Source organism: Pseudorasbora parva, chromosome 20 (assembly GCF_024679245.1).
Source record: "Pseudorasbora parva isolate DD20220531a chromosome 20, ASM2467924v1, whole genome shotgun sequence".
Lineage (NCBI taxonomy): Eukaryota > Metazoa > Chordata > Actinopteri > Cypriniformes > Gobionidae > Pseudorasbora > Pseudorasbora parva.
Window position 1 is genome coordinate 36,696,510 of NC_090191.1, and position 144,179 is coordinate 36,840,688.

Sequence of the window (144,179 nt, forward strand, 5' to 3'; positions counted from 1 at the left end):
TCTCGCTGGCGTGTCACTGTGAGAAGCCTGGAGGAGACAGGCCGCGGGTTTTTTAACCCGGCGCTCTGCCGTTCACAGCTGCGACTTGTCACATTAGTCAACTCAAATTTTAAGAAAATCAATTCCAAAGTTTAATTCGCTCGACTCCCATGCCTGTTCTCCCTCCGCACCTTGGCCGCGGCGCCCCCCGCTGCCCCCCCCCAGCACCTCATGAAACAGACTCCCAAGGGGCACAAGTCATCAATCTTAAATCACGTCCTCAAACCTAATGGCGGGGCTCTGTGCCGGTCCTGCTAAATTGAATTATTAGTGGATTGACAAAAAACTGCTGGGATTATTTTAGGGACAGGCAGTGAGAGGCTTAATGACAGGAAGTGGCGGGGGTGGAGGGAAGGGAGGATGTGGCCAGAGTGAAGTAGGAAGGGAAACGATTCAGAAGGGTCTTCGCTTCCTCTCGCAAATCATCATCTTCAGCTGCGGCATGTTCACCTGTGCAAGCTGCCAGTCTTGGGCCCCAAACGCACTTTCTGTGACTATGCGAACACAGCCGCTTATAGCTACGCAAGCAAGAGTGCATTGCTTTTGCAGTGGAGCACACGTTAGCTTCAGCTGTCCTTATACAGTCAGTTTTCTCTTTCAGGTCAACTGCTGCCATGGTGAACAACTGGTTTGAAGATACTTTAATCCTGTAAAGCCTACTGTATCATTTGATATGCACATATTTAAAGGTGGGTTAAGTGCTTTCTGGTACCTGTTGTTATTTCAAATCACCAAAACCAATACGCCCCTACCCCCAAAAGCGTCTCGCCCCTATTTTGACTCTAGCAGAATCTGTGTTTTACTAATCCAGGTCAAATATTCAATTAAAAAAGCAGCCCTTCCATCACAAAAACACAAACCGTTCTCATGACAACTGGATAGTACACAAGCATGACAGTCCAACTAACGACATATTACAATTATGACCAGATTAGAGTTATAATATCACAAAAACACAAACGGTTCTCATGACAACTTGATAGTACACAAGCAAGACAGTCCAGCTAACGACATATTACAATTATGACCAGATTAGGGTTATATAGATCATGAAAAGAGGAAACCAACATATTTTTGGAGTATATATCTTACTTGTCAGACACATTTTGTGAGCTGACACTTGAAACAGACAATGAGGAGATTTATACGCTCCATACAGTGTGTAAATGAACAAGCATTTATCATCGCTGAAGTGAACGACAATACGGTCACAAATGGACAAACAAAAGAACATGACACACGAGCATATTTAAGCAAAAGCCAGCATATATTAGTTCTCGGTTAATGTCCATTATTATGTGTGTCTTGTGTTTTGAATAATGACATGCACTGAGCGCTCTCTTCTCACCATCAGTAGTAGACACGCCTCTTACCTGCTGATTGGCTACAAGTTTGTTATTGGACTAGGCTCGAGTCCGTTTTGTAAAACTGTTTTGAAATAAAACTTACCCCACCTTTAAGACCTCTAAAATTATCAACATGATCAAAACATAAAGACTTGATTGATGAAATCAAAATGGACATTTCTTGTTTTTTAAGGAATGTTGTTTATATATATATATATATATATATATATATATATATATATATATATATATATATATATATATATTTATATATATATATATTTATATATATATATATTTATATTTGTTTGTATATATATTTATATTTGTTTGTATATATATTTATTCCGAGCTTGGAGCCCTCAACCCAGGCAGCATTCCAAATATGCATTAAAACTTTACTCCCTCTAAATTATATGTGTGAACTAGTGAAATATTGTAGTATTTATTATAAATAATTTATGCATGCACATCATTGTGCCCTCATAATGGTTAATCAAAGTATGTTCTCCTCTCTCTGATGATGTGTTTACTGGCACACTGCCACTCACATGAGATTGACCAATAGCAAGCCACAACCATCTAGTAAATTCCAGATGGACATAATCAAGTCCCATCTTACTTTTTTTTTTTTCTTGTTTGAGAAGCCGTTTCACTCTGATACGAATCACAATAGAATAGAAAAGTTTGTTGCAACTTCCATTTTATGCCAACTTATTACTAACTTATGTTGTTAGTAATATTTCAAGATGAACACTTACTCGACTAAAGCAACTTGGGTTTATTTGATTGTCCATACTTAAAAGTTTCCATTTCCAAAAAAAACCGTATTATTATTATTATTTCATATATCAGGGTTTACAGGGTTAAAGTTAAACTGTTGACATTTGTATCTAACTACCATTTGAAGGAAACTGTATTTAAGCAGTTCGTACTAGCCACATTAAAACAAAATGATTGTGGAAAACATTTTTGAGCTTCTTTCTCATCTCTTTAGCTTGTCTTTTCCCTTTGAGACCGCAAACTTCACTACATCAGCTTTATATTTTCTCAGGAGAAACTGGTAAATTGTATAGTTGAAAGATGCATTCAGAGTTAACAGTTTGAATCACTCACCAAAGCGCAGTTATTGAATTAACATCTCAGCTTTCTTACTGGCCGGGTATTTATGATAGTGTGTAAAGATATACATTTACAAAAGAGACTTGTGGTTATAAATTAGATTTCATTAGAGTTCAAAAACTGAATTCTATAGGAAAAAAGTCAGTGATTCTCTTCCTCAGCATGCCAATATAGAGTGGGTTGGACATGTAAACTGGTGTTTTTACATGGGGTTTTCCCTCCACCGGGTCTTGTGTTGTATGTAAGCGTGTGTGTTTAGAGTTACAGCTGTGCTCCCGGCACATGATGGTGATGGATGAAAGTTGCTCTCTCCCAGAGCGCGGCACTGAATTAAATTGAAAGGTACTGTTGATTCCCCCCGTTACCGCCTCAGAATCAAGTTTGTTAGAAATTGATTTAAGCCAAGGGGGTCTTTGTGGAAAGAAGAAGGCAGCGCTTTCCTCTTGATGGGAAGGGATGATTAGATTTGTTTTGTCTCTCTTTTTTTTCCTCTTTGCCGGTGTCAGCAAATCACACCAGCTCTCTCCCTTGTCAACACACGCTCCTTGTTGAGCAGTCAAAGCTAATTTGCAGATGTGCCACTTGCTATTTTTCGTATTGCTACACGTTTCCCTTTCTTCTTGTCTATCCTCTGAGATATTTTGACACTAAACGTTGACTTATCCTTTGCAAGTATTGAAGCTTAGCAGTATGGTGAGTGATTTGTGTAGAAACTTCCAGTGTTTAGCCTAGATGAAGAGTTGGGAAGCTGTAAAGGTTGGTTGTCGTCCGTTCTACCTTTGTACAAAATGGTTTCCTATGGGAAAACCGAGCTTCTGACTCTTCATTCATCACCGGCGCTTCTGGTATGTTTTGCAGTCTCCAATGGCAGGAGTCTATCTCGGTATCATCCATCTTCAGGCCAAAGTCTCACCTCAGCACTGCAATTAAACCTCAAACTCTGGTGCGTAATAAACAAGCGGGGCACGTTAAACTGGATCAAATAGATACAGTGAAGGTTATTGCATCTTCAGCTGTTTAATTCAATTCAAAGATGGTTTACCTTTGGCCTCACAAGGTGTCAGTCAACGTCTCATTGGGCTTCCCCCAAGCTGCCCCGGGACGGTCCTGTTTCGAAGACTTCAGTCCTTCACATCACAGCGACGGGGACTGAAAGAGACTAGCGTTGTAAACCTCCATGTCTGTGCCGTCCACAAGAGATTTGTCAATACACTGAGCCATATAGGTTCTGGCAGGCTTTCTTCAGGGACGGCATTTGCCTTGAAGTACTGTCTTTTCTCATCTTCAATGTCAGCCTGCGGGCTGGAAGACAACATATGTTCTCTTCATGTCCACCAGACAAGGCCCCACCAGTCATATGACACATTATTGAGTTTAAAACGCATCACATATTTCAGCTTTCTTCACTACTACGAGAACAGATGGCACAAATTACTGTCGCAGAGATACTTTGACAAACACGCTCTGTCCCGGCACCAAAATGACAAAATCATTAATTGGTATCTGGTAGGTTGGTGATTTTTCGCACAGCGTGAAGACCTGTCTAAAACTCACAGATGCAAAAGATTAATCTGTTGCCTTCAGGTAGGTGAGATGAAAATCAATGCCCGCGATGACGACTCCTCACTGTTTGGAGTTGCTCTCCTCTTTAAACACAAGAGAAAAGCTTCCACTTCCTCCTGGGAAAGTCTTTTTTTGTCCTTGAACGGACTCTATGATGGTGATCCCTCTGGCTGTGGTAATTATGACAATTTGAGGAATGGCCTGCAACTATCAGTGTTTTCCTCTCATTTACTCAATGTAGGATTTAATTGATTTTACCACCTAAGAAGCCAACTAAATATAATCATATTCTAAACCCTTTCTCTATGAAGAAAGAATTACCCCCCTCCACTCACATTTTGGCTGCTCTAAAACTATATATTTATTACTATTAGTAGTAGTAGTAGTAGTAGTAGTAGTAGTAGTAGTAGTAATAGTAGTAGCATCAATATGATTTATAATGTTTGTTATTGTTATGATGTCTTACCCAAGTACTTCACTGTAAGTTTCTCCATAGCCTACTGTGTATGAAAACACAGTTCATTTTTTAATATTCAGTCAAGTATTTCAGTGCAGCCATAACCCAGAGTCCCACGTTGAGAGCTATAATCTTGCGCCTCTCTGGATGTGCGGAGCCCTTGTTAATGTTAAACAGAGATTAGCCCTTTCATTTGCCATACAGCTCAGTTCTCGCCCCCTCGTCTCCTCTGCCCCCTTCAAGTATTCAAAATTAATACTACCCTCAGCTCTGAGGCCACTGTCTGATATTAACAAAGTAATAAAGAGAATGAATTTTTAAAGCATATATTCATAGAGGGTTAATATTAGACTGTTATCAACGAGAGGTCAAGTGATGTGGGGAATTTTGCTGTCAGTTGTAGGAGCTCTGCAATTTTGATAGCTTAGTCGTTATACGTTTAACTTTATTTTATGTGCCTTAATATATGGCGTATAAGCGAGAAGCCTTTTTTGCAAAGAGCTTTTTTATTGGTAGTTATTTTAACCATTAAATGGTTAGTTAGGGATAAATATTACTTTTTTGTTCAAAATGTTCAGTATTGAACACAAACATTATTACCCCTTTCTAGTTAGAAAGATGTGATGCCATCTCTTCTTATCTTCTATCTACTTTTCCAATGTCTCAGTTGCTCTCACTTCTTCTTTTTTGTTGTCCTCTCTCTCCATTAATCTTTCTGAAAGGCCTGATATCATCCATCTCCCCAGTCGTCTATTCCCGAAGGGTAAATTACTCCAGAGGCCCGCGTGGCCCCGCTCTGTATCAGGTTGACCCACGTCTTGTTTGCCATTTTGTGTACGCCGCTGTTTATTTAACAAGGAGCAGAGTGAGAGGGCCTTCCTGAGACGGTCCTTTGATAGTAACTTTGACACCCGAGCTGAATAATAACCCTCATTATGGAGTGGCTGACAGCTCCTGAAAGAGCTGATTTATGAATATGCTGGGGGCTGAAGCCTGCTGCCTTTCCCCACTCGCTCTCCACGGCTCCGCCGGCATCTTGGGCCGCCACCGTCCCTGTGCTACCACCTTCCTCTCCTTTTCCCCTTTCTGTGCTAGAGATTACAGGCACGTTACGTCAGGAGATTGTAGGCCGATCTGAGATTTTGAAATCAACGAAAGAGCTGATTACCTTAATGGATGGATGGATGGATGGATGGATGGATGGATGGACACTTCTCTCATTGGATACACTCTCATACAAAGTCTAATGGGTTGCAAAGTGTTGCATATTGACTTTAAAGTTGTTTAAAGTTAAACTTTACTCTGCATTCATCCTGTAAGTTGTAAGTCAGTCCATGAAAAAACAGTTCAAGTAAAAAAAAAGCAGCAGTTTTTACACTTTTAGACTTTTACACATATCTTTTTATTTTTCAAATAGTTGTTCATGAAATTTTAAACCCACCCACGAGATTAAGCCTTATATACATTAACCCTTTTTAAATATCACCCGTATCAAAGTTTGCCTAAATAAATGATGAGATATATATATTTCTCTCTTTTTTTTGACACCCCAGCAGAATCAATTAAGCAGAGAAGGGAATTGGGATCTCCTGGAAGACTGCGGGTTTGGAGAGGCCTTGAGCCTGAGCTTTGGACACCGTGGAGGTGGGATATCCAGTGGATATGCATAAACGGGCTGGGAAGGATGAAAGCTGTTCAGCAGATAAAGCCATAGCAGCCTGTCGGAATCCTGCCATGCTGGCCCTGATTTATGGCCATCTCAGTCAGACTCCCTACCAAATCCACCTGCTGCCTTTTTGTTGAGTGGAGATGCCCATGAATACCGCATATGTGCAAGGTGAAGACGAATAGCTCATGGGACTGTTTCTTCAGAAGACAATAGCACTGATAAGAAAGACTTCTGATCTAATTACATGTTTATACTGTTTACATAGAATAAGTACATTTGTGTTAATTGAAGAACAACTATGGATGGGAAAACCATGCAGCATGAAAGTTGTGGCATAAATAACAGTACATTTTCAGATAAAATCTACTGTTAATAGCTATATTTTATTTACCCACCAAAGCTTTTACTTTGACAAGTGTTTTTTGTATACTTTAGATATTCTATGTCTATTGGGATGGATCTAATTGACAAAATGTGATTGTTCCACGGTTTTTCTTAAATCTTAAAGTTTAAACATGAATAAGCTGTTCTTGTTTTATTTCTCTGTCATTCTACTTTTCCATAAATACTTTATGAAAACCAAAAAGCCAGACAAAAACTTAATTGACACCAAAGCTGATGCCTATTAGCAGCACGGTCCGTTCTGAATCAGAAAGCATCTCTAAGGAAGTAGCAGTGCTGTAGTATTTGGTGCTGTTTTCATGTCATTAGTGTAATAATGATGTGTGTGTGTGTGTATGGTTTCCTCAGGGACAGGGTCTGGTTCATCACATTGAACCTGAGGACACAGCCGATGCCTCTGAGTAGCACTCTGAAGTTCCCAGCTCTTCCTCTCTCGCACAACATTAAAAAGTCTGGATAAAAGGTAAGGAATAGGCTTTATTAACTTTAAATATGCATGATGTTTCTGAGAAAAGTGCAGTACGGCATCGAGAAACGTCCAAAAGCTTGACTACTTATTTCTTCTTATTTTTCTCCCTCTCCCTCTCTCCTGCTCAAAAATGGTAAATAATTGAAAACAGAGAAGGGAAGGAAAGGGAGAAAAAGACACCAAGATTCTGACACACTCTGCATAAACATCTCCTTATTAGTGACCCTAGATGCCCAGGGAGATTCTGCCGCCACACACACACACACACACAGTCACAGCGGCTCTCAACAGCCTGTGACTGAAGCACCCTGCTGAGAGCCCAGATGTCGGAGGTCGATCTTCACCATCATAACCTCTACAAACACGTCTTCTGGTCTTTCACAGGTGACTCATAACTGTAAACGATTAACGATAAGGTCAGGGAGTTTGTTCAATATTGTGAATACAGTCATGGCAAAAATGGCAAGTGGTTCTTTATGAATCTTTTATGTTTTGTCAGGTAAACTTAAATTGCTTTTATTTTTTTGTGTTATTCAACCTAACAACATAGTTACACCAAGTAGTATTCTTTTTTTTCTGAAATAATTTAATATTTATATTCAGCAAGGATGCATTAATCAAAAGTAACAGTGAAGACATTCTATTTAAAAACATCATTAAAACATGTTTGAATTATTTCTGAAGGATCATGCGACACTGAAGACTGAAGATTTTAAACTGCAATATATTTTTAGATTTTACTGTATTTTTGAGCAAATAAATGCATTACAAAACATTATAAATGCGAAACATACATACATATGCATATATACACTGATATGACATAACATTATGACATTCCTAATATTGTGTTGGTCCTGACCTGTCAAGGCATGGACTCCACTAGACCCCTGAAGGTGTACTGTGGTATCTGGCACTACGATGTTAGCAACAGATCCTTTAAGTCCTGTAAGTTGTGAGGTGGGGCCTCCATGGGTCAGACTTTTTTTGTTCAGCACATCCCACAGATGCTCGACTGGATTGAGATCTGGAGAATGTGGAGACCAAGTCAACACCTCAAACTCATTGTGCTCCTCAAACCATTCCTGAACCAATTTTGTTTTGTGGCAGGGCACATTATCCTGCTGAAAGAGGCCACAGACACCAGGGAATACCCTTTCCATGAAAGGGTGTTGACAATGGTCTACAACAATGGTTCGATAGGGGGTACGTGTCAAATTAACATCAACATGGATGGCAGGGCCTATGGTATCCCAGCAGAACATTGCCCAAAGCATCACACTGCCTCAGCTGGCTTTCCCCCTTCTCATAGTGCATCCTGGTGCCATTTGTTCCCCAGGTAAGCGACACACACACACACACACACACACACACATACACACCCGGCCATCCACATGATGTTAAAGAAAATGTGATTCATCGGACCAGGCCACCTTCTTCCATTGCAGCGTGTTCCAGTTCTGATGCTCACGTGCCCACTGTTGGTGCTTTCAATGGACAGGGGTCAGCATGGGCACCCAGAATGGTCTGTGGCTATGCAGCCCCATACACAACAAACTGAGAATACACTGTGTATTCTGACACCTTTCTATCAGAACTTAATTTTTTGAGCAATTTGAGCTACAGTATCTCTTCTGTTTGATCAGACCACACAGGTCAGCCTTCTCTCCCCACGTGCATCAATGATCAACTTATGCTTGCCAATTTTTCCTGCTTCTAACACATCAACTTTGAGGACAAAATGTTTGCTTGCTGCCTAATATATCCCACCCACTAACAGGTGCCGTGATGAAGAGATGTTATTCACTTCACCTGTTAGTGGCCATAATAATATGCATATGTGTGTGTGTGTGTGTGTGTGTGTGTGTGTGTGTGTGTGTGTGTGTGTGTGTGTGTGTGTGTGTGTGTGTGTGTGTGTGTGTGTGTGTATGTGTGTGTATATATATATATATATGATTGTGTTTATCGAATTTATACTTAACCTGTGAAGCTGGAGAGGAAGGGCTCTTATTTTTCAATGGCTAAAGATGCTAACCACAAAACAAAACGTCATGCCTTTGAAATCAATGTTAATTGAGTAACATTGTTGTTGCTATTTGATCATGGTGCCTCTTTATAAAAATAAGTTAAAAGAGTTAAGATATTCAGAACCTAACATTTTAAAGGGGGTATGATCCTAATTTGACAAATCAAAATAAAAATCAAAGAGTGATCATTGTTGTACTATCTTTAATGAATATTCTGGCTATTAACAGCGTTTGTGGCATAATGATGATTATCACAGAGAACATTTCCAACTCATTATTTAAAGAAAATTCAAAAATGAAGGCATTTACAATTGAATGACATGGAGAATGTGTATTAAAATACACAGCTTTTAAACTATAGTTAACTTGTATTGAACATTGCTCATTCGTTTAATGTCATGTCACATCTAATCTTTTTTTTTTTTTATTTTTTTTTTTTTTTACACCAGAACATTGTGAAAACATTTGATTTCAATGTTTTGACAGCACTTCTGTCCCTAAAAAGACATTTTCATTTGTCTAAATCAACATGGCCTCTGCTCTGAGGTCATGCTTACAATAGGGAATGAAAGAACTGAACTTGTATTGACCTTTTAAGTTTGTCCCTCTATAGTGATTCACAGAATGCACAATTCTCTGTTCTTAGTAAAACAAACCTTTTGTAATAGTTGTTATAGTTGCTCTTAATCTTTACCTGTGATGGGAGTCTTTCTTCATCCCTTCATTCTACACACTCCTCTTCATTGAAAGTGTCAGGTCAAATGGATAAACAGCATGTATTTACCCATCATTACAATCCTGTCAAACGTGACTCTATACTAGCGCTCGCTGGGGTATTTATGACTCTCATTCACTGTCTTCTATTTATTATTACCTGCGTTGCCTTTATTATCTCATGGCCTCTCACTTGTGATACATGGACTCTCCTCTGAATTTTAATTTTAAAAATGTGTGATTATTCCTGCCAGGGCGCTGTAAGAGGACGTCCTTCATGGTTCTCTCTCAGTGATGGATTAACACCCGGCCGGTTAATGAATGGGCCTCATAAGTTGTTAATGCTGTTTTAAGGTGCAATTTCTATTAATTTGCTAGCCAGCGTGACTTACATTTCCTCTTATTCAACACTTTTTTCCCCAGCATTTCTTTTGCAGTTTGTTTAAAGAGCACTTTAAAGTGTACAAAGGTAATCAATGGACGAAGTATGAAGGTTTTTAATTATAATATTAATATTGTATCAATATTAATGTTCCATAAACTGCACAGGCTAAGCCAAAAATATTTTATATATATATATATATATATATATATATATATATATATATATATATATATATATATATATATATATATATATATATATATATATATATATATATATATAATATATATTCGGGTTTGTGTGCATCGCTTACTTGGGGAAAACATGGCACCAGGATGCACTGACTATGGGAAAAAGGCAAACCAGCAGAGGCAGTGTGATGCTTTGGGCAATGTTCTGCTGGGAAACCTTGGGTCCTGCCATCAATGTGGATGTTACTTGGACACGTACCCCCTACCTAACCATTGTTGCAGACCATGTACACCCTTTCATGGAAAGGGTATTCCCTGGTGTCTGTGGCCTCTTTCAGCAGGATAATGTGCCCTGCCACAAAGCAAAAATGGCTCAGGAATGGTTTGAGGAGCACAATGAGTTTGAGGTGTTGACTTGGACTCCAAATTCCCCAGACCTCAATCCAACCGAGCATCTGTGGGATGAGGTGAACAAACAAGTCTGATCCATGGAGGCCCCACCTCACAAATTACAGGACTTAAAGGATATGCTGCTAACATCTTGGTGCACATCAGGGGTCTAGTGGAGTCCATGCCTTGACGGGTCAGGGCTGTTTTGTCAGCAAAATGAGGACCAACACAATATTGGTCATAATGTTATGCCTGAATGGTGTGTATAGCCTCATCCATCCATCCATTTATCTGGTTTGACATGTCAAAGGATTTTTTTTTACTTTTTCTCCCTTGTTTGTAAATTATTTTATTCTGAAATTATACATTGTTATAGCCCTACACAAACATGCAAACCAGACCTTAGTTCTGCTTTCGGGGTCAAACAACCATTTAAAAACCCAGTTAAAGTTGAGGGTGTTAACATGGATACCATGGGGGATTGTAGGGTCAGTTTCACACCGTATCTATGCAGAGCTTGCATCCACGCTCCTTTAGCGTGCTCCGCCATGCATTTTATTGGCAGGTGGTGTAATCTTTGGATCCCCACAACACAGCCGGCACATATGTAAGCTGTCATTCTCTGAGCCCGGCCTAAATTACAGCATAGCAGGCTAAGCTAAAAGCTCTAGTTAGAATACGGCATGCTTCAAAAAGCCCTCGCTGGATGGCTAAATTACTGAGCGTCTGCGTCGGAGCGCGGGGCAGGGGGATGCGGTGCCTTCCCGCTCCACTGGGTAGATTATTCTCAGGTATCAGGAGCCAAGAAAGAGGATTATTTCAGTGCAAATAGAGTTGTCAGTTTGGAAACTCCAGATGCAATCATTTCCATCTCGGGATAATTATGGGATCAGAAGTGAGGTTTGGGTTGAAAAGCTGGCGTGGGATGAGCTATCACTCTCTAATGAAGGATTTTACACACTGAGGGTGAGCAAAGTGTCAGCTAGAGTTCTCTCCTGATCCACACCTTTTTTCCTCCACCGGTTTTAATAGCAACAGGCCTGTGTGACCTGGTGATAATTGTATGCTTTGTCTCTTCTTGTCTATTAGGGGGTTTAAAGTGTGAGGAAAGTGGGTACCGTTGACCTTTGACCTTTTTCATAGAACTGCTCACATCAAAGACCCTGTCATGAGAAAGGGCTCTCTTTTATGGCCTTATGTGGACACTTCCACTCCAGTCTGGAGTATTCACTCTCATCATGTACACCAGAGAGAGGTGAGGGGGTCCACACGGTGCGTAAAAAAATAATTTTTAGCGAGATTTTTATGATGAGAGCATGAATTTAGCAATAAAAAAATGAAAAGTGAGTTTTTAGGTGTCAATAAAAATTGAAGAACACCTTGCTATGCAGTTATGGTGTTCTGTGTGGTTTTAGTGTGTATCTATGTGGTTAATAGTGTGTTCTGGGTGTTTGCTAGGTGGTTTCAACTAACGGCAGAATGTCTGAATAGCAGCTTTCATTGGCCAATCTGACTGGGCCATCTGTCCAATCAGAGCAGAGTAGGTTCATGAAAATGAGCGATTTAGAGAGACTGATTCATCTATCGTTTGAGAATCAGTGAACATTGTGGTGATGTGCAATGTATATTATGAGACAATTAAAGTGTTTTGACCTTTGGTGCATGTAAACCTGTTGTAGGAGAACTCCAAAACTAAATTAGGAATCTTTAAAATAGCATAATAGGGGCACTTCAACTGTCACAGAATGGAACACACAGGATTGTGGGATATCAAAGGAAGCGAAGGATACATCTATGTTGCCTTAAAAAAAATCCATCAGATGAAGGTATATCACGAGACTGGAAGTGATGCTAACATACCTGCCTTTATGCCTTCCTACCCTAGAATGCATCCTCAAAAGGCAGCGTTTTTCAGTTTTCGGACAGAAATTTTTCCAATGTTGTGTGCCTTATGCACTAGACATTCAACCAACGTCTGAGGCTGAGACTTAATTACTGGTCAAAGTTAATAGATAAACCCAAATGTTTATGGTATTCTGATCACTAGATATGGCTCTATTTATTGGACTTTTTGCCTTTTTAATCAGTGAAAACTATGTCTGGGCCCGTATTTATCAAGCATCTTAGAGTTACTCACAAGAACACTGCAAAGAATTGACTTGGCTCAAAATCTTGGCTCAAAGCTGCGCTTAATAGTTAGTCATCAAGCATCCCAATCATACTTAATGTGTAGGACTAAATCTTAAATGTCAGTCTTAGAGTTGATTCACGACACTTTGCTGTGGATGATGCATAGGTATGAACCAATCACTGAATAGATGTCCTTATTTAATATATTCTTAGATAAATTCACATTGAATGGTGAAATTCCTAAGTGGAGTTTACATTCAGCACACATTTGACAAAAAAATAATTATACTATACACATTTGAAATGAAAGATAATCACGTTTTCCACCATTTCTTAATTTAAAAAAATTAAACTGGTGTGCTGTTAACTGACCTGCCTATATATAGCCTAGATTTCATGATATAATCAGCCACCATGGATTCCAAAAGAAAACCAAACTGGCGCTAAAAATTAGTCTGAACAGCAGAATGTTATGAAAGGCAAGTGTAGTCCAACATTATCCAGCACTGACAAAGAAGATACTGCTTTGTCCAAACGATACCGTTTGATTAACTGCTCATTGTCTAACATTTCTAAAACATTCTTCCTCTTCTAAAAAAATTGTGCACGTCTCTGTCTCCTCAGTGCCATCACAAGCCCCTACTGGCAACTCCTAACCATTTGAGAGACCTCTCGAGCTGTCTTAAATAACTGGGAGTGTAAGAGTGATTCTTAGCTTTAAGACATTTGATAACTTGCTTTTATACTTAAGTTTGAAAGTAGGAATACATTTCATGAATTCTCAGCACTTAAAACTAAAATGGCACTTTAAAAAGCTTGATAAATACGGGCCCTGATCACTTAACTGAACAGTTCCTCAACTTTCCTCGAGTCGTAGGATTTGAGTTATCTTTCATATCATAAACAGTGCTAGATTGGCCACACTAGTACCTGTCATATTTGTTGTGGTACTGTACACCACACAAAAACAGTAGCTGAGAAATCATCTGCTATTGTCTATAATAATTATGAATCAGATGCTTGGCTGTCTTATTTTATAGTTTAGTATTGAGCATTCATTCCCTCCGGTGTGTGTGACACGTGAGGGGGTTCCTGCCAAACACGGTAGCTGGATATGTCGCGCTGGGGTGTGCAAGCTTGGAAAAGGTCACACATTTGAAGGGATGGCCATTATGTTGGTGTCACTGCATGATGATGTATCGTCGGAGCCGGGCTCTACCTGACACACTGCGAGCACGAATATGATTTCAGAGAGCATTAAAAATTCAACAACCTGACCTAATTACGCTGTAATATTCAGATGAAGGTCTGCACATCACACCGGGAGCTTGCTTTTGGAATCCATTTCTAATTTTATTTAGTTTGATTCGTCAATAGCAGGGATTGTAATGTCTTACGCGATGCCGTGCTTTAATTGTGGAATTACATTGTTTGTTTATACCTTCACCTCTGGTACTTTGTACTATATGCTATTAATATGCAAATGGGCTTTTTCCCCAGATTCCATGTTCATGCTGGTGTTGTGAATTATCAAGAGTTGGGTAAACTGTGCCACTTTTTATTTGCGTTGTCCAATAAGAGGGCAGTAATACACCTAATTATATTTCAGGATGTTTACTATAAACTCAAATAAGAAAAAAGCATCTATAAGTAGCTACATACTATAACTTGCCCGACATAAGGGGTACATTGTGTCATGTGAAGTTGTAAACTGAATAATTGGGAAATATATTTACAAATTCTGCAACAGTTGTCAACATTAATCATATTTGAGATGGCATTTCCTTTGAGTGGCAGATGTTATGCCAAAGCATCTAAAAAATGTCCTATTTTGGGAAAGATTCATTTAAGAAGTCATAGAGTAACTTTAGCAAAATAAAGGAAGTATATGGCATTTTTAGACCTGAAATACATTTACTTTGACATCATTAATTGTACCTGTCATGTAGGAAATTTATGTTGATGTGCAAAATGATTTAGTCTACTTTCCTTTTGATACAAATTGTGCATTAAATGGGTGACGCGTCTTAGACTTTAATTAGCTTCTTTGGCTTTCTATGAAAATATCTAAAAAAGATGAATGTACTTAAGCAACTTGTTTTCATAGATTACGTTTTGTATACAAGCGTATTTTGTTTTAATGAATTGGAACCCCCCCCCCCCAACATAAAGTAAAAAAGAGAGACAAAATACGCTTATTAAAGATACATCATATGCAGAGTTGCTTGTAGAAAAAAAGTACAGTTTTAATGATTTTTAGATATTGTGATGATGCTAAATTTGATAATTCTCATTAAAAATATCAGTTTTTCTAGTCCACTGACACATCTTACCCCTCTCCACTAGTGTCCTTCACTTAGCATGTGTGGTGTGTAGAACGTCAGGTGGAAATCCTTATTTACAGCGCCTGTCTTGCTTTAGGCCCACAGTCTTCGCTAAAGACGCAGAGAAGCTGGGATTACACCCAAGATAAACACTATCTCTACACACAGGCAGTCTTGGAGAAAAGCGCTGCGTTTCCTGGCATTGTTCTAGAGTTAAATCAATTCCCCGCGGCATTCAACTCCCTTTTCTTACCCCGCTGATCAGGCCCTGTTACAAACAGCTATCATTTGCATGAGAAAAAAAGAAAGCTCAAATGGAGAGACTGGCGTATTATCAATATTACAAAGTGTTGCAGGTAGCTCCACTGAAGTCAACGAGGAGCCCGGCTTTTCATGTCTGTGCGCATTGATTTAATGCTACTTAAAACGAATTGCAGATCAATTGGATTACCCAGAGGCAGATTTAATGAGCCGCACACCGCAAAGGATGTTTGTGCCCCCCCGTCGTCTCAGCAAGTGAGACTCGTCATTCTCTGGGAACGGGTTCTAGCAAATGACGTCTTGAGCGGCGGTCATAACAATAGAAAAAACTTTGTCAAAGACTTTGAAACGTTTTACTATGGTATAATATACCGCAGTATTATCAGTCTTTTAACAAGGTACAATGATAATACCATATTTTCAGACATCTACCATAGCATTATCATGATATTCTATGAAATGACTTGGACTATCACTTTATTACGTTGTTATTTTTTGGACGCGAGTACATGGTTTTATCATGATTGTTTGGAAAATATATTACTACAGGTTTATGGACATATACCATGGCACTGCCATAATATTCTTCAAAATAGTTTGGAGTATTATAGTAATTCCAATTTTTTGTGTATAAGTAGTAAAACCATGGATTTTTAAAGGTGCGCCAGGCTAAAAGTCTTGTCCCTAGTCTCTCAATGTGTTTTGGGGCCTAACGTCTCATCTCCCATTCCCTTTAAAGGCTAGCTGCTCTTGTGCCATGGCAGATTCGTTATTTAAATGGCCGAGCAGAAAGACTGAACACTTCTCCGGAGAAGAGTCCTTTTATTTTAATTATTTAAGAATGTTTGTGTGCTGCTGCTCGGTCCCTGTGTTTATAATAAAGGGAGCATGGTGCACCCACCTATAGCCGCATATTACTAACATGGTCTTTAAATAAAATACTGAACTATTGACTTTAGACCAGGTTTTTGTTATGGCACAGTTGTTTTCCGTATTCAAAATAGCATTGCGCCAACAATGCTTCTGAACACGTTTTCAGACCAGCTACACAAATGCTTTTTCTATTTAAACGTGGCACTGGATGTAAAAATGATAACTGCGTCACATTGCGCCGGGTGTACGATTAAGCCTTTCAAAATCGAGGTTCTTTATCTGCAAAAGTGGTTCCATGAAGAACCTTTAACATCCATGGAATCTTTCCATTGCGCAAAAGGTTCTTTATAGTGAAAAAGTTTCTTTAGATTATTAAAATGTTCTTCACACTAAGAAAAAAACATATATTTTAAGAACTGTTCACTGAAATTGTACCATGGTGTTTTTTTCTGCAAGTATACCATATTAATACCATTATATATGATCATAGTAATCAATCAGTATGGTATCTATAAAAATCCATTGGTACCTTGAATATCTGATATATTATCATTGCTTTGCCATCGTGAACTCTTGAATTGAACGTCCCCAGTTCTGTGCCAGGTCCACAGTGAGTAAAATCAGTCTATATTTATACAAGTTATGTTGTAAGTGATGTAATGCCCTTCCTCATATGTCATTATCCCCTTTTCGGTTTCCCTGCCAGCTTTCCATTTCTAGCTGGTTTACCCATCCTCTCTCTGCGAGGCCGAGCGTCACAGACCGGGTTCATCTTGATACTGGCATAAACTCGCTCTGTTTGACAAGCATGTTTTGAGTGGCTCTATCCCATCATAGAGAGAGATGTAGAATAAATATTTATTCTTGGCTGCTGATCCGCACCTGGGATCAATAAGGCTTTCTCTCTGTGCTAATCAGATTGCCTCAGGATCATATAATTACTGTTTAATATCCTGTTACAGTGAACAGAGGGAGAACGCCTGGCTGCCAGCTCATGAGCAGTGTTTATATGTGTGAGGCTGACCGCAGGACGGCAGGCAATCCCACGGGCCGCCCGATGCATCGGGTTCACTCGGCAGTCGCTGTCTTCCAGTTGGACACGGAGTGGCACTCAACTTTAGATCAGATTCCTTTTTAGAAATTGAGGAACCTTAAGATGGAAATAAAATAGCGCAAGGAGGGGAGTGTAGCGAAAGGATGAATGGTGGAAGTGCTTGCCTTAAAGCAAAGTTGAATTTGCTTCTTTGGATGTGTTTTATAATGTTGATGTGTTTATCTACTAGTTTTTACCCAATTTTCCTGGGGCGTCTTCTTGCCTAAAAGGGATAGTTCACAAAAAATGAAGCTTGTCATCATTTATTCACCCTCGTGTTGTTCCAAACCTGTATGGTATTTTAAATAATGTTGGTAACCAGACAGAGTTGACTCCGTAGTATTTTTTTTTATACTGTAGAAGTCAGTGGGTGACGTCTGTTCAGTGTAATTTGCTTTTTGGATGTTTTACAGTGTTCACTGTATGTGTTTATCTACAGTATTAGTATTATCATCTTTTGTGTTCAACAGAAGAAAGAAAATTATCCACGTTTGGAACAACTTGCAGGGGAGTAAATGATGAACTATTCCTTTAAAGCAAAAAAATGGCTAATACTGTAGATAAACACATACAGTAAACACTTTAAAGGAATATTCCACCGTTTTTAGAAATAGGGCTTATTGAACTTCTTTCCTACAAGATATGTGGGCAAATGCATTTTTGTCTCGGAGCATGCATTGTTTTAGTTTGGCAGGGTCGTTGCCAGCTTAGCTTAACATAAAGAATGGAATCATATGTTGCCTGCTAGCATGTCCCGAGTAAAAGTGATCCAACAAAAACACCTAATTGTGTCCTGCGTATTCACAACGAGTACAAATAGCGATGCAGATTAAGACTAGGCGATTAAGAGTACTGACATGGGACTATATTATGGAAAAGCACAGGTGAAGCACTGGAACTTGGGTGCAGAGATATTTCAAAGTGTTGAGCCATAGTCCCAAGTCAATATCTGCCTATAAAATCGCCTAGTCTTAATCTGCATCGCTATTTGTACTCATTGTGAATACACAGGCCACGAGAAGAAATTAGGTGTTTTTTTGTTTGTTTATTTTGATCACTTTTACTCGGCACATGCTAGCTGGCCACATAGGATTCTATTCATTATGCTAAGCTAAGCTAGCAACGACCCTGCCAAACTAAAACAATGCATGCACTGAGACAAAAATGCATTTGCCCACATATCTAAATGTAGGAAAGAAGTTGAATAAGTCCTATTTCTAAAAACGGTGGAGTGTTCCTTTGAAGCATCCAAAGAAGTTAAATGAAACTGAACAGACAGTTGACGGCACCCACTGACTTCCATATTCCTTTGCATTTCAGTTTTGCTTAACAACAGATCTCCTGTCGACACTCAAGTTGCCCATTAGTTCCTCACTTGTTTGTTGGCGATTCAAACGTTATTTCCTCTCAAACAGATCTGACCTCCGCTTGCCTGAGCCCACTTCCCCGGAGGGACGTGACCTTCAGATGAAGTGCATTTGCCACCCGAGAAGAAGTCATGCTGTTCGGCTGCCGGTTCGGTTCTTGGAATTCGCGCCTCAATGACGCACATCAAAATTCAATCACGCACAAGCACCATCCATGCACCCGCCTCCACCCCCTTGTTGACTTGATTAAGGTGAGTGGGATCGCTTCAAAACCTTCACACACTCGCGGACACACACACTCGCGCACACAAACACAGGAGGGGCTCGTAAGTCTGATTCAAAGCTCCGTAATTGGGAAAGGATATTTTAGACCTGGTGTGGAGCCCTGTTCCTTTATTGTTTCCTGATTTTAATATGCACCGGGCGCGATTACGGTATGATGGTTCATTTAAAGAACAACTCTGCACTGAAGATGAAGAAACCGCGTCAACAGCCATGTCGTACCCTGCCATTACTGCTTCGGTTCCCTACTCCTATCCTGCTATTTGTTCCCATTAAAAAAGCCTACTAGAAGGACTGCAATTCATTCAGATGTATTGTATGTGGTAATGTACACTATTAAGTACCAGTATATTGAAACAAACCTTTGATTAAATGTATTTGAATCACAAAGAAACAGCAAGAATCCTCCCTTGCCTTTGTTAATGAGGGCCTCATTGTGCTACCTGTGACTTCTGTGCCTGCGGTTTCAAGAGGCCTTTCTTCGCAGTTCTACTCTAATATTAAATCAAATCAACTTGGGGAGGGAAAAAAAGGCTTTTGTTCACATATGAATAATTTGTACATATTGTTAGTTATATTGGCTGATTCTGTAACAATGTAAGGCAGGAAAGGACTCTTCTCCCCCCCCCCCCCCCCCCCCAAGCATAATTGGCATTAAAAGGATGGCTATATTGAATAGTTATTTTTTATTTAGGTTTACTTTAGGTGTATAATTTGTTTGTTCTTTATGCATTCATGCAATTCATTGTGCTAATTTGTGTTGCGATTTCATTTGAATGCGGCACCGCAAACAAACGAAAACAAACTTGAACCGAGCACGCATGCTGCTGCATCTGCATTCGCGGCGCAATCCGAAAAGCTACGCAAGTAAATATGTGGCCAAAAGGCTACAACAACAAGACTTTTAAACACTCGAGCACCTTAAATACACAATACAAAGGCATTGCTCAGCCATACTGAGAAAGGCGTGCAAATCTATGTAAGTATCATACTGTTTGCATAATAGATTAGAAATTAGCATTTTTGTTCATTTTCCATGTATGCACAGTGCCCTGGAAGAAAAACGCTCCATGCATATCAGATCAGCCAGCCTTCCATTTTGCGCAGTATATTATTTGACAATCTAAAATGTGTAATTTGCATGAAATTGCTTAATTAAAACACAGTCACTTGGGGTATTAATTTCTTTGTCTGCCGACGGAGTGCGGCGCAGGCAGATGTAAAGGGCTGTCAGAGAGGAATGTCAGGGAGAGAGGGGGGACACCGTCCCAGCACGAGGTGTCTTGGCTTGGGGAGGGTGATGATGCATGGCTGCCCGCCTGCCCTGCTTTGGGCATGCTTGGTAAACGGAGGCCCCTGCTTTGGTGGGATGGTGCGGCGATGGAGGAGGAGGGCGACTGGCAACGTGCCATCACCACGTGAGATCCAAGAGTTTCCGATATCAAGCGCCACACGCTGTATAGACACACCAGGCTGTAATATATGCATGTATCATGTCTTTTTATACGGGACCCTGGACACAAAACAAGTCATAAGGGTCAATTAAAAAAAAAGAGATGTATACATCTTCTGAAAGCTGTATAAATAAGCTGAAAATCTGGAATCTGAGGGTGCAGAAAAATATTGACAAAATTGCTTTTAAAGTTGTCCAAATTAAGTCCTTAGCAATGCATATTACTAATAATAAAAACATTTTTGATGTAATTTTGGTAGGAAATGGACAAAATCTCTTCATGGAACATGATCTTTACTTAATATCCTAATGATTTTTTGCATTAAAAAAATGAATAGTTTTGGCCCATACAATGTATTGTTGGCTATTGAGATAAATACACCCGTGCGTATGCCTTTTTGTATATTTTCTAGTTCATCTTGTAACTGTTATAATAGATGTTTTGTATGCCACCTCATGCACAATACAGTGTCTTTGTGGCAAATGTTTGATAAAAAAATAGCTGCATATATTTATGATATTTACTGAAAGTGTAATGCAACTAAAACATTTTGAAGGGAGTTTTTTTTTTTCAAACCTTGAGAGACTTTTGTAGAGTGTGGGTATCAACTGAGGTGGTCTACTTTAGATGTTGCACTAAGTAACTTTGCAAATGCGTGTCAACTTATTCAACAAACCCTAACCCTAAACTAACAGTTTATAAACAGTCTACTACATTCTACTAATACTCTAATGAGAGTTAGATGAAATGTAGTTGCAAAGTTACTTACAGGTAGTAGAATGTCTAAAGTTTAACAGATATTTCTCCTTGAATGCTATACAGAATTAAAGAGAATTAAAACTAAACGGGTGAAAAAGGAGTTGCTGTACAGTATAATTAGTAGCTGAAACATAAATAGTATCAAATGTTTAAGTTTACAAGTAAGATTACAATTGTTAGCAAATCTGAACACAGGATTGAGAAATTGTTGAGATCTTTCTTGAGCACTGTAAAAAAAAAAAAAAAGATTTTCTTGGTTTGCATTACAAATATCTAAACATTCTTAAATTGTGAGACATTTACTTGAGAAGCAAAATAACTTAAAAATATCTGCTACTGAGGTTAAAAAAAAAAAAAAAAGTGTATTAAGTTTTTCTGACCCCGCTCTGGCAGATAGTTTATCTTGTTTTAAGCAAAAGCTTATTTTGTTTTGACACATTTAATAAGACTTAATAATAAGTTATTCTGCTTCTCAAGTCAATATATCTTGATTTGAGAATGTTAAAATATTTGTAATGGAAAACAAGACAAAAGTGCTAAGAAAGAAATCACTTATTTCTAGTGAAACTCTTGGGATTGTTTTTTTTTTTTAGAATAAAGTCATTTGAATATTTATAATATATAAAATTAATTAATTAGAATTAATAAATATATTCAAATATAAAATGCATATTCAAAGAATAAGTCATTATTTATATATTAGTGAGATTTCTGTTCTTATGAGACTAATATATTTGACATTTTCCAAATAATCTCATCTGTGACCAGAAGAAACTGAGACGTTAAAGAGGTCACATTTTATGATTTTACTTGACACATATAGTCACATTAGTAAACACACTATGTATAGTGCTCTGGCAAAACCTTGTGACAAAAGTTTTATTATAGAAAAGAATATCAATAAAATAGCTGTTTCTGAACATAATTTGACACGCACATACACACTAATGAAATCAACCGCTCAAATGCATGCTCTTAAAGACTGAAAGTGTATTGGTAGATCATGACGCGTCAGATGAAATGTCCCGTTTCTAGTTTGTGAAGTGTCACTGTAAGTCTCACGCTGTACCCTTTTGTCTTAAATATCAAAGCCAACACGGGCACGTTAACATTTGAATATTTTCCAGTTCTTCATAAGGAGAGATCGTACAATAGGGTGGGGGGAAAGGGCTCGGTGTAGTGAAGTAGCACATATCAAAATGAAAGAGCCCTTTCTCTCTCTCTCTCACTCTCTCTCTCTCTCTCTCTCTCTCTCTCTCTCTCTCTCTCTCTCTCTCTCTCTCTCTCTCTCTCTCTCTCTCTCTCTCTCTCTCTCAATCGCTCTCTCATTCTCTCTCTCACATCAGTGACTGCCTGTGAAGGGCTTCCAAATCACAGTCCTTGTACCATTCAGCACATACAAAAGGGCTGTGTGAGCCTGAGCAGGCAAGGCCTAATTAAAATCCTTTAACAGAGAGAGAAAGAGAGGGGCACATTGAGCTGGGCTGGGATTGTAAAGGAGGCTGTCACTGAGTTGGGGCGTCGACAGCCACACACAGACTCTGTGACAGCTCTCCAGAGCAGCTACCACATACGCCATTTGCTCAGAGGGCCTTAATTGGGTCTTTGATGTCCCTTAGAAAGGTGGCAGAGAGATGGAAATGTTATCGTCGCCCACTTTCATACTGCCTACTAGCTTAGATTGTTTATGATTTACAAAAGATGTGCTTCTCTTTTTTTCACCTGCCTCTTTTTTTGCCTTCTAATAGGGATGGGTCGGGATGCTCGATTAGTAAGGTCAACAAGTGAGTTTATATTTCCCCCTCCCCCTTTGCTTTTAGAAGCAATACTACTGTAGTAATAATAATAACAAATAATAGTAATAATAATAATAATGATAATTTAAATTGTTACAAGATGTTTAATGTTGTTATTATTATTATTAAATATTATATTTTTAATTGTTACATGGGATTTCATTATTATTATTATTAGTAGTATATTAATAATAATAATAATAATAATAATAATAATAATAATAATAATAAATAATAATAGTAATTTGTTACAAAAGCAATTTCCCTTATTTTTAGCTAAAATATTATTGACAAATGTAGCAACAACAACAACAAAAACAACAACAACAACAACTACTACTAATAATAATACATTGTTACAAGAGATAGCTTGTTGTTGTTGATGATGATTTTATTACTATCATGATTATTATATTTTGTTACAAAATAAATTTCACTTAAAAATGTAATTATCTTTGCTAAATCATAGCAGCAACAACAGTAGCAGTAGTAGTAGTAATATAGTAGTAGTTATTATATTTTTAGTTCTTACAAGAGATTTTATTATTATACGTTAGAGCATGCACACTACAACATTATTGCTAAATGTAACAATTGCAACAATATTATTTATACAAAAAATAAAAATAAAAATTATTAGTTATTAGTGTTGTTATAAGGGATTTCATCCTTTAATAATATTTAGCTAAAATATTTGTTTAAATCATAGTATCAAATAATAGCAGTAGTAATAATAATAATAAATACAATAATAGTAATACTTATTTTGTTGTTGTTGCAGTTATTGTTATATTTTCAAAAATAATACTAGTTGATGAATTGAATTACTTCTCAGAAAGTTTTTTTTTCCCTTCTCATTCTCATTTTCAAGTTGCATCTGTAAACTCATCAGACTTTGCAGATTTTGTGCACTGTGTGGCCCAAAACATGCTTGATCTGCGTAATGGACTCTGAATCAGTTTAATTATGCAGTGCATCCATACGACTGACCAGTAGACTGTTACATGCAACCCATTGACTAGCCGTTGTTAAAAATGTTGCACATCCCTACTTCCAATGTCATTACTGCGTTAGCTCGCATTTTAACTCCTGTCAGGGTCGTAGCATCCGTAACTTCCACTCCGTGCTTAATTCTCTCCCCATAAATTCACAGCCATTGCAGTAGCAGGGTAATAAAACGAGCGTGTATGTATGTGTGTGTTTGAGCTTAGGAAGGCTAGAGAGGGGCGAGTCCCTGCTGCCACCGCTGATCAAATGAAACAACAAGGGCAACGGCAGCTAATGCGGGGAGCTGTTTAGTGCAGGGCTGCCTTTTGAAATGATGATGATAATGGATTCAGTCCGCTCATTAATGGAGTCCGAGTGCTCGTTAGAGTGAACAAACAAGCCAGCCTGTCAGCACTGGAAATGCCAAGTGCCGGCAACTGTCTCCGTTTTATGTGAGGACACCGCGTTCTCGCCATTTACCCACCTACTCCACCCCCAACATCAAAGTCGGTGGCGGGGACCACCGCAACACACCAACCACGCCACCCTCGGAGGCGGCTCAGGCGAACAGGGTCGCCGGGTCAAGAGGGATGAAATCGATTCCCTCTCTTTTGGCTCTGTCCTCACATAAATGGAGCGTTTTGAGTTAGTGTGTTAGCTTAAACAAGTAACTAGTGGGAGTTTCTGTTTTATTTAAAGCTGTTATGTGTCTGTCTGTTTTTCGTTCCATCATAAAGTGTGGTCACATTAGCGAAATTTCTAAGAGTGTCGATTGTCAAAAGTGTTGCGACATATTAAGCACAATGTAAGAAATAATGAATGATGAAAAAAGTTATAATTGTAATGGTTCAAGCTCAAAAACTGGTTCCTATAGTTCCCTTAATTTTTGATTGTACAGTAACATATTCGTTAAACTTACAGTTGTTGTTTTTTAAGCACATTTTAAGCACAATTAAAAAACATTTATTTTTTTCTCATTAATTATGATCGTGTGTTTGTGTGTATGACACTGTGAGCACTATCTATATATTTGTATTTACCTCAGCTTGTGGAAAAGCTATTAGTGGTTAATTTTGATTCATCATATGGCTTTCTCTTTACCCACCTGTGTTTTTGATGGTTTTCAGTGCTTTATAAATGAACAAAACAGACTTTAAGTGGTTTATTATTAGGTGGTATTTTTAACATAATAATTATTATATAACAGCTATTATAAAGCTGGTGCAATTGGCACCAAGTGAGATGGCGCAAGTTTTTTTTACTAGTTTTAGCCTGATGCAGTTATCATATTCACGTCCTGCACCATGTTGTTTAAAAATGCAAATACAACTCAAATACAACACTTTATCCAACAGCCTGGAATGCACTTCACTTCCGGTAAGGTCAATAATACACATGCTGGATATACGTGCTTCACTCCTGGTAAGGTCAGTTTACACGCTCTGGCTTTGTGTACATGTAAAGACATCACTTCCGGTATACACGATCTGGTGTAGTTTCCGCCAATGCCAGAAGTGAATCTCGTTCATGACGCCAGAGCGTTTATATTTAACTTCTTTACTGGAAGTGAAGTGCGTTCCAGGCTGTTGGATATAGTGTTGTATTTGAGGTAAACAATTATATAAATATGGCTAGATTTCTCACACAAACTGATCGTTTTGTGTCTTAAGATATCAGTGTGTTGTCATGAGCCACAGGGCTCTTTGTGCATGTTTTCTAATCATGTTTTTTTTTGCTCTTATAGAATTGTTACCCATTCACATGCATTATATGACACGGCAACGGTTGAAGTTAAATCTTCATTTGTGTTCTACTGAAGAAACAAAGACACCTACATGTTGGATGCACTGGGGGTAAGCAGATAAACATCACATTTTCATTTTGGGGTGAACTATCCCTTTAAGAGAACAAGGACAACCATTTTAGACCATGTGTTGGGCGCCGATCATGAGGTTGGCACGCCGACCATTTTTCCTTTCCATGTGCGTTCCATACTTTCAAACAAAGCAGATGGCAAAATCTGCATGGGGAAATCTGACATAAAATCGCATTAATTCCTATCGAAATGACTGGATTTCGCCTGTGTAAATTTGCAGAATAATGATAAATACATCTGCACCTTTATACTTCAATATTCTTCAATATACTGCAATATGCATCAAATTTCATGATAAGCGTAAACACTATGGCTTTTCCTGTCTCTTTTTGTTTGCAGCCCAACCATTGGCTCAACCAAAGATGGGGGCGGGACTACCTGGCCAAACAATGGAAACAGTTGTGTTCGCTCAAACATCGAAGGAGGAACCTTTATGCAACTGTTGTGGTTAGTGTCTCTATTCTCGCATGTCTTTCTGTGTGAAATTCTTTCATGTTCTGAAAACAAAGAAATTGTTAGCCTTCGTCTCTTCCACTGATACTGAAGCATGGCACTCTCATAAAGGAGAGAGGAATGTTTCTTTCCTCCTACATCCTTCAATTAAACATTGGCTGTGTTAAACTCAGTCATCTACTGTATGTGAGACGATCCTCGATCTCGCAGCGTCTTTGAACCCATCAAAAAATAAAATGACAACATCTTGTCAAGGAAGTTGAAAGATCAGAGGACTTTGGTTCCAGAGATAAAATCGCTAGGGTCTGTCACCATTTCACAGAAGTTCTAGCTTCCTCCAAGCACGTAATGAATGAACGTTGGCTACTTTTTGTGATTCGTAACGCACCTTCCCACAACAGATCTTTGCTAATCAGTGCCTCGTCTTAGTACTTGTCACATTCTTCTCTTGTATACATAGTAATCATACCTCTCCATATCAGAAATGTAATACTGATTAAGTTTAGGGAGTCTTTTTTTTTTGCAAGTGCAACAAAGTGTGAAGTTTCAGATAACACTGTGTTCTGCATGAAAGGAACATTTGATCATATTATATAGTTTTTTTGGAGGCAGAAAGAGAAAAAAGATCACCAATGAAAAGTCATTGCCCATTAAAGTCAGGCAAAATTACCCGGGTTGCATTAAGAAGCTTTAAAAAAAAGAGCGAGAGATATGTATCATGCATGTGGAGATGCATAAACATGACGGGGCAGCTTAAGTAGAAAATGAGATCTGATGCCTTACTGAAGAAGAGACCTCGTGCTCGGAATGCATTTAAAGTTAAATATTCATATCATTATAATCCAGAGGAATATGTAACGACTGTATGATATTTTATTGAGGAGGTTTTAAAAATGAATGCTGTCCCAACTCCTTAATAAAAATCCTGCCAAAGCTCTTAGTAGTCATACTGAAGGCGTTCTTCTTTGGTGTCATGCCAGTCAAGTCTGCTACAGGTCCTCGAGTGCTTTGCCCAGCTTCCCCCCCCCAACACACACACACACAATCTCTCACAGGAAGTCTTTCTTCTAGCTGTATTTACTTCTTTCTTAGAATCGTCAGATTGTTCTCATACATGTATATTTTCAGAAAAACATGTCAGATTGAACACACGTGGGATTGTTAAGTGCATCTAGTCTCACACTCACACAGATATTTACTTTGCTGGCTAAATGGGGACATATCATAGACTTCTGTTTTATTTTATTTAAAAGTAATAATAAACCTTAAATGTATGTAAATTCCCAAGTAAATGTGTCTGTGGGTTTGCTTGGTTACATAAGTAATATTACACTGTGCTGTGTGTGTGGCATGCAGATGCTTCTACAAACAATCGTGAAAAAATGGGTCGCTCTCAGGAGCTCAGTGAATTTAAACCTGGTACAGTGATAGTTTGCCACCTGTGCAATAAGTCCATTCATGAAATTTCCTCACTACTAAATATTCTACGGTCAGCTTTTAGTGGTATTATAACAAAATAGAAGCAATTGGGAACAATGGCAACTCAGCCACAAAGTGGTAGGCATGTCAAATCACAGAGCTGGGTCAGCACATGCTGAGGCACACAGTGTGTAGAAGTCACCAACTTTCTGCAGAGTCAATAGCTACAGACTTCCAAACTCCAAATGTGTGGCCTTCAGTTTAGCTCAAGAACAGTGTATAGAGAGCTTTGTGAAATGGGTTTCCATTGCCGACCAGCTGCATCCAAGCTTTACATCCCCAAGTGCAACCCAAAGCGTTGGATGCAGTGGTGTGTAAAGCACACAGTCACTGGACTATAGAGCAGTGAAGACATGTTCTCTGGAGTAACAAATCACACTTCACTGACTTGGCAATCCAATGGGCAAGTCTAGTTTTGGTCATTGCCAGGAGAATGATACATGCCTGACTGCATTGTGCCAAGTGTAATGTTTGGTGGAACGGTGTGGGATTGTTTTTCAGGGGTTGGGTTTGGCCCCTTAGGTCCAGTGAAAGGAACTCTTAATGCTTCAGCATACTAAGACATTTTGGACAATTTCATGCTCCCAACTTTGTGGGAACGGTTTGAGGATGGCCACTTCCTGTTCCAGCATGACCGCTCACCCGTGCACAAGCAAGGTCCATAAAGACATGGATCACCGAGTTTGGTGTTGAGGAACTTGACTGGCCTGCACAGACTCCTGACTTAGGAATGAGTTTAGAGCGGACACTGTGAGCCAGGCCTTCTTGTCCAACATCAGTGCCTGACCTCACAAAAGCGCTTCTAGAAGAATGGTCAAAAATTCACATAAGTGCATAAACTCCTTAGTAAACCCTTCAGATTAAGAATGGGATGTTATTAAGTTCATGTGCATGGAAAGGCAGACATCCCAACACTTTATTTGAAAAACATATTTTGTATTTATTATTACAATTAATATGTATTATTTGTATTGTGTATATACTGTATGTGAATTGTTTTTAAATATAATAAATAATATATGTAATATAAATATATAATATAAATAAATATTATAAATAATGTGTGTGCGTGCGTGCGTGTGTGTGTATGTAAATGTTGTATAGTACCTTTCCAATCATTCTAACACACTGTACTTACTGTTGATTTATGGTCCAGGTGTGATGTGGAGTCGGTGCAGTGGTCTCCTGATGTGTGTGAGGTGTGAAGACTTTGAGGAGTTGAGGACAGATTGAGCTCTGTACTGCTGAACAGCTGTCATTCCCTGCTCACTGTCAAACAACATACTGGGGTTTTGTCAGCTCTACCGCCATCCAGAACGTTTATTTATCTGAGGAGGAGAAAGAAAAGCTGGAATAACACAAAGTGATGATAGTGGTAAGGCATGTACATTATGTGAAGTGTCTTTTCATGCCTTTTTTTTATTTGTTTAAGTATATAATTTTTCATGTGATTTCAATATAATAATAATTATTTTAAAAATAATTAAATGAAATATATTTATAGAGTGTGTGTGTGTGTGTGTGTGTGTGTGTGTGTGTGTGTGTGTGTGTGTGTGTGTGTGTGTGTGTGTGTGTGTGTGTGTGTGTGTGTGTGTGTGTGTGTGTGTGTGTGTGTGTGTGTGTGTGTGTGTGTGTGTGTGCTTGTTTTTTTGAAATATCAGGACACAAATGTGTATAATGACATATGACAGAGGTATTACAAGGATGGGGTGAAATATGAGGACATTACCCATGCCCCCACTTTTCAAAAGGCTTATAAATCATACAGAAAGAGTTTTTTTGAGAAAGTAAAAATGCAGAATGTTTCCTGTGATGGGTAGGTTTAGTGGCATGGGCAGTGTAAGGAGATAGAAAATACGCCTATGAAATATCCCCACATTTCACAAAAATAAGTGTGTGTGTGCGAGTATGTATATGTATATATATATATATATATATATATATATATATATATATATATATATATATATATATATATATATATATATATATATATATATATATATATATATATATATATATATATAGTATATATAGTATAAGTTATACTCTCACACACAATCTTTTTGACTTGTGAATTAAGATTTAGCAGATAATTCCTGCAACATTTTGTCATTTAGTTGACCGTCCATTGTTTAACTTCATCTTGATCACTCTATATTCATGCTCAGATTCTCACACCTCCAGCTCAGCGTTGATAACTGTTCAGAGAGAGACAGAGGGACTGAAAGAATGGAAGGAGGAGGTGCAAAGAAGAGGAGGAGGTAAAAATAAATTGCATTCCCCTCCTAACAGGGAGCCTTCACTAATTATGCTGTTTGAGTCCTCACAGAAGCCAAGTCTTCTAAATAGACCTGTGCTCGCTGAACCCTGAGTCGGGGGGTTCCTGGCGGTGCCCAGCCGGGCTCGGCTGCCCTACTTCCTGTCGTTAATTATCTTTTGTTTGCCCTTGATAATCCGTGGCCCGCCGTGCCCGTAATGAAAGCTCTGAATCACCGCTAAGTGTAAAAAACAATGGCATTGTCATTACCACATCATCAGCGCATTATAAATAATGAATGAAACGTGCATTAGGCAGACAGAGGGAGAGTTTATGAAAATGACTTGTGAGAATAGATTAAATTACAACTATTATTACTTTTCCTTTTGATGTAGTGCATCAGAGTAATTACAAAATTGTATAAAAAGGGATTCCATTCTCCGCGAGCGATATAAAAATCAAATTTATGTTACGAGGGAATTGTGTCTTGAGTTGACAGTACTTAATGTATTATTTTAAATAACATTTTCTTAAAAACATCCCTTTCACATTCAGAAGGACATCATTAGGACGAGAATAAAGCATTCATTTTCCACTTGGCCAAACGTGAATGCCATCCGTGCGGGCCGGTGCGTGTGTGTATACACGCGTGCAGACGAATAAAACCCTTCGTGTGATAAGCAGCCATTAAACGTCGGGCTGCTGCATTCCCGTCCCTGACTTTGCTTTATGATCTTCATAAATCTGTCGGCAAACCTTATCAAGTCACAACGATAGACTGCGTTGGACCATTAGTTTGCTGTAGCACCTTGTCCTTTTTGGTGGGAAATACACCCGGATGGGCATCGGTTAGGGATTAGGGTTTCATAAATCTGATGTGCAAATGCAAAATGGAAAAAAATCAACTGTTTTTCCCAATCAATATTTGTTGGAAATAGAAAGGATAATGTGTCTGTTTCGAATAGGTACGGACGCCTGTGAGCGGCGAATGAGATGACACATACACGGACAATTTGTCATTTGTTCATGGAAGTTTTCAAACTGTGGAAATGATGTTATTACTGGCCGGCTGCATTGTGCGGGTGTAATGTGCTATTTGCCATGCCAGGCCTGGGTTTTGCAGATGGAAATTAAAGGGAGAAAATTGCTACTAACTACTCAATTACAGCGCTTGATGGTTACGCTGACCTCGGTTGGCAGCAATGGCAACACCGGGCCAATCATGTGGCCTAGATGGCATTAAATTAGAATAGGAAAAGAGAACGATTGCACATATTCATTGTGCAAAAGACATTTGAATTACCTCGGACGTTTGGCTTGATATCGAACAATTAAGTGCAGTGATAGGATTTTATGGGACAGTTTAGAGGCAACGTGCATACAGGAATCACAGTGCAGTGGAGAATTGGCCTTAGATTTCAAATCTGTCAATTAAAGGGCTTCTTATTATTCCCCAACAGTCGACTCTGGTGTTTATTGTTCATTTAATAGCTTTATTTGCAGTTTCTATGTACTTGAAGCACCTAGACAAGATGGGGAAAAGAGCTCAAGTATATAAGAATGTGTCTCATATGAAACCGCAGCGGCTGTGCATCATACGAAGCGGATTACCCAGGAGATGGTCGCCAAACTTATTTTCATGTAAATCAATTATAGATCTTGGTATTGAATAGCTTTTTTCTGGGGCCTACAGTTGTTTGTATTCTACCTTTAGTGTTGATTACATCATGGTGTGTGTACATAGCATATATTATTTATATTGAAATTCTGCACGGAAGGATTTACAATTACCGAAGGCACTGGACTGATTAATTCCATTGAGTTTTGCTGTCGTGTATCTGCCATGTGAAAGCCATCATTTGAAGTCGTTTTCTCTTTAGGTTGATGAAGTTACTTGATGTAAGTGTTATGATTTTTGTATTGTTTTTTACCTGTGTGTATCTCCTTATCACTTTAGTTTGTTCATATACACTTATACTTCATTAAGATCCAGAAGTGCCAGTGACGCCCAAACAAACCTATTTATTTTTGTCTTATCACATGTAAACTGTATATACTGTGTGTGTTTATATATATATATATAATAAAATATTAAACTATACACCGTAAACCCAAATAAGTTGGCAAAATGAGTTAGTTATTTCACCCAAAAATGAAAATTCTGTCATTAATTACTTAACCTAATGTCGTTCGACACCCGTAAGACCTCCGTTCAGAACACAAATGAAGATATTTTTGCTTAAATCGTATGGCCCTGAAAGGCCTTCATTGACACCAGTGTCATTTCCTCTCTCAAGACCCATAAAAGGCACTAAAGATGTCGTTGCAAAGTGCAATTCATGATTCACATCGCGTGTCAAACTGGCAAACTGCGGAAATCACGTGACATTGGCGATCCGAATCATGAATCGATACATTGATTTATAACAGTTCAGAGATTTGTTTTGAAATCTGCCCATCACTATAAAGTCGTTATTTAGTTTATTTCTTCTGCGCATAAAAACTATTCTCGTCGCTTCATTAAATTATTGCGCCACTGTAGTGAGATGGGCTTTGTAACGACGTCTTTAGTGCCTTTTATGGGTCTTGAGAGAGGAAATGACACTGGTGTCAATGAAGACCTGTCTGAGCCACCGGATTTAAACAAATATATCTTCATTTGTGTTCCGAGGATGAACAAGGGTCTTAAGCGTGTCAAACAACATTAGGGTAAGTAGTTAATGACAGAATTTTTTATTTTTGCATGAACTAACCCTTTAAGATAAGAAATTTGATGTTTAAGATTTTTAATAATAAAAAAAAACCTGGCATAGTACTTGCTGAATGAGGACTGCAATATAATACATTTATCACACATCTGTTCTCAAACTAAGCTAAGCTCATGGTCCACTCGTCATGATGGTAACCCTACAAAAAACCTAACATAACAGAAAATCTTCTGATCTAGCATAATAGAACATTAAACACTACTAAATGTCCAACTTAATGTTAATCTTGTACAAAGAAACATAAAACTTAATTTGGGGCATTTACTGTCCCTTTTGAGTGTCATGGCAAAGCATGCTGGGAAATAGAAATCCCAGCCCAGTTTCAGTTAAATTTAAGTTTATAACACTCAAAACAATGAAACAATTCCGATTACTTCATTTGTGTCAGTTTTGAGAACGCAAAAGAAAAAGTTCTAAATACTCCTAAAAGTTATTTTGTCTGAACTCATTTGTTTAAATTGAGTTGGCTCTACTCACACCAATTCATTATTTTATTTAACTGTAAGGAGTAAGCAAAAATGTTATTTTTTCAAAATATGGCCATATAATGGAGTGTATATGGCCATATAATGGAGTGCCACTTCAGAAAACGTATTGCAACACTCCATATTCATTGAAATCTTCTCTGAATCTATATAAGCTCTAGTGTCTAGACACTCCGTATCAATTTTTTTGCCATTACTCATACAAAATGTCTTATGATTGATAGTTTGTGGAGTATACATCACATCTGTAATAAATCCTGACTGATGTAACCGGGCTTAGTCAGACATTCTCTTTAAAACCTGCACAATGCTGCTGGTCATTACAGGCCTCTGGCCTCCCTGAAAAGCCTTGACTCTTTGTTTGTCCAGTAGTCTCACTGAGATGTTCTATGGATTGCATTCAGCTGTAATTCTAGACAGCCACTAAACCTGGCCGGAGTCAATAGCCCATAAGTCTCTTGTTTATCACCAGATCAATTGCTCCACTTCACAAGGGAAGGAGAAGACTAATTGTTTTAGGAATAATCTCTTTGTGCGTGCGGATATGGCATCGACTTGCAGAAATGGAAAACGATTTTCGCCTCTCATCCTAGATGAGAAGACGCACTTCTGTTTGTGTGCATGAGCGTGTTTATAAGTCATGAGAGCACCCGCGAGTTTTGAGAGTTTGAGATGCTTGCGGCTAACAAACACTTTTTATGTAGCCACACATCATGTTTCATTTACTACCACGTTTTGACTCAATCCTGCTCTTTCATGACCTTGAACCTCCCAAAACAGCAGGTTTTGTTCCAACATATTAGTCACTAAACTCTGTTTTGGTGTAACGAGCAGTAGTTTCCGGATGTTTTCATTCATTCACACCATCTACCCTGTGAAAAAAAGGGCGTTGTGGCTGAACTGTAATGCACAGAGCCATTCCCCAGGTCTGCGGGTGAAAGCTCTTCCTTTTGGGATCAATTACTTGGCATTGGGATCTTTAAAAAAGGAAGCGGCCTTATTAAAAGTCCACACGGCACCCTGAGATCCCATGTTTGGGGTTCCTGGCCTCGGCACAGCTATTTATTAGCATATAATATTTAAAGGTCAGTGGCTGTTTTACATAGGCACTCTATTAGACGGAGGTCAGTTAGGCCATGTGTATTGTTTCATTGCAAGCATAAAATTTAGCGTTTTTGCTCTTTGCTTTCAAAACATTAAGATTGCATGGTCATCCTCTCAGGGGAAAATGCAAGAAGCACTGTTGATTTTGCCTCTGAACGTAGCCTTAGATACACTAATACTCTTGTAATGTAATGCATTTAGTTCATCAATGTGGCTAAGGAGTCTTTTTTTTTTTATCCGAAGCACTGCACAGAGAATACCCACAACTCCTTGGGAAGTCGTCTCTATTGGCAAACCATTGGAGAACATGCACAAAGAGAAGGTACCATGTTCGACATAGCCGCTGATCAAAGAGGCCGGAGGGTGGTGGAGATGGAGCGGCTCTCCTCCATGGATAAAACTGTATTATAGTGTATTAAACAAAACCAGTGAAGGAGCAGAGGAATCCCGCCAGTGCTTTCAGAAGTGCTAAATGCTGGGTCCCAGTAGAGTCTATTAGACCCCCATCCTGCACTGGTACTGCATTGTAGAGAGCAAGTGAGAGAGAAAGAGATATCTCACTTTCATTGTCTTCCTAGGACAATATTTAAGCTAGAAACTCAATATGGAAAGGCTAAGGGTTTTTTCCTTTTCTGCTGGGGGTAATGAAAGCCCTTATGGTGCATTGAAAAGTTTTAATAATAGGAATAATGTCAATATTTTAATTGCTGTAATTAATTAAATTTTTTCTCTTGTAGGATCGGTTGATTTAGCAATTTATTTTTAACACTTTTGTTGCACTACTCTTATGAATATCATGGTTGGTTGCATGGTTTAATGCTGTAATGTACATTGTCCTCCGAAACACTGGAAACAAGAAGTGGGGTTTCCTAAACAAATAGATTTCTTGGTATAAATGCATTTTTGAAAACCGGCAAACAAATCAGAAAAAAAATCAGCAAACCTTATATTTGATTAGGTTTTTTTCTATATTCTGAATTGTTTGTATTATTCCTTAAAGTCATCACAAAATGTCCAAAGTCTTTATCGGGCAATTTAGGTTATTTTTTTAATTATGATTTTTCTTTATGTTAATGAAAGTAGTGTTAACGTGCAAGTCACACATAAGTATGCATGCATGGGCAGTCACACACAAGAGTTCAGTCCTTACTTTCAAGATTTAAATGAAGTCTACAATACATAAAGTCATAAAACGACAAGACATCAAGCTGTACTGAACCAAATACAGGACCATGGTTACTCGCCACATTTTTAAACCATGCAACTTGCCTTTGGTAAATAACATCAATGTTGTTTGGCTAACCAGCATGTACTAGCACACTTTGACAGCAATTTGTCAGGGCAGGTCAGTGTGTTCATGGTTATAATGTTAATGCTATATTTTGAACAGCCTGCTTTAGCAGTTTAGTGTTCAGAAATGCTTTAGATGGACTGAAAAGAGAGTTTTGCATTGTGAGTGTTACTTCAGTACATCAAACTCTTATTTCAAAAGAGCAGCGAAATCCTGTTTTCCATGATATGCTCCCTTTTAATAATCAGTGAATATCTTCACAATATGCTGCATTTATTTATAGACTTGCATTTTTTAAGTAGATCGCTCAGAATCAGAATAATTGGAGCTCTTGGTCAAGCAGTAAGAAAATGTACGCCACTGTGTTATTAGATCTGACAGCAGAGAGGCTTGATTAGATAGTTGCAGTGTAAGATAATCAAGAGTCAAATCACATGCATTTTCATTTTTTGGTGCTGTATGATCTCTCTCTCTCTCTCTGTACTTGTTTCTGCGACATGTTCTTGCTCGAAAGCGTGTAATTACGGCTTGCCCCGGCTGATAAACAGCTCCTGAGCCACACTCCACCTCGTACAACAACACATGCAACATACTCCAGATCATACGTGTAATCATGTTGTTGAGTCTGATGGATGCAAGTGCAATTACAAGAGAGGCGGTCAGGTGGGCAAAATTAGAGCTGCCATGCTGTTGTTTGGTCGTGGATGCAGTAATGACTACTTAAAGCTGTTTCTGACTAGGGCTGTTTACTCGGAAAAAAACGAAATCATCTGATTAGAGCATTCAGGGCCAATAAATGTATCCCGTTTCTCTCTGTTCCTGTATACTGGATTGAGTGGGGATGTACAGTGCTATTTTAAACCCCCCTTTCCCAGTGGAGTCGTGAATAACTGGTGTGATTAAACAAGGTGATAAGCTTCCGTTTTTCTTCCTGAATGTCATTCCAGGTTTGCTTTATCGACCTCGCTCTAATTGGCAAACCATTTCCTTGTCGAGTTCAAAAAGTAATGAATTGATTCGGGCCTCTTTTCTTTTTTAGTTATGTTCGGTCTGCCAAGATGTGCCTGTATATTTGCTTATTTTGCTGTTTAATGAGCACGTCGCAACGTTCTGTAGGCGTACGCGTGTGTTTGTGTGTGTGCGCGCAGCGGCGGATGTGATCTTTAATTTATCGACGCTTTCAGGGAAGATGAAGACTGAGCTTCAATTTCAGTTCTTCTACCTTAAAGATCTTAAGTTCTTCACGCAAAACACAAGGCCTAGATATGGTGTTTCAGGCTGTTTGCGCAATGTTTTATTCGGTTGTGTGTTGATTTGAGAGGAGAAAACACACTAGCTTCAGTGTTTTCTTTGTGATTTTGTTCCTTTGTTTATGCTAGGCAAGGCAGGTGTATTTATATGCCACATTTTGTACACTATGATCATTTAAAATGCATATATGGGTATAAAATAGAGGAAAATAACTTGTCAGTCCATTTTTTTAAACCATTAATGTATATAAAAAAATTGTTGATTAAAAAATGTATATTAAAATATGCAGTTACAAAGATGAACAAGACCCATCAAAAAACTTTTGTTGGTAAAATATGAGAATAAAAAAACGTACTGTATTTATGTAGGCCTATGTATTTTTAAGCTGCTCTGATGGATTTGAAGTACGTTCAGTGAAGGATTTTTCAGAAGGATTCGTCAAGTCATTTGTCAGTGAGAACAATTAATTGAAAGAACTGACTCATTTGGTCACTAATCAGAATACAATTCTGAAAGTTGTGTTGTATGTTATGTCCACCAACAAACTTGATAATTTACTTTGAGAACTTATCTTATTCCTGACTTCAAGAACTGCTTTCAACTAAACAAACCAGACTTTGACATCAGATGGGCTCCGGTTTGGACCAAAACATCTAGAATGAAAGCCCGCTCAGATAGACAAAGAGATTGTGACAGAGCGGAAATGAAAAAAAGATTCCAGGACAGGGATCTACTGCATGGCCAGGCGCTCGGCCACATCTGACTTTGATTAATTACAACCTCTCCACCCCCCTCGTCCTAGTACCTGACAGGGACAACCCAGCCCTGTACAAGCACAACAGACCAGGAAGCTCCACCACTTCACTCTCCCGCGCCGCACTCGTTTTCTCCCTCAGGATGTGCTTTTCAGAACACACTTGCTGAGAGATACAGGGCTGCGCTCTTTTGTCCGTGAGAATGTGGAGCTCTGCCCAAAACAGATCATGCTGCATTAATCAGAGCTGGAAAGTACACAGTTGCCTGGCGGCCCTTCCATCGGATTAGTCGTGCAAGGCTTTAAGCGTTCACATCGCAGGCCTTTTATCAGCCATAAGCGTCTAATTTATGAAGCGCTCCAGCCTTTGCCTTCAGTCAGCGTGAAACCACTAAAAGTGAGAAAGGACAGACCACGAGCCACATCGTTTTATTTAATGCAGATAATTTTGCGGCATTAACTCCCGAAGAGCTTTTTGCAGCCACTGTGTGGGAGAAAGCAATGGTAATGCAAGAACTTAAAGTCTGTAATAGGGCTGGAATTAGCCCTTATTAGAGTTTCTGGACTTTTCGTTTGTAAAACCCATAGTATACCTCTTTGTCTTTGGGTTCCCATCTAGACACATCCAGAGCGGATGATGTGCAGGGTTTGAGAAGTGTGCGTGTGAAATTAGCCAGACCTGAAAGCATATCGTTAATCAGAGGCGGCCACGTCACTTCGGTTTTTTTCTGTCGTAAGGTCGGAGACATTTGTTTAAGGAAGACGGTCAAGTGTTAGCGAAGGACTTGTCTAAATTCACCCAGAGTGATGACTTCCTAATAAACTAATGCAGAACGAGAGGGAAAGGGGTTTAGGGACGCTCTTGCTGGGTGTTAATTAAAAGCGCGGCCCGTAGCAGAAAGGTTAAGCTTCAGTCCGATCCAAATATCAGGCGGATAAAAGCCACCATCTAGATTGTTGTTAATAAGACCTCAAACTACAGCAGAACTAAGTGCCCAGCCGCCTTCCATTGAGCGATTTGTTCAAATATAAAATTGACCTTCAGCTGCGGACGCAGTTATTGTACTAGCTCTGCGATCGAGTGGCCACGCTGTGCTCGCATGCCGTGAATTTGTGTCCGTTCCTTAAGACCGGCTGGGTTCTTGGGTGGGAATAAATGAAAAAACACCACTGAAACTGGGCTTGTCGTTCCACTCTCTGGGTGTTTAACCAAGCACAATTTGCAGCTTCAATGAGACAAAGCTTGTGATCAATGCATAATAGCTCCTTATTAACCTCAATTACCACAATTAAGCCTGACTGCCACTGGGCTGCTTTGATGACTTAATTAATCTGATTCAGTGAAGAGGCCACAGTGTCCCCCCATAGTTCCAAGCCTTGACCGACCATGTGGCCCCTGTTAAAAGCACATCTGGTGGAACAAAACATCTCCTCACTGGCAGACAAATGCCTCCACTCTATGAATGAAAGGCAACCCTCTGCTCTGTGATGTTCATAATGAATGGTACAAGCCCCTTGGCACAGTGCCTTATTGGGTGGCTTGGATAGCTGCCCAGTTTGTTCGCGGCTAATTGCTTAATTGATGCATTGTTTTAGCGGCGATATGAATTGCTTTCATTTCGACAACAAAAGGCATTACACGCCATTAGCGAGTCACGGCTCTCTACGTGTGCTTGTTTTAAAGATTTAAGGCGCCTTTTTAGATTTTTCACATCAATGCGATTAGTAAACACCCTCTTGGAAGACGTCATGCTCTGTGAATGATGCCTGCGGCAGGGTTGTGTAAAAGTCTTTGGCTCCTTTTCAAGTCATGAGTTGGAATGTGAATTGAATAGGCCTCAACACACAAGAAGTTGATCTATCAACACACATCTATCGAATCCATCTATCCACCTAGGCCCATCATTATGTCTGTCTCTCCGTCCATCTATAGGTATATCCGTCTATCTGTCTGTCTGTCTATCTCCTAACTTACTTGCTTACTTAGGCAACCCAATTCTGAACTTCTCCTTAGGCAACAGCTCCTTCTATGATTATTTAGGGCCCACACAAACACAAAAAACACTGTTAGTATTTACAGTTCCCGCTTCGCAGTTAAAGAAAATGAAATGGCTTTTGACTCAGTGTTAGTGCTGTTTAATTAGCAGGCTAAGGGTTAATAAGTTCCTCCTCCGGCGCTGGAGTGTCTCCTCAGGAGAGTTGACACTTCCATAATGCATTCCCTTTCCTGCTACTGTGTAGCACTTCCACCCCCTCCTCCGTCTCTACATATTCCCACTGAAGTCTGGGATAAAGAGCTGTTTTTCCCTCTCTCTCTGCTGCATGTTTGTCCCCAGACCCTCAGAGAGCATTCCGGAAAGCCGGCAGCCTCTGCGGAGCGTCTTCTGTTGCCAAGGGAGCTCGTGGAACTCGCAGGGATGAAGAGAGCGCCGGCCACATGGAGACACACTGTTACTTATTCATCAGTTCGCAGTTCTCTGAGGGAGGAAACAAGGCCTGTGTGCTGTAAACACACTGCCGCACAACATAAAGACTGAAATAACAAGAGCTCAGCCCGGCATCCTAACTGACAGAGATGGGAGCCAGGCAGGTTGTGGATTTGTGTGTTTTGGTAGGGATGACTGTGCGGCAGCTCCCTTGATCATATAGTGCTTTGGGTGCGCCGGATCGTTGCGGGAGGAGATGTTGATGCGGGTTGCATAGACAACACAAAAGCCATCTCTCCTGTGACCGGACAAATGCCGGTTCTGAACATTTTAATACGAACTGATTGGGGCCAAATGCGCAAGCATCCGCCGAGAACGTATGTAAGGGGTTCTGTTTTGGTGAGATTTGGGATTTCACGGGTATAAAAATAGCATAGTTGCCGCCTATTATCTCAACAAGACAGCGCCATACGTGCCTTTCCCCCTGTGGTGCAAGACACCGGCATTTACATCAGCTCTGTGCGGCAGATAGGAAATTACCTGCTTTGTGATTTGCTTGTCTGCTGCGATTACGGCATTATCATAATGTTACGGTGGGAGAATCGTACCTGCGAGGGCGTCTGGCCTTCTCTCCACCCCCCCTTTCTCTCCAAGCAGAGGGGCGCAGGCCCCCTCCGGAGAAGAACCGAGGGCCCACACAGACGCGTGTCGTGCCGGGCAGGTGGAGGATGCGGTCGGAGGCGTCCCTCAGGGGAGCTGGCGGGTGCAGATGCTTGACAAAGCCCCCGTGTAGGCATTCTGATTCAATCAGTGCTTTCTGCTGCAGCAGCACACAGCGGCTCATCCTACTGTTACCACAGCAGCTGCTGCGGAGAAAGTCCATCATATGACCAGAGTTGCAAAGAGTAAAAGCAGGTGGTTTGCATTAGGCATTTTGAGATATGTTCATGGTTTTTTTTTTCTTGTGTAAACACATTAAGTTCATGAAGTCCAATGTAGCGAGAAATGTGTCAGTTAAGTTGCTCATTTATGTCACAATAAAAGCCTTTGAGACTCTTATTCATTTGTGATGGACACCACTGGACAGGTTCTAGATGCAAAAGGTCATGATTTGTTGTGAAATTCCAATACAGTGTTCACTTTGAGTGATGGACCTCTGGCAGTCTGTCAATGCTGGGCCCTCAACAAGAAGTAGCACATTCCTTTATGATGTTTTTGTGCCACTAACAGCATGCAGAGAACCAACTGCAAATCTTTCATCTCCTCGCTCTTTTGCAGCTATAAAGAATACAATACGTGTCTTGCCACAAGGACAGGTGGGCACGGAAAGCAAGTTCTTGCATAGTGACTGCGCCATTATTTGTTCTGAGGTGAAAGTCAAAAGGTCGTCTTTACAGTGTTCAGAGCGATGTAACTACGCTTAATTGGGTTGTAACTGCTAAAGTGTGGTATTTGTAATGAAAATATAGCACTGTAAAAACCTTTAGAAACTGTATCAGGTAGATTTTCTTTCTCCCCTTATCGATTTTTTTTTTTTTTTGCATGAATCCATAATGTTTTTGACAAAACACCATAGTTGGTGTTTTACTATAGTAAAATATTTTGTGTGAAGATAGTTATCTATGCTGATCGCCAACAAACCATGTTCCTTTACCATGAATTAACAGTTGCTGCAGTTACCATGGTATTTTCCAGATACTGTGGAAATAAGTGTAACAGTGGGCTGCTACGGGCCTTAGTTTGCAAGAGAGGCATCTTGCTAAACTCAGCAAGCTGAGAGCCGACTATCATCTGTTTCCGTCGCTCCGTGGTGTCAGAGCGGTGCGCGCTGCATTTGCGTGTGTTTAGCAAGCCGTCACAATCAATTAGCTTAACAAGATGTTACAGGTTACATTTAGTTGTGGATTCAGCGTTTAGAGCATCAGAGGGAAAATCTTATGAATAGTGAAATATTCATGATGTTTGTTTAAATGCTTGGCGCACAGCGTTAAACTGTTTATAAATTCTAATAGGCTGCTTTGGAGTCCTCGCACTCGAGTTTTCTAGCGTTTAGCAGTGATAGGCGGGGAGTCTATAAAACATAAGCAAAGGCCTGCCAAGCCTGTTATGTTACACCTCTGAAGTGCAAATGAGCGTTTTTCTCCCCAACCAATGCTAGATTATGTTTTTATGAAACGCCAACATCAGCAGAAGCGTGTTTATTTCACTTCAGATTAGCATAGCACTAAGAGGGAGCATGACAACATAAACAAAATGATGTTAGTGCTTTCTTACTGAATTTAGTGTTGTTTTTTTCTTCTCTTGTATATCTGATCTCCCACAATTCATTTCTCAAGAGCGCCTTGTTATTTATTGGTCAATGAGATCTAAAGCTTCAGACATTAAGTCTATACCGGTAGGTACAGATAACTTGTAGCAACTGGCCGCTTTCATTTTGCTAAAGTTACCCTGATTATTCATAGAGAAAGCTCGTATTAACCACAAATGGAACATGTTTTCGCACCAAAGAAGCCCAAAAAAAGTGCGTGGGTGTGTTTTTCTGGGCTTGTTTAGGTTTTTGGCGGTAGTTATATTTCACCAAGGAGTCGTCTTTCTCCAAAAGCCTCAGCGTGGTGTATTTCTGCCTCTGTCTTATTGAAATAGCTCGAATCAGACTTTGATTAAAGGACGGGGAGCTCGTCGTCTTTCTGCCTGGGTGGTTGGAGCTGCAGCCTGGGGAAATTTGATTTGGATCTAACTGATGTGACTAGATTAAGATCGTAATTAGTGCCGTGCGGGATGGCGGTGATAGCGACTCGGTCCGGCATGGGAAGAGAAGAGGATTAAAACATTTCCAGGGTGGCAGTCGTGTGTGTGTGTGTGTGTGTGTGTGTGTGTGTGTGTGTGTGTGTGTGTGTGTGTGTGTGTGTGTGTGTGTGTGTGTGTGTGTGTGTGTGTGTGTGTGTGTGTGTGTGTGTGTGTGTGTGTGTGTGTGTGTGTGTGTGTGTGTGTCTGAGGGCGCTGTCAGCTGACAGGGTGGGCAGTCCATGTGTCAGAAAGACAAGAGTGTGACTGCTAAACATTTCACATCATGTCAGAATGAATACCCTGCACCACGTGTAATGGGCGGGTTAGATTTAGGAGCCTCACGCAGACCCTAGCTGATTAATAAAATGAAGTTCTGTTGGCCCAAACTGTCACCCGAGTGGAATACATCATCCAGCCGATTTTGCCTTGCTTGCAATTGCTTCCTCATCAATGCGATATGCCGAATGAAAAAGTTAAGGGGGGAAAAAAACATTTCCTGTTTTCACTCATGAGTGCATTATTAAGAAATTTGTGATGGTGGGATGCGGGTGATGTGGTAATATCCTGTGACAAAAGCTAATATGATGGAGGGTGATATTAACCGGGGCCTTTACAGGACAGGTTTTCTTTTTGGGGGGTTTTCCGAGCAGTGTTTTAGGAGAAAATAACTCCCCTCCATGACACTTTTGACTGGAGCCCCCAGGGCTCGAGGGAGAATCGGACAGGGTAATTACACTAGGGTTTCTCCTTACTAAATTAACCTCCTCTTGAAAATGTATTGGCCTGCTGTTTTTTGAAAATTATTTAAATATTTTTTTCTAATTCAAAGCTTTTGGTGTTAGACATTTTCTTCTCCAATAGAGGGCTGATTACACCAGAAAGGATGTTAAGGATAATCAGGATGTGAGAGGAGAGACGGTCTGGATAATTCATTCTGGACAGGATTTGGCCCATCCATGTTTTTAACTGCTCACCTGTGGAAATATACATAGAGCGGGGTAGTCATGACCACTGGGTTAAGTCAATATGCGTTCCTGGGTCATTGGAGGCACAGACACTAATCTGCATTACGATGATTCACTCTTTATGGGACATCGTCCAAAAATTGTTAGCTATGTCTTTAACATTGCCATCTGGCAGCACTACAAAAACATTACATTATGCTCCAATACTAGCAATAAATGGAAAACTGCTTGATTTGGAATCTCATGCGAGATATGGTCATTACAAGAGGACTCATTTCCTGTTGTTTGAAGTTATGTCCTGTTGGGAAACAAGACCAGTTGTAACGACTGAATTTCACTTGGCATTCAGGGGTAAATAATTAGATTTGGATACATTGTTTATTTATTTATACACAACTATAGACGATGACATTAAATGACCAAGAGGAACATCAGAATTTCATTTTTTTTTTTTTTTACATTTAAATTATAATTTACTGTCAACTCTTAATTATGACCCAGCAAGCATGCTTAGCTTTTTAACAAATTGCATCATCTGCAGGAATGATATGGATATGGTCAAAAAATTTAATTTAATAATATATAATATATATATATATATATATATATATATATATATATATATATATATATATATATATATATATATATATATATATATATATATATATGTTGTAAATAATTTTAAAATACACAATTTTAATATTGTCTTTTTATTTTTTTTATTCCTTATATGGAAAAAAAACTCTTCTGTTGGGGGGGGGGGGAAAGGTAACATCTAGATTTTTTTTAATTAAATAGTTTCTACGTGTTTGATTTGATTTCGCGTGCAGTAAGATCATGTATAATTTGTAGTGCCTAATAAAGTTACAGGCCAAATGTCACTATAGCCCATTTTAGTCGCATTTAGGACTTGGCAAGTGTTAAGTTCGTCCAAAAACTCTAACCCACAACAGGCATTGTATCTTTTGATTTTTGTCACATATTTTTGTAGATTTCTGACAGAAATGTTATGCAGTGTAGGAGTCGTCATTGTTCCAGAATCGTCTTCACTCAAGATGCCTGTTGATGCTCCACCACTAGCCACATATGGTCTGAGCGATTGCTTTTTATGGCGCATTAAAAACGATCATGTGAAAATCCAATGTGGCAAATGCTAACACTTAAAAAGGATATTAAGACATCCTGAGCCATTAGTTCCCTGAACCCGAGCTCACTAAACTTCCCTGACAACCCTTTAAATATGGGTTAGATAAATGATACAATTTCTCAAGCTCTTCCGCTCTCCCCTCCTCGAGCATATTAAACTCCTCTACACCCAGAATAGGTGGACTAATGATGAGGTGTCCGTTTTGATGGTTCCGTTGCTGAAATATGTTGGCCGGCCATTGAAGTGAGACGCTTTGAATAAACATCAATCTCAGGCTCTCTCTAAGTCGAAGACAATTGTCCAAACCGTGCAGCCGGAGACGGCCGACAGGAAACTGACAAGTAGCCAAGAGAAGCCGGGGAAACGGTCAGCCGATCATGATTTACATGCTATCTGGCATTTTGGCCGGCTGACGGAGAAAGCTATCACTCAGCTCTATTTGACTTTTTCCCTCTGACAGGCCCTGAAGTCATCCTTGTGTGTCTATATGTAAAGTGCTCCTTTTTCTTTCCACTTGTGTTCTTCCTCAGGGCTGACCATCTCGATGTAGCGATGCCAATTTGGCGCGTTGGCCGTGACAAGGAGAAAGATGTAGCATGTTGTCATGTTCCACCCGACAAGTTACGGGGGTTGTTGTCCGCGCCCCTGATACCCGCCAACAGCCCTTCAACCCAAATCACGGGCGCATCAATGAACAAACCCTTACCTTCTGCACACACACAAAAAAAAAGCCCTGCGTTTGGCAGCGATTTGTTAATAAGCTAAGAGTGCTTGCGGGATCGTAATGGAGAGCTGATATTAAAACGGAAGCGTGTAGTACCACGCTGACCTTTCAACGGGAGAATAACGGCTCCTCATAATCAGCTCTGTTGAGTAAGCAACCTAGAAGGCAAGGTTATAGTCTGGGAAAAATAAAAGGCTGTCCTGAATGCGATTTCACAAGTCAATAAACTTCCCGGGCGTGCGCGTGTGTGGCCGTGGCGGTTATGCTGATGTGCAGGTTTTTAAAGAGTCAGGACAGCGGGATCCCTCCAGACATTTGTAACGCATCAGATAGGAAAGCATCAATCTCTTCCTCCAAAGTGCCCTGAATTTAACACGGCCAGAGGCAACGCAGGAAAGGAGAGCAGTTAAATGTTCTTTATTTATCTCCCTCAGAATTCTCTCGGTAGGCTGGAGGGGTGAAATTGATATGGATGCGTTCCAGGGTTTTTATTTCGCATCGTGCTGTGACTTTGCAGTGTCTTGTTTTGTATCCACTTATTTATTTATTATCTGTTTTCCTTGCCAGTTTCATTTGCAGCTCTGTTACCGGTTTTGTGTCACTGTAAAATGAATTTTCACACATTCCCTTGAACACAAACCCAATAACCGGAATGATGTTTCACGGAAATGTGGCACAATGACACTGTAAATGAAATGTTAATATGAAAATATAGTGTAGGTTCTGGTAGAAGAGGAAAAATCCTTGTCTGACAGTCTGTGTGTTTGAGAGAGAGCGCGAGAGGGAGAGAGAGAGAGAGAGAGGAAAAAGTCAAGATTTTTCTGTTGGAGCGTAACAAGCTTTCCCAAACAGTGGCACTTGTTTTTTTTTCTTCCTCGGTCTCGCTGTGACTGCATTGCCAAGTGCATCTTCTTCTGCCTCTCTGCCTTCCTCCACGCACCGCAAACTTCTGCTGACACCAGCAGAGAAACATCTTCCTCCCCTTAACAATTTTAGCAACTGGTCCATCACTCTCGTCAAACCTGGTGTTTTGAATTTTTACCTCACTGCAGTTAGTTGACCACTGCACGAGACTTCAGATTAAGCAGCTCAGAGTTCAAGAAAAATGATGGTTTCAGCTTATTTTACTCACACCTGGGACGAGTTGACTGGTTGACTAGTTTTCCGTGAGCCGAGTTATTTTCACAAATTAAAGCAAAGCTCTGGATTCCGTGCAAGCATTGGATAAACGTTAAAATAGACACTATTTTCTAAATATATCCACAAGACTTTTGAGCAAAATAGCAATAGCGAGCTGGCTTTGAAAGCATACGATCCCAGCCTCTTTTCAAAGCGTCACCAAAGCCACACCGTCTTCAAAACACGTACAGCAGGGAGCAAACAGAAGCATTGTGAGGGAGAAATGACGTTAAACGGCTCTGTAAGTTGTTTATGTTCGTTATTATTGTAATTGAATGTGCTTTGAGACAAGAGGTACTGACCTGTAGCACCTGATTGCAGTTCATTTCGGCCTTTATAGTGTGCCTATGTGTTGAAACAAAACCCATAAAGTCATGAACCGCCCGAATGTCAAGGGTTGTCTTCTCTTAAATACAGTAGGGGAGCGCGGGGCACAACCTAACGCGGGGCTAATTGTAACACGCATGGTTTAACCTTTTCCACACATGCCAGGATGACGAAACATTTTGTAGGTACTAGTTTCCATATCAACACTATATATGAAAACAAATTGCGCCAAAATTAAAAAATCTTTGGAAGATATCAGTGAACATTTATTTAACCGTAGTAAAAGTATATTTTGTTCTTAAGTTAATTTTTCATCTCTGTTTTTTGTGTTTATCTAAAAGAAGACAAATCTGATGTTATTTGAATCTTGTATCTGTTATTTAACAGTTGAGATGGTTCTTTAATGCTGATCTAACAGCAGAAGACGCGAGCCGCGGTTTAAATCCCAGTTGCGCAGGTGGGGTGCGTTGTAACACTGCGTTACAATGAGCCCCTACTATTATATTCTATACGTTTATGAATTATTTTGAGAAACCATGAGAAAAAGGTAAATAATGACGAGCGTCTATGTTCAAAAATTATTAATTATTATTATGTTTTTAACTATACAAACCTATATGTTTTTATGTTTAACTATATGTTTGTCAAACTCAAAGATTTGTGTATTTTTAATGATAAAAAAGACATTATTTTATTTCAAATAGTTAATAGTTGTACTTTATTGAAAAAATATTTTAGCTTGTTTTGGATATTATTATTTTTTTATTATATCACATGTTTTTTTTAAAGCTGTCATTTGCTCATGTTACAATGTGCCCCCTCACATGTTGCAATGTATGAGGCGTGTTGTCACATTTCACTTCCATTCTTTCCGGGTAAATCAAGAAATAAAGTATACACTGTGTTAATGAAACAAAACCACATAATTATACTAGACGTGTGCAACTAATTTGGGACAAAATAAATACTCTAAACCCTGAATGGAGTTACACAAACTGAGACAGTCAAAAAGTGTTAGGCTGTTCCCCACTCTCTCCTAGGTATGTTTCTGTTGCGGTGCTTGTGACTGACGTCTGTTTAACTCTGCATAGTATGAAGCACGCTGATGACATAATGTCTGTGCAGAAATATGGAAATACATGAGTTGAAAGGCAGGTATATAAGATAATATATGAATACATTTAGAACAGTTAAATATTTTGTGATTGCTATCAGGAGACTTTCAAACCAACATAGCAAAACATGTTTCTGGAACAAATCGCCTACCCTGCCTTTAAACCCAGTCCCAGACTAAAATGCATTTTTCGCTGCTTTAACTGAAAGCAACTTGCACTGATATATCTTGATAAAATCAAGATGCGCAAAAAGGCACGTTTATAAAAATGAATTAAATGTCCTAAATGAAAAAAGGCCGAATCCTGGCTTAATCTTAGACCTGTCTATGAAACCTATATCTCAAAATATTATGTTTTTAACCCGTTAACCTTCACGAGGATGTTGTTTGTTTAAATTAAATCAGTTATTGTTAGAGTCAATGTAGTTCATACAGAATAACTCATACAGTTCATTCAAGTCCTTTACTAAAACCTTTTAAATGTTTACTTCCCAATTGTTTTAAACCTGAGGGATGAGTTATTTACTATGATAATCAACATTATGATTTAACATTATAAATGCTGTCCTTTGAGCTTAAAGGGTTAGTTCACCCCAAAATTAAATTTCATTAATGACTCCCTCTAATGTCGTTCCTCACCTGTAAGACCTCCGTTCATCTTCGGAACACAGTTTAAGATATTTTATATTTAGTCTGAGAGCTTTTCTGTTCCTTCAATGAAAGTGTATGCACACTGTCCAGAAAAATTTTCAGAATACAGAATTTGGATCACCAATGTTACGTGATTTCAGTAGTTTGACACGCGATCCGAATTCTGAATCAATACGCTGATTCATGACCGTTTGAATCTTTATTTGAGGATCGAAAACAAACCCAGAAGAGAAGACAATGCTGAATAAAGTCGTTGTTTTTTGTTATTATTGGACCAAAATGTATTTTCGATGCTTCAAGAGATTCTAATGAACTAACTGATGTCACATATGGACTACTTTGATGATGTTTTTATTCCCTTTCTGGACATGGACAGTAAAGTGTGCATACACTTTAATTACAGGAACAGAAAAGCTCTCGGACTAAATATAAAATATCTTAAACTGTGTTACGAAGATGAACGGAGGTCTTACGGGTGTAACGACATTATGGGGGAGTCATTAATGACATACATTTTTGGGTGAACTAACCCTTTACATCGAACATATTGAAACAGAAACATTCTTTTAAGGACATAAAAAAGCACTAACCACTGAGAACAGCTTGCTTGGCAAATGACAGTGATTTTTTGCATCACTCTTCGGTTTTCTCTTACTGTGCGTGTTTCTTTGTGCGCACACAGAGGAAACAGACAAGGGATTATCAATCTTCATTTTGTAATTCATGAAGGCCTGCTTGTCAGGTATCCAGCGGTGACTGAAACAACTCATTCTAGCGTGCTGCGGTAGAAACCCGAGGGAACGGCAGCCTCCTGTATCTCTCCTCCACCTTACCTCTGTCAGCTCGATGCTCACCACGCGGGATTAACCCCTCTGTTCCTTGCACAGGTGCGTGGGCACCCACGCGTCCAGGCTCATTAAGACGGAGGGCAGACCGGCGCTGCCTCAACAAACGGGAAAACAAGTGCCACCAGCGGTGACGGGTCCAGCTCTGTAGATCCACGTTCCCACCGAGTCTCTCAGCGGGCCTCTCCGCTGGCCTGGGACACTCAAACATGGTTAATTATTCAAGAGATGCCGCAGAATCACCCGAGGCACCATCAAACAAACATTTAGTTCTCTTTTTCTTGTTGGACACTTTTTATAAACAGCATTTTGGGCAATTTGGGTCTTTATGTAATGGAAGGCAAATTTCACTAATCTTCAAAAAGTTAACAATTATGAGATACAAAAAGGCCCTGTTTACTCCTGATATTAAATGGTTAGTTCACCCAAAAATGAAATTTATGTAATTAATGACTCACCCTAATGTTGTTCCACACCCGTAAGACCTCCGTTCCAGAAAGGGAATAAAAACATGATCGAAAATACATTTTGGTCCAAAAATAACAAAAACTTTCATCAAATAAAGATTCAAACAGTCATGAATCAGCGTATTGATTCATGATTTGGATCGCGTGTCAAACTGCCAAACTGCTGAAATCACATGACATTGGCGATCCGAATCATGAATCAATCCGCTTATTCATGACCGTTTGAATCTTTATTTGAGGTTTAAAAACAAACGCGGAAGAGAAGACAATGCTGAATAAAGATGAAGTTCCGAAGATGAACGGGTGTGGAACGACATTAGGGGGAGTCATTAATGACATAAATAAAAAAATTGGGTGAACTAACCCTTTTAGATGCGTTTTTGCGTTTTAGTCGATCGGATCACAAGTGGACGACACTAAATACAGGTGCAAATGGGGTTTAAAACGTTTTGGGCTTGTCCACTTTTGACGACTTTCTGATTGCTTTCGTAGTGTAGACGCTCATGTAGTCGAATGCATTCGAACAGCCTCAAAAGACCGCCTACTGACCTAAACATTATGGGAAGCGTGCTAGCCAGACAGGATTTAAACTTTGTCGGTTAAATACCTAACTGGTTTGCAGATGAAAAAAGTACCAAGCGTAATGTTCTCTCACCATTGCTGATTTGTAGCACACACTCAAAGTGTTCGGCGTGGTGTTGCGACTTTCCGTGCAGAAATGAAAGCTGATGCTCTCCGTAGGTTTTTTCCGTCATCTCTCTGTGTTCATTTGTATATTTGCGTGAACTTATTTTGTCCATTAAATCAAAAGATCTGATAAAGCCCATACATTTATCTGGCCATATACCCTCCCCTCAAAGAAATCAGAACAGAAGTGGTTAAACATGGACAAAAGAGATGGATTTAGGGCTTTTTCACACCTGAAAGTCCCCGCCAACTGTTTTTTTTTTTTTTTTGTCTGGTATAGCCTATTTGCTTCTTATTTATTAAATCCAGGCCATTGGCTGATGAAACGTTGATTTTAAATTAAGATAAAATTTGTACAAAACGAAATTCACTTTAAAGAAAGGCGTTTTACAAAACAAAACCTAATGAAGTGGTCAAAAGCATTTCTGATCTTCTGTCTTCTGACATATTGCGCATATTTTCACTTTTCATGATCAATATAGCCAAATTTATAGAAATTTTTATTTCTAGATGAAATTTTAAATAACATTATATTATTTAAAAATAAACAGGAACTTAAATTGTCTGAAAGTCTGAACATTACAGAAAATGCTTTTATACTAGAAACAAACCAAATCTTTGTTCAGTTTGATCCAGACTGAGGTCTGGAGGATGTTTCACAGTTGTAATTTTTATTCAGACCAAATTGAAAAGTCTGAAAATACAGTGTGTGTGAAAAGTGTGAAAGTGTCCTAAAACACTAAGTGTAAACGGGAATGTGTCTGCCTTGTCTACTCGTGATCCGATCGGCATCTATCTTAATACCAGGTGTAAAAAGTCATAATTTAGTTTTCATCTCTATTATGAGATCAAATGTTAAATTATGAGATCAAATTTTATATTTCATTATTTTGATTTAGTATGTCATTATTTTAACTTTTTGTTGAATTTGAATTTTATATTATTGAAGCCCTTCCATAATATAAAATTTACATATGTCAACAATTATTTAAATTATTTATAATTATGAGAGAGTCAAATTATGAGATAAAAATTGTGACAATGTTGAGACAATTATGAGGGGAAAAATTATTAATGACATATTTTTGACTTTTTAGCGCATAATTATGACTTATTTCTCATAATTTGTCACTTTCACTGAAGTTCATCTGACCAATAGGAGGACCATAGCTCCTTATGTTGTGTATTTAACACTAGGCCACAGCTCTGACACCAAGTATTATATTTTATGTTTTACCAATGTATAACACATATAGGTCTTCATCTCCAGCCTGCAGGGGAGTTAGAGTAGTTTTAGCGCCTTTAAAAGTTCGGTAAGGACCACTAATTTAATTTGAAAGAACACATTTGATTTCCGCCTTGTCGGGATGTGGGTGATCAGAAGCAGTTTTAAACTAGTTTACATCATCAAAAGTTCACTTACTGTGGATTTCACCATCAAGGTGGAGAGCAAACTTAATTACCCAGCCAGCGAGGGTGTAGCCGAGGTCCGCTCTTAATAAATCTATCATTAATATTTCGAAGTGCATAAATCTGCAAATTTGAAAATCACTTTGATCGCATCTCGCTCTTACTCTCTCCATTTGCAGATTTCCCGTGCTTCTTTTCCCCTCCTCTTTCCTCTTCTCTCAAACCATTAAAGATTGAAATGTACTTTTCGAGAAGCGGGCCCAAGAAAGAGCGGGTTCGCTTCATTTCAGAGAAGTTAGTTTGTGGCGACCTTTTTGACTGTGAATAATTCAATCTCTTAAGAAGCTCAGTGGGCCTCCTCCGTGGGCTTTGATTAGGGAAAATGTGCTGATTTGCAAGCAATAGCCCCAGGCACCCACCCTAGAGCAGCCTTTGGGGTTGGGAGGCCTCAGTCCTGCCCCCCCACCTCCAATCTCCATCCCGATCAACCGGTCTGCAGCCCAAAAGTCCGGCTTGAGAACGCTAACTACAGTCCTTTAAGGATTAGCATAGAGTAGTGAAACTCTTGAGGACGGTTGCTTTCAAAACTCCCTCAGGAACGTGGCCTGATCTAGGAGCTGATCCTCTGAGAGATGGCCACTGATAGCTCTTCCGCGCTGGCCGGGATCCTTCCATCACCTCAGGCTGCAATTTGTCGCTTGACCTGCCAGGGGCCTTGAGAAAATCCTCACCGGAGGAGAGGAGTGGGTTTCTGCCCCTGCCGGCTCTAAACCGTGGAGCCAGTGTCATCCTTGCCTGTTTTTATCCTGGTATTTATGCATGTGGAAAACTTGACTGCCACAAGGCTTTGAAAGAAAACTTATAGTGTGCCCATGAGTGTGTTTAGGTGCCATGTTTGCGTTCCAATTTTAGACTGAGGGATCACCAGAGGATATACAGACACTTTGTATGCTCCCATGCCTCTCTTGTTCTGTCTAGGGTTAATAATTGTAAACTAAAACTTTGACAAAGTTTGTTTTTGATTTATTCCATCTCAGACCATTTAATAAATATTTATTATTGTCCTAAAAATCAATGTGCATCTTGTTTTCTCTTTGCTGTTCATTAGAATAAGTCTGTTTAATTCAGATGCAAACTAAACTGCAATGCAATCGTTTGTTAGTACAGATTAGTAACTAAAACGTGTGGGTATGTATGTATATCTTTTTTATAACTTTTTTCCCTTTATTCCCCTTCATTTCTGACCCTGATATTAAAATCATGGTTGAATCAAACTAAAACTAAAAACGGACTATAACTTTGCTGCTGTTTGTCTTCTGCTTGACATCCATTTGCTGCAATTTATGGAGCGACATGAAACCGCCTCTAATTGCTGTTGAATTTGCCGCTGCATTACAGCGGCATGAATAAAATCAGAAAACATGCTTTTGAAGATACTGAGATTTTTTTCTTTTTTCTTTTTTGTCTCAGATCTTCGTCTGACTCTCAAACTGACCCCAAATAACCATCCACCCAAACAACCACAAGAAACCGGATGGAGTTGAACATCTCGTTTCTGACACTAGGCTCTGAAACTCTTTAAGATGCACGCAACAGAAGGTAAGAGCAAGGACAAATACACACACAAGACATCTCAGTCAAAGAGTCAGGCCTGTTCAAATCTCACTGCTTGTATCTAAATGCCACCTGTCCTTCTGTCTCCTGAACGTCAGCACTTTTCACATCAAAATTAATTTTTGGTTGGATGTGGCTTCTCCGCTCTGCTTTGTTTGCCCGGAGTCTTTGCATCTTCAGAAAGATGGGAACAGGAGGATAAAAGACACTTTTATAATCAACATTTTGTCCCTAAGCAGTCTTTTTCTTCTCAAACGAGTTTTCATTATTTATAAGTGCTCTGGAGGTGTAACTGGGCTGGGATTTCACGCAAAGGTTTGATAGGAGTTAGATGAAGCTTACAGAATTGATTTGAGAAGCATGGAAATTATTATCTGCTCCCCGCATTGCACCGTTAACACATTTTGTGTCCTATGAAAAAAAAAGTTGAAATCTCAGCGTGTGGACCCGTGCGTTCAGCCTTGCCTTTGTGTGGAAGTGAGAACGCGAGTGTCCACTCGAACGCCGCATGACTTCAAAGATGAAATGAAGTACTCAGAAACTAGATTGTGAGAATTGAGATGAATTTCTTACTTGAGGTATCAGAATATCAAAGAAATCTGAACTGGCTAATTTGGCTCTCGCGTGCATCTGCCCGAGTTTCATACTCTCTCATCCAGCATCTTACACAAAGCTTTTTAACAAAATTCAGACATAGTTTTTAAAAAGGAAACTCCAGCTAAATGCATACACAGGCACACATTTTTCTTTCTCAATACAATGAATATTTCAGTACTAAGAAAAGCAAACTGATTCCAGAGCAAATAACTGAGGGTCAGTGAAGCTAGTTTTAAAGAAACTTCTCCTCCTGCTTCTCTCTCTCTCTCTCTCTCTCTCTCTCTCTCTCTCTCTCTCTCTCTCTCTCTCTCTCTCTCTCTCTCTCTCTCTCTCTCTCTCTCTCTCTCTCTCTCTCTCTCTCTCTCTCTCTCTCTCTCTCTCTCTCTCTCTCTCTCTCTCTCTCTCTCTCTCTCTCTCTGTCCTATATGGTACTGTCGGTTTCTTCCAAGAATGTTAATGGCGAAGAGAAAAATGACGAGAATGACTTAGACATACATGTCAGGGAAAGAGGTCATCTCATGGCAGTGGGATGTTAATTCTCTTCTATTAATGAAATTTATCCTCTTCACTGTCTAGTCGCTTCAAAAGCAGGGACCCTCGGAAAAGAGGGAGAAATAAAGGGAGTGGGGCTAAAAGACTTTTCTTTTCTTTTCTTTTCTTTTTTTTTTTTGAGGCCACCGGGGGCAGGGCAAAAGGAAGAGACTGACAATCGTCAGGTGATTAAGAGGACTTGGAGGCTAGGTAGACCTACAAAATGAATAACCGTGGACCCAAAACCACGCCATAAGGCTCAATGGTTTGTGATTTGCAAGTTGATAAGACAAGAAGATTAATAATGCTGCATGATAATGGTTGCTGGCGACTCAGCTGGGGAGATGGTAATGATGTGATCCTGCTGTAGGAGCAGTTCAGCATGCCGCAGCGGTGAAGAGATGGCAAAAAAAAAAAAACGTCAGGAAAAAAAAAACCACTCATCCCAATTGGCCCTCAGGATATGGAGAGTTTGAAAAATGAGAATACAGTTATCATTTTAATTAGATATAAAGTTTTTTTTTTCATATAATTTTGCTGAAATGAGGACTTCAAAGAATGCATTTTGCAGCGTTCAGCCCGCTGTAATTCCTGAGTGACAGTTTTGTTAATTTGTGAGGTGTTTTTTTCCTCCCCTGTTTGAATCAAACTTTTCCTTCAGGCGATTTGAAGGGGGCATTATAAATGAAAATCAGGTGTGCGTGTGTGTGTGTGTGTGCTTCCGGGGAGGACTGAAATCTCAGCTGTAGACACATTCGATTTGATGAGTATCGTAAAACTTAAATCAAGTCTTTTTCTTGCTTAATATGCAGGGATATATATTGATGACTGTGCATCTATGCCTGTACTTGTGACTTTTATCTTATTTTATTTTGATTATAACTTATAGTGTTGCTTTAATCCTCAGGGACCCAAACATGGATATTGATTATTAGCAATCTTGACAATAACTGCTTTTAAAGGTAATAAAAACATAATTATTTAAATAAAAACATATAACATAATAATAATAATAATAATAATAAATAACATAAATATATTGTGTGTGTGTGTGTGTGTGTGTGTGTGTGTGTGTGTGTGTGTGTGTGTGTGTGTGTGTGTGTGTGTGTGTGTGTGTATATATATATATATATATATAAATGTTTGCATACTGTATATACATTCATATAATTTATATTATATATAAATATTTTATAAATAAATATAAACTAATCTTATTTATACACGCATTATTGTAGATATAAATATAAATATATATTGTAGATATAAGCCAAGCCACTGGTCATAAGAACATTTATATGTATATTTTGATCTGTGGCGAGTTGCAAAATTGCAATTTACTTTTGATTTTACAATTAGCTGTACTATGCATATGCTCAAGTACACTTGCGTTGACTTTCTGAATTCTCTAGAAGGGAATGCTCATTTCAGAGCATTCCTCTGACACTCTCTAAACTTTCATGATCCTGGAAAATATCAATCCATATCTAGATGCCTGTTGTGCTGTTTCTTTGACCTTTAACCTTCAGTTTGTTCATCGTGGTCGTGATCACGCACCTGGAGTATTCCTTACATATTTGCATTTGACTGCAAATGCGATGTTTTCTTGTGTCACATGACAGCAGTGGTGTCAGGTAACTCTGATGTGTCGATAAACCATTTAGTGTCTTCGAGCAAACAAATTAAATGTGAAAAACAAGTCGTAATAAGTTTGTTCACAAGATTCCCGAGTGCCGACATGTGATATGGCACGTGTTGAAACTCCGCGTTCGAATGTGTGAAACGAGGGTGAGAGTTTGTTTATGGTGTGTGTGTGTGTGTGTGTGTGTGTGTGTGTGTGTGTGTGTGTGTGTGTGTGTGTGTGTGTGTGTGTGTGTGTGTGTGTGTGTGTGTGTGTGTGTGTGTGTGTGTGTGTAGAATGAGGAGCGTGTACGAATCCACAGAAACTCACGCCGAGCATCACATTTCTTCTCAGATACTCTGATACCTCTTCCATTTGCAAAACAAAGGATGCGGCTTTTGCCAACAGTGCTGGGTTCATTTAAAACAATTCAAACAAATGAAATCTCATTTTTCCTTTCTTTTTTCATGCCATGGCTGACACACAATCCCTCCATTTATATTTTAATTTGAGGCACTCTAGTTAATTATTGCAGCTGGGTTGTAATGACGAACTCTGCATTTGCATAGGTCACAATTAAATGAATGAATTTTCGGGAAATATTCTACCATTGAAGTGTCAACTTTGCTAGAGGTCACAGTAGCTACGAATGCTCCCCCTATGCCCCGTAATGAGTTAATAACTGCTATTAAACTCTAATTAAAAGGCCAGCGCTGGGTGAGTGAAACAGTTAATAGAGCAATATCTCAGATGTTTCTCTTAATGCATAGCCAAAGCAGAGATTGCCTATTCAAATTAAACCTAGCAGGGTTATTGTCTGCAAGCCCGGCCGCATTCTGACACTTTAATTACGACGGGGGAGGAAGTTGCATTTTTCCCCACGACAGTTACCTCGGTGTGACTTCGTATCATCGCCGTCGCAGGAAGTGATATCTTACGTAAGTTAATATACGTCGGAGAGCGCATACTGGTAGTCCATAATGGATAATGGAGCTCTCTGAGTGTGTATCTGTATATCGGGTCGCTGTGTTAACATACTGCGTCGGTCACGCTTGCCACGGTGGATATTTGTCCTGTGGTGGGATTGACATCTATTTGAGCGTGGTGGGCTGTCAGTTTGACACAAAGCGAATGAGGCATATTAGACGTACACACGCTCCTCAGGTTTACGGCCTTTAAGTGGCGCGCGATGCACTGATAGCTACCAGTAAGCAACGATAAGTGCCGAGAGAAGTGACAATGTCAATAGTCATAATCTCGCCCGCCAGGAAATGATGAAACGTGCGTGCCGTATCTGCTAAACATGTCCCTCAATATCCACTAATAAAATGAAGGGGAACATTTCTTTGAAGAAGCAAGAAAAAAAAAAGAAACAATCAATAAGCCATCGGATGATAAATATGAAATTGCCGTGTAGAGTGAATATATTTGCTCCCGTGTGGACGGCCGTCAGATCAGTATGAAGAGGGCTAAGAAGCCTATTTGTATGTAAATGTGGGATTGATTATATTTATTTGTAGGCTCTTGGTGGAGATGCGCTAGAGGGTCGGATCTTCTTGCGGCTCTTCCCGCAGGCTCTCTGTGTAAACCGCCAGATACAGTGAGAACCGGCAAAACTTAGCCCTTCGTTGTCAGAGCTGTGGCTTAGTAGTTAACACGCATGGTCCAGACATGTTGAGCTCTGGTGCTCATCAGGGAGGTGCAGGTTTGAATCTGGCAGGGTTTCAAGAGTTCAAGTAGGACGTTTAAGTAGCTATTTACTAAAAAATACTGTTGTGTATTTTGAGACAAAACAATGGCAGTGACATTTTAAAATATTTCAGTTCAAACAGCTAAAACATGCATTTAAGTCTGGGACTAGTCTTAAGCCTTGTCTGTGAGACCGGGGAATTGTGTCCTTTTCCTGTTTATTGTCTTCTGTTTACATGATGATAAAAATAAATAGCCCTTCATTTTGATAGAATAGTCATTTGGGACTTTTTGTCCTGCAGTTTGACATGCTCCATCTAAAATGATTATTTTTATAAATATGTCACTTATAGCTTTTATGACCTCATGTTAATTGAGCCTTTTTTTTTATTCAAATCAATTTTCCTCACTGCAGAATTTAAAATGAAAATCATTGTATTATTTCTTCCGCTCAAAAATATTAATAATGAAATGAAATAATTCTCTGTATCAGCAGTCTTGTGGCCCACATGGGTCTGGTTCGGCTCCTGAGAGTAACCTCCAGACCTCACTGTAGTGTGCCGTTGGTTTTCACCTCTCAGCGTCAGTGTGATGCCAGTAGCCCTGGGTAAGCTCGCTATTCCAGCTCTCCAGAACATTCTAATTACCAGTCCACCCTCATTATGTTTGCCATGTCATTGTGTGTGGACGAACGAACGAACGAACGAACGAACGAAGGGAGGTGGGGAGGGAGGGAGGGAGGAAGGAGACACACACACACACACACACACACAGAGAGAGAGAGAGAGAGAGAGAGAGAGAGAGAGAGAGAGAGAGAGAGAGAGAGAGACTGCAAGCGGTTTGGACCAATTTTGTAATTTCTTAATCACTTTTTTGGCAACCTTTGCATGTGCCTGGGTTAATACCATAAATTGAATATTGCTTTGGTTTTCTCCTAAATAGGCTATCATGCCATTGCCGTGGCGCTTAGCGAAATCTATTATTGTCATTTGCATAGTCCTTTTTAGTGCAAAGATCCCACAAAGGCTAGAAGAACAAAGAGCTCATGAGGGAGAAAATAGGACAGGAATGATCCGGATCGTGCCTCAAACGTGACGTCAGCCCCCTAATGAAATCCTTTGACTGAGACCATAGCAAATGGTGAAATTCATATCTGACACTTAATGGTTTGCATAGAAATTAGAAAGCTCCCGTGCTTGATGTGCCCGATTAATTTACATCACTTTTGTTATGTCGATAGCGCTGAAAATAATTTGCTGGGTGGGGAATTTATTTTTAATAATTGGAATAATATGTGTGTGTGTGTGTGTGTATATATATATATATATATATATATATATATATATATATATATATATATATATATATATGTATGTATAAAAGATTTTAAACAAAAAGATTAAATAAAATGGCTAATTGCCGGGAAAACAGCAGCAAGCACATTGCATGTGTGCCTTTTGGGAGAGCTGGCCACTTGATTTCCTATGAAAATTAATCGGCTATCAAACAATCTTCGTCTGCCGAGGATGATTATAAAGCCAGGAGAGAGAGAGAGAGAGAGAGAGAGAGAGAGAGAGAGAGAGAGAGAGAGAGAGAATGCCCTTTGTGTAGGTGAAATGTGTCTGAGACTGTCATCGTAATATACCTCAGTGAAATGAAGGTTAATTCTGATGTACAGCCTGCATGGCAGTCATTATCAGCGAATCATGAAAATAAATTAAGCCACTGAAATAGATACGTCCTCCTCGCGCACACAGCGGGGATCCTGTGAGCGATGGACGGATGAACTTTACAGATTATTATTGGAAAATACTGCCGAATTCAATTAATGCACCTAAAAGACACCTTTATAGAGGGCAGCCATAATTTAAATGACAGCGGGTGTAATTTTGCTTGTTATAAGTCAAATTTGCAGAGTTTCATGTTCCACATATTTCATTTTTCCCATGTTTTCCTCCAGCTTTTTGTCCCCCCACCCCCATTAGGGCACGTTCCTCGAAAAGTGTGATCTCTTTTCCCGTGCGTGTTTCGATTGCGTCTTAACGGGGACATCTACAGCATTTACAAAATACAATCCTCTGAATTTATGCCTCCGTCTGTCCGGTGCGCTCCGTAATCCCTCACGGCAAGCCTTTCTCCCTTCCCGGCCCCGGTTCCAATGAGCTTGTGCGCGTACGTCGCCTGTATGCAGATCGCCTGCCTTCTCGCCTCTCATCAAGGGCCTGAAGATAGGGCTAAATGGTTGACCTCTGACCTCGCAACAACGGGAGGGAGAGAACGGGAAGCTTCGGTGTTAATCCACGCAGGCATCTGACAAGCAGCGGGTAGGCTGGGAGTCCATATCAGCCTGACCCCGACGCACAGCACCTTTATCTGTTAATCTACAGCTCTCTTTAACAGCTTGCTGAATTAACACCCAGGCAGGGCAAGAGGGCTTCCGATTAACACACATCAGCCCCTCTGCGTCGAGCACAAAGGAAACGCTACCTTGTCTTCCTGCTTGTGTATGTAAGACGTCGTACCACCCTCCCTCCCGCTGTCTTGCTTGGCGCTCAGGAAGTTCAGGAAAGTTACGTTAATGTCCTTTGAATGTGATGATGGCAGAATGTTAAAATGGGTTCGTGTGACCAACTGCTGCGTGTGTTTATCGGGAATATAATTCTTCTAAATCTTTTTAGTTTTTTTTAAGGTATGGTATGTTAAAATTATGTAGGTGATGGTTAGTAAAATGTATTTTAAGTAAGTGTTTATCCTTCAGGATGTTGGGTCAAGTGGCAACCTAACACTGTTAGAGTTATATATCATAAATATACATTAAAATGTATTAATACTGCATATCACACCTGCAACACAATTTTATTTGACAATCACTGATATTTAGCTTGATAGTTATAAACTGATTTTTTTTTTTAAATGGCATGCAAAACATTTGAATTTTTAATTAATAATTATTAAAACCAGGAACATAGACATAGTTTAGAGACAAAAACCTACTTATTTTTGTTTAAATATATATATTTAAAATATGCATATTTATTATATATATATATAAATTGATTTAATATATATATAGCACCATTATGATTTTAATTTTCAAATCTATTTTTTGATGATGATAAAGTTTTTTTTAAAGATTTTTTTTTCAAAGTAGATAATGGTGTGACCTTTGTTCCTTTGAAATTTGTATGTGTGTGTGTATATATATATATATATATATATATATATATATATATATATATAATATTCATTTTTTCCATTTCCTAATGAAATATATTTGCAGCATCCGTATGGATATTGAACTCAACTTTGGGTTGTGGAATTGAACGTGGATGATCACTCATTGCAGCAGATAGTAAAATCAATAGGTATAGTGTGTGTCTGTGTGTGTGGCAATAATATCTTTAGCACAGCAGACTGTGTTCGGGAGAGACGCGGTGAGAATAAAATGTGAGGGAGTGGGGCCACCTTTTGACGACAAGAACGCACAGACAGCTGTTTCCCCCGCACACACACATCCCGTCTTTTTCTCACACACACCCACAGACACACACACACACTCAGACAGGGCCCTTAGACAAAGCAGGGATGGCTAATTCCAATGAGAGCCAAATCAATCAGCTTTTTTTAATCACAGCACTACTTTTATAGTCTGGCAGTAATGATGAAATCCTGCATAGGGTGATCCCCTAAGATACACACTCTCTCACACACACACACACACACACACAGTCGATTTCAGTACTCGAGACACTTACTGTGATGATTTTCATTTTTCAATTACATTATCTAGTCAGCCAATCAATCGTGAGGCTTATCAATAATTAATGCTTCAATGACTATTAAAACTCCTAAATAAAACCGCAACATGGCTCTGACAACATTTAATGATTTAGCTCTGTGACATATTGCTGGGGCAAAATAATCTCCATATTTATTTTTAAATTGATAATTTCAGTGATTCATTACATCTGGAATGAGACAAACCGCATATCTTTATTTAAATGATGAATATAATACACAGCAAATGATTATTATCCCTCGCCGCACACATGCAACACACAAACAGCTGCGTTATCCCGTCCAGGCTATTGAATTGAACAGATTGAGCTTCTCGTAATAGAAAATGTTTTTTTCGCCACAGGCTCAGCTTCACTCAGAGGGGTGTTAACGTGTGCGGTATGGGTCGGTGTTTTGCTCTGCCACTCTCGCCTGTTGCTGCCGCCTCTCGTTGTGCGTGGATTTGTCCCGTGATCCAGCTCAACAGCCAAAAACAACTGTTTATAAACAGCTTTGGAGCCCACAGGCCTTTAACCAATCTAACCTCACAGCAGATGCAGCTTTGATCCGGCTAAACGGAGGGCTGAACTCTCTCTCTCTCTCTCTCTCTCTCTCTCTCTCTCTCTCTCTCTCTCTCTCTCTCTCTCTCTCTCTCTCTCTCTCTCTCTCTCTCTCTCTCTCTCTCTCTCTCTCTCTCTCTCTCGCTGTGTGTGTGCTTGCTTTTGTGACATATCAGGACACTAATGTGTATAATGACATGGGTATGACAGGTATTACAGGAGATGGTGACTTTTGAGGACATTCCCCATGTCTCCACTTTTCAAAAGGCTTATAAATCATACAGAATGTGTTGTTTTGGATAGAGTAAAAATGCAGAATGTTTCCTGTGATGGGTAGGTTTTGGAGTAGGGGCAGTGTAGGGGATAGAATATACGGTTTGTTTGTTTGTTTGTTTTGTTTGTTTGTTTGTTTGTTTGTGTGTTTGTTTGTGTGTTTGTTTGTGTGTTTGTGTGTGTGTGAGAGATGTCTTTTTTTCAGAATGGCAGTCATTGGTAGGGGAAATTACAGGTTAATGTCGAGCTACAGGAAAAACTTGTGATTTTAGTATGCAGAAGACATTTGCAATGTCTTTGCCAACTGTTATTCTACTGACTAGAGGTAATTTTGCTACAAACCATGCCAACTTATTCTACTAACCTAAACCTAACCATAAAAGTCTACTAATACTCTGAGAGTTAGTTGACATGCAGTCGACGAGTTACTTTTTGTCAGTAGAATGTATAAAGTCATCTCAAGGCCATCTAAAAGTGTAACCTTATGATGTATTTGTATGAAATCGGATAGTCAGTGAGTAAAAATTATTCATTTTTATCCATGTATTTCCACATTTATAGGATGATACTTTTATCAAGTCGAAGCATACATTTTATCCGTTCATGCATTCCCAGAATTGAACCTGCCCTTGGTGTTGCTAGCACCTGTTTGAGCTACAGGAACGGCTTCTGAAATTGCCAAAAAGTCAACATTCTGTAGCTAGCGTTTACTAAAAGCATATCTAAATAGCAATTTGGCTATTAGTTCATTATTTTTTCATATAACTTACACAGAATAATTGATTACAAAAAAAATCAGGAATCAAGTCATTTTTGACTTTAAAAAGCGAAACTCTTAAATTCATGTATAAAAGTGTGACGGTTGCATATGTTGGATGTGCGTGTCATCTGCGGGGTAAGAACATCTGTCAGCACTCAGGCCGGTGAGATGAGGAGTAGTGCTGGTATGCAGCCGCCCAACGCAGAAATCAGCAGGACCGGTGAACTTGGCACAGCTTTGTTGTTTATTTGGCCTGACCCAGCGTTCGCCGCGAGGCTGCGGCAGCCGTTCGCTGAAAGAAGCTTTTGTCCTGCAGCAAGAAATCTGTTACAAATATTTACCGTGGGGGGAATGCAAAGGCCTGGCCCTCGCCCAGCCAGACTGCAGCTATAAAATTCGCTGCACATTCTTGAATTAGTCGTCCTTTCAAACAGTGCAAAATTTATACCCCCCTTTATTAATGAGATCACGCTGTCAAAGATTATTGGCCATTTATGCTGTCAATGTATGGATTTCACGATCACACTCGAGCGAGAGCTGTGCTGTAATTTAATATCTTTGAGCGGAAATACATATGTGCGTTTCTGCAGTCTGGACACGACTAAAATATGAATGTTTCCTGGGAAATGGGTAATTTTTTGGGCATATTTAATGTACATTTATGGATATATTTTCCTCCATAATTGTGTTTTTTTTTTCTTTTTTGCACTGTGTGTGTGTGTGCACGTGTTCGAGTGTGTGTGTTTGTGTGTGTGATGGTAGACACAAATGATAGATATTCAACAATTTTAAAATCTATATTCAATGTACAAATAATGACCTTTTATTTTTTACCTTGTTGTTGTGCTCAGCGATATTTAATGCATTAAATTGTGTTTTCCCTTTAGTTTTTTTGCACATTGATATTCAATGCATTAAATCATGGCTTTTTAAACCTTTTTTTGGGACATCGATATTCAGGCTATAAATGATGGATAGTTTTTCTCTCCATTATTTTCTAGAGGAAAAATCTGAACAAATCCTCCTTTTTTCTTTTTCCCCCTCAGGCTCACACTTGGGTCAATGGTAACAAACGCAATTTCAAACACTGCATAATATCACACAGGGAATGTATGTATTTCTGAGGTTACCAAAAAAATAATAATTCCATAGCGTTCTTACAGCTTGAATACATCTGCCTTAACCTGCGAGCTCGTCTTTTACCCTTGTAGCCGGACCTTGCCAACAGCTTCTCCAGCACATTGACATGCAACAAAGCTAATGGTACCCAATACGGGAGGGTCTAATCTCGACTAACTGACAAGATTTAAATCGAGGAGACATGTTCTGCTGATTAGCTTCCACACCCACAATTATCCAACTGGGGTGTCAAGCAAGGTTTAACATCTCCACTGATTCTTCTCTCTGGAGAGATCCGGCAGGAAACGCAATCGCTTTTAATAACTGCAGCCACCTCCAGCAACACCATCCAGCGACTGCAGCGTTCCCAGCCATTCAAACTCCCTTCAAAATTAACCTTTCCAGCAAAAATATAATTTCGTGCAAAATGAACCACCGAGCCCTTTTTCTCGCCCCTCTCTTTCTCTTTCTAGCGCCAGTCACCCCCCTCCTTCGAATAATTTATTCAAATTGCCCAACTCAGAACAGTGGAGCAATCTGCTGCCCCTGAGAGGACCTGTGAATTCAGATTTTATTCTGGAAAAAGAAAAAAATAAGTTTATATACCTGGCCGTCTCCTGACAAATAAGGGACTCATTTGAAACGTCCCCTCGGTTGCGTGCGAATGAGCGTTGCTCATTAAAATTCGCCTCATTTGAATATCCTGTGCAAAATATTATTTGATTGCGGGGAGTGTCCCGCTATTTCTATGAACAGGAAGCCCCCATCGGGCAGCATATGTCACCGGCGACAGAGATTGAAACAGAGATTGACCCCGTTTCACGTAGGTGCGGCGCCCCGTCACCCGACGTCACGAACAGCTCGGTTAATTCCGCCCCTCCGAAGCTCTCGTCGCATCGGTTGGGTTTTCATCTCCACTCGATCACCTGCCCGTTTCCTGCACTAATGAACTGTTTTTCTAATGCTGATGAAACCGGGACACAAAGCAATGCGATTAATAATTTACTGTTTAGTTTTACTAATTGATCTGTTTGGGGAATGGGGATAAAAGCGAAGCTGCATCCTCAGATCACAATGCTTTCATATGGCATTTATACACAAGTCACAGCAGGTTCCCACAAGATGAATAATGAACTAAACAAGATCAAATAATTACCACCAGGGACTTGAAGAGCAGTGTAGACAACAAAGTTTCCAAATAGCAAAGGTTCAGTCCGGAGGAAGTGTCACTTTCAATCCTAAACTAAACAAATTTGTTGATTTATTTTAATTTTTTTGGTTTGCTCTTCATAGTGTCATTAAAGTCTTGTGGCATTATACTAGCCTTGGGTTTACTGAAACATTGTCAAAACCATAATTAAAGGGTTTATATTCAGACATACAAGATGAGCTATTTTTGAAACTGTGAATGTCTGTGAATAAATTAGGCAGATTACTGCACTTTGAGTCAAAGCAAATGTGAGCCACGTTTAAGACTAAAGAAATGATCCGTAATCTATCGCCCGATCATTAGTTGGCACGTATAGTTTAGGTTTCCCCAATAAGCAGGATTGTACGCGCTCGTATCTCATGAATATTTGTATGTGGATTTGCACGTGCGTGCTTCGACCATTATGAGCTCAAGTTTGCGTCGCGGGTCTGACATCCGTCTCCACAATAGCTGAATATCGTGTCCCAAGGTCAAACGCTAAGCCGTCGTCTGGCTGATCAGAACGGCCCCCGCCATCCTGAGGTGCTGTTGTTATTAGCGGCCAACTCAGAGACATTCAATGTGCTAATTTCGGAAAAAGGAGGAGGAGGAAGGGGAGGGCGGCATGGAGATATGAGCTCCTTAGTAGCATCGCTGTACAGAGTAGGATTAATATGGAATGGGATACATTTCCGTGGTCTTAAAATATCTGGATGAAGGAAATTATGTAGCGAGATATTCATCTCGGCTCACTCACGAATGAAAAACTCCAGCTGCATTTCGCAGTGTTTTAAAACATTAATACCTTGATAGATTTAGCCTACTTTGTATTCATTAACTAGTTTACAATCCATAATTGTGTCTGCAATAAGCCCAGGCGGAGCGGCTCGCGTACGAGTGTGAAGTGAATCAAATGTGCCCTACCTAATATTCCAATTCCCTCTTGTATTTTGAAAATATGTATAAATTTGTGTCAGTGTGACTGAATTTGGCTTTTTTTTTTCATGTTTACGATCCGTTCATTGGATCGCGACGTCTAATCACTCGTGCCGTTTATTTGCGACAGCTTTCTACTCTGTCTCTTTATCTGCCACAGTGAATGAATGGGCTAAGATGACATGTGTTCACTCCTCCAAATATAGCTTTAGCATACAGTTGTGCGATATATAACCGCTACGGTGGGCTGTCATAGTTGTACCCACATCTACATATGAAACCAGACAGATCTATTTCCAAAGGTGAAACTGAGGCTTAAACAAACCCTGATGTCAATCACAGGGGCGATTCTTATTTTAGCAAAGTCAAGCACATCTGAATATGCATTATTTATGATGGAAATAAGCTTCTTAGGCAGTTTAACCCGAGCGTGCTGGCAGATATTAGCAGGAGACATACTTTTCATCAGAGCTTGGTGTTTGAAGTCTAAATAACGCACGTGTGATTAGACCCAAGGTAGCTGCCGCCCGTCCCGGGAAACTCTTTTCTGAGCTGGAACAAAGAATTCTGTGTGTCAGGAATTTTGGGAGTTTCATTCGACAACAAACTCTCTTTTTCATGCGCTATTTCCTCTGTTGTTCGGTTGCACATGCTCATTCCTTCTCTCTGTTTTCTTTCATATCTCCTTACCTACTGACAGTGCGGTTGATATATGGCGAGTTTGTGGAGAAAGCAAAGGGTTGTTGACCCATGTTGTTTTAATGAACAGTTCTTCGTGAAAGGCGCTCTCTGTGGCCCTGTCCTTTGTGTGTGTATGTGTGAGTGTGTGTGATTGTGTGTGTGTGTGTGCACGATTTCTCTCTTGCCTCTTTGCCAAGATTTATTTCATTCATAATAGATTTGCGGAAACTCTGGCTTGTGTCTTCATCTGACAGTTTTAGAGTCTTTCTTTTTTGTCCTCCCTTTCCTCTATCTGCAATGTAGCAAAAATACTCTTGAGTTTTTCCACTTGAGCTTGCTGGGTTTTTTTCCAGCTCTAGAGACAGAAGCTGCAAAACACAAATGTGAAAATATCTGTTCCAAAACGAGTATTTACCTTGGGTTGTTTTGCTTTACGTGACCCTTTTAAGTTTCAAATTTTAACCAAGGAATTGATCATTGGGAAAGTTAATGGTTGCCCATAATAACTGATTGTATAACATCTCGTTCATATATCCATGGGCGGCCCTAATGTCAGTGGATATCTGTCATTGGAAAGCTCAGGCCATACCTTTATTGATGTGTCTGCAGACATGGGCCCATGGGTCCACTCTTTTATGAAATACTGGGCAGAACCTTATTTCAGCAAGTGCAACATGTTCCTGGATCAACATCTTTGTTGATCCTGGAACAACATTCCAAGCAACCAATCAGATTTGAGGGCAAAAGTTTACAGTTTGTCAGGTTTAGGCTTACAACCAAGGTTAGGTGCTTCTACATCAGTGCAATTCACCATAATTTCCCTCTGATTTTAGGAAGAACGTATAGGTATGGTTAAAGGAGTACTTCAGCGCTGGGAAGATGAATCTGTACTTAAACTGGGTCATTAATGTAGTAGAAATGTGCAATATATTTTTAATTTGGTGCTTTCTAGACTGAAAATATATTTTTGTCTCATGGGGATGAAAGGCAACAATTCCCAGAATGCTTCGCTGCCCTACGAGGCCACTCCCAAAGCCAACGCTACTGAATCACTGGATCACTTTCAGTTTCCCACCGCATTCATTTTCATAAAATCAGTTCAGTTAGAGAACAGACACTACAATTAAAAACTGAACGGGTCTGTTCAATATAATGTGATTTAGCCGCTGAGGGAGTGTCACAGCCCAAACGCTGCAGGAGTCACATTGACAGTCATGGATGAGCTTGTGATGAGAGCTGAGGTAATCACGACTGAGCTCGCGGCATAGATTCACAGCGCATGTTACGTCTGGCACATTTTCAGTTCATGCCTTTGGAAGCTTAACTTTCATAGGAATTAATTTGAGAAGTTGAAACACTCACTTTTCTCCGCCGGCCGCACCGTTTCCATGAATGCCTGAGGCTGCAGCTGAGTGCTGTGAGTGAGATCCCATCCCCCATGCAGGGGTTGAGAACATGCGGAAATGGCTTCCTCTTCTGGCTGTAGTCTTTAGACTCTGGCCAAAAATTCCTCCGATGATGCAAATTGACGATATTTGCTTCATCGGAAGTAATTTTTCCAGAAATAAAATGCATAAATCTCTCGTCTAAGGTGGATATGAGAGGGGGGAGCACAATCATTCGAATATACTCCAGGGTTTCTGCTGATACAAAGCCATATGGTTAGGACTGCATTTTTTGGACAGGAATTAACAAAATGTTGACCCAGCAACGCATCTTGACAAAATCAGGATGTGCCAGTACTGGATTGCACTGTAAAATATACATTATGAAATGTTACACAAGTAAAAATAAATAATATTTTATGTTAGTCTGTCATTATTAAGATAACTAAATTAATCATTAAATTTAGCCTCTGACATGCCTACAATTTAGGTCATACATTCTAAATTTGAGTTTGAGAGAATCTGCGTTTATGCAAGGGTTAGTAGGTTTAGGGGTAGGGGCAGTGTAGGGGGGTAGAATGTACAGTTTACAATTGTACAGGTATAAAAACCATTACGTCTATGGAGAGTCCCCACAAAGATAGTCAACCAGACGTGTGTGTGTGTGTGTGTGTGTGTGTGTGTGTGTGTGCGTGTGCGTGTGCGTGTGCGTGTGCGTGTGCGTGTGCGTGTGCGTGTGCGTGTGCGTGTGCGCGTGTGCGTGTGTGTGCGCCTGTGTGCGCGTGTGTGCGCGTGTGTGCGCGCGTGTGTGTGTGCGTGTGTGTGGGTGTGTGTGGGTGTGGGTGTGTGTGGGTGTGTGAGTGTGGGTGTGTGAGTGTGTCAAAATTCACAATGTAGGAAAACTGTTAAAGTCAAAGTGATTGAAAAACATTAAACTTAAGCCCTGGAATTCAACCCCTAGAGCCACCCCTGCACATATCAGTAATGATTGTGGTAAAGAAACACAGTAAATGAAGGACAAGTACAAATGCCACAGCCGCATCAGGTAGGAGGCCCCTGCCACTATGGCGCCGGCCCTAGTGCTAGCGCTCCCTTTTAGATCTGCTTATTTGGATGCACTTGATGACACAATGGATGTGCATTACTCGCCCTCCAGCCTTCCGGCAGCTGTAATTTCATAGCAGTTACCACATGCATCCTACTTGACATACAATTCACTCTCTCCGGGAAGGGAGCCAAATAATGGGATTTAGCCCAGGCTGCTAGCGCGTTCGTGCCACCGCTCCTCTAATTAGCCTATCCAGACATGCGGCCCTTTGCACTGTCAGCCACACATCAGCCCGTGACGTACCACTCCACCACTGAGAGGTCAAATCTGTTTTTCAGAGCAAATGGAATAATGGACTCATATGGGCCCCCTCTCTCCTTTGCCCTGAGCACTCTCAACCACACGCAGAGCAGTACAGATAATGCTTTAGATGGTAGTGATGACTGGAGCCATGAGAATGTTTACTGTAACAGGGAAGTGGATTATGGAATTGTGGGTAAATAGAGCAAATTATGGCCTTTCTTCAAATTATATGTGCCATAGGGATGTTGAGACTTGTTGTACAATCCTTTGATTGCTACAGGGGTTTATAACCTACTAATACTACATATGGCGGGTAATTGAGAAGTGATCTTATTCAGATTTTATTGATTTTCAAGACTTTCAGTCTCATATTGTGCATATAAGTCATTGGCCAATATATGTACTTGTATACACTATATTGCCAAAAGTAATGGGACACCCCTCCAAATCATTGAATTCAGGTGTTCAAATCACTTTCATGGCCACAGGTGTATAAAATCAAGCATCTAGGCATGCAGACGCTTCTGCAAACATTTGTGAAAGAATGGGTTTACAAACATTCTCAGGAGCTCAGTGAATTCAAGCGAGGTACCGTGATAGGGTGCCACCTGTGCATTGAGTCCATTCATGAAATTTCTTCACTACTAAATATTCCACAGTCAACTGTTATTGAAATGATAACAAAATGGAAGCAATTGGGAAAAACAGCTACACAGCTACAAAGTGGTAGGCCACATAATATCACAGAGGAGGGTCAGCACATGCTGAGGCACAAAGTGCGCAGAAGTCACAAATTTTCTGCAGAGTAAATAACTAGAGACCTCCAAAGCCTTACATCACCAAGTGCCATGCAAAGCGTCGGATGCAGTGATGTAAAGCACATCGCCACTGGACTCTAGAGCAGTGGAGACTTCTTCTTTGGAGTGACCAATCACGATTCTCTGTCTGGCAATCCAATGGACGAGAACGATACTTGCCTGTCTACATTGTAAATTAATTTCATGCTCCCAACTTTATGGGAACAGTTTAGGGATAACCCCTTACTGTTCCAACATTCCTGCTCACCAGTGCACAAAGCAAGGTCCATAAAGACATTGATGAGCAAGTTTGGTGTGGAGGAACTTGACTGGCCTGTACAAAGTCCAGACCTCAAACCGACATATTAAACCCTATGTATTAAAATCATGGTGGCCGCGGTACTTGGGGGTAAGGACATAGAGGCGAGAGAAACGGAGTCAGGAGCATAAGTAGTGACAGAACGAGAGAGGGGAGAGAGGAGAAAAGAAAAGAGAAAACAAATTCTGGCCCGGTTCCCCATTTGGTCCTCAGCCAGCCGAGAGGCTCTTCATCACGGTGCCATGTGATGGCACTGGACGTTTGGTGGATGGCTTGATCCTCCTCTGCCCCCTAGCAGCTGGTGGTGACTCCTCCTACTGAGGGAGGTGTCAGTGAGTCCTCTAAATGGTGGATGGCAGCAGGCTCCGGTTCACTGCAAGCGCCGGCGACTCCTCCGCTCCCTCTCATATGGAAGCCACCTCAACCCTGGGGCACAGCAGCAAACTCTCCATCCCACCGGATCTCCACTTGCTCCAGCACCACCGCTTCGGGCAGCCCCTCGCGATTTTCATCCATCTGCGCTGCCCAACCTCCTCAACACCGCAATCCCCCTCAGCAGCGAGGGCTCTTCGACAGCATGTCCCTCCTTCCTCCTGGGCTTCGGCACAAATGTAACGTATGTTCGGGAAGAAGGAGGCGGAAACCCACGAACATTTAAAGACTTAAATCAAATAAATAAACAAAATGAAAGTAACTGTGGGCAGCCCCTCACACACATAATAAAACATAAACAAAATACAACATGAGGTCCAGGCCTGTAAACTAAAGAGATTCAAATTTTTTAAAAGATGGCTGTGTGTGAAATACTCAGACCAGCCTGCAGATTGTTTATATGCAATGACAATGTTTATATGATTAAATTAATTAAATTAATTTAAATTAAGTTGCTGCAATGTGATTGGCTGATTAAATAAGTTTGTTGAACAAGTGTACCGAGTGTATATTGAGGTTTTTTTAATGAATCTGTGATAGCAAATGCACAAACCAAAACATTACCACCACGAAAAATCAATCATTAAATATATTAGCATGTATTTGCAGAAAATAAAACAAACAGTTTGTCTGAATGAGCGATGCCACACGCCTGATCATATGTTGTTTGTCTGGACATTGTGCAGGACTTTAATTGTTACAAGCAGAAGCTTCATCATAATAGCCCCCGCCACTGTCTGCAGTCGGGCTGTCAAAAACACACTGGAACAATTTCATCTGCTCCTGAGAGGGAGGCTTGCACACTGCCGGGGCCCGTCTAATCAGCCGGCAGAGTATTATTGACTTGTTTATTTAATGGTAATGTTGCATGGGGCCTTTGTTCCCTTTTTCTCTGAGACTGTCACGCCGCATCCAAGAAAAAGATAGGGTCAAACAATTAAGGAAATTAATGAGTTTGTTCAGTGTGCAACCAAACACGGGGAGAGATGAAAACGGATACCTCAGCAGAAACACAAGGCGCACTTTCTTTGTATTTGTATTGGAAACACTCAGCTCATTAAGACTGCGAGTTATTGAGAGTTATCTGTTTAATTGTGAAATGTATTAAAAAATGTAACGCCTTAACAATGAGTGCAAGGTTCACTGATCAATAGTGGAAAATGGATCCTTTGTGGTATTATCGCAGGTAATTGTATTTCTCTGCCTGCTTGCATCAATAAACAAATTAAAAATAAACAGAATTTGAGTAGCATGCTGTACATTAGCCTTGGAAGAGATAATGTTGGCCAAGTTTAGAATAGCATACTGACAAACTTGCGCTTTCTGCAGTAAATATGATCTGTTCTGTCACTGTATTATTCAATTATACTTATATTTAAAGAGAAAGATGTAGACTGTACCTCAAAAGACCTTCTGTAGCTTGGTAACAGAAATTGACTGCCAAAAGACATTTACATTTATGCTTTTTTTTTTTTTTTTTATCCAAAGTGACTGCATTGCATCCAAGATGCACACGTTTTTCAATTCATGAATTCCCTGGGAATCAAACCCATAACTTTGGTGTTGCACTAGTATCTACAAGAATACAGAAAAGCTGTTGATGTTTACATGTTTAGTTTTTAAAAAATACCAGTGTTTATTTGATTAAAAATGATCCAAAACCAATTTTTGAGCAAGTATATAACAGCCAGTGTTAAAAACCTCCTTACCTTAGCACGATTCACAACTACTTTTTAAACAATGCAGTTCAAACATACAGGTGCTGGTCATATAATTAGAATATCATCAAAAAGATGATTTATTTCACTAATTCCATTCAAAAAGTGAAACTTGTATATTATATTCATTCATTACACACAGACTGATATATTTCAAATCTTTATTTATTTTAATTTTGATGATAATGACTGAAAACTAAGGAAAATACCAAATTTAGTATCTCAGAAAATTAGAATATTACATAAGTTATGAGAGCTAAGGTTGCTCTGATAGCAGCCTTCAGCTCTTCTGCATTGTTGGGTCTGGCATATCACATCTTCCTCTTCACAATATCCCATAGATTTATTAAGGGGTTAAGGTCAGGCAAGGTTGCTGGCCAATTAAGAACCGGGATACCATGGTCCTTAAATCAGGTACTGGTTGCTTTGGCACGGAGTGCATGTGCCAAGCCCTGTTGGAAAATGAAATCTGCATCTCCATAAAGTTGGTCAGCAGCAGGAAGCATGAGGTGCTCTAAAACTTCCTGGTTTACAGCTGTGTTGACCTTGGACCTCAGAAAACACAGTGGTCCAACACCAGCAGATGACATGGCATCCCAAACCATCAATGACTGTGGAAACTTTACACTGGACCTCAAGCAATGTGGATTGTGTGCCTCTCATCTCTTCCGCTAGACTCTGGGACCCTGATTTTTTTAAAGGAAAATTAAAAATACTTTCGTCAGAGAACATAACTTTGGACCAGCCTCTTTTGCAATGACCTTTTGTGTCTTAACTTCCTGGTGAAAGGTGTCAACGGTCGTCTTTTGGATAACTGTCAAGTCAGCAGTCTTCCCCATGATTGTGTAGCCTACAGAACTAGACTGAGAGACCATTTAAAGGCCTTTACAGTTAATTAGCTGATAAGAGTGTGGCACCAGGTGTCTTCAGTATTGAACTTTTTCACAATATTATACTTTTCTGAGACACTGAATTTGGGATTTTCCTTAGTTTTCTGTTATTATCATCAAAATTAAAAAATATATCAGTCTGTGTGCAATGAATGCATATAATATACAAGTTTTAATTTTTGAACGGAATTAGTGAAATAAATCAACTTTTTGATGATATTCTAATTATATGACCATCTCTTTTAGTATGCTGTAAAAGTAAGCCAATAATCATTTTCAAGCCAGTCTGCCTCCAGCTTTTGTTGTCTAATTTTTCAAAGCAATGGTCCCCAAACACTTTAAATGCATTTAAATACAGGATTCTCCCCCCTGCGGACCTTCTGTAAAAGTCTGTCCATTTCATGTCGAACTCTAGATTGTCAGCTCTATAATGAGGAGCCATTTTTTAGTCTTTGAGCCTGGTTGCTTTGGGCTTCATTAGTTTTCCCTGCGTCGTGAGAAGTGAGACTCACACGTTCACAGAAAGCGGGACGGACACTATCTCAGAGTTGACACCCCGAGACTGTGATGTAGTTAAGAGCGTGTTGTGTGCGCGCTGCCTCCACAGGGTGACATCTTGGCCATCTAGGGTCGATGTATAATTCCCTCAGAATGGGATGTTGCGGGTGTTGGCAAGGGGGTTTCGGCCGTGATGGATGTTGACCCCTCCCAGGAAGGATGGCTCCTGTTGTGTCACCCTGGGGGTAGGGCAGGAAACTAGAGCTCTTTAGAGGATACCACCGCCATTAGGTCATGGCATGGGGTCCTCTTCATTGCACATGCAAACACACACACACACACAAATAAAAAAGAACAAGTGTCACCTAAGAAGAATGACCTCGCTTTTTCCGTCCACAACACTATAGTTCAGTTCATGAGAGCCGTATAGCCCATAAACTCCCTTATTATCTTCCCCTATCTCGCCCGCCCTCTTCCGTCAGGAGCGTGCAATAAATATAATGTCAGACCAAACGCCGATGCTCCTTCATGGAACACTGGCTGTTTATTAGCGGCGGGCTAACTTTAAGAGAAATGCTAACATCATTCATTAATGGGCCGCATCTTTGGTGTGATGAGGTGTGTCTGCGGCATGGGGCCAGGCGTAATGGCGCCCAGTAAACGGGTGCTGTAATTGTACGTCCAAATCGTACAGTGGGGCCGTCTGAGGCCTGACAGTGACAGAGCAATTATGCCGAGCCAAGCGGGCTGTGTCAAATTAGCGGCCCTGAAGAGGCTCTCATCTCTCCCACCCAGGAAGTGATCGTGAGTGATGGGTGAGACATAGATGCGGCACTAACGCTCTGATTTGTCAATAGCAAGTTTTCGAGAGCCGGGTGTCAGGACTCTATTGAGATGTCGAAGGTGGGGGTCCGGTGACCCAAGCAGGGAGTCTTTCAGAGGGAAGGTCATCAGTCAATGTTCCTGTCAGGCGGAGATCACACGGATGCCTGCAGCCCTCCGCAGTAATTACACTTGACTGGGGATGAGGAGATGTCTTCTTCTGTGGGCCTACATGACTGCATAATTTATAATCAACGGCAATCAGGCAAGTCAGACGAGGAGGCTTTTGTTTTTTGGGTTGTCTGCTTAGTTCGCTGCATGGATAATCTTTATGACGTGAGAGAGTAAACTAGTGCAGAGACAGTTCGCTTATGCATGAATAGATATGTACCCAACTTTCTTAGAAGTTAAGTGAAATTTTAATAAAGATAAATGATGGGAGAATGTTTTATGTTAAATGGAAGAGTGTTCCATTGGAGTCCTGCACTAAACTCACACCACTGGTTAGGTCAGTTTTGCTATGTCAGCCTCTCAATCCAACAGAACGAGTGTTGAAAGCATCATGGTGTTAACAATCTAATTACTTTGTACATTAACAAGGATCACTTTTTTTTAAACATATTTCACTGTATTTTCTTCCTCTTCATATTTATGTGTGTGTGTGTGTGTGTGTGTGTGTGTGTGTGTGTGTGTGTGTGTGTGTGTGTGTGTGTGTGTGTGTGTGTGTGTGTGTGTGTGTGTGTGTGTGTGTGTGTGTGTCAATCTTATTTCTACCATTAATGTCACTTTCAGATCATCACTCTCAGATTATGTTTAATTATGAATGCTTTTCAGTCATAAATGTTAATGCAGATTTGCATGGAGTTTTATGTCAAAGAAGTGACAACCTCCATCTCACTTAGTGTTTGCACTTGCATCCTGGTGGGTGGAAGGAAGGAAGGAAGGAAGGAAGGAAGGAAGGAAGGAAGGAAGGAAGGAAGAAAGAAAGAAAGAAAGAAAGAAAGAAAGAAAGAAAGAAAGAAAGAAAGAAAGAAAGAAAGAAAGAAAGAAAGAAAGAAAGAAAGAAAGAAAGAAAAAGAACAGAATAAGAAAAGAAAGAACAGAATAAGAAAAGAAAAATGGCAAGAGCGTGAGACGAAATTATAAAAGGAAGAAATGAAAGGTTGTGAAAAAGAAGAGGATAAAAGAACAGGAAAATAAAAGAGGAAAGGGGTAAAATATCAAAAAAGAAGAAAAAGCAAACTATGAAAGAATGTAAGGAAGTAAATGATTAATTAGGAAGAAGAGAGAGAAAACTTAAAAAAAGAAAAGAAAGAAAAAGGAATAAAGAGAAGTTAGTCAGGATTGATCTACACGTACAGTATCTAAGGAGGTTTCAGTCCTACATGAAAAAGTTGTGTTTTATTCAATTATACTGTCATATATGCGACAAGTTCTGCAGCGATTCTACATGTTTGAATGTTTTAGGCCATTTTCAATTGTTCATGTTCAAAGATTTAAGTGGAACAATCAAAAAATCTAGAACTCCACCAGCTTATTTTTGCACTAGACTATGATTTTAGAGAGGAGAGCTGATGATATATTTATACAACATAGATGTTACGCTCTCAAATATTCCTCATCTTCACACACGGCGTCGATGTTGCAGACTTCCATTCTACATCGTGTTTCCTTTGTAACAGAAATCCATATGACAAATTCATCATCCATATTTCAGTCTTCTTTTGTGTTTTATTCTCATATTACGTTTGTATGCATTCATTCACACGTTTTTTAAGGTGCTTGCGGTTTGTCTGTTGGGTAATGAACAGATAAATGTTTCAGCTTTGTGTTAGTTTATGTACATTTGATATCAGGACACAGTCTTGTTGATTTCTCAGTTTGTCAAGCACTCCTGGCACTGCACGTTTGAAGTCTTTGCGGTTATTCCCATAAAACAAGATGAGTAGGCCGAATCAACGAGGCGTGGTGTTTAATTATTCACTCTGTCCTCCACGCAACCCTGATGAAAGTGTTGTTCGTTACTCACGTTCGCTATCTGCAGGGCGCTTCTGTTTTATACGTCAGAGATGTTGTTGGGGTTGGAGGGGGGGCGTTCTTCGGGTTGACACATCAGATGTGTGCGGCATGGATTGGGAATTTACCCAAAGAGCCATGAAAGTCGTAATCTCGTGGCCCACATTTGATGCGAACTGTCTGTCTTGAAATGACAGTTTTTTTCTTTGCGCCTTCCTTTTCAGTGCGCCCCGCTAGCCATGAGGAAAAAACAAGGAACGAGCGGGATGAACTGAGCCGCAGAGTTCCAAATGTGCTCTTTGCAGCCAAGATCCCTCCGAGCGCGAGATTGACGGAGCCGAATGATGGCGCAGTCTGGTGTAGGACCACGGCTCCTTTAATAAGAAGTAGGAGAGGTCCACTTCCTTGTTTGTCTGCTGAGTTTTGGATGTGCCACATAAGACTTCCTCTTCTCCTGAGGCACAGAGTCTTGACAGGAACATTTTTTTCCCTGTGCTCTTTCTCCACCCATCCCAGATTTCCCCTTCGAATTCTCGGAATGCTCTCGTCTTTCTTTCTTGCTCCTGACAGGTGCACTGCGGCCAATGGGATTTGTTTCTGTGGCCGGCAGGTTGTCAAGAGAGACAGCCAATAAGCAATCAAAGTAGCATGAGTTGCTGAAACAAAGAACGAGCCCCCCCTTTTATGGCGGCACGGTTTGGCGAGTCTTGCATGTATAATTAAGTGAGAGGAAAAAGGAAAGGCCACTTAATCTTCCCCCTAATGGCGATTCCTTCCATCACTGGCTTCCTCTGGGGGGCATACCCCAAAGACCGCTCCCCGGGTCACCGGTGTCCCCCAATTGTCATTGGTGAATCTTTTTTATCAGGCTGAGAGGTGTTTGCTTGCGATGTGGCATTATTCCATTCATCATTGCTTTGTTCCTTTAAAAATTCGTAGGGCAGCGGAAGGGTCCATCACTGGGGCGATTTATCATCTGAAGGAAAAGAAGAAAGATGTGTGGAGGCCCTAGTTGCATATTTCACATGAGATGTGTACACACACACGCACACACACACACACACACACACACACGTATGCACTTCTAGTACTGAAGCCTGTCCTTTCACAGTTTTTATTTGTTTTACCACTACAGCAGAAGCAGTTTTAAGGGAGCTGCTGGTAGTGCTTATATTGTGTTCTTCCATAATTAACTGCCCCCTCACAGTCCGCACCTTAGACATTAATGGCACGCACCATTTACTTTAGGTGATTCCGTCTATACTTTCATGCACAGCTCATTACAGGAGGCTCTAAATAGGCAGTGTTTTAATATCTTGCAAAGTTGTAAATACATAATTTTCAGTCTCAATTGCCTTTGCATGTCATTAGTTCTCCGTTTCCAGTTTGCAAATCTGCTGATCTCAATATTGAGATCAAAAGATACCAGCAGATATTATAAAAGGTAATTCATGAGCTTGAGATGCTGCTTAAGTGTCGCTCCACCCTTGAGTGACCAAACTAGTTGTTATCAGTTTCAAGTGTCGTCGCACGAGTTCCATCCTCTGCGCGAGTGTCCCTGCATATGCAGGCCAAGGAGTTGCACCAGAGCCTGTGATTTACCCCAAATGGGCCGCACTGCTGCGCTCTATAATATAGACTATTATGTGGTCTCACCACTGACACTAATGGGATGTTACAGCGATTTAAAATGATTTAATGGCTCCCAGGTTGGGACCCTAATGGCCCTCTTTATACTGCAATGCCTATTATGAATGTGAATGACAGTGTTGTGAAGTGCCTCTGTTTTTTTCCCACATCTGCTCAAACAGTGTGACAGGTGCCGCTTTACCGGCCGAGTGGAGGGATCAAGGGGAAAGAGGGGGAAGGCACGTGTTGACTGCTCAGTCCTTCATTTGATTGTCTTCTTCCCTTACTGTCAATCCTTCCTGACACAAAAACAACTTGGAGTTATGGTCACTGGAGTTATTTAGTCTGGTGAGAAAGACAGGACATTAACTGTCCAGAATGGTCCAGAACAGGTGTCATTCCCTCCAAAGTTTCAGTATACAGTCCTGCTTACGGATACTATACTGTTATAAAAATGGCAGAACATTTTACCTTAACTTTGGCAATAACATTAAAGGAACACCTTTGAACCTTATCTACCTCTAAAAGGTTCATACTGTATACTCATAGGGTCTCAAGTCTACTTTAATGTACTAATATGCAATTTAATGTACTGTACCAACAGCTGCATATTAATGACGGTGGCTCTGGTGTGGTATAGTGGTTGAAATGCAATTTAGATACCCTTCAAATCCAAGTAAGATGATCTTCTCAAAGAGGCCCAGATGGAATCTCCAGACATCTCAAAATTTTCTGCACTGAAATTTCAGCAGATTACAAATTAGCCAAAATATGTATTTAAAAAACTGTTCTGCAAGGCGGAAGCATGTAGATCCTGTGTGGGCTTGGCTGTGATCCCTCACCATTGTCCTCTTGAGCAAGATACTTAACCTCGGATTGCTCTAGGGGGTTTGTCCCTCTAATAGGTTCTTGGTACGATTCTTTGAGAGGTCTGTGAGAGCCCAGGATATGGTATGGTTGCACTAGAAATGCATTTTGGTTTTATCTGGATCAAACTGATTTTTCATGGAGCTGTCAACAATAATGACTTCTATTTCCAATAAAATGCAATATATTAATAATCATGAGCAATTTACTTAATGTCCTTTGTAGTTGGTAACATAAGAACTAGAGGGTGTCATTACAGCAAACACTAGCGTAGTAACATTTTGATAAGGCTAAGCTATCTAGCTTTCGAGCAGAATTTGACCTATTCAACATGCAAGCCTCCTCACAGTCATCATGGATGGTTCACCGCCTGGGTAAAGCCTATTGATTGGAGCGGTCAAAGGCGGCCGTGGGGTTAAGCTAATTGTGTCACAGTCCCAAACATCTTGTATGAACTTTCCTCCCTAAAGTATCTGTCCTGCCCTCATTAACATTAAACAACCACAAGCAGTTTGGCAACAATGCCTCAGACTGCTTCCTTCTTGAGAAGTAAAAGCCCATGTCCAATCACAGGGTGAGAAGGGCTAAAGGAAATTGAAGGCTGGAGGAAGATGGCATCACTGGACACGAGCTGCCACTCATCCTTTTTCTCGTTTTCCAGCCCCTCTGGTTAAAACCGCACTGTCCACAGGCATTTTGAAAGCCAGGGAATGAGAGAAAGCTGCTGGATTGACATCCCTAGCAGTCATTACACGCTGGGTTGAATACTAGATTATTCCAAAGTGGCTTAGGGTCAAGCGGTAACGTGTACGCTTTTGGCACACGATGACTTTAATACCAGGCGCCGTATTAGACAATTACCGTAAATCCCAGCACCGCTCAAACCACACACAAAAAAAAAAGCACACAAAAAAAAACACACCTGCCAAGTGGAGCGTCAACCTCATTCAAACCAGACAACAAGCAGCTCAATTTTGAGACAATAGCACAAGGTCTGCTGTCCAAAATGGCCCGTGAACTGCCATCTTTTTTCTTCTGGGTGAGTGATACGACCTTTAGGTGCTTTGGTGACAATTACAGAAAGCGAAAAATTGAATTATTACCTTTTTTCTTTGCCTGCCGGTGGCTGTGTAGGCGTAGCTGTAAAACGCGGTAATTATTTAGCTAAATTGGCATATTATAATTTTTTCCCCCTCCTTTTGGAAACGAGTAATAAAGGAGATGGCATGCTGGTTGTTGAGAGGTTTGAATGAAGGCAAGTGGAAGTGAAAAGGCAAGTGGTGTAAGATCTGCTTGATGTTGACTGTCAATAGGAACAATAGACATGCTTTCCCAGAGGTCACTAGAAGACAGTTGAAGTGAAGGGAGGCCATAGTCCTCCATTTTTCCTCTCAGGTTCAGACAAGGTGATTTCCTTGATGGCGTGCACCTCTCTGGGCTTCTCTCTTCACTTCCTCTCCTTTTTTTTCCAGAGTGCCTGATTGTAAGCATGTTCCAACAGTGGCTGTAATTGTTTTCCCCTTGGTATCCACCCGAGATGAGCATTTTGCTTAGCGGCTTGTATCCGGCCCTGACAAGCCTCGTTTTGATTATGGTATCCAATGATTTGGCAAACCCTAAAAACTGTGTCGCTAATTAGGTAGCGTTTGAGTGGAATAGATGACTGCGAGGTCCTCTCAATGTCATTCCTGCCTCTCCGAAGCCCGGCAATAAATTTGAAGTTTGAACGGAAGGGGAGCAATGGGGCCAGTGAATATGAAGATGGAAGTCCCTGGACGATTCGTTTTTGTGCTCACTGGGATGTGAGCGCTGTCATGTGCACTCACACATCGGCATTAACCTTTTCTTGCCTTGCCCCTCTCATCCCTACAAAACATATTCCTCCCCCTTATCTCCTGTCCTATTCTGTCCTGTTTGTTTTTCCCAGATGTATGTTTCGGCGAGTACGTTCGTGCATTTATTTGCCTTGGATGTGTGCACACTCTCATTCCATCGCGCTTATTCCAGTCAGCTCTTGGGATGTCAAGGGACCAAAATCCTAATGAAGGCTTGATCAGAGACCCTCTCTATGTCCCTCTGTCCTGGCACCTAAAAAGCCTGTCTAGCGTGAAATAAGATATACCAACTATGGCTCTTTTGTTTCCCATTTTGAAGAGTTAGCCTTTATCATTAGCACAGTCACTCACAGCTGTAAGAGCACAAAGTTAGATACAAAGGGGCTCTGTATTGTAAGGTTGGAACATCGCTACTCAATTTAGTGACATTCGCACCAGAGACGAAATATTCTTCCAGAATCGAATCGATTTCTGTGGTCCTTAAAGAACAGATTTGAGTAGCGCTACAGAATTGCTTGAAGTTGTTTTTACTTTTCAGTAAAGGATTTTTTGAAAAACAATTTTTGAAAGAGGAACATTTTTGCATTGAGTACCTAAAGACTTGTGATGGTTATGACTTTTACAAATTTTCTTTGAAGGACTGGAATATTGTTTATCACGTCATTCTACAGGCACCATTTATACATTTACTGTAGGATTCTGCTAAAGTGCCCTCAGAATAGAATTTAGAATTTAATTTAAATTCCAGAATTTGTTAAAATTTAAATTAGTTTTCAGTTTAAATTCCAGAATTTGTTTAAATTTAAATTAGTTTTCAGTTTAAATTCCAGAATTTGTTTAAATTTAAACAAATGTAATGTTTTTAATGTATCTAGACAAACTTTGAATAAGGGCCTAGTTAATGAATAAATTAATTTTTTTAATAGTTATGCATTTCATTAGGTTTGTTTATATAAATATATTATTATTATTATTATTATTATTATTATTATTATTATTATTATTATTATTATTATTATTATTATTATATCAGTGCGGCTGGGAAAATACAAAATGCCAGAAACGGGAGGGAATTCTTCAAATTCAATTAAACAAAAATATAATGTTTAAACAAAGTAAGAAACATTTAAACATCTCCATCCTATTCCAAAGTTTTTACCCCCTTCTGGAGCATCAGGGAATGTTTTTTAATAGTTGTGTTTAATCCAAAATTACCCTTAGTATGAAAATATGAATCTGAAAATCACACAGTCTCTGCTGGAAAGGGTTCAAATATGCAAACGATACTGGAAAACTGAAGAATTTGCTGTACCTGGAGGATTTTTCTGAAAAACGGTGGGCAGGTTAACTGCTCAGGACAGACAAGAGACTCAAGAACAACAATCAAAAAAATAAAAATAAAAAAAACTGTTGTGTATCATCCATAACAAAACTAAAAGAGTATAAGGAAAATCAATGGTTCATAAACTTTTGAACGGGGTCATTGTGGACTATATGTAAACATATTTTATGTATTAAATCTTATTCAGGGACAGTACTAAATAAAAAATATATCCTTTTTTACCTAATTATTCACATAGATTCTGCAAGGGGTTCACAAACTTTCAAGCAGCACTGTATGAATATATTTTGTGGACGAGGGTGGAAGAACACTTAATGTCCCAGGATGCCTTACCTGTGTTGAATTTTCTTGAAATGCAGTTCTATTTCTTCTCATCCCAAATTCCAATTCAGCTTCTTTTGCTGTGTCATTTAACTGATAATGTACCTTTATGCTCTTAAATAATTATTTCTCTGCAGAGCCGATGTTTCGTTTAGTCAATGACAACGGGGGTGCATATTTCTTGTCTTTGTGAGTCCTGCAGCTGTAGCCGCGGGGAGCGAGTTACCCGTTATTCTGAGGGAACTTTGTGCGGGGAGGCCAGAGACACATTTATCTGTTTTTCAGATGGTGTTAAATCACAGAGACGCAGAAAAATGGAAGGTCACATCCTCTTGCGATGGGAGGCCTGAGACTCACCCCAGTCCAAATATTGACATGGGTATGCTAAACTCAAGGCAATAAAAATCATCAATGACTAGCTTTAACCGCCGGTGTTATTCCAACGCCATGTGTCCTTGAATTACCGCACAACACAGAGGCCGTTCTTTAGTTTTAAGTAACTCCGGTGTTCATTTGGGTTGGATCGTTTTCCCGGCCCGTCTTGTAGCACGTCGTCCGTGTGCATCTCTGGACAGTTAGTGTAATAAGAGCACCAAGTCTTGCAATATCAATAAAAACAGTAAGGTAATGTGGTAAAGGGGTCTGCGTTAAATCAGAAGGGGCTCCTTCCTCATTCAAGGTCGGATGAAGAATGAGCTATCGCTTGCGTGAGCCGCTGGTCAAACGGCTCAACGCCGGCCCTCTGTGTTTTTAAATATGCAGTGAGGATTGGAGACCTTCCAGCGCTCTCTGTGTAACCCTCTTTATGCAACAAGGGGTGAAATCTGAATTCTGTGTTGTGTTGAGAGGCCTTAAATGATCACCTGGGAGCAAATTTGACCTCATCTGTGACCTCAGAGGGAGAATGAGTGGGAGGGTTTGCTCCTATATGAGTGCCAATGAAGCCGAAGGTGCGTCGCGCACAATCGGAAGGACACCCGTGTCCGACGGGGCTCTAATGGGCTCACACCTGCCCACTGTAACTCAAAGGGAAGCGATTCTCATGCGGGATAACAGGGGCCTGTGTTTTCTGTCTGTTATTATCATTCTGGAAATGAATATCATGATTTTTTTATGACTCATTATTTTCCTGGCCCAGGAAGAGGGGCGATATTGATTGCAATGCAGAATTCATAAAGAGGCAGACTCCGGCTTTTGTTCCTCCACTCTTTCCCTAGTCATGAAGTGTCCAGTCAGTCTTCCAAAGGAGAGCACGGTGCAGTATATATATATTTTTTTACTCTGTTGTATCTCTGTTGTGTCAAGTGCTGTGGAAAGAATAGATCATTCCCCTTTCAAACTAGTACTTCCTAAGGAATTCATTTATCTTGGTAAGGCCTTGTGTGCAAAGTGACATGGAAACTGAGGCGCTTTTGTGGCGGGAGGATTAATGGGACAAACGGTGCAATAAAAACGTCCAGCACTCACAATCCCACTCAAACGCTGAACGTCTTATGTTCAGAACGTCCTGTGTGCAGCATAGAATGTGGTTCAGTTAAGGTGAAAATCTTAATTTTGCAGTTTCGCTGGGTTTAAATTGCAAATTTAGTCAAAGAACAAAAATATTGTTCATATTGTTAATACACAAATGCAGCTTTAGACAGTGTACGTGAACATACCCAAACTTGGTCAGCTTAATTATTTTCAAAAGTTTTCCTTAAATTTTATAGTCAAGAATCATTATATACTTTTTGATTTGATTAATTATCTTCTTGTAAACACTTCTAAGAAGTTAAATTTAATGACAATCATCAAAAAACAATTTGTGTAAGTAATATACTTAATTAGTCAAACTATATAATGTTTACGGTTGCTATGCAACATTAAAATTTAGCATATTAATGCAGAATTCAGGTTATGTGTAGTTCTGCGTATACTGTCTTCAGGCATGACTCATCCAGTCCAGATTTTAGAGTAGAGAAAATCCGATTTATAAAACATAAAATTCTCACCAAAGTTAAACAATGACCTTAAATGAAGCCCTACACATTTATGAAGGAGAAAATTGTGCTTTGAGCAGATGTAGTTAGCTGGTCGCCATTTAGCAGAATCTTTATATTTAAAGTGACTTACAGTGCGCTAATTGCATGGACAGTCCCAGCGGGTCGACCTGAGGTTAAGTGCCCTGCTCAGGGGCACAACGGTGATACAGCAAAGATTATGATCTCAGTAACTCGCGTTTCTACTTCAGGCTGAACTCGCAGTCCATGTTAGCAGCATAGATCTTTAACCAATCGGCTAACGCCACCCCAGAACAATAAACAAGACAATTAACAATTTACCACATGGAGAACAGCTCATATTTATTCATTAAAGACTGGATTATCACAGCGGTAGCCCAATAAACGTTGCACGCTGCGTTCGGCATCAGGGTAAACTGTGCATCGAACCTTTGTTTGAAAGCAAGCAGGGCTTATAATTTTTTTACGGAGGTGACATATACAAATAAAAGAACCAAAGCATGGAGAGTGACATTTTCTTTTTCCTTTTTTTTTTTTTTTAAGATCTCATGACAAATGGTAACCTGACACTACAGAATTACCGAAGTGTGTCTGAGAACTAATGAGAAAAATTTCCCAAGGGAATCTTTATCTATTGCTCCTTGGAGTGCACCTTGGGGACCTGCTCACCCGCTACTGTCTGTCACTCCACCCCCTAACACACACACACACACACACACACACACACACACGCCACAACTCGCACTTGACACCCTGCTTCCTTTACACTGTCGGGGAGTGAAGCCATTTCACTTTGCACCTTGCAATTAAAATCCGAGAGAGAGAGCGAGAAAGAGAGAGATACTCTTACTGTTGTATGAAGCGCACATACTTGCCACGTTCCCCACCCCTGAAATATGTGGCATACACATGTACGCAGAATGTGTCAAGATTTTGGAGTTGAGAGCAATGACAGGTATGGAATTAATTAACAAAAGAAATCACACAATTCCCCTTTAGCAGGAGCATTTTCTATCAGCTTTTTACATTACGCCTGTATGATTGCATGAGAGATGTGGTATTGCTGTGCTATTTACAGATGTCTCGTACAGTTTTAGCTTCTGCTTTGTTAAAGTAGGTGTTGGTGAAATTGTACAGCATTTCATTTCAAATGCACCATTGAAAAGAGGACTCTGGAGGTATCGTAGTACAGTGTTGTTGTCTTATAGTAAGTTAAAAAATGCAATGAAATAACCATTCCAACATAATTTTAAAAATTAAAAAAAGTAGATTCCACTGATTCGTGTGTGTGTGTGTGTGTGTGTGTGTGTGTGTGTGTGTGTGTGTGTGTGTGTGTGTGTGTGTGTGTGTGTGTGTGTGTGTGTGTGTGTGTGTGTGTGTGTGTGTGTGTGTGTGTGTGTGTGTGTGTGTGTGTGTGTGTTTCTTTCTTGTCATTTAGAACCTAAATAATCAGACTTGCAATCAGAAGTGACCCCCTTTTAAAACACGGCTTAAGTGTCAATCAGTGCCTTTTGGTTTCCAATTCATTTACAAAATTGTAATTGAGGTCTCAAACAGGATCCATAATTAAGGGAGAAATTAATGTAAGGTAGCAGAATTAAAATCACTGGAAATGTAAATAAATTAGTGTAACTGTTATTTTAACTAGAAAAGCTAAGTTCGCCAGTACAACATTTTGAATGTTGGCTCAACAAAGTCTTGAAAGTTTTGGAAAAAGTAAAAAAAAAAGAAAAAAGAAAGAAACGGATACAACTGGACTCTTTTCAGATGAGGTGTGTGTGTGTGTGTGTGTGTGTGTGTGTGTGTGTGTGTGTGTGTGTGTGTGTGTGTGTGTGTGTGTGTGTGTGTGTGTGTGTGTGTGTGTGTGTGTGTGTGTGTGTGTGTGTGTGTGTGTGTGTGTGTGTGTGTGTGTGTGTGTGTGTGTGTGTGTGTGTGTGAGTGAGCACAGTGTTGTAAGAGAGCATATCTAATCTGTGGTGTTACTACACTGACCTCTACAGGATGTGTGTGTGTCTCTGTGTGTGTGTGTCGGTATGTCTGTGTGTGTCCGTTGTGATGTGACCCTCTTACATTTTCTGGTAAATAAATTGAGGTCTTGGGCTGCAGAGGCGTGTGTAATAGCTTCTAGTGGTGTCCCGCAGTAATGTTTGAACACAGCACCACAAACAGACCCGGACAGTGGAAGCTGTAGTATAAAACATTAGAATGGCTGAGAACAAACAGACACACATGGCCAATGCCACTACTCACGGGTCAAAAGTCAGAGGCATGTAAACAAGACGCCTGATGAGTATTTCATAACCGTTCAATTTTTCATTGCGAAACATATTGGAATTTCATGCATTACATATGTGACCTCCTTCAGATATGATATTAAACATGAATTATGAGTGCCTCAAGCACTTAAAAAAAAAAAATCAAGAAAAAAATAAATAAATAAAAGCATTATTCTTGGGTCTGTCTATGTTAGGATGTGTGGAGACATTTGATTGCTATTAAATATAAAAGTGCCACTTGTCACACTGGGGCCTTTGAGTTCTTGAAATACCATCATACTCTTCATATTACCTGCATATACATTTCTCAGATCTATATATTTTTTTCTGCCATATACATGAACTGATCAATTAACTCTTTTAAACTCGAATTATGACATCTGGTGGCATCATTCGCATAAGGAGAATCTTCACAGATTTTACCCCCTCTCAACTCTCAAACCTGCACACACTACAAGATTTTAAAAAATGTACGTGCATCTCACATTACAAAATGATATTAAGATTATCACGGCAGGACGAGCACCTCACGTGATCTCTTGGGGAAGAAGCGGATGTAACGTTACACGTGAATGTAGCAGATCGTCATTTTTTACGGTCTATGCGTTCAACAGGTACAGTTTACATTTGCTAGCAGATTTCTACACTCACCTGGTATGTTCAGAACCAAAGTGATTTCTCCTCAGCTTTTCTCTATGCCCGCACGGTTGTGTCACGTTTTCGAAGACACGTTATTAAATAGATGTGTTGCAGTGCAACACCACGCCATTCCGCCATCTCCGCTGTTCAGCGGACCCGCACAGCAGCTTATTTCGCGGTCGCGATTTCAAAAGTGCTTTCAATCACTTCTCTCATTGGCTATTAAATCATAAATATCAAACACATATGATCGGGACTGCCCCGATTAGTGTGAGAGCAGATGCGATCTGTGAATGCCTCAATTATAATCTGCGCCGAACAACCGATCGAGGTCCTCGACGCGATTTTTTCCTCCGATTCTCGGGACGGGAAAGTCAGGCATAAATCTGCCTAAAACTCCTCTTGTCTGAGCTCAGCTTTAAATGGGTGGTTTTTTCACAACCAATCCTAGAAAAAAATCACGGAACCACCCCTTTAATTGACAAAAATTTTACGTACCAAAACTAAGACTAGTGTACTTAAAATCAGTTCTACAATATATATAGCTATTGATTATAAATGGTTAATTGTAGTGAAAGTATTTTATTTCTGTGTTTTTATACAGATGATAGTTTCAGTCCTAGACTGGTCCTGGTGGGGATGTTCGGTCATTCTTTCTGCTGAGCTGATACATCAGTACAGTGGTAGGTGGCAAATAGTGTTGTGTGTAACTTGTTACTAAGTAATTAGTTACTGTAATTTAATTACGTTTCCCTTGAAAAAGTAAAGGATTACTCTTATTTATTGTTTAATTGAGAGTTACTTAACAAGTAATTGAACTAAATACTGTATAGACTGTAGAACAATTATATATAATACAATAGTGGAATTAGAATTAAAAATTAAAGTCTAACTTTAAAATGCATGTTTTTATGTATACTTCTCATAATTTGTAATCCTTTGGTCGGTTAATAAGAATAACCAATATCGTTTTATATTATACATTTGGATGAATTCAAACAAATTGCCATTTCATGTCTATCCTTGAATCGCTTGACTCGAGGTTGATATAGGTTTTGCAAAGTAATAAGTAATTAAATACTTTTTGGAGAGAGTAATTTGTACAGTAATCCAATTACATTATTGAAGATGTAACTGGTAATTCATTACTTTTTTGGAGTAACTTGCCCAACACTGGTGGCAACAAGTTACTCTCTTTATGGGCGAGTTATTAAATCATAAAAATAAAAAAGACACTAGCTACATTTACGTGGAAACGTTTTGCTCCAATCTCAATGAATTTGCGTTTGTCACCAGCTTCTAATCAGAATAAATCGTCTTTATTAGGCTACGACGAACACATAAACCGTTATACCATGCCGCTTATATATTTATCAAACAGTAAAAATGCCATTTCCGCACCATGTGTGGATGAGAGTCCGAAAAACAAAGACTGATAGGACGTTGTTTTGTTCGACTTTACAGATGATGAGTGGAAAGAGCATTTCAGAATGAGAGGACACTCGTTTATGACATTTTAACCAACAGATGGAACAGCTCGGTCCTTTCTCAGTTTCGATTTTCAATCTGATCAACTGTATACATGTCCTGTCGGTCAGATAAAAAAAAAGAATAAACCACCGCTTACGATCCAATATACAATTTTAATCAGATCTGTCCAATTCATTCCGATTGACGTGGTTACATGTGACTTTTATGTTACGATTTTGATACTACTCCAGTTACAATCGGATTATTAGGGTCCATGTAAATGCAGCTACTGATTAATTTAGGAATGAAATAAGTGGCTGTCTATTAGCTGTGTCCCAATTCAGAGGCTGCAGCCTTCGAAGTCTACAAAGGTTGAATCAAGCATTGTTAAATGGGACAGTTTCATCTGCCGAAAATTGCTTTTGTCACCTAGCAACTGTGACAGCTGCTTTTGAATAGTGACAGTAACTCTGTACTGGATTTTTTGACATTATATTAAACTTTGTGATAAACAAAACAGGGTTCACACAGCCTTAAGTACACCTTGGTCCATTTATGTACTGCGACTCATTCATCCTTCGATTTGGGATGCAGCTTATATAATTTTAGTCATTGAATTGTTCACTCAACCGAATCGTTCAGTGTTGCTCAGAGATGCACAGCAGTATCTTAGCGAAAACAAAGTAACTTGAAATGTCATGTTTAAAAGTGGCTCAATATTAACTGCTTGTTTGGTGAACATTACATTCACAATAGTGTTATTAATATGAATATCAGCATTTATATAATTTCCTGCTGCCTGTCTGTTTTATTTTTTGTTATTTATGTAGCTGTGCAATAATCAGGGTATAATGAAAGTTATGTTTAAAAATAAATTGTGCCAGGGTCCTGATCTCCCTGTCATGATTTTATTTATTTGTAATAAGTTTATGTTTTCTTGCCTTTGCATTAAGAGACTGAATTAGTCGGATATATATGCATTGAAAAGGAGCATCAAATTAGATCTTCTTAATCATTTCAGTTGTTTTTCCCTTACACAGAAATGACATTGAAAGGGAATGAAATGGACGCTTTTGCTTGAGGCTCCTGCTTTTCAGATGTTTCACTCTTTCAGAGTTTCACAAAACATCTCAACATACTGTGCTCATATTTCCAAAGTCTGCAACCAAAGGTCAGTGATTTCAATATGAATATTTTCCATCAGCTTTGTTCAAAGATTTATAGTTTTATCCTTTTCCAGCACATCAACTATTGCCTGATTTTTTTTTTTTTTTTTTTTTGAGAAACACTGAAGTTGACATTTGAATGAAGACTTCTATGGAAGTATAACCTCTAAACAATATAATTGTCCTCTGGATAAAGCAGAACAGTCTAAACACAAAACTTTAAAAATTTTGTAATACACATTACTAATCAAATTCCACTAACAAAGAATATCTGTCTTCATCAAAAATGTTTTTTTCCCCCCTTTAAATCACCTGTGAACACCTTTTCATGACCTAATCAATTCTTGATGGATGCACTCCAGTCCCAGCTTCAATTTTTGTCATTGAATATGTTTAATTTGGAGATGTCAGATTATGGAAGTAAAATTTCATATTGACTTTAATAGTTTTTTTGACAATATGTGAACTCGAACTTTCCACTCCAGACGTTTCACATTTAATTATGTGTCTCTGCGCACCCTACTAAGGGTCTGGGATACACTTGTTTAGCTTCAAACGCCTGCAATCAATACGAATGTCATCAAAAATGTATGAGAACACTGTTTTCTGTTTATGGATTTATTTATTTATTTTTATATATTTAATCCTGACCATAAGCATCTCTATCTCTCATTCTCTCACCCTCTCGCGCCTCAGGGGGTTTATAGATTGAGGACGGCGATCTTTGAGATGATTGACAGCTGATTCGTTCGGTGATGATGAGGTGCACATGTCCAAGGAAAACAGACATGATGGAAAATTTGAACAGGGGCCGGTTTTAATTTGTGCTCAGAGTAATGATAAATGACGAGCAGGGGGCAATCAGGAGGCCACGCGCTTCTCCTAGTCACCTTCAAAGAGTGTGTTTGCTCAACAGAGGAATCACTGCGCATCCTAATTAACCCATCGACTGACAGGAGGATGACAATATCGCCATTGTCGCCGCTGCCTTCTGTTGTTGTGCTAAAACTTTGATTCAATTGCTTTGATTTTATTTCCAAACTTATGAAGCGTTGCACAGGTTTCCGAGCCCCTCTGTTGACAATAATGCAACTTCAATCATTTTCAACGAGGTGATTGTGTCGAGCAATGGATGTCTCAGCCTAATTTCAATTACGCCTTTGAAGAGAGTGGTGTGTTGTATCCTCTGGACCCAATTAAAGCTGTTTTTAACCTGTAAGAGAGACTTCAAGAATAACCAAAAAAAGCATATCTTCACACACAGGGCTATAAAAAATGCATCTACTGGTACTCACGGGTGTATCTGGCATCAAATTTGATTTTGGAGGAGTGTGCTTGTTTTTTTCCAGCTCTTTTTGCAGTTCCCCTATGGTCATTCACTTCAGTTCTTGATTGAATTGGATTAAGATTTGAAACGAAACCCAAAATGAGTCTTTCACTTCACAGTCTTGATTTAGTGACTGGCCCATCCCATTTTTTTAACATGTAGATTTAGTGATTACTTCTCCAGTTCACTTCTGGATCTTCAATCCCACCATCCGCCCCTCTCTCTCTCTCTGTTCTCCGTGAGCGGTAGGGTCGGCAAACCGAAGTCTCGCTCCACCTACTGTGGCCTGTGTTGTGTGTGTGTCTCATTACCTCTCTGCACATCTGCCAAAACACGCACGTCTGTAGGCCTCTCCTGCGTGTCAGCTGCGTTTACCATGGCTTTGAACACCTGGCCCTGCATGTTTTATTGATTGCTTTGTTGGTTGATGCTGGATTCCCCTACAATGTCCAGAGATGGGCTTATGTATTAGGAATGCAGCACGCAATAGGTCAGGCTGGATGAAAGGAGATCCGAGATGGGGCTTTTTTTATGTTACCCTGAAGAACTGGAGGCTGGATCCTTCATCAGATACCTACATTTATGAACTGTTTTCATGACTGACTGTGTTGGTATCGTTTTTTTATCAGGCGGTTTTTGTACTTTTTGTAGTCAACCACAAAGTATGATTCACCTCTACTGGGCATAGTGTAACAAAATATTATTTTCATTTCATTTCCGTTGTGTATTGTCAGAAAAAAAATTGAGATAAGCCTAGCATGTGCCACTAGATATGGTTGTTGTACCCCTAAGGGTACATGAAGTGTAGGATGCTTAGGAAGCTCTGGATTGTGACGCCACATAGTGACTTTTGTAATATTGTGGATACCATGCATTTTAATGTGTTGATGCAGGTTTAGCATTAAAAAAGTATCCAAAAATCCTTATTTACAGGATTAGTTTACTCAACAATTGTCATAAATGATTCACCCTTATGCTGGTCAAAACACATTTTACATTTTAATCTCTGGCACTCAAAATTAGAAGTTTAGCAGCATGTTCATGCTGCTCTTTCCATATAATGAAAATGCATTGTGAATGAGGGGCTGCTCTAAAAATGACTAAAAAGCATCATAAGAAATTGTCCACACTGTGATTTGTTCTCCATATTTCATGTCTTCTAATGCAATAGTTCCAAACCTTTTTCCCACCAATCTTTGTATACAATATTTTAGGACCCATGACCTTTCCAGTTGTTCGTTATTTACTTGATATTAGAATACCCATGAACCTTTATTAAATTAGATTTGTTTGTCCTATTTTACGTAATTTTAAGTCAAAAGGTGTTATGTGGGACAGACTTAAATTTCATTATTTACTGAAAATATTCTGTTTATAGCCATATTTGACATCATGATGCATTGTGCAATGTTTTTTGAATTTCGTACAAGGATTATAGACTACTTCTATTGTGCATTTTTGGAAATAGAATGCCTATGAGATGGAAAAGGGCAGCATCAACATTATGCTAAACATTTCCTTCTGTGTTCCAATGAAGATAGAAAGTCATGCGGGTTTGCAACAACACGATTTTGGGTTTCCTTTGTGATTCAGTATTAGTTGTGTGTTTGCGTTGTGCGCTGTTAATTACATCACTGATTCGCCCAAGAGAAAGCAAGGTGGCACACTGGCCAAAAACAGTCAGAAAATGTCACATTAATTAGAGGAAGAAAGAGAGCGGGAAAGAATGTATCAATGTGAAGTCATTAATTACATGCTTAGTTTAACCTCTTGACTTGGTTTCTATTTGTTCTAGAGGGGTAAGACAGAAACATGCAGATGTGTCAGGACCTGCATTAACGCTCCATATTTTAGAGCCTCCGCAAACTGCAAACAGTCGTCAGATGAAGGGACGCGGCGGCGCTTTGTTGTCAGACAGTGGTTCCATGTCGACTTTGTTACCGTGTGTTACCCTGTGGTACGGCTGTTTTGTTCATTTTCGAAATGCGTTGACATTTCTCATTGTTTCCCAGCTCTCTCAACATGACTTTTGTTTGCTTAAAGGCTTGTAATTGTTACGACAATGTTTAAGTAAGGGATCAGCACATAGCAGATGGTCGTAGTGAGTGTTGGCAATTATACGTGTTGGAATATAACAATGGCTACAATTTATTTGAATGAAAACTCTCACAGCGCCGCCTGCACATCAGATTTGAGGCCGTTCTGCTGAAATGAGCGTTACTTTTCAGTCCGAGATGAATAATCTCCCCTCATGTAGACTAAACACTAAATTAAAAAGCTTTTTGATCTATCTCTTTCGCTATAATAAGACGATGGTGGAAGTGCGCACCGGTGACTTTGAGAGATAAAAAGTGGTGGCGGTAGCCGAGGCTTGGGATAAGGGGAAATACATTTCTCGCATATGTAACGGGGCTTGATTAACAGCCTTCCCAAGCAAAAAGCTAATTATTTTATTGAGTCAGGAGACGGAATCTCACCCAGGGGATTTGGCATTAGCTTTCGAATAGAGAAGAACTGTGTCTTTTCCCCCGCCTCTTGGACGACCAGCAGTCTGACAGAGGGATGAGCCCCAGGTATGGGTGGTCTCAGCACATGTGTATCAATAAGGAGCTTACCGGCAGAACTGCAAAAAGGAGGGAGTACAATACCGGAGCAATTTGATTCTAAGCCCCTTAGGTCAATCCGTTGAACCCTTTTTTCCCCCACAAGAGCTTTTTTTTATCAGGACTCTTCCCATTTTTCGTAACTCAAGTTCTGAGTTGGCGAGAATAATGTTTGCTGTCTTTCAGCTAGTCCTTGATTCAGCTGTAGCACCGTTTTCGGGAAACGCAGCAATGTTTTCCCTCTGGACTGTGGTAAAAAAAAGAAGAAGAAAAAAAGTACCATACATTTACGTGCCTGAACAATCCATATCTAAAGTGGTGGCACGCCGACAACAAATCGCCCTCTGCGCGGGTCGGTGTCTCCAAATGCTAAGGTTAGAATTTAATTGTGACGCAAGGGGGAGAGCGTGTCGGTTATGGACAAAATAGCAATGTACATGTCACAGGACGTGTTGCGAATAGTTCACTTAATACCACTGTATACACAGCGGACAGAGAGCGGCCACCTTTGCTCCCCGCTCTGCAAATCCCTGAATAAGAATGTGACATAAATTCTGCACATATAAAATTAGTAAATGCCACTGTAGCCATAGTTAAATATCACACAATTCCCCAAGGAGGCCCCTTGCAAGTTACCTTGCCCTATTTTGCAATAAAAAAAGAAGAGTTGGGGGGAGAAAAAGAATGGATGACAAAAAGGAGAAAAGGGCGGGGGGTTACAGGCAAAGAAAAGGCGACGGTGAAGAAGTGGTGTTGGCTACAGCTGTGCATAGTTACGATGCAGAGAGAGAGAGAGAGAGAGAGAGAGAGAGAGAGAGAGAGGGTTACGGTCTAGGAATAGCCAGGATGGCTTTTACATTTAGCGAGACCTCCCCTCCTGCCGACTCATATTGAAACTATCAAATAAAACGCGGTATCGAGAAGCCTTTCTCATATGGCTCATTAGGGGTTAAGTGCAGTCTAATCTTTTCTCTAATAAAGTTACTTTGAAGTGAAGAAAGTGGGCGGTACGGGGGCCGTTGAACATTTTGTAAATGAGCTCAGCTGAAAGCTGTGTGTGTGTGTGGACTTCTAAATGCATTCTGTCACTTTGAACAGGTTTAGAAATATATTCTCGCATGCGTCTCCGTCCTCTCCGGTTAGGGTTTCCTCAGCTTCGCTTTGCATGATGGGAGATTTTCCTTTTCCGTTCCGTCGCCTGTTGCTGCGCTGGCGCGGTGCCATGTGCACGGGGGGAAGCCCCTCATTAATTTAGCCACAGATTGCTGTTAGCTCCTCGCGCTCTGGTGAGAGGTGTTTACAACTGTTTAGCGGCAAACTGTCACAGGCTGAAGCCTTAATGTAGTACAGAGTCGCACCGCCTGGACGGGGCTTGTTTGTTTTTTTGCGCATGTTGGCATTTTCTGTTAATAGGCAACGTTGGGCCGCCGCCAGCAGCACTGGCAGAACGCAACAGGTCCTGTGAATGCTTGCAGGGTGCCAAGCGCTGTATCTAACACATTGCAATATGGTTGTGATTTCCAATGTAAATGTTATTGTACTTCCATGTATGCGTGTATGAGAGTGTGTGCGTATACTCTCCACGGTGTGTTTTCTATCCATTTTTTTAATCCTCCATCTGCAATAGGACTGGAGGGGGGGTGAGATTCTTTCTTCGAACAGATCATGTTAAATTACCCAAAGCCATTTAGCGTCCAGCACAGAAATGGCATTTTTAACATATGGAACTCTTTATTTAATGTTTTCCTTGTTGATATACAGAATCTATAACAAATGGTAATGATTCGCAGCTGCTGAAGGGATGTCAGATGTTTGGTCGAGGCTGGAATGATGAAGAGGTGCCTCGTTCCTGCAATAATGCACATTTACTGCTGATTGGACACTTGGGTCAATTGACTCAATACTCATAGGGACAATAAAAGATAAATCGAGAACGATTTTCAAGATGTGTAGCCACATACTATAAATGTCAATCAGTATGCACTTTTTGTGTCTTTTTTTTTACTGTATTTACTAAGTCATTTTGCATGCAAACGTTCTTGAACTTGCATACTTTTGTGGACTTTTATCTCAAATATATTTCATATATTAACTTTCCCCATATGAAGTTGACTGTAAAATAAATGAGACAGCCTTGACAAGTGTAACAGAAATCAGACACGCGAGTACATATGCCGTTATACTATTTGACCTTCTTTGCATTTATGTATGTATAACCTGGAGAAATGTATGTTTCTTATTCACCACCTCTGTGATTGCCATGTTCACCCCAACTCCGGACCATCACAGGCCTAGTTAACACACCATGCCGTGTTTCAGCCTGTCATCAAATTGACTTGATGTAGCATAGCATGGCAGTGAGAATGTTGATTTTCTGAAACCTCAGGCCTTGATTATACCTAGCCGACTGTGACCAAAGCAAATCATAACAATAATCGCACATTCGGCGGCCTCCAGGGGGGCCCATATATGAATGTGCTGTCAGTAATGTAATAACGGATGTATGAAACTTTGTTTCTAAAAGCAGATCTGCTCTGATGGTTATGGACAGATGACTCAATCCCCACATTGGTACCAGTTCTCTAGGTAAGCTAGCATCTTGGTAAATGAGGCCAGACAGTTCTGATGACTCTGAATATTTAATATTTTAAATATCTGTTCACTGTGTTGTACCCTTGCCATATAGACTTCAATTGTAAGTGCACTACTGTACACGTTTTTCAAGTCTTGTCGAGTACTGAATCCTGAATATTCCTTTAAGAGAGGCATTTTAAAGGGGTGGTTGGATGCAATTTCCCTTTTTTAACTTTAGTTATTGTGTAATGTTGCTGCTTGAGCATAAACAGTATCTGCAAAGTTACAGCGCTGAAAGTTCAATGCAAACGGAGATATTGAGTTTTAAAGTTATGGCAGTTTATTGCCTACAAAAACGGCCGGTTCGGACTACAACGAGCTTCTTCCCGAGTTGGTGACATCATAAACTCTTGCTATTAAGATGAACACTGCCCCAGATGTGACTTCTGCCCGTACTGGTAAGGGGCGTGGCATTTCCGGCAACCTGTGCTTGGCACTTCAGCCAATAAGGGTGCTTTCACACCTGCCTCATTTAGTTCGGTTGAATCGTACTAGAGTTCTCTTCCCTCTTTGGTGCGGTTCATTTGGTCAGGTCTGAAAGCAGCAATCGCACTCGGGTGCGCACCAAAAGCGGACCAAACAAGCGTACCGAGACCTCCTTGAAGAGGTGGTCTCGGTACGCTTTCAAACGAACTCTGGAGCGGTTTGTTTGTGGTGAGAACGTGATCCGACCTCGAACACAACCAACTGCAAAAGAACTGATCATTTTTGGACTAAACCAGCTGCCGTAGTTAGCTGCGCTGACATTGTGTGCATGGCATTATTACCTGATAGATCGTTGGAAATATTTTCGGGAAGATGAGCATGTCAGTTAAGAATAATTAATGCACGCCTCCTGTTGAAGTGACGAGTGATGCGCGCTCGCCGTCTGCAGTGCATTAGAATGTTGTTTTCACATCGCATCCGCGCTTCATTATAGAAATGTATTGTTTGCATACTGTGGTAAATACACACAGTGTAGTAGATTATGGCCAGGGACAAAACTGGCCCGCGCAGTCGTCTCTCCATAGTGTTATTATAGTTTGCTGGCTTTGCCTCTTCTGTTGGAATTTTTCCACATGTTAATTCTGACCAATCGAAAAGCAGTTTAAGAAATACGCCTTGGCCAATGAGTGATGTGGATGTTGTCATGTGCCTGCGTTTTGATTCGTTTCAACTGGTTCAGACCAAAGCAATCAGTGTGGTGTGAAAAGGAACCAAAAAAGCTGAAAAATGGAACAATGTATAATTGTTTGCCCTTGGCTTGGACGAATGAAGCGAACTAGAGATGTGAAAGCACCCTAAAAATACATGAAACTACATGGTCATCTAACCAATCTAAGACCATTGCGTTTTTCAGAAGGATGGGTTTCATAGAAGCAGGAAGCAAATGAGCCGTTCAAAGGACAGTGGAGACAGCGGTGTGGAATAAAGGTCAAATATAAGAAAAATATGGCTTTTTAAAAAAATGGAAGTATTAAGACATGTTATACTGCAATCCATAAACACAACCAAGCTTATAAAAAAAACACAGAACCACCGCTTTAATGTCTAGGACCAAAGGAAGGAATCACGAGGTGAATTTAACTTGGAATTATCCTTCAAGCATTTTGAAAGTCAACATGAAATACTGCTTGCAACCCATTTTATTGTTATAATGTAATGGATTTCTGAGACCAGTAGAGCGTGTTAAGGAAGTAAATAGGGCCACTTTTAAATTCATGTTGACTTTAAGGCCTGTCGGAAGACTAGTGCAAAGCTTTTCAAAAAGCCACATACTTGAATCTAGTCAAGCTGTTGTTGTAACAGCAAATAAGTGATGCTAAAAAGCCCTGCTTGTAGAAAATACCCAGTTCATTACTGCATATCTATCTTCTGACATAACATGACACAGAAACGGTGCAAAGAGTCTCTCAGTCAAAAGTCATTTTGTTATTTGATTTGAATCACAGTCTTTGGCAAGAGCTTTTTGGTTTACGGTTTTGGCCCTTTGGAAACCCAGCATATACTGCCTTAGCTTTGAGAGGGAGGTTGATCGTTTTGCTGGATTTGGCCTCAGTCCTTTTGTAAAGCTGCAAGTTGTTTTTTGCGGCCTTTAGCCAAATAGCTTTATTGCATTTTTGAGTAACCAGCATTAAGCTCAAGGCTGTCAGTGACTATCCTGCTATTACCTGCACGTGTTTGTTTGACAGCCTCTATCGATAAAGATAATCTTTGATCAAACAGTGCGTATTGAACTACATGCAACTCCAAACCGATGCCTAGATAAACAACGAGCTCAATCACTGCGCTGTCAGAGGAGTGTCCTCCGCTAGCTTAACCATCCGGGCCAGTTTTCCTGACAGCTTCATAAGAGCTTTTTTCCTCTTCTAAGGCATCGTGGAATGATCCGTTCTGACAGCGCCGGAGAATAGCATGTTTGGAGTCTACAATGGGCTTGTCACGTCTTTGTGTATTCAGATATTTACATTGTGTTCATCTCATTTGGGCCTGTGGCACTGAATTCTCTTTCATATCGAGATAAATGTCAGAACACAATGGGGGTTTTTTTTCCAGCTTGTTGTGATAAATAAATATTTAGGCTCGGCTGTCACGCCTACGTTGTTTTTTTTTTCTCTCTCGCTTTTGTGCATATCTGTTTATCACCCTGCTGAGATAAGAAGCGACCGGGAAGATCATTTGAATAATACAACAAATTAGCAAACACAACAAGTGCTTTCTATCCTTTGGCAAGTGGTGGCAAATTAAATATCTATTATTTACAGTTACATCTTGTTGCCAGAAGAGAAACAGTTTGTTTACTAAACATGCAGATGCCGAGATGAAAGTGTCGCAGTTGCATAATTCATGCGCCACATGTTTGCGCGTGTAAGTCAGGCATCCTAAACTCTTCCCTGTGCATTAAAAATACACCACTGTAACGCAGCAAAGCTCCCAGTATTGTTATCATTTATTCAGTCATAGTGGCATTAATATTGCACGCGCGCCTCTGCCCTCCTGGTCTGTTTTTCCGAGTTACCGGGGCGCCGTTCGGGAAACCCGTCGCAGCAGTGGCGAGACCGTCCTGGGTTCTGCTCTCTACCGAAAATGAATCCTTATTATAATGACACCTAGATTAGCCCAGGTGAGACAGCCTGCCGCCCTTCGGGGCATCTCGGCACGTCGTTTAATCCAAATGCCAATTTGGCGTGGGTTTGTTTGGCGCGAGGAAGGGTTGCATGGAGAGGGGAAGGCGCTCCTCCCAGCTTGGTGCGTCTCTAATTGGAGTGCAGGGAGCGGGTGGAACTGCCTGGCGTCAGTCAGTGTTTAGGATGCCCGGGGGCAGCGCTCTCCTGTGGGTATCAAAGTGCTCTAATTAAATGCAGGGTTCATAGCATGGCCCTCTGCATTACGGGCTGAGAGAAAGCGAGAGCGGCCGGCTGCCTCCTTGCCTTTGACTAGCCTCTGCTAATTACCTATTGTCCAATTGACTTCCCATTCCACTTCCTACCAAACAATGAACCTCACGCTTGTCAGGCAGACCCCCATCTTGCTGTTTTTATTTTTTTTTCTTCTTCCTCCTCACCTTGTCTTAGCCTGGCCGGCCTAATTAATCTTATGGAGATCTCCCTCCTCCAGGTTCCTGCGCGCCTGGCCTCCTGTTTATAATTTGATTTGGAATGATAAAAGTATGTGTGGCTATAAAAGACGAGTGTCATTTTCCCGAGTGCTGGGACGTGCCGGGGCTATCAATCTTCCCAACGTGCCCGGCAAACTGATTTCCCAGAAAATTAACTTCAATTAATATCACAAATCCCCTCGGCGTGGCCGCAGAGGCAGGCGTCGCTTTGAAGGAGAACCTTCAAAGATTTCTCACAATGGTGTTTCGCTCGCATCCGCACATGCCCTTTTGTTTCCCATAGCATAGGAAATATTTGCTGCATCTACACAAATATTCCCACATCAACATGAAAAATTGATTACGCTCGCAGAGCGGAATGCTAAAACGGAGATTGTGTTAAAACAAGGCATTCAGGACGTTTTTCAAGCAACTAACAGGGATGTACTTTTGCTAGGATTTGTTCATTTACTGGTCAAAATGGATTTTTTTCAGCGTAGCCCTTCAGTGGAGGAGTTTAAACCAGCAACAAGCCTCGATCTTCATTTTTATCCAATGCAACTTTTACATTTTTTATTTAAAACATAAATTTCTTTGAATGCGTTTCCTGACCTGTGCACATACCGCCACTGATTGAGCTACAGGAACATTAAAACATGCTGAAGCGATGTTTGTGTGCAAAAACACGGTCGCGCTATTTTACATATGCATCTGCTTACGTATGATATCGCTTGTTTATTCTTCTTTACCTGTGTTTTGATCAGGAGATTATGTACTCTTTCAGAAGATGTTATAGCCGTATATCAGTAAAAACACAAAAAGCCGGAAATATTTTCACTGTTTAAATATTGGCCATAATAATCAACAATATGACCTAGTATGCTGATGAAATAAATTCAAAAGTGCTTCAGGAAGATGATGTATGTATGTAGCTTCAGTTATATGTATGTATGTATCTATTTATAGTTTTTTCACAGTATACATACATACAAGGAAACTGGTCTGCAGGACATTGCGATCTATTTAGCAAGGGAATTGCTCAGTCGGTCACATACAGATTTGCCAAGTTTGCGTTTCAGTAGGGGCGTTTACATGGAGCACTGGAATCTGTTTAAAAGTCCTATCCGAATGAAAATGCTTCAAATAAACGCCTCAATCGGAATAAAAATGCCCAAACCCAAAGGGATAAATCTTTCCATGAACCGATCAAACGAAATATTCCACCATGTAAACGAACAGATTCATTTGCTGTGTACGTCCTTCTGTGACTTGATCATTGACCGTAATATACGCATATACAGTAATAAATACGGTGTAATATAATATTAGTAATATACTGTAATATAGTAATATATGGTAACCACATTATATATCACTCACATTAGATCGAGTTAATTATAATTGAGTCTCACCCATCAAATTCCACTTGTTAGGACTGTTTATGTGTGGTTTTGTAGTGTCGTATCCCAGCGCTAGCTGTGTTACATCTGCAGGCCGCTCGGCTGTTTAGCAGCCAGCCCTCTTCTTCTGACTGCACTCAAGATATCACACTACTAAAGCAGTTGGTGTCAACAACCAGCAAAACCACAGGCTACAGCGAGGAGAGAGACACACACACACAAATACAAATAAAATATGGATGCTGTGGCGGCCGTTTGAAGGGTCCATTAGAGGGGCCGTTCGAGGCAGTGATGGAGGGAGATAAGTGTCAGACCCCATGCTGCACTGCGCTGGAGCCCTGCCAGCTGTTTACTGCATCCTGGTGTGGCTGCTTGTTACTGTCTGACACAGTCAAGATGAAATATCTTTCTCTATCTCTCAGCTTAGAGTGGCGCCTTTGCTCCCAACAAAGCGCTTTTGCTGAATCACAAGGCCTGAATGGGATAAAGTAGCCCAGGCATTATTCTTTAAATATGTTTCTTTATTCTTTTTTCTGCTCTCAAATATTTTGTGAAGTTCCTATGAAATTGAAATTGGAAATGAATGCTCAATATCTGAAGGCATATGTATGTTAACGCAGGGATTTGCAACGACCCCCCCCCCCCCCCCCCGAAGAATAATTATGAAAAAGAAAATTATGAGGAAATATAATTGGAGTTTTATATTGTCATTGTACTATAGGCAAAAGAAAAGACATTTACTTTTAATTTAATTCATTTTTAAAGTTTTTTTTCAGTTAAAAGTAAGTATATTTTTACAATAAACTGTGCAGATGTTTTTTCTTGCTATTAATGTCACCTTCAGATAAAAAATGACGACCATTGTTTTTTTCATGGAATATTGCCGTATTTATTATGAATAATTTATCTGTTATCTTGTGCCCGCCCACTTAAACTTTAAGCATAATAACTTCCTCTCGGAGCAACATCTCCTATTTTCTCTGATGATGCGTTTTTTGGGCGCGAGGGCGGGACAACCTGTCACTCACATTAGATCGACCAATAGGGAATAGAGGAATTTAAAACTCTTTAATGCCACTTTTTCCTAGCAGCTGCTGTTGGAAGGGCCTTTACATCGAGAATGGGTTCGCTCCACAGGCGTTTACACCAACTTACCTTCCATCAATAATGCAGGATGACAGTCTCATAAAGTCTGACAACACAATAATGCATTTATTGAGATGTCTTGAGATGCGTCAGAACCTATCGCACACCTGCTGCTCAGTCGAAAGGAATTCTGAGCGTGTGCGATTGAATGAGTGTGAGTGCGAGTGGGCTCCATGTAAAGCCAATGTTTCCTACCTCTCTACCCTGCCTGAGGCACTGCCTCCATTGGGATGGTTTATATGCAATAGTAGGCTTCTGCTTATTGATCAGTGCTAATGTCTCAATGATCTCAAACTCATGAGTCAGTTCTCTCTCTCTTTCTCTCTGTCTCGGTCTCAGTCAGGGAATATTGCAACCCCAGCTGCTGCCTTCATGTTTCAGACTGATTTACAACTGCTCATTAATTAGCCACCATGCTAATGAAGAGACAATTCTTGTCTGCTCCTGTCTAGTGCCTGCTAAAAATAACAGCTCAGTCCAGCCTAAAGTGGTTTGCTGGTCTTAGCTGGTCACCAAGCTTCTTCTTTTTTTACCCTGGTTTGCTGAGTGACTGAAATGAGACATGCAGAGTTTTTTGGGATTCATTTCTTACACAAATAATTCAATGACACGTTAATCTGTTAACATTCGTTTGTTGGAAATGCCTAACAACAGAGCGCAGGCACCAAAGCTGTTATGGATCCACTTACTGCTTATTTGTGTTTGCATTTGTGCATATAGATTTGTGGTGTTTTTATCAGCACATCATCAGTGGAGAGCAAATTGCTGCTTTCCCTTCGTGAGTTTTTTTTTTTTTTTTTTTCATTCGTTAACATGACATCGGAGCAAGTCAGGCCACTCTCTTACATGTTTCTAACTGACATTCATCTCTGGATCGGTTTGTTGCAGATTTTGCTCATCCGAAACAAGCCTATTGTCTTGTCTTGGATTTCCGTGCATGTCGTTTTTGTCCACCCTGTGATTTTAGTCATTCTACAATCTAGAAAGCTTTTGATTGGATGAAAATCTGTGTGGTGCAGGATGAGTCATCAATATTTTTGGTCCATTTCCCATGAGATAAAGAGTATACATTTAAATTGTGTGCTTAAGTCAAATGTAGTCAAGTTTTACAAGGAGTATTTGTGCGTATAGATTTGCATCAAAGCTGACAGACAAAAACCCACTAAAGTCAAACTTAGATTTTACTGTGTTTTTCAGTGCAGTGCCACATTCCCGGTCTTTATTACCCAAACGTCTTTACAAACCCAAAGCTTCACTGGTTCATGTGCGTTTGTGCATCATTCTGTCTCATTTAAAGATGAGGTCGTAATTCAGCTGTGCTTGTAAAGTCTCCAGCCTCTGTGTTTGTGCTGGAGTTATTCTCTTAGCCCCTTTTGTTTCCACATGTCTTTAAATCTCCCCTGGATTGGACCTAAACTGGAAACAGTAAATTAAAGAACAATGCTGAGGTACTGACCCTCTAGATCTCTCTCTTTATCTCTCGCTCACTTTCTGTCTTCTGCTGGTGTGTTTGATTATGGAGAGAGCGAGCAGACTCTCCCTCGTTTGTTTTCATTAGGGTGATTGCCTCAACGTCTGAGTGACCTTCAGCTTTCCTCTCATTCCAAAAGAAGTCTACACACACACACACACACACACACACACACACACACACACTGTCTGTCTGTGACTAATGGCATGTGTATACAGATACAGTGTTAGGGTCAGCACTGGAGCATGATGGGTTTGGTGTAATGAGGGAGGGTTTGACTGACACGGTCGCAGAGTTTCATTCCTCATTTTCACATCTGACTCTCTTAAGCTGGACCCCTTTATCTGGGGCTTTGTCATTAGATGCTACAGTGTTTCTGGTGTGTTTTAGCAGGTTGTGGTGTTTTCAGTTTGCGCGAATGATTTTGGAAGACTGCTTGGTTGACTGTGACAATATCTTGTTTCTGATTGGCTGATACTTTTTTGGGGGGGTTGTTGTTCCATGCTGCTGTGTCCTGCAGCTCAGCTATGATGCAATGAAATCTAAAAAGTTGCAGTAGAGATAAAATCACGTGTGTAACACCCACACAGTTATGAAGGTTTCCCAGAGTCTCTTATTAAATTACACTTTAATGTCTGTATCAGGACTGGAGCTATATGTATTAATATAATTATTACATGGTGTTCTGGAATACTTAAGTCTGATTGGTCAATCACAACCTTAATTTAATGTAATTTTTGTTTATTTATTTATTTGTATGTGTGTGTGTGTGTGTGTGTGTGTGTGTGTGTGTGTGTGTGTGTGTGTGTGTGTGTGTGTGTGTGTGTGTGTGTGTGTGTGTGTGTGTGTGTGTGTGTGTGTGTGTGTGTGTGTGTGTGTGTGTTTGCGCGTGTGTGTGTTTGCGTGTGTGTGTGTTTGCGTGTGCGTCCGTGTGTGTGTGTGTGTTTACAAATTGATTTAGCACCTAAGAAAGTCATTTATTTCTTATATTGTGTCTTAAGTTTGCTGAAGGTGATTAATATTAATTAGTAGAAAGCTGGATGCTGTGGGTGGTGTTGTGTTGTGTGATTGAAGGCCTTTGTTCTGCAGAGAGGCCCATGAACTCTCCTGAGCCTGACACCCACGCACTACAAAAAAAAAAGAGAGCGAGAGAGAAAAAAAATCCCTGTTATATTCTTTCTATGGTGTTTCTTGACAAAGGTGGTAAAGTGTATTCATCATAGTTTTATTGGATGAACCTCTTATATATATATACATGTATATCATATATATATATATATATATATATATATATATATATATATATATATATATATATATATATATGTATATATATATATATATATATATATATGTGAGGTTTATCCAATAAAACACTGTGTGTGTGTGTGTGTGTGTGTGTGTGTGTGTGTGTGTGTGTGTGTGTGTGTGTGTGTGTGTGTGTGTGTGTGTGTGTGTGTGTGTGTGTGTGTGTGTGTGTGTGTGTGTGTGTGTGTGTGTTTATACATAACGTCACTGCTTAGTCCTTTTTTAAATTATCCTAACAGGAGCAGAAGGGCAGTTTTTTAAGCATTTTTCACAAGTTTAATATATTCTGAAGTACAGTATATACAACTTAAAAAATAAAAAAAATAAAAATAACGCTGGTCAAAATTAGAGAACACTTTAAGATACCGTCAAGCTTTGGGTGTTAATCTGTCACTTGGTGCTAATTTCCGTAATAATCTGGCAAACCCTATTTAACTTGAAGCAAACTTTCCAATTTTCACTGACTTTGCAAGATGGCAATCCACTCTAAGGCTACTTAAACCCTATGACACCAGTTTGTCCAGATAAAGGCCAAAGGGATGACCCTTTCAGCTATTGCAAATCTGTAATTTCTAGAATATTGAAGCTTTACAAAGACGCTAATTCATTCAAGTACCCAAAAAGGTACGCAAGACCAATGCACGAGAGGACAGGACAATGCGGAAACTTTCAATGTGGAATCGGTTTAACACTGCAGCTGGAATTACTCGCCAGTTCAGAGCTGAAAACTGTAAGGATCTGTCTCGACATACAGTGTCTTGTCATTTAAGAGAATTCAGACTGAAAGCTCACTCTGTGACCAAGCCTCTCATCAGCAGAAAGAATCAAAAGGCTAGATTAACCTTTGCTGAGGAGCATGTTGTGTGAACAGAGGAGAACTAGTCCAAAGTTCATTTAAGTGATGAATGCAAGTTTAATTTATTTGTGTCTGATGGGAAACATTATGTTCAGCATCAAACTGGGGAAATATTGAATCCAAGTGCCCAAAGAAGTCAGTGAAAGCCACTGATGCACGTGGGGAGCGAAGGCTGACCTGTGTGGTCCGATAAAACAGAGCTACTGTAGCTCAAATTGCTCAAGAAGTTAATGCTGCTTCTGATAGAAAGGTGTCAATACACAGTGCATCAGTTTGTTGTGTATGGGGCTGTAACAGACCAGTCAGGGTTCCCATGCTGAGCCCTGTCCACCACTGAAAGCACCAACAGTGGGCAAGTGAGCATTAGAATTGCATCACAGAGCAATGGAAGAAGGTGGCCTGTCTGATAAATCACGTATTCTTTACATCACGTGAATGGACGGGTGTGTATGTCACTTACCTGGGGAACAAATGGCACCAGGATGCACTGACTATGGAAAGAAAGCAAACCGGCAGAGGCAGTGTGATGCTTTGGGCTTGTTGGGTCCTGCCATCCATGTGGATGTTATTTTGACACATACCCCCTACCTAAGCGCTGTTGCAGACCATGTACACCCTTTCATGGGAACTGTATTCCCTGGTGTCTGTGGCCTCTTTCAGCAGGATAATGCAAAAATGGAATTAAATGTTGGTGTTGATGTCATTTGCATCAAGAGGTCAATTTTTGGTCAAGATTTTTTCAGAGATTGAGTCGAGCACTCTGTAAAGTCTCATCCAGCACATCAATGAATTTAGAGGTGCCAATTCATGTAAGAAAATGATTCTTCATGCTCCCTCCCAGTCCTAAATACTCATTCACAGTTTGAGCCTGATGGATCTTGACATTGTCACCCTGGAATATGGCCATGATGTGTCTTACTACTAGCCTGGCCCCGCCCTCCTACGTACTTCCGCTCAAATGTAATTTTCCTTCAGTACTCCATCTGGGATTGCAGTATATTCTCTGATTTTTTCCAATCAAATATCAACCGGTGCAATCAGCGAACAGAGGGAGTGGCTGAGAAGTTTTAGTTCAGTAATGGCGGCAGAGAAAGATGCGAGCAAAGCTATTCGGTCCATTGTGACAACGCTGCCGAATATCCAGAAGTTAAAGCCAGATTAAAAATAATCTTTGCTGAGTTTTGTTAGTGACCATGATGTTGTGGCCCTTCTCCCCACGGGGTTTGGGAAAAGTTTGATTTTCCAGCTCTCTCCGTTACGCCTGTTTCACACATACTCCGTTTGCAGTGCATATGTGGTGTATATCTTTTTTCTGTACCCATGTTAACCATTAGGAGCTTTTACACTGCATGCAGCTGTTCTGAAGTGCGGCGATCGTTTCCGCACCGAGTCTAGTTTTTTTCTGTGCTGTACGCGATGAATTAAAGTGCCAGCGCATTTTTTGCATTAAAATAAACATGTATTGACGCGAAAATGTAGTAAAGTCAACACATGGCTGTATTGCTTTAGGTAAAGCAAGAAAAACAACACATTTAGGTAAATAAGGAGACATAATGGATAGCACTCATCCTTGGAGGTGGAGCAACTAATTTCTTTGTGACCTGCAGGATTTCTTGTTAAAAAAACAAAACAAAAAAAAACATTTTAAACCGAACGAAAAGACAAAATGTTTGTGATTTTAGGCTAAAACCTGTTTAAATGGGTTTTTTTTTGCACTTGCGTGAACAAAGTAATATAGGCCTATAGCTAAATAGAAAGTACTAGGCTATGTGTGTGTGTGTGTGTGTGTGTGTGTGTGTGTGTGTGTGTGTGTGTGTGTGTGTGTGTGTGTGTGTGTGTGTGTGTGTGTGTGTGTGTGTGTGTGTGTGTGTGTGTGTGTGTGTGTGTGTGTGTGTGTGTGTGTGTGTGTGTATTAATCAGCTTAATTGACAGGCTTACACTAAGAATTACTCATATATATATATTTTTCTCATTACAATAATTAGAATTAGATATCTTGTGCATCTATTGTACATAAATGTAATTGTTTTTAACAAAAAGTGAAGCTTAATTAATACCAGAATAAAAAATATTTTAATGATTCTCAAAAATAGACTTTGTTGCATTATAGCTATTTTTCTTTCTTTCTCTCTTTCTTTTTATTTTGGGGTGAACTATGTTTTGACATCCTTATGCATGGAGTGCTACTTTTTGACGGTTTTAAACCCACATGCAAATTGAAATAAACGCATACGATCACATAATACACAGTTGCTGCCAGCGCTGACGAGTTACAGTGAGCAAAATTAGACAAATTATATTGTGTCAGGGAAACTGCTGTCCAGACGGCAGACTTTCATGTGTTTTTCCTTGTGTGTTTGTGCCTCATGTGTCTTGTGCGCCATGGAAACTAAATTGTGGTTGCGTGTTAAGTTTAATGCTGTTTTTAGCACATTTTGCAACACTAAAGCGAGCTCCGTTGTGAACTCTCTTTATTAACCAGGAAATATTTAGTACTATAATTTAAGGCACTAATTTAGTCAGCCGAGAGGGGCAGTCGAATTAGTCGTGGGACTGAATTTGAAGACACAGACGTTCATTGTGCACGTTGCGCAAGCCCTAGGCTGCAACTTGATGAGTTTATAACTGTCAGCAAAATTGAAATTATTATCAGGTTACGTCAGTTAGCAACATTTCTCTTGGCCATACCGAGGGTGTAATTAACTTTTAGACCTCTCCGTTCGAGCCAAGTTTCTCAAAGCAGGTGTGCCAATTGAAACAAGCGCAGAGCCACCTTTTCTCGCCTTTGTGTCTGTCTCGCTCTTTTCTGCTCTCTCCAGCTTTGTGTTCATGTTGAAGAACACCCGCTCTGGAGGCCCTTGTTACCAATATAAGCGCCTTTTACTTTTCAGCCATCAACGCAAAAGCCTTTCCTTGCTTTGTAACAATTTAGCATTCCCAGGAGACCTCCTTGTGTTTCGAGCGAGCTTCAGTCGCACTGGCACTCTGGAATCGCTTAACGCAGCAAATTTCTCATCACCAAAGAACTGTGCTGAACTGAGAAGAAATAAAACCCAGGGCATGTTTTCAGTAAATGCGTCCTGACACACTCTTCTGGTCTAGTATATTCAAAAAGTGTTTGTGTTATTGATTCACAATTGTTATTTTATTCTTCGGCAGTCAAATTTTGACGATCCTATCGCAGCGGTCGTTTCTGTTACTGATGAACAAACTTTAGCAAGTTATAATGCACCATTTGGGCTACAGTCTTTATTGATACCTCAACGATACCTCGGATTGTTGAGACGAGGTGTGCTGTTCCTCTTAATTTGCAAACAAACACACAATACTCTGATTGCTGAAAAATCATAGACTGATATTAAAGGGATATCTGAGATATCTGAGCTCTCTTGTAACTGCATAGCAATGCCCTTGCAACTATTTGAAATCAAAAGCAAAACAAAAGAGTGACAACAAATAAGAGCGGTATTAGTGATTGAAAAAGTAATATATCAGCATATTACACGATGCAACAGTTGTCACGACCGTTGAACATCCATTGTTTTTCATGTCACAGGTAGCGTTAAAAAAGTACATCAGAAATAGAACAGACCAACGGTTTACTGTTATGAATTTGAATGTGATTTCTGAAATATCAGATGACACTGAAGACTGCTGGAGTAATGATGCTTAAAATTCAGCTTTGCCATCAAATAAATAAATTACATTTTAAAATGTATAGAAATAAAAATATATTTTAAGTTGTAATTATATTTCACCATATTACTGTTTTTACTGTGTTTAGGATCAAATAAATGCAGCGTTACTTTTTAACAGTAGTGTATGATCGTGTAATGAGATCATTTCATAACTCAATAGTCAATAGACCTTAGTCATGTTAGACGGCATATTAAATTTAACACAAATGAAAACGAGCCTGTGAGGGATAGACTTAGTCTTTACAATGGCACGCAGTATATTAAGGTCCAAGATAATGTAATTTTCACAACTCACTCTACTGAAAGTAGCTAAGGTCTAAGTAATGAAATGCAATGGATTATTTCTTAAGCGTTTCAGATGATCAGCTGAAGTGTACTGTAGTTGTGTGAGTGGAAAGCGGCCCCTTAGAGCAGGTGTGCATCTTTCCGTTCACATTCCACAGGCCCTCCATCACTAATGAAGGATGATGCCTGGATCTCTGTTTATTTGCTGGCTTCGAAACCAGATCTGGCCAATTTAAAGGTTCGCTCCCTCTCTCTTGTCTCTCTCTCTCATCCATTGATACATGGTTAATGGTTGTCAGATGTGGCAGTGTTAGTGGGGCTTGAGATGTATTTGTTTGCTCTGGCTGATTTCCTCAGACTAAACTGGTATCTGTCCTCGCCAGTTGGTTTATATCAAAACACAAGCGACTGTGGCGGCTCCACCTGGTAAAACAAGATGGGAGCCGGGCCGACAGGAGTGTAACATCTTTCTTAACATACGAGCAGTTTACTGAGCGAAGCCACCTGACCCACGCCTGTTATTTTAGCGCTAAATCCTGCAACATGGATGGGAGATAAGGAACGTGTGAAAATAACATTTCTGTGTTTGTCTGCAAGAGCAGGCCAGACTGAATTATGGGACATGAACACTACATGCCACACGCTATATTTAGTTTAGCGGGTTGTTGCAGGAGAAGGAACATATTGGCTTGATTTGAAGTAAAACACTTTTCTGATTAAACCGTTTGGTCTGAGAGGTCCAGTTTCCAAACACTGTTTGGCATTAGATCAAAAAAGTCCACAATAAGTGCTGGGTTTATGTCTTCGTTATGGCGTGCTGTCTGTGGCAAACCACAAGTTTCTTTTGCCGTTATGAAGTTTTTATGCTTAGGTCATCGGCTGTCTGCTTGAATTAGCCGGTTTCTGTGTGCTCCATATGATAGATGTTCTATTGCTTTACACGGAATGATGCATCGCCTCACCTTTCCTCATATTCATAATTTTTGCATTAAGAATATGAGATGCTTAATTTTTGGTGCATCTGCGTTTTAGCACAGGTGTGTCATGTCCCCTACAAAACTGTGGTCAACATCCCACCTCAAGTTCACCCCTGCTGGCCTGGAGGGGCACTGCGGCCGCGGTTTCCTCCACAGGTCGGCCGATCTCCAAATTAAATTGATTAGCAGGTGAAAGGGCTGTTCTCCGGAGAACCTCTTTCTTCATATCCTGTTTGCCTGAGTTTATTGGCTAAGAAAATAACACGAAATTGTCAAACAATTCCAAAATATTTAAAACAAAAACAATACTATTATATTGGAAAAGGCCCATAAAATATATCGAATTTGAGCTGAAGCTATCAGTGTTTCGTTCATTAAACATGTTTGACAATAAAGTGTCCAAATACTTGTCTTCATTTTGAACGGTATGTTTTTATTTTATAATTTAAAACTTGAAGAATTTCTCTTTCTTCTCAAATGTGTGCCATATTTCTGTAAAATTACACTGGGTTTGATATTTTGTAAAATAATTCAATGATATTCAGACATTTTTAGGTGTGCCTTACGTCTTCAAATAGTTATTGGAGCGGCGCATTAAATCAATTTTAAATGCTTCTCTTCAACTTACAGATCAGAAAGAAATGAAGACGTGCCAATCCGCTTGGATTTCTTTATTCACCACAGTCATCTCAATCATTCCTGTAAGGCTGTTTTTTTTAATAACTATCCTATCTGGCTGTGATCAATTGAGAGAGTTTCACTGGTCTGGAGTTCAGATATCCATCATTCAGTTGTTTTAAACTGCCAGGACTGATCCAGGTTACAGTGCCAAGTGAGGGAAGGAGATTGAGAGCCTCATTTATACAAACTCAAACACAAAACAGCCATTTAAAGATTTTCTATCATACACTCTTTTCACAGCGATGCCATAGATGAAGCATTTTTAGTTCCCCCAAAGAAACTAAAAGAACCTTTTGTGGAATGAAAAGGTTCTGAAGGTTTTTCATGGAACCATCGATGCCAATAAAGAACCTTAATTTTAGGAGTACATGTTGTTCCCTTTAATAAAATATGAGGTGGTATCATGGTACAGTAACATTAATATCACAAATTACTGATTGATGCACTGTGGTATTTGGGTAGATTTTCGAGAACAGTGGAAAACTCCTTCCCAAGACATTTTAAACGGCATAATGCTAATTATTTTGCAATTATTATTCATGCAAATTTATAACCTCATATTAATCAAGAAACATAGAATATTTGTAGTTTTTACAAATTCATTCGTCGCACAGCAGGACCCTTTAAAATGAACCATTTAGTGAAGGCAAAAAGATTAGGAAAACATCAAATGAATGGTGACCTTGAAGTATCAGCACCCTTATACATTTATATTATTTAATAATTTAAATCTTGAAGTTAGTAAAAAAAGATTGTCCAATTTCAAGTACAAACATCCCAAAAAAATGTAATGATGCATGTTCTAAAAAAAAATTTCTACGTAAACTATATCTTAATCCTGATTGTATTTTTAATTTAATTATTAAGAATTAATGTTACTGTAAGTTACAGAAGAGTTTGAGAAATCAGTAGGAAAGTAATGGCTTTTAATAATTTGTTCTATGTTTTTGTCATCTACCCATTGGTTTCAGAGCTCTTTAGCTGTACAGGAAGCTGGCGGTGGGCAGATTTCCATCATCGCATCACGTTCACTCTGAGGTGTGTGGGGTCTCGCATGCGATTGGCCGTGCCTCAGAGCTGGGGCTCCAGCCTCTCTTCATCTCTTCATGGAGCTTTGCAGGGGAAATGGGCGGAAAAGGGTCAGGGCGAGAGGTGAGGCCACGCCGAAGTGTGTTTATTTGTGAGAAGTCGCAGTGTCAGGTGTACGGGTGAACAAACAGGCCTTTGTTGTGTGGTGAAAGGAGCCACGCTGTTTTTAAGAGCTCACTGTTATCACCTCTACACTGCACAGGCTAAAGGAGGAATTACGACTCAATCTTGTTTCTCTCCCTTTTCTTTCTCTCCGGTGAGCAGTCATTTTTGGAATGGTATGTAGATAAGAAACGTTGATATAATATGTGACTCTTTTTTTTTTTTTTTTACATGAAGCATTTTGAAAATCCTTAATTTTTGTTATTCTTTTTTTTAATGCGATATGCGGTTCCACTTTATATTAACGGTCTTTAACTACTATGTACTACTTTTAAATGAATATTTTAATACAATGCACTTCTTGTGTACATACATGCATTTACATTGTGCTTATATTTAGAAATACCTGCATGTAATTACATCTGTAAATACAGTGCTGACCCTTCCCTTACACCTCAACCCACCCTTAAACCTACCCATACCACCAAACCTGTCCCTCACCGTACCCCTGTCCCGCCTCGACAGCAGCAAAACTGTTTTGGGTAACACTTTATTATACAGCCAGTGTCCTTGTTACACATTACATGTAGTTACAGTAGAAATAACTATAAATTCTGCATGATTATATGCAACTAACCCTAAACCAAACCATAACTCTAGTAAGTATATGTAGTTAATAATTATTATAATTACACTGTAACAGGGACAGCTTCAAATAAAGTGTAACCCCTTTATTTTAAGGTGGCAGTTACATTATATTTACTCAAGCAAGTACTGAATAATATTAATGAACTAAATGTACTTACTATAGAGTTATGGATAGGGTTTGGTTTAGGGTTAGTTTCTTGCAATTATGCATAATTTAAAGACACCTTTGTTAAAGACACCTAATATAAAGTGCAACCAATATTTTTATTTAACTTTATCCTGACTATTTTTATTTGGCATATGTATTTCATTTCTATTTGTTATGGTTTCTAGTACAAATTTACATGAACTTGGCAGTCTTTTGACTCTTAATTGTAAAGGTATTTGAAAATAAAATAGCACCAGTACAAAAGTGGCACTGCTCAGTTAGGTAACACACATTTTACAGTGTCACACGTTACATGTGCTTACTATAGTAATAAGAGTAAATGATGCATAATTACATGCAACTAAACCAACCCCTACCGTAACCCCATAGTAAGTACATGTAGTTAATTATTATTAATCAGTACTTCAATATATAGTTACACTGTAACACGGACACCTTAATAAAGACGCAACCAAATAAATTGTAACCCTCAGTTTTACTGTAGGTGGGTGGACAGTGAGCAAAGACACTCTGGGTAGGTGAACATGTTACTTGGTAAAAATAGTTTGGGCATTAAAATAGTGGTATACACACACACACACACACACACACACACACACACACACACACACACACACACACACATATATATTCAGGTGAAAGTAAATAGTGGCACTAATAAATATAAATGTTTGTAATCGCGTCCTGCTCTCACACTCCGTCAATCCCTACACTTCGTTCAGCATCCTTCAGCGGAGATCATTATTTACAAAACAGGCTTCCTAATAAGTGTGGAGTGATTACTGAGACGAACGCAAGGAAGGGGGGAAAAAAAGAGAAAAACCTCCACTGGAGGAATATCCATCATAATTGATGTGTTGCAAAGCAGATTACACACATTAGCGCACACAGTTTTGAATATGACAGCTCCAACTGAACATGACAAATTCCATAATGTGGAAAAAAAGGAAGGTATTTGACTCTCAGGGTATTAGGATGCTCGGCAAGCAACAAAGCAGCATTTGCATGTGAGCGTAACCAACCCCCCACCTCTGTTCCTTCGGCCATAATTATCTCTCATTTGTTCTTTATTTCAGGGGGATCCTGCGCGCTGCGTTTTCTGGACGGCTGTTGCGCTCGTCTCGCCTCGTAACGCGTCGCTGATTGAGCTGGGCTAATCCACAACACACACCGTATTAGATGCTGTTATTTACTGAAGCTGCGCAGAGCCGGCTTCAAAATCATTTACTAAAGCATTTCTGCACTAAATGTATGTTTAGAATATGGGAATTAGAATGAAATATCTTAATAGTATTTAGCTTTTAACAGTGGATTTTTATATAGATGGCCTGTATTACTACAACTATTATCTATATGTATATAGATTTGGAGAAGGTCTACATTTTAGCTTTTTTTGTTTACATTTTTAATATAAATTTTTATAGAGAAAGATTTTTTTATCACTTGTAGACATTATTATTATTATTATTATTATTATTATTATTATTATTATTATTATTATTATTATTATTATTATTATTATTATTATTATTATTTGCAATAAATAAAATATTTGTATATTCATAATATATTTATTTTGAAGATACATTTTGATTGCCATAATTACAGTTCTTATCCTACTTTTCTCCGGCTACAATTTGAGGGTGTTTACGATTGAAAATGTTCCTCAGAAGTGTTAGGACTTCCACACACACACACACACACACACACACACACACACACACACACACACACACACACATTCTCCACCTCACACGTCATGATAATCACCTTCCGGCTCAACAGAAGGAACGAAATAATATCCCACCTTCTGATTGTAACACCTACAATATTTTAGTCCTCTTTACCAAATACAGGCTTGAATTGATTTTATCGTGAAATATGCGAATCTGCTAATAGCACATCACAAGTCAAGTCAAGTATATCTGTCGTTCCGAAAGACAAAAAGTAAAGCAATACTTTCGCTCTCCACAGTTGAACACAATTACACACTTGTGTTCAGATTTCTCTCTGGATCCATATGTGCTTTCTCCCACACAGTCTCTCATGTTTTCTTCAACACGTGTAAATTCTAATAAGGCTGTTTAATTTCTGTCACACTCCTGGGTGTTATTGAAGTCCTTGGCAGATATTTTACTGAACGTACACTGTCGCAGATTTATATAAATTGTAAAAGCATGTTTGCTGACTAAAAGGCAAATGGAAAATGTGTTCTCTGAGCCTTTTATACTATTTATACTGATTTAAAGAATTAAAAGATTTTTTTTTTCATATGCTCCCAAGTAGTTCCATCAAATACCTCCTGGGATATATAATTTCCCTGAGAGTTAAATGCCCATGTTCTTATTTGTGAGATGTTAGCGATTGCTTATGGTGCTGGTTTAATCGGCGTTGTATTAAAACAATCAGTGAGGTTGTGTGTGGCTGCTGGAGTAGTTTTGAAATGTTATGGGCTGTAGGGATGCTTTGAGTCGTGAATTCTGCTCCAACACTGACCTCTAGTGGCCGGTGTTCCTGAATCTAGGAAAGCTAAAAATACTACACACACTAACCAGATCCGGTCTCCTGATACACACGCATACCGTGACCTGTGACCAGCGATCGTTTTGAAGCGACTTCTCCTTTAATTAGGATGAAACAATTAAAGCTGAATGGAATTAAAGTGACCTATACTGTGAACAATTAAAACATCTAATTAAATTATCTTTTTTTTTTACAATTATAATTATTTACTCTCTATGACAACACCTATGCAAAAAAACAGATAAAAAGAAATGTATTAATAATTAAACAAGTTACTTATCAGTTCATTGCAGGAATTTATGTACAATGGAAAATGAAAGTAAAAATAACTATTATTATTATTATTATTATTATGTAATATATAGTAGTAATAATATTATACAAGAGTTATTATTATTATATAATAGTATTAATATGCAACATTATAAATAATGATAATAATATTAACAACAAGAAGAGTAGTTATTTTTATTGTTGTTATATTCAATATGAATATTATAATTTATATTATATTCAACTATTATTGTGTCAATAATATTAGTGATAATAAACAAGATATTATAAATAATAATAGCAGTTATTGGTATTATTATTGTTGTTGTTGTTGATGCTATTGTTATATTCAATATTAATAATATAATACTAAATATGTTATAAATTATAATAAAAAAGTTGTTATTTTTGTGTAATGTAATATATATTGTAAATAATATAATGTTATCATTAATATTATTACATATTTAATATTATATAAATGTTCACTATTTTGTGTCACTACTCCTACTAATAATAATATTTACTACTAATAATAATTATATAAATAATAATAACATCTATTATTATTGTTAATATTACATTGAATATATTATATTTTTTAATTGTATTATTGTAGTATTAACGTTTTCACTATTTTGTAAAAATAACCCAACGTTAAGATATGAACGGATGAAACATAAAAACATACATTTTATAATGGAGTGCTTAAGCTGGAAACTGGTGTCCTAGCCTGCCTCATTTCCAAAGTTAAGCACATGAGCCACGAACGCAGCCTTAACTCAGTTATAAATATGTAGTCGTCCTGACTCTTTTGACCCTGCACCTGTTAGTCTGCTCTTCCTCCTTCCCTCTCATCCTCTTCATCAGCATGTCGCCCCACACCTCCCTCCTGTCCCGTATCACATCTTTATATACGGTCAAACGGCGAGTGTCTACTCCACAGGCTGTAATAGGCATAATAGGGTCAAGCCTCTGCATTTAATAAACAATTATCCATTAATAATAAATAAGTCTGCTTCTAAAGGGCGTGGCGACGGCCCGCTGCAGGCCTGGAGATGAATAATGCACAAAGTCATGGTCAAACGGGCCGACCCGCACAGCGCCAATTATCCTGGTGTGATAACGAGCCTTCGAAACCCAACACGGCTGGTCTGAACACACACTCTCACTTTATTCATATACACACACACTCCCTCTCTAACACCTCAGAGTGACTGTGGCAGTGTATCTAGGATTAATATCCCACTCCCGCTTATGTTATTTTCTTGATTTCCCTGCAGTGTTTAGGAAGGAGAGGGCTTCGGTTACGTGGCCCGTGCCTCCAGACCTGTCGCTCTCATTTTGAATTACAAATCAATCACAGGTGCCGTCCGCAGCCCTGCCAAGGTCACTCAGATTATCAGAGGTTGCGAGGAGAGACTGATGGACCGCCTGAAGATTAGCATAGTCCGGCACAGGGTCTCGAATTAAAGAGCCCCCGTGGACCCTTTCAGAGTTCCCAGAAATCCCAGCTCGGCCTCCCCAAACACACCCTTGCTGCTTATAATGGAATGAATGCTTTGCACTTTGCACCGGTCAATTATAGATATTAAGCATAAAGAAAATATACAGGGTTCCCACAGGGCCACGGGATATCTGACCATGGTGGGACAGATATCAGTCGGGATAAGATGTTGGGTTAGTCTAATAAACGTGGGACTGCCTATTAAAATATCAGCCCAGTATTTTACATTGTGATTGTTTAGCCAATTGTGTGATTTACAAAATTTCTGTTTTACTCGGTGTAGTGATTATTTGTTTTATTGAAATAATAGAATGGTTTTAATTATAAATATATATATATATATATATATATATATATATATATATATATATATATATATATATATATATATATATATGATCAGAAATCTGTATCTACATCAGCCATTGGCACCCCATAATCAGTCGAGCGCTACTATTTATGGCAGTGCAAAAAAGATTCACTTTGGCAAATTTGCAAAATGAACATGTGTGAATCTGAGACTCGCATATATGCCGGTAAATGTAGGTAAACCTGTGCATTAATATGCACTCATGTATATGCATTAGAAAACCAGAGTAGCAAGTTTTTCCTTCTGCCTGTGGTTTCATTTTAAGAATGAAGGTTTGGCAGGAGGCAAATTAGCATTAAAGAAATGTCTTTGCTAGATGACTGTTCTCCCAGCACCTCCAAAACACACACACACACACACACACACACACACACACACACACACTCACTCACTCACTCACTCACTCACTCACTCACTCACTCACTCACTCACTCACTCACTCACTCACACACTCACACACACACTCTCTCTCTCTCTCTCTCTCTCTCTCTCTCTCTCTCTCTCTCTCTCTCTCTCTCTCTCTAAATGGTCTTGTCCATTAATGGCTGTCTGGAACTCTGTCAGTTCACTTTGTCCTAATGACACACTCTCGTCTCCACATCCGCGCTGGTCGTCTCAACATCCTGCCCTGATCCGAGTGATTTAAAACACACTCGAGCGTACCCCATCTTTATTGTGGAATAAAGCGCACACAGGCCTGAGATACCTTTGCTCTCCCGTCTGCATCTGCGGCACATCTGGAAGTGTGCGTCTAAATAATTGGAAGTCAATTTGTTTGAAGTTATGTTTTGGCATCTGGTTCGATTCATTCGATCTCTGGAAATCACATTCAGGGGTTTTATAGCGCTGCCCCAGCTGGAGGCTTTTCATCTCTTTGTGCGCCGTCGTTAATTCGGCGCTCTCCGGCCAATGATGTGGGAGTTTGTGAAATACTGTTGGGTGTGGTCCCATAAACACAAAATGGAGGCTCGGCCTCAGAGGATTACGGGAGGGGTGTGCGGTGATGTGGCAGAGGAGAAAGGGGTTCACCTGGGGACTGTCGCCACAACTCTCATATAAAGTCTAACCCTGGCTATTGCTAGTGAGCCTGATTGGTCACAATTCAGTTTTGTTCTTATTAAAGTTGACACGAATTCAAAATGGACTATTCTTACAGTGACATCTCTTTTCTTCTCTGATGACCTGTTTACTGGTGTGAGGGCGGGACAGGCCGCCACTCACATGAGATCGACCAATAGCAAACCACGATCATCCAATGGATTCCCCATGGACAAAACCAAGTCCTGCCATTTACCTCAGATATACGACAAAATAGGGAAGAAAAGACCATCTTCTATCCTGAATTTTCAATTCTAACGAATTATTTTTGTATGTAAGAGTGTAACATGAACAGTGAAATATAAAGCGTTGCCTTTTCTAGGACATAAAACACCAGTCGATATTTGCATACATTGTTTACTAAAAATGATAGTTATTTTAAGTGCCACGATGTGAGACTTTTTTTGAATTATTATGAATTTGTTGCATTGCCAAGTAGAGTTTATCTAATTTTGTCATTATATATTAAATTATTATAATGTTGTATTTATTTAATTATGTTAATAATGTTTAATGCTATAATGCAGTGGTTTTTAAACCTGTCCTGGAGGCGCCCCAGCCCTGTACATTTTGTGTCTGGCACACCTAGTTCTCTAGTCTCTACTAATGAGCTGATGAGTGGAATCAGGTGTGATCAATGAGGTACAGGGCTTGGGCGCCTCCAGGACAGGTTTGAAAACCACTGATATAAGTTTTTACATGCACCTTTTTTATGTCTATGTACTAAAAGTCTGTGTTATTTCCAAAAGGAAATCATCCACAATACCCAACAATCTCATTGACCTCTCAAACAGGTGAGTGTGAGATCCTTTTTCTTTTTTTCCATTCTCAGATTATAAGAATGATTTTCTCTGTTAGTCCTGTACAGATAACAACTGATGACAAATCTAAGAAGCAAAGCTGTATATTTCCCTTATAATCTCCCACTGACTAGCATTTTCTTTTGTTTCCCATCAAAATTTGACCGAAGCACAATCCAGAGGTTGCTGTGAAACATGATTTACTGAGCATAGATTCTCATCGTGAGGATCCCAGTCTATTACCACCATCTGCTGGTGACACACAAGACAGCGGGAACAACTTCCACTGTAAAACAGGTAACAACAACCCTTCATTTTCTGGGATTCTACATGAAAGTCCCATATTATTTGTCATCGACCTATGACTGGGGATGTGTGTTTTGTGTTACGAGTGCATTTTAAACAATATATGCTATATAGTTAGTGGTGGGATTTGAACAAACCCCCAACCCTCAGTATAAAATGACTTTTGTAGTAACTCACTATTTAACAGATGACAATTCCATAGAGTAGCTTTGAGGGAGGGACCAAAGTTACAGACCAGATTAGCACAGATATAAAGGTGGACTCTTTTAATCTGGACCTGTAAGAAAGCGCGTAGCGATACACAAAAGTTTAGTCTTCAGAATAAGCAAAAATCTAGTTTCTTTCTCACCTGACTACAAAAAAATTGCAGACCACTCCTGCTCTAGTCGTGCATATGTGCGATAGTATGATTGCTTTTTTTGCATTGAGCATAATATTTGTTCCTTTTTCAATTCTTTATCCATATTGAAATAAATCAAAGGACTGTGTTTGCGGAGGAAAAATGGTTTGGAAGTGGCTGAGAAAAAGAAAATTGCACTCATGGAAATGATTTCCATGAGGCCTCGTCCATGTTTGTAATTTAATGAAAATCCATATTTACTTTGGGTAATTGCTCTGGCCAATTAAGCGTAAACATCACTCAGCACTTTGTAGTTGGAGTATCAGCGCTTGATAATGATGTGGCAGTTCAATTTTATTTTCCGTCTGTGGCAGAGATGCAAGTCGAAGCTTTTCCCATTTCATTACAGAGAAACATATAAGCTAATAACATTCTCAAACATTAATTTAGCCAGGCTTTGATGAACGCGGGCTATCTGCCGAAATGCATTGACGTGTTTTTTTTTTTTTTTTGTGCTAGTGTTTGTTGTATTATTAATGTGTTATTTCATTTTCGATTTTGGTTAAATAATATCTGCTAATGAAATGTTTCTTTAGAAGGCTGCCTATTCTGGGCAAGTCCAAAATAAAACTTTAAATCAACTAGACTCAAAAGAGGCTCAGAGCAGCTGTGAGATGCGTTTTACATGTTGTTGCTAACTATTTATGATCGTTAGTGTTTGTATATGCAGAACTCAACTCGTTTGGGATTCAAAGTCTTGTGTGATTTTTATCATGACTGTTCTGTGGTAAACTTCTGCTGCGGATGCTTTTTGTGTTAGTAGTTGTTCAGAAGAGGGCTAGTGTATAATTAGGGGTTATTTCAGTGTCATTAGTGGCCTGCACCGCGGAGGTCGTTCGTCAGTGGTCAATCAACATGTCAATCAAACTGTCAGCCTTCTAGTGGGCGGTACTTCAGACCTGGGTCTCATCAGTGTCATTATCACTCCATAATCTGGGTCCGGATGCATGAAAAAATGTTTTTATGTAAGGTAAATAGAAGTGCAATTCATGAAAAAAATTGGCAAAAACATTTAAGAATAAAATGACAGGCCTTAACTTTTTTTATGTAAAGTTTTTGTAAAATGTTAATTTTTACCTGTTAGGAGAATTTACTTGCTAGTTTATAAGTATACTCCTGTAGTAATAATTTGTATTGCAATGATTAATATTTAATTTTAAAAAAATCTTTAAAAGTTTTAGCTTTGAAGATTTAAGACACATTTATGGAAGCTTGTTTCTACCATACAAAAAAGAAGGTAATTTTTCTCATGATGAGTTTACATCTTTTACAATTGTGAGTTTATAGCTGAGATAAAAACACACAATTGTGAGAAAACAAATGATTGCGAGATCTGTACACCTGTATGACTCTCTTCTGTGGAACTGAAAAGAAGATATTTTGAGAAATGTTTGTTCTTGGTCACTAAAACGATTGCCAGCGTTCTTCAAAATATCTTCTTTTACCGAAACTTTGACTTGAATGAAACTTTGTATATGCAAGAAATGTGAGACGGTGAGTTCAGTTTATCAAAAAGGGGTTTATTGTGTTTTCCCACACCCCTAGAGTTATATATAAAAAGTAAAATGTTAGAATAAGAAATGTTTTTTTAAGAATACAGGGATTAAAACATAAATACTTGAACAGTATGTTTCTGGAAAAATACATTATGTATGAAACAAAGATGTGTTAGGTGTTTTTTTTGTTTTTTTGCCTAGCATAATTACATCTGCATTGCTTCTGGTCTCAGTGGTAATAAAGTTAGCCTGCTTTGGATAAGGCACAAAAAGATTCCTCTCTTTAAACTGGTCCGTCTCAACAATGCCATTAAGGTTCAGAAATATACATACATTTGGTGATCCGTGTTACTGCTGTATAGACAGTCCTTTATCTGCACAGTAGGTCAATGTCAGTAGATCAATCAGTCAATCTCCCTTTTTTGATGTGTCTGACTCAACATTGGGGTAACATGTTGGGGTGAGTTCCCGACTCTTTGTAATCCAATGGAAATGGGAGGTCAGTTACACAGTGTTGCAGGTCGGCATCCGGGAGGTCAGAGCTCGTCTGCTTCCTCTGAGCTAAAGCTGCTCCTGCGGCTGCTCCCTTTGGATGCCGCTGGCGATCCGGCGGAGAGGAGTGGGTCGGTCCCGAAGGGCGAGAGAGGGTCGTCCATCAGGATCTCGTCCAGCCGGTGCTCTTCTTTCAAGGTGCTGCAGAAGAAGTCAGTAAAGTGGGAGAGAGGATCGGAGAAGGTGGTGGAGCCGTCGGACTGTTCTCCAGCGTTCCCCGCAACCATGGCCGCTGGCAAGGGTGTCCGCTGGGTGTATTCCGAGCTGCTCAAGTCCTCATGAGGGTAGAGGGGAGGCTGGCCTGGCTGTGGTAGGGCCTGGGTGCTCTGCGGGGCCGGTGTTACTTGGGTCGGGTGCTGCTTTAGGAGATGGGATGAAAGTTCAACTGCTCCCATAGAAGCAGCCATACTAGGAAGACCGTGAGCACGAGCCTGGATTTCCAATTCCTGTCAAAGATACACACAGGAAGGTGGGTAAAGATAAACTGGCCACTTTGCATTCAGGCCGTCTGGATGAAGTCTGACAGATCTAATAATAGATCTAATTTGGTATCTTTCCTTCTTTTTTTGCTTTAGGTGCCATAAACGCATGAAGTGGTTCAATCAACTTCAAAAATGCATCCGACACAGAGCTATATTCTGATGTAACCACCAAACAGGGCTTCCGATTAAAACAGAGCAGCTAAACTTGCCAAACAAGCAAAATCATTAACTTGTCGAGTAGGGGTGTGCCAAAAAAAACATCGACTCACAGAAGAATCTAGATTCTCATTTGCAACGATTCAGAATCAATCTGAAAGTCCAAGAATCGATTTAATACATTAATAAAATCAGCTGGGTGTTCGCCTCCATTTTAACTAGCCTATACGCGACGTAGAGTCCTGCAACCGTTCGGGTACCTGCGGGATACCCGCATAAAAGTGGCTAAAACAGGTGGATTGTGACATTTATAAAATTTGCGGGCGGATAATTACCTCTCTGTGGGCGGGTAGTAGCGCGGATGAAAAATATGTGCGATATTTCTGTGGCGAGGTGGACAAGCGAGAGAGAGAGCGAGACCGGGGCTTGATTGTGAATGAGCGTCAACCGCGAGCCAAACTGATCTCGAGTCCTCGGAGCTCGGAGGCATATAAGGACGAGAGATCACCTGACCTGGATTTGACGTTGAGTTGTGTTTACGTTTTATCATGTGTGTGCGCGTGCGGCAGTGGTCCGTGAGGGGCTGCCCACGTTACTTTCGTTTTGTTTGGTCAAAATCTTTTAAATGTTCGCCAGTTCCCGCCTCCTCCTTCCCCCCTCGAACATACTGTATTACGTATGAATATTATAAATATTAACGGGTCTGGGCGGGTGTGGATTTAATTTTGATATTTTCAAAATCGAATCGTCTTGGATCGAATCGTGGCCTCAATAATCGGAATCGAATTGAATCGTGAGATGGTAAAAGATTCCCACCCCTATTGTCCAGACCTTTGGGCTAACACCATTCCAACGTTTTTTGGTGAAAACATTCTCCAATTGGTCAACATTTCATTGCCATATTTATCAAGGCCAAAGTATACTTCAGTCGTTTGTGACGCATTGGGTAGGTTACTGTCCATGTGCAGCCCAATTTTTGTGACCGCACGGACGGTGTATGTACAACAGCGCATGGGCAAGTGATTTAAGTGCTTGAAAACAAAGTCCACTTTAAAAAGTTGGACGCATTAAACGCATTTTTTCGCACTAACTGCCAAAGGAGTACACTATGAAAGGCTTGCGCGATCAACCATGCACAAGATGGAGCAAAATGTGTTTTAATTGAAGGATACCCAGGCCTGTAATTTTAGTGTGAATAAAATGACATCTAATTTTAGGTGATGATCAAACATTCACCAGTTTAAAAAGCAAAATAAACCACATTTTGTATACGTTTATAAATATCTGATTAATGTTATATGTACAGAATGCAGTTGGGTAATTGGATAATTTAAAACATTATTGGATATTATGTATTAATAGTCTGTATTTTTCTTTGAGGTTATTTTTAGGGTTAGTTGCTTATAATTATGCATAATTTACTGTTATGACTATAGTTAGTACATGTAAGGTGTGTAACAGGGACACTGTAAAAAAAGTTTATTTGTTTGATCATCTTTTTAATTAAAATCATTTAAATATAATGCTGTGCATGATTTGACTCGACTTTATTATTGTTAATGAAATTAAAATAATAATAATAACACAATATTTTTGTCAGTTATTTGGTTGATGAGATTTACACTAATAATAATAATAATACAAGATTTTTGTCAGTTATTTGGTTGATGAGATTTACACTAATTACTAACATTGTACTCATGCAAGTGTCTACACTAGCCGGTATGGTTTCATGCTTCTTGTTCCATTACTCCCACACATTATCTGTAGCGGAGACAGTCTAAATGAGCTATTGCATTGCCTCTCAACGTGGGTATCTTCAGACACTCAATTGAGGCATTATTAGCATTAGCTTTTTGATAGGGAGCCTCGGGTAATTACTTTGAGGGCTAATTGCGATGTATTCACATGTGTGAAGAAGACTCGCGCCTGGTCCACGAATATGTCAATACTGTTAGAATGTAATGCATAAATTCAGACGAGGAGCCCAGCTCTTCAGAGTTATTAGCCCTCATAATCTAATTCCGGGGAGCATTCTGCTCCTGACGAAGCTGTAGCCGCTATTTATTAATCAGGCAATCACCTCAGCTCATCGTGTTTCAAAGCGGGGCAGGAAAAGCGGTTACAAACATCAGTAGGAGCAGGCTGCTTCGATGTCAGGCACATGGGGACGTGTGTTTGAACCTGTTTTTAAAAGCTGATTAAGATGGTCATCAGCTTAATTGACCAGTTAAAACCACTAGTGTGGACATTATCATGCTTGTTTTAGCTGCTTGTCCTACAGTGTTGGTAAGTGACTAACTTAAACTCAACTAAAACTAGGTTATTCAATAGAGCGGCTTTTTTCCTTCCAGTTTCAAGCTGCTTTTCCAACAAGAAGCAAAACAAAACACTATTTGACCAGATTTGGCAGAGAGAGTTGAGGCGGTAATTAAACATGGCTTCCTAAACGCTCTCTTAAATAACAGGAAGCCCAATTCATTTGAGAGTGAATTCTCATTCGATTCATTTTCATTAAACGATTCAGGTGATTTAATGATTCATGGGGCAAATAAACAACTTTTGAATTCATTTTTAGTCTCTTTCTAAGGGAAACATGTAGTTCAATTCTGTACATCCTGTTGTAACCGTTTTTGACTTGGTTTTATGAATGTGTTTTAGTTGTGTTTGTAAAACTACGGTTTATTTAGTCCAAGTTAGATGCTATTTTAGATAAATTCTCCAAGTGTCTTCATGAAGTGGTAGCTTTTCATAAAATGTAAGCTTTTCATCCCTCTATTTTGTATTACATCCCTCACTTTTATGTTTTTCCTTATCTTTCACTCCTACAACCATGGCTTTCTGCCGTTTCTCATGTCTACATCTCATTCTCACTCTCACTCTCTCTCATGGCCATATTCCCCTCGTTCACTTGTTCTTTTTGTCTCTTTACCTGGATTCGTAGCTGGAGTCTTCTGTTGGCCTGTTCTAGTTTCTTCTGTCGGCTCTCGAGATCACGGGCGTGCTGCTGCTCTTTCTGCAGCCACTTAATGTATTCCACCGAGGCCTTGAGGATCGTCCCTTTGTTCCAGCGCATATCACTGGCAGAGAAACGTAAAAGATAACCTTTCTCAACACCGCCTTTGCATCAGCAGAACTTTCATACACAGAGAAAAGCCTCACAAGGGTCTCCTTTTTTCCCCAGGACTAAGAAACTGTGATTTACATGGCCAATTATTCATTCTCGGACATTACCTTGCCTTTGAATGGGAATTTTAATGGAATAGTTAAGTACGTCTGCAGAAAGACCATTCTACGGCCCCTTGTACGGTAAAATTAATCCCTGAGCAAAAATAGGTGTCGGAAGAGGGGAAAAAAGGAAAAAAAAATGGACTTTGGAAGCCGAAGTAAAGTGCAGTCATTCCCGATACCATTACTTTTTAAAAGGAGGAAAGTGTCGTGAAATTGTCTCTTTCTATGGAATAAGATGTTGGCCTGATCGGAGCTAATAATCTCCTTTATCTTGTGTTAATGGCAAGGTGACAGCACTAGCCTTCCATTTAAATTCGATAAAAAGTTCAATTAAGCCGGGGCAATGTCTGCACTCTACTTCATCTCTGGGTTCAGTTGTGCTTAAACTTTAGTTCAAATGGTCTATACTTTGCCTTGAACCTCATTTTCATCATTCAGATGGTGGTCTGTCCGCGCTGTAGGTATTTCCTTGAGAAATGAGCACTGTACTGTCATTTTCTCTCTACTTCAATGTCATTTTGCCCTGTCTTTATGAGTCTATCTGTGATGTGATGTTTTTTTCCCTAAGACTGAGTTCAGCTGTGAATCCAGTAAGACTTTTACTTACGGGTCATTTGATTTCGGTATCAGTGTTCCGAGCTCTTTGATCCTGTAGTTGATGTTGTATCGCCGTCGTCTTTCAACTGCCGATTATGAGAACAAAGTAAGTCATGCAGCACAAACCTAATGTTAACATTAAATATAAATTTATGAATGCATTATCAAATTGTGGTCTATTATTAAATATAAATAATTACATTAACCCTAATGTACATTTAAAAAATAAATAAAATAACATTTTGAAATTAGGCTCATTATCCCCAAACTCTTAAAGAATATTAGTAATACTTTGCAATAAGGTTCCATTTGTTTAGTTAACTGCATTAGCTAACGTAAACTAAGAATGACACGTATTCTAAATGTCACTAATACATTATTAAAATTAAAAACTGTATCTGTTAATATTATTGGTCACACTTTAGAAAAGGGTCCAGTTCTCACTCTTAACTAAGACTTTTTCCTCAAATTCCTAATCACTGCTTATTAATAGTTAGTTTTGGAAGGATTAAGGGATGTTGAATATGGTCATGCAGAATAAGGCATTAATATGATTAATAACATAATATGGATTAATAACATGTTTGATGAGTACTAATAAACAGCCAATATACTAGTAATATGCATCCTAATAAGCAACTATAGACCCTAAACTAAAGTGTTACCATATTACATAATGGACCTGAGCCAACAAGTGCTATCAATGAACAGTAGTATTTTCATTAATTAACGTTAACAAAGAGGAATTAATACGGTTACAAATGTATTGTTCATTGTTAGTTAATGCATGTAAAGTGTGACCAGAATATTTTCTCTGACCTAATCGTCCATTTGACCCTCTTTTGTATCACTAATCAGCCATGCATTTTTAAACAAAAAGACTGTTATATGGAATATAGCCAGCCACTTTGCTTCAGTTCTGGAGTTAATTTGAGTTGGGTAAAAAGCACACAGCAAAAAAAAAAAAAAAATAGGTATGCATTTTTGTTAACAACAGTTTCCCGGAAGATTTTTCTGGGCCTCTGGCTCTCTAAATAGAAAATGAAGGTTAAATAAACAAGTGTAAAGGCCTCTTACTTAGATTGTGGTTGTCTTTTTTCTGTCTTTCTTTGGCCATGACTCTGGTGTCGTGTACTGTAAGAAAAGAAAAGATGGGAAGGCATTACAGAAACGAATAAGTGTATATCCAAAGATAGGTTGAACACCATGCTGATGCAAAATAGGCCCTTAAAGAAAGCCGTTAGATTAATAACATCATTAGTTTTAGGAACTTCCAAACCAATCCTCAAGATTCCTGCCTAATACTCCAAAAACATCAGTACAAGTCCTCTTTTTGTGTTTGAACAAGTGTCATTCACCCCAGACTTGTCAACACCAGATCTCTGTCTTAATGTAGAAAAGCTGTGTATCTTCTTTTAATCCTTCCAGACCTTGCGATTAACCGATCTGCTGCTGACATCCCGGAGCGGGTGAAGAGGAGGGAGGCCAAATGCTTCTGCATTCATATTCACATTCTTCCAAATTATATAATTGGGTGCAGTGATTGGATTTCTCAATTCATTTCTGCTGATTCAATAAGGTCATTTGAGCCGCGCGTAACCAAACAAGAGCGCCGTGCAGCACGCTTATGTGAAAAAGACAGTAATGCACTTATTTTCCTGCCGGAGTGAAGAGTTCTCCAGGCATCTTTTCTATTTCCTGAATCAATTAGCTTTACTTGATGCATGGCATTCATAAGAAAAAAAGGCACCCACAAAGGAGGCATTGTGTCGTGTCTATCATGCTAAGAATACATGCTACCATATTCTGCTCACTGGAGCATTGATAATGAAGAATGTGAGCAGCACAATGGCGTGCTAAACGCAGAGCACTCTTAGAATAAGACAGCTGGATAATAACATGAAACATACAGTTGTGTTTGGCTTTCACAGCCCGGGCCTTTTGGAATAACACATGTGGAAGGGGTCTGTCTGGGTTTGCTTTGCTAGAGATGAATTTCCATAAGGAAAGATATTGTGGTGTTTTGTTTTTATTAGCGCTGTTGAATAGGACTTTTCTAACCTATATACACCTAAAAATACATTATATTTGTATATTATATTTATGTGTATGCATTTGACATACTTTTATCCAAAGCAGCTTAGTGGATTCAGGATATAGTTTTTTACATTAATTACATTTTATCATATTATACTATATACGTGCAGACTTTTTTTCACTTTTATACACTAATAAGTGTTTCTCAGAAACGCTTTTTTCAGAGTATAATATGATGTATAACTCACTTATTTAATTCAGTATTTAATGAATAGTTCTGCACTCTTAGAAAAAAAAGTTCTATGTAGAACCTTAAAGGGTTCTGTCAGACGTTTCATATATAGAACCTTTTAGGGGTTTCTTTCATGGGATAATTTTAGAATATTATGATGTAAACAACTTGTAAACACTGCATCACTAAAAACTAATGATGATAATGATAATGGCATAATAATGCAGTAACACCTTTCCAAAGATCAATAAACTTTTAATTTCTAAAGACTATTTAGCACTGATAATGGAAAACATTTATCCACAATAAATGAACAAAACAACCAAAAACAATAAATAAAATTGATGAAAACTGCAACGGATGATTGTGTTTTAGGTGCATATTAGGGGTGGCATGGTTCACAAAACCCATGGTTCGGTTTGTATCACGGTTTTAGGGTCACGGTTTCCGGTTCTGTATGGTTCTGTTGTTGTTTTTTTCTTTTAATTGTTAACACTCCATGTACTTAAGCATATGATATATAGCTTAATTATCCACAATTTAGGATACAGTATAAAAAAAATGTTAGATCATGTAATCATGCACAAACTAAACTTGACCATCTCTGAGGAAAGCCAGGTGAGATTTTGATACAGCAAGAGAGAAGACATTGATGACATGCTTTTCATTTATTTCACAAAAAAGGAGATTGTGTATTAATATTTCTACATGAACTTGTGCCTTTTTAGCACACAAAGATTGAACTGAAAATTAACTTGCATTTATCAAACTGCCAACTTCAGTGTAGCTTTAAGCCTTGTTTATACTCTGCGTCTGCACAAGGTCATTTTATTATTTTATCGTGTGATTCATTGATTTATTGACTATCGAGACAGGCCTACATGAAAGTGTTAAGCAATCATACTTTTTGACATAAAGGGTTCTTTAAAATGAAGTCAAGAACCCCTAGTGTTCTATACAGAACCCCATTTAACCTATTGTAGGGACTTACACTTGTGACCTTGTCATTGCTCTTACTTCGATTGTAAGACATTTTAGACACTTAGATTGTACTTAGACATTTCAAAACTGCAGTCACATCTTTTCCATCTAAATTTAAACCACTCTTGTAAATGTTTCTTTCTGAAATGCCTTTGATAACAGCACAGGTCCTGCTCGGACAGGCGTCTGTGCCTTTCTGTGCTCCGTACCTGTGACTTCCATTTTAACTGAGAGCTTTGTGGGCAATGAGGGTGTCAGTCCACCGTGAGCGGCAGTCATACCTTGGTCACCGCCGTACACGTCCAGCATGCTGTTGTTCAGTGACCCCTTTAGAAGAAAGAGAGAGAAAGTAAGTCTAGATTCACACGGACGTTACATGTTCACCACGAGTAATTATTCCGCATATGATCTTTTATCCAGTCTGTTTTGCATCAGGTGTAATATATATATATATATATATATATATATATATATATATATATATATATATATATATATATATATATATATATATATATATATAAAATTTGGTGTTATATGCATGATTTTTTTATGATAATTTTCTCTGTTAAGAGTAAACATGATGTTAAACAAGCCCTTTTGCACAAATTTTGAGGATTAAAATGTGATTATTACAGCCAGATGATGCATAATCACAGTAACTAAAATATGTCCAATGAGGAGGTGAATGATGGGTGTTTAAATTCTGGATATATGCACAGCTTATGTGCATCTATGATTTAAATGAGCATAGACAATCAGAATACAGATGCAGCACTTTAGGAGACAAAAGAGGGCACTGTAGAGCAAATTATTATTTGAATTGTTTCATTGAAATGATTCTCGGTTTCTATTACACTGAGCTTACATTATTGTTCTCCCCACAACATTGCTGGAGAAGATTTGTTATGGCATAATCCAACGTTTACATGTATATACATTACCATTACCATTTTCGCCTACTACCATTCCAACAAAAGCTAGAGCAGTAAAAAGCCAATTTCTGTTAGCTTAATGGGTGAAATCCTCTTCCTCTAAACGTAGTACAGGATTAAAGAGGAGGTCAGAGCGTAACAGGAAGACAGAGGCAGCAGGCCTTATAGTGTTTCCTCTGCTCGTACACGTTCTCCATTATCTCAGTCGGGGAAAGAACGTGCTTATCAACATGAAAGATTGCCACAGCCCCTTGACTATTCGCGTCGTAATCGCTTCAATCCATTCCCATCATGTTAGCAGATATGTTGACACGGGGAAGCGACTTGATGCATCGTGCTGTATGACTAATTAGAACGAATTGATCCGTTTAAGCATGGTATCATTTCTGAACAAGTCCACTGGGAGAGAAGATATTAGCTCAATCCGATGCTTGCCTGCTTACTCAAATACAAAACTCTTGCTTGCTCATCCTCTCTCTCTCTCTCTCTCTCTCTCTCTCTCTCTCTCTCTCTCTCTCTCTCTCTCTCTCTCTCTCTCTCTCTCTCTCTCTCTCTCTCTCTCAGTATCACATACCTCTCTAGTGAGTTCAGGTGTTGTAGTAATCACAGCTCAAGTGATGCTTTGTCCATCCACGGACGTCAGTAAGACTGAAACAATTTGATGCTGGTCTCACACATAGTTGGGCCACTTGTGTGCCCGAATGCTTACCTAAGGGTTTTCATTGGCTCTAGCTGAATTGCAATTCCTCCACTCTGATAAATGCTAAAAGCGCATTCTGCTGAGTTATTTTTCTCGCTTGCTCCCTCTTTCTGTTTTGGAGAAGTGATCACTCATTAACATAGCTAGGCTCTTCTAAGGCATACCTCTCCGCATGCCGACATCATTAACAGACTAATCTGTATTGTTCCACAGTTTAAAGCCTGAGATTTAAATCTGTTCCCTTTTTTTCACAGCAGAGACTGAACTTTGACACTCAGCTGGACTCAGTGTGACCTCAAACAAAGACAAACCCCTTTTCACAAGCACACCAAAGACTGGCACGTGTTTGTGTTATTAATGTGTTTAATTCATTTTTAAACCTACAAATGTTTTACTTCATCAAAATTAAGTGTGCATTGTATGCACAGGCAAACGTACTTATTTCATTACATGGTAACACTTTACTTAAGACCTGTTTGTATAATATATTAAATAACTATTTATAATATTTTAATTCATTTTTACAGTTGTAGGAAGTTATTTTCAGTTAAATTGATTATGGGTTATACTATGAGGAAATGAGTCTGCATCGTAATGCATTATATATATTTACTAATTATTAGATATAAAACTAATTTACTTTCTAATTTTACTTTTTATTTTATTAGATATTTCCCAGTAGTTTTTACACCTCTATACACAGGCCTGTCATTATTAATGACACGGGGCGTAACAGTTGTACAAAGTGAAGAGATAAACTTGGCATATACTTACGTTATTTTGCATTATGATTCCTGGCTCCATACAATCCAAACCCCCATCTTTGAACCCGCTTTCAAGGCTAATAAGATCATCAATAACTTCATCCATTGGAAACTAAAAGAAAACAGTGATTACAGCGCATTCTTCCGTCAATAGAGATTGAATTTGTCAATTTGAGATGTTTGTTTGTTTGTTTTGAGTTTAATTTTCACTGTCGTCAGTCATTGTGTCAGTGCAGAGTAAAAGTGAAAGACGTGTAAATAAACTGGGCCGCTAATCCAATAACAGATGATTCATCATCTCAGAAAGACAACAGTGAGGATGAAGCACCTCTTATCAGAGCGGGCGACCCATCCTTTCATTGTCAACGTGATCAGAGCTGAATGTTTGAAGTTATTGATGAGGAAAAACACTCAGACTTTAGAACAGAGAGATGAGATCACAGGAAGAACTCACCTCGCTGTCGTGATTGTTGGCCAGCGTGAGCAAGGTGACGGGGCTTCCTGGCGTACTGCTGTCGCTCATGGGCGGCATGTGTCCGTTGCGCATGACGGGCACCGTGCCCAGGGCCTGGCCCGGGTGAGGATGTGCGACCGGGTGGGCTTGGCTAGCAAGTTTGCTGCCCAAAGTTAGGTACTGTTTGACCTGCTGGGACTGGTGGAGGTGGTACTTAGAGTTCTCCAGATGACTTTGAACCTTCAAAAAGAAGAGGAATGTAGCTTAGTATGTCTTATTTGTCCATAGATTGTTCTCTTACTTCTGTGTGTTTGATATAACTTGTTTTTCCAACGTTAAGCATCTGTGCAACCAAAACCACCTCAACGTATTCAAGATGTACAAAGAACGTGCACTTATTTCCTTCAGTTAAGCATATATTAAGACCAACATCGCATTTTAAGCATGTCTCAATGCAATCTGACTCGGTTATCTGCTTAAAAAATCCCCAAGAGTGACTTAAACAGTGCAATGCAACATTAGCCAAAAAAACAAACCAATGCACCTAAAGTGACAGGTGACACAAAAAATGCTGTCATCATTTACTCACCCTCATATTGTCATGTTTGACTCGTTTCTTCTGTGGAATGCAAAATATATTTTGTAAAATATCTTGTTTCCCCCCCACCAATGCAATGAACGTCTTAGGGGATTCAGTGTGTTGTTTGGACCCCGCTGAGATTCATTATATGGACAAAAGCAGTTTTCAGTTGTTCCACAGAAGAAAGGAAGTCCTACAGGTTTGAAACGACACTAGGATGGTGAGTAAATGATGACAGCACTTTCATTTCTGGGTGAACTACCCTTTAACCAAGCACCAAAAACGGCCCTCATATTGCGCAAAACAACTCAAAGCAGAACATAGCAAGTCCTTACATTGGAAACTCGAGCTCCGTCTCTCATCTTGTAGAAACTACAGTCAGTTAAATGTGGCATTCTCAATCCCTGTACTTCCACACGGAGGAACGCTAAGTTAGGATCCCAGGCTGTGGAGAGGAAACCGAGTGACTGTCCCCTCTTGTTCCTGTCCAGTCTTTATAACCAAGCAGGAGGAACTCCGTGACCTAATTAGAACTAAGACCAGGCCTTTCCTTTTTATTGCAGGTCGTAGTAATCACCTCAAGTGGAGAGATTACTGATCTGACAGGTTTGATCACCACAGGGTCGAGGTCTTTCGCCTATATCGCCAATTTGGTGGGACCGCCCAGTTTTGTTTGCGTGAAGCAGCCAATCCCAGACTTCCCCCTTCTGCCACTTCTGCTTCGGGGGGTCCGAGACAATTACTGCTTGTTCTGTGCAGTTTCCAAATGACCCAGGGGCCCATCTCTGGACCAAACTCACTAGACAACATTGTCTTGTATCTGTTTTCAAAAACTAACTGTCATGAACCCGGTTGCTTCTCTAATTTTAGTGTATAACATATCGTAAAGCTAAATATAGGAGGGAAGCATTCATTCGGGGTGACAGGGGCAACCCCTAGTAGTCATTATTATGTTGTCTACGCTCACAAAAGCACAACTGTTGAGTTACTTTTATGGCGGTCAATGTATTTTAGGAAAAATCCAAAACTGAACTTTCACTGACCGTTGACAAAAACACTCAATTGTGTGAACGAAAGTTATGCTTAATTTGATCAAAACGTCTGTTTGCAATAACAAAAGAGGCATTTATTACTAATGCTCGTTGAATCTGAAACATTTGTTGGAAGATAGGCTATACCGCTCCTTCAATAGAAATCCTAAATGGAAAATATTATCCCATACGCACTGAAATAGTTATTTAAGCTCTTGAAGGATGAATCCGAGGACCAAATCGGATCTTCTATGCCCTCTGACTGCGTATTCAACAGTTCAGCAGAGGTCTGTCTCTGTTTATCAGCCATTGCAAAGCTCTTTTCATTACACACACTAGATTTGACTTCAAAAAGACCTAAGAGTGTAACTTCTCTCTTATCCCAGGCAAAGGTGAAAGAAGCCATTGTGTGCCTGAGAGCTCATCTCTGCAGTGGGGAAGGGAAGGGTTATCCTGCTCACTGCTAGTTGTGTTAGAGGGCCACGTCCTTGACTTGATCTCTCCTTTCTGTTGTGAATGCAGGATACAAGACTATTAACTAATCAAGGCCTGTAATCTGATTGAAGTTGTAGTGATTTTGTTCACAAATAAAGTGTAGACAGTGGAAGTCCTATGTGTGAATATAGGTGTATTAGATGACATTTCCACAATAGAGGTTTCAATTAAACATTCAGCAGGCAGATTACAAGCTGATTTTACACTAAATCATCATTGATACAGTGATATTTGCAATAACTTATTTTATACATTTTTGATAATGCTTATATTTTTATATTTTATGTTTATATTTTCCACAAAAGTAAAGTGTACTCATTTAAATAATTTAAAGTGTACACAGTCTGTCTGACATTTCATTTAAAGGAACATTTTTGTTTTTTATTTTAAACTTAATGACATTATTAAAATAAGGCATTTCAATAATTGACTAATAACCCTTTCACTGCCATTAAAGTGAAAATACTGAACCTAAACATAGGAGCCTGATAAAAATGTACACACACTTTAAATTATTTTTTTTTAAATGTATACAAATATATGTAATTAATTGTATATAATAGTCAATTATATTATAATCCAAAAAAGTACTGACATAACATATGTCATAAAATAAGAAAGATTTCCTTTACCTTAATTTGGACTTTAAGTGAACATCTTCCCTAGAAAACCTGTAAGTGTGTCTTGAACAGCGAGGTATAATCTGTTGTGCTAGCATTGATGTTGCTTAATTTTGTTTCAGGATTAGTCAAGTTCTGGTTTCACTTCAGAAAAATCTGTGTTTTGAAACAATGGGGAGGGGGACGATTTTTACCAGTTGTAGAAATTATGGACAAAACCTTTCATGGTCAAAAGGTCAGGTATTAGAGCGAGTTACAATAGGAGAGTCAAATCACTTCAATATACATCTATAGAATATACATTACCCCTGACAGATGTGAGTCAGAGCTACTCCTTTTTGGTGTGTTTTTTTTTTCTTTTTCTGAAGACATAATTTGTGCTATACTGAATATTCCTCCTCAGAAACAATACTGTTAGACCACAAAAGTTTCTGAGGGGAAGAGAAAGTAAAACATCTTACACACACACACAACACACCAAAAGACGGAATCACATTCACATCAAGTTTCCTTGTTGTGGATTTGACAGTATGTTCTTCATGTTTATATGCATCTTATGCACAGCAGCAATTAATATATTTAGACAATTTAGTCACGCGCAAAAAATACTAAATGTCTAAAGGCAAGAATGCAAACCATCAAACCAAGCATCATTAATAGTATATAAATATGTTTCTGTTCTGGAAATATATTTGCTGCTTATTATTTGATGATATTAAATGCTATACATGTTTATAACATTTTATAGTATTTATTATTTTACACAAATGTGATTAACTCTATCATCATTCATTTACAGATTACATTTTAAATATATATTTAGGATATGACATTTAGTCATTTGAGTGTCCAAATGCTTTTTGGTCCATTTAACCATGGCTCCAACCCAAATAGATATTCAAAGTATATTTACGCATTTGACACACACTTTTATCCAAAGTGATTTATGGTGCATCCAAATTATACATTATATCATTGTGAACCATTCCCTGGGAACCGAAACTTTGAGTGCCATAGTGTACTGTCCCAGCTGAGCAACAGAAAGCAATCTCTTCAAAACTCAAAAAGCTCAATCTAAACTCAAAAGTTTTTCATTAAACCATTCCAAGCAACTATTCAAGAACATTAAACTCAGAGACTGACAAACAGCATTTGAACTCAGTCAGTTGCATGTATCTCTCATCCCTATCTCTCTCTCTCTCTCTCTTGCAGCTACGTACCGGCATCAGTTGTATCTCAGTGAGAGAGATGACTTGAACCAAACAGCAGCGGCTCATGGTCCACAAGAAAGCCTTCACCGTCACGCAAACATGCAAAAATGGCCTGCAGTCTTTGCCCTTAAACCGCAACCCAAGAGGAGTCAGTCAAATGTAAATGCAATGAGGCTAGGAAAGCAGAAGGATAACTAAACGTGTGTGTGTGCTTTCCTGAGCTGTGTGTGCAGAAACACGGGCCTGGAGAGGAAGGCATGACACATCAGCTTTTTCAGCTCTCCAGCTTCCTCTGTACGGGATCTAGTGGCCACCCAAAGGCCTGACGGAGGCAGAATTTCAGGTGCTGGTTATTTTGTTCTTGGTCCTTCCTGTCTGATCTTTACAGCCTTATGCAGCACATTCCCCTGGTAGGTTATCTCTTTAACGCACACAACGTACATAAAAATGAATCCGAACAACTGCTACTGCGGACACACTCGCTTGCATGTGCACTTGTAAGTAGTGTAGTGCACACAGATTCACTTTGAGAACCAACAAGTACACTCAAGGCCAAAAAAGTGCATAGTGCTGCTTATTGAAGCCTCTGAGATTAAAATGACTACATTGTTTTGATTGTTTTCCATAAAATGTAGTCTTCCAGGTCAATATTTGTATTGAACTGTGTAGATTGTTTCCCACATTTTGCAGTGTTGTTTGCGTTTCTCTGTAGAAACAATATAAATATGACTTGCTGCCAGTTTAAACCACAAAGTCAAACAGAAGAGGAATTTATGGAAGTCTGTTTCCAGAGTAATGTAAGTGTAAGATCATGTTTACATTAAGTCATAGTTGTGATTGTGAGATAAGAAATGTCATATTTGCAATTGGCCAGGTTTCACGCAAAGGGCTTAGATGAAGACAGTATTAGGCCATAGTTCAATCGGGATATTTAAGTAGATTTTATAAACATGCCTTAAAAAAAGCATTACTGGTGTGCATCTTGAGACAAAACAGTTTGTCTCAGTTTGCAGTTGTGAGAGATGTAATTGTGAGATTTAAAGTCACAAAGTATATAAAGTCACAATTGCAAGACATTAAGTCATTTTGTGAGATTTAAATAAAAAATTGGGGGATTTAAAGTAGCAATTACAGTATATTAAATTGTGAGATATCAAGTGGCATAGACAAATATTGAATGACAATTGAGCAATATAAAATCACATTTACAAGGAATAAAGGCTTTAGTGTTGCATTATATAAAATAAGCAAAACAATTTGGGCCTAAATAAACTAGTATCTCGGATTATGATTTGTGGCATGAGAACAGTGAGAAGATGCTTTGGAAATTGTTGAAATCATTGCAGAGCTTTCAAGTAGACAGGATGTGTGTATCTGCATCCTTTTGTTGCCTTGTTTCCTGTTTTAAAGGAAATGCAGAGGAAATTTTCTAGTAATGGACCAGAATGCCTTTGAGCGTGTGTGTGTGTGTGTGTGTGTGTGTGTGTGTGTGTACCTGGTATTCCCGGTATTTCCTACTTTATGGGGATATAGCCTTATAAGGATAGTAATACCAGTAAATGTTGACATTATGGGACATTTTTTTAGTCCCCAAAAGAAAAGCAGCGTTTTGAAAATGTAAAAATGCAGAAAATGTTCTGTGATGGGTAGGTTTAGGGTAGGGTTATTTTAAGGGGATAGAATATACAGTTTGTACAGTATAAAAATTAATTAACATTACGCCTATGGGAAGTCCCCATAAAACATAGATGTGTGCGTGCGTGTTCTCTAGAGTTTTTTTGTATGTTTGTATATTTACCTCTTACCGAAAATCCTGGTTGGCCATTTTTCCATGTTTTTCTCTGGGCCCGGACTGAATTCTCACCTTTGTTAGTCCCACATACAGTATGTATAAAACATGAGCTACTTCCTGTAAGAGTTGGGCCGCTTCTGAGACAAGACTTCAAAGTCCAGCTCACACATCTGAGAGCTGTTTTATCCAAGTAGAAAAGGAATGCATAATAACCAGAAGACTTTAATGATTCATATATAAATTAAATATTACACTCATTTTAACTCTATGATAGGAGTGCCAAACTGTCCTCCCTGAGCTCAGTGTTGCAACCCAGTTTATCAACAAGAAATATGGTATGTGAAAGATATACACAATTTATGTGAAATTTACCTTGATTCTCTTTTTGATTGTATTATAAAGGGACCCCAAAAATGTAAACACTTGAGCTGATCTTAATTTTTTAATATTTAATTTAGTTTTATTTTACTTTTATTTAAAATGTACCTGTGCTGTTATTCTTTAAAATCAATACCAGTTGCTTTGTTATTTTGCTATATATAGAAGCTTGTTTCTGCCATGTTCTGGAAAAAAATAATTAATAATATAATACAAATATAAACATAATATAAATAATATAAACGCGCAATTCGCAATTCTGATTTTTTACATGTAATTACAGGTTTAAGTCTAGCAATTCTGAGTTTATATCTAAACTGCAAGATGTAAACTTGGAATTGTGAGAAATAAAATCAGAATTTTAATATTTTCATAGCAAACCAAAAGTATGCAGGGCCTTGTAAAGCTTAGAAGCATTAGAAAAAAAGTCTTGCTTAGAAATGTATGAATCTCATTGCATTTGGTAACTATGGAAGCTTGTCAGTTCTGAGTTTTAGATATGAACTTTACAAGACATAAACTTGAAATTGTGAGATATAAACTAGCTTCAATAGTTCCAAATATTCATCTTCTGCAATGTTACATAAACAGCTTCATAGGCTGCTAATAGGTTTGTGCGTTTAAGGGTGGAATGAATAGAAACTTGGTTCCCCCAGAAAAGATGTGATTATGTCTAATGCGATTTTCGATGTAAATCAATTAGCCTCCGCTCCATCAGGGCCGACAAGGCAAGCCGTTCACAGGCACACCTGAGAGGAATTCACTCAACCTTGTGCACGGACAGATTTAATTGCAGACCTAAAACAAACAGTGACTAAAACACTATTCAAATACAGGCTATCCACTTCAAATAATGCTTTGGAAAGTAGATGTGGTGAATCTGACTTTTAGGAAGCATCTAAATGTATCCCATGATCTTCTAACTCGGCCCCCCGCTTTGCACTGATCCCCTTAAAATCACAAAATGACCAAACTGCATCACATGACTTCCCTCTACACGCTAGACTCACAAAAAGGACCCACCGCTCTCAGGGCAATGGTTTATGGGTAAGCTGTGGTTTTGAAAGGCTTTCTTTTATCTGGGTTTGGGCTAATCACTGGTTTGAATCACCTAAATGAATTTGCCTGCACTGTTTCTTTTTGGCTGTGGAGAGTTGTGTTATAACGACAGATCGTAAGTTAATTTCAGGATTCGTCTCAGTGAGGTGAGCTAGGGTAAGGACACAAACGTAACAAACACATGTAATAGGGTGACCATATTTTGAATACCGAAAACCAGGACACTCGACCCGGCAATGGGATACTCAAATGATACTTGAATTTTACTCAAAGAAGCCTTATTAATTTCTATGCATTTATATTACAACATACTATCTATAACCAAAATGTCTATGTCCTGGGAAAACAGGACGTTTGGTCACCCTAACATATTAAGCAATTACGGTGTATAATAACAATAATAGCAATAATGCACAGATGTACACTACTGTTCAAAAGATTGGAGTCGGTAAGGAAATTCACATTAAAATGATTTTTTTCAGACATCTACAATATTACAAAATATTTATATTTAAAATAAATGCTGTTCTTTTGAACTTTTCTTTCATCAGAGAATCCTAAAATAATAATAATAATCATGGTTTCCCAAAAAATATTAAGCAGTACAACTGTTTTCAACAAAGGTCTATTTAAAACAAAGGTGTGGTTTGATAACACAAGTTTGAGCGCAGCATCTTGGGACATGTGGTCTTCACCTCACAGCTGGTGAAAAATAGGACTCGGGGAGAAATCATGTTCATGAATGTGTTTATTAATGTTACTGTAGTGTGAAGCAGAGCAGGACCGAGTGTTGAAGGACCTGAGCAAGGCCGGTGGAGCGGTTGTTACCCAAACACACAGTCGCCGGCGCTATTTCAGTTTTTCCGGTCATGGGAATGAGGTAACCCAGCTCTGTTCATCTTATTAGATACATTTAAGTGTGTTTAAAATGATGCTATGACGTTACTCTGTGCGTTCGCTCAGTGGCTGCTGTGACACTTGTTGCACACTGCAGTAAGAGTGAAGAGTTTCTGCAAAATAAAACCGAGGGTAACGCAGATATGACGCAATTGACAGGCGACTCCCTCAGATGTCCCGGCTCCTTGGTTAAAATAGCAATTTTCTCACCATTTACAAATAGTTGGAAACATTTGAGATATTGTAAGAACTCAACTGAACAAAATATATAACACTAGCCTAGTGGTTTTTGGATATTTTACTGCAAAAATACTTTAATAATAATAAATGTTTCTTGAGCAGCAAATCAGCATGTTAGAATGATTTCTGAAGGAATGATGAGAAATGACTATACATTCTGCTTAATTCAGCAATAAAATATTTTTTTTTAATTATTAAAAAAAGACCCCAAACCTTGAAGAATCTCTTAAAGCTACACTGTGTAACTTTTTTAGCTTATTCTTAGCTAAAAACACTTAGTTCTTTCAAAAATATATGTGCTCATTAATGTATATTAACTTCTTTTAAGTAATAAAGTA

The 144,179-nt window shown here is 39.4% G+C and overlaps 1 protein-coding gene and 1 long non-coding RNA gene across 5 annotated transcripts in view; one reads left to right on the forward strand and one right to left on the reverse strand.

Moving 5' to 3' along the window:
- The first annotated feature begins 7,296 nt into the window (after positions 1-7,296).
- Positions 7,297-114,657, forward strand: LOC137048909 (uncharacterized). The gene is made up of 8 exons (XR_010899526.1): positions 7,297-7,451; positions 18,871-19,073; positions 26,316-26,423; positions 29,065-29,283; positions 30,080-30,172; positions 54,024-54,152; positions 91,548-91,678; positions 114,608-114,657. It is a non-coding gene; the product is annotated as an uncharacterized lncRNA (long non-coding RNA).
- Positions 114,658-124,420: 9,763 nt separating this feature from the next.
- tfec (transcription factor EC) overlaps positions 124,421-144,179 on the reverse strand; it is a 51,228-nt gene continuing 31,469 nt past the window's right edge. Inside the window, exons 1-8 of one of the 4 annotated variants that reach the window (XM_067428582.1) lie at positions 139,485-139,676; positions 135,539-135,778; positions 135,095-135,196; positions 132,967-133,012; positions 130,513-130,569; positions 129,446-129,521; positions 128,540-128,687; positions 124,421-125,415 (exon numbers count right to left, since the gene is read on the reverse strand). In XM_067428582.1, coding sequence (XP_067284683.1) covers positions 124,954-125,415; positions 128,540-128,687; positions 129,446-129,521; positions 130,513-130,569; positions 132,967-133,012; positions 135,095-135,196; positions 135,539-135,778; positions 139,485-139,541 — 1,188 coding nt within the window. In that variant the 5' untranslated portion in view covers positions 139,542-139,676 and the 3' untranslated portion in view covers positions 124,421-124,953. Of the gene's footprint in view, positions 125,416-128,539; positions 128,688-129,445; positions 129,522-130,512; positions 130,570-132,966; positions 133,013-135,094; positions 135,197-135,538; positions 135,779-136,453; positions 136,708-138,276; positions 138,381-139,484; positions 139,677-144,179 lie in introns of those variants that run through there. The other 3 variants (XM_067428583.1, XM_067428581.1, XM_067428580.1) reach the window with 3 other exon arrangements.